Source organism: Sus scrofa, chromosome 11, assembly GCF_000003025.6.
Source record: "Sus scrofa isolate TJ Tabasco breed Duroc chromosome 11, Sscrofa11.1, whole genome shotgun sequence".
In the NCBI taxonomy this organism is placed as follows: Eukaryota; Metazoa; Chordata; class Mammalia; order Artiodactyla; family Suidae; genus Sus; species Sus scrofa.
In genome coordinates, this window is record NC_010453.5 from 19,589,234 (window position 1) to 19,733,412 (window position 144,179).

General features: G+C 41.9%; 1 protein-coding gene and 1 long non-coding RNA gene across 3 annotated transcripts; one reads left to right on the forward strand and one right to left on the reverse strand.

Moving 5' to 3' along the window:
- LOC106504670 lies at positions 24,728–27,118 on the reverse strand. The gene is made up of 3 exons (XR_001298332.2): positions 26,728–27,118; positions 25,984–26,112; positions 24,728–24,881 (listed from the first exon to the last, which is right to left on the reverse strand). It is a non-coding gene; the product is annotated as an uncharacterized LOC106504670 (long non-coding RNA).
- SUCLA2 (succinate-CoA ligase ADP-forming beta subunit) lies at positions 27,182–81,434 on the forward strand. Of its 2 annotated transcripts, none has more exons than XM_021065584.1 (11): positions 27,182–27,361; positions 34,026–34,206; positions 40,304–40,403; positions 40,909–41,071; positions 52,837–52,965; positions 55,712–55,850; positions 64,755–64,916; positions 65,011–65,153; positions 75,226–75,346; positions 76,181–76,269; positions 80,652–81,434. In XM_021065584.1, exons 1-11 carry the CDS (start codon positions 27,272–27,274, stop codon positions 80,724–80,726), a joined length of 1,392 nt encoding a protein of 463 aa, XP_020921243.1. In that variant the 5' UTR covers positions 27,182–27,271; the 3' UTR covers positions 80,727–81,434. The 2 variants fall into 2 exon arrangements, with proteins under 2 accessions (XP_020921243.1, XP_020921244.1); XM_021065585.1 differs by lacking the exon at positions 27,182–27,361 and adding an exon at positions 27,785–27,929 and having other exon boundaries at positions 80,652–81,429.

Below are 144,179 nucleotides of genomic sequence, written 5' to 3' on the forward strand. Positions count from 1 at the left end.
TATCCTGGAGCCCTCAGTCAAGTCTGTTATATGTTACAGCCTGGTCTTAACTTGCCTTGAGGAGTTGGGATGGGCCTGGGTTTACCTTCTCATGAAGGACTGAAAACAGAAGGGCATCAGCCCAGAGAACATTGAGGTCGAGAGGAACGCCCCATGAACTCCGAAGAGGGGCTCACACGAGTGCCCTGTAAATGAAGACTTGAATGAAAGCTTCTCTAGCTTCTCTCATCAATATCATTTAGGCAAACTAGAAAATAATTTTCCTCAAAATCTTGATGCTGATTCATATGAAATACAAATGGTTATGAAAGGAAAAAGGCATCAAGCTGATGTTCAGGAATCTTAACAAGAGAAATGTAAATCAACCCCCATAGACATTACTATTCTTGGGAGTGGGGGGCGCTGCACTCGCAGCACATAGTAACTCCCAGGCCAGGGATCCAACCCACGCCACAGCAGCAACCTGAGCTGCTGCAGTGATAATGCCAGATCCTTAACCTGCTGCACCACTAGGGATGTTCCTTATTCTAATTAGAGAATCCACATACTAAAATTCTTTCTGCAGGATGCCCAACTGGTTGAACCGGGTATACCAGTAATTATTGCAACATCAGAATCTGACAGAGCTTCTTCCCACCACTTCCCTTCCTAGCTCATCCAGATTCCCAGCTAAAGGGTAGGGTACTCAGACACAAGGACCCCTCCCCTGCCCAATTCCAGGACTTTACTGGGAGAGCACCCTTCTTCTCCCTCCTGTCCACATGGAAATCTGGCTCACTCAGCCTGGGGGGTGTTGTAATGCCCCCAAACTGACTGTTCCGTCCAGTTTCAGTATAACCTTGTTTTAACAAAATCTTGTTTATTTTCCACACTTCTTCTATTTATTGCTTATAATTGAATCAACTTTTTACCAGAAGGTTACCTGATCTTCACAATTTACACAAAGGCTGAGAATATTCCTAGCATTGAATTATCAAGTAGGCTCTCCTTTATTTTCCAAACAAAATATCTAACTAATAGAGTTAGGGCATAAGATGGAATGATACAGTTAAGGTAATGCTTTTTCCTCTTTTCTCCACCCCAAACTCCAACTCAGGAACCTGATTTGGAAGAGAGTCCACTAGAACTAGATCAGTTCCCTCACCTCCGCTGCCCTGGGCAGCCCAGCTCTGGTTGGATGTGCTTAATTCTTATTCCACACTCAAGTCTCTAGTTTGAAGTCACCCAGGATTTTTTTTTTTTTTTTTTCTTTTTGCCTTTTCTAGAGCCGCTTCCTGCGGCATATGGAGGTTCCCAGGCTAGGGGTTGAATTGGAACTGTAGCCGCTGGCCTACACCATAGCCACAGCAACGCAGGATCCAAGCCGTGTCTTTGACCTACACTGCATCTCACAGCAACGCCAGATCCTTAACCCACTGAGCAAGGCCAGGGATCGAACCTACAACCTCATGGTTCCTAGTCAGATTCGTTAACCACTGCACCATGATGGGAACTCCACCCCCAGGATTTTTTTTCCCCTTCTTTCTTCTCAGCCTTTCCCCATGTTTGACAGTTGAAGGTGTATATAACTCAAGAACCCACCTTATAATTTTATGTAGTAGGCTATGGTATGTATTGCAGAAGAATCATAAATGTAACACACAGCAACTCACACCTGCAAAAATAAAGCTTTCCTTTCCCTCCCTCCCTCCTTCCTTCTTTCCTTCCTTTCTTTCACTTTTCTCCCCAACTTTGCTACTAGTTGGGGTATGAGTCCATGCAGAATTCATTAAACGTTGGATTTCAGTCAAAACTGTTCAGTCCAATATATTTAATCGGTCCCTTTAAATCATGTTCAGTCTGTCTTGGTTTAAACAACTGCCCTCTCAGTCAACTTTCTCCTCTTTATTTTCTGGGAAGATGTATGAGGTGGATGTGCGGTTTGTGCCACACTGTAACATTTTTGGAAGCCAGTTTCCTTGTATCCATGTGGATGCCACATGGTGCCCAGGGGCCAGGCAGGCAAGAACTCTGAAGGATCCATTCATTCATAGCAACCAAGGGTGACTATGAGCGACCCCTCCCCATCCCAACCATACCGTTACCAAGTGTGTTTGGGTTCAGGGGACTCTCCAAGGCAACCCCTTCTCAAAGCCTTGGAGGGGAGATGTGACAGGGCTGGAGCAGGACAAAAGGATGCTCCTCCGCCTTCAACATTATCTTCGAAATGTTACGGCAGATACCCCGCAGCCCTGCACTGCAGCATATCAGCTCTGGCGACAGCCCCGTGGCCGTCGTGTACCAGCTCCCGCAGCTTTGTGGCTGTAGTAGATCAGCTCTTTTACCCGGCGAGAAACCAAGCGAGTTGGAGAACTCAGGTTTATGACGCCGGCGGGCTCAGAGGAGATCGCTCTCCAGAGTCTGAGCTCGGAAGAAGGGTTTCCCAAGGCTTTTCTGGCTACGTCTTCCGGGTCCATGCTTGGCTAGTTGGACCGGAGTGACGTCAGGCAAGGGAGTTGATGCGGAAACAAATTTACGGAAGCAGATGTGTGGGGGAGGGGTGGTTGGGACAGTTGGCTAGACTTTGCTTAGTCACCATGGCTGGGGTCTCTCCTTTCTACATTTTTATTGGGATAGTTCCTCCTACAACACATCCAATGAAACTTCCTTTGCCAGGCTGAAGATCACAGAGAAGGCAAACCAACATTTCACTCCCCTCTTTCTTCTCTATTTGCAACTATCCTCCAGGGGGCAGAAGGAGAAAAGTTGCTACCTTCCATGCTGTGAAATCTATCATTTATGGACTAGCCCTAGACTTTCAGATTCTTGAGGAAGACCTAAAGGTCTGATGTGCCAGCATATCGCCTTACTTCCCGATTCTATTTTGAACGTTAGAAACTGAATTACAGTGGTCCTCTTGCATTCCTTCTCTAGCAAATGTCAATTTTGTCCCCCTAAAATGAATGTATCAGGTGGCTATTAGCCTGTGAGAGATTTAAGATAATATTAGTTAAATTCTTTGCTCTTCCTTCCATTGAGAAGTGGCATTTAAGTTCCCTTCCTTTTTATCTGCGCTAGAATTAGTGGCTTTCTGGACCAAAAGATTATAACAGAAATGATGTTCGGTGATTTCCCAGGTGAGGTCCTACGAACCCTTGCCTTTTCCCCCAGGGTCTTAGTCTACTTACTCTGGAGAAAGCTGGGCACCACATGAAAAGTCTAAACACCCTGCAACCGCCATGTTGTAAGGAAGCCCAAGTTGCCACAGAAAGTGTTTACACAGAGAGGAGAGAGATGCTCGGCTGTCCTTAGCGTCTCCAGTCTTCCCAACACAGGCAACCAAATATGTGCGTGAAGACGCCGTCTCTGACATTTCCCATGAAGTAGAGAACTGAAGCACCCAGCGGACAACCGGAACTGAGGGACTGGCTGCACAATTTGAGGGACCCAGTGCAAAATGAAAATGTGGGGCTGTTTTTCAAAAATTGGTCAGAATTTCAAGATGGTGACCACAAAAAGTTAAACTAGGCGTGACTTAATGAGCACAAGGCCTTTTATTACTGAGTCAGCGCAGATCACATTCCTGTGAAACCAGATCTGCTCCACATATATGGCCTTTTGAAGCCACCCTAGTCATTATAAACCAAGAAAAATTGTCCCTGCTGTGCCCTGCCCAAATACCTGACACACAAAAGTATGTATGTAATAAAATGATTGCAGTTTTATGCCACTAAGAGTTGGGGTGGTTTTTTACAGAACATTACATTAGATGCAGTCCCATTACAGAATGATATCCGTCTGTCCCAAATGTAAACCTTTATGTATTTAATTAACAAAATAGAAAATATTATGAAATCAGTGTGTAGCAACCATTAAAATGTTAGGCTGTGTTATACATTGGATGACCCTTGAAAATATTAGGCTAAATACAAGAAGCTGGATGCAAAAAGCCACGTATTGTATGACTCCACTTAATATGGGATGTCCATAATAGACAGATTATTTTTTTTCTTCTTAGGGCTGCACCTTCGGCATGTGGAAGTTCCCAGGCTAGGGATCGAATTGGAGCTGCAGCTGCCAGCCTATGCCACACCATGGCAACGCCAGATCTGAGCCATATCTGCCACCTACACCACAGCTCATGGCAACACTGGGTCCTTAACCCACTGAGCCACAATGGGAACTCCCATAATAGACAGATTCGTAGAGATAGAAAATAGGCTACTTATTACCTAGGGTCAGGGGAGGCCAAAGAGAAATAGGGAGTGACTGCTAATGAGTAGTCACTGATTTGGGAGATCATGAAAATATTCCGAGATTGACTGTTGCAAAACTATGTGAATAATGTACTAAAACTATTTAAATCATACTGTTTAAATGGATAAATTGTATAATATGTAATACAGCAATAAAGCTGTTGAAAAAAAAGTTTGGCTGAGATGTATGAAGCCTGGGATGATAGATGAGAAATGAACATTAATGTGTTTTTCCAAACCTCTACTACTTTCTGTTCAGACCACATACTCTCCTAGCTTCTTTGAATGTCACTCAGGAATCAGCTCTGATGCACATAGCCTGCTTCTGCCGCCTCTATTTAACACAGTACTGGCAGAGCTAGCCAGAGCATTTAGGCAAGAAAGAAGAAACGAGGTGTTCAAACTAGAAGGAAGAAGTAAAATTATCTCTGTACACAGATGACAGGATCTTATACATAGAAAACTCTAAAGATTCCGTAAAAATTGACTAGAACCAATAAATGAATTCAGAAAAGCTGTGGATACAAAATCAACATGTGGCAGGGTGGTGGGGTGGTGGTAGCAGATAAATGAGGAGATTAGGATGAACATATAAACACTACTATATATAAAATAGATAACCAACAAGGACCTACTGTGTAGCACAGGGAACTATATTCAATATCTTTTAATAATCTTTAGGGGAAAAGAATCGGAAAAAGCACACACATATATATATCTATATATACATACATATATATATGGATATGTATTCATGTATCTGAAAGTAACACAACACTGTAAGTCAACCATACTCTAATTAGAAAAGAAACATATATATCTGTCAAAACAATCAACATGCAAAAATCAGTTGCATGTGTATACACCAAAAATGAACAATTTGAAAAGAATATTGCATTTAAAATAGCATGAGAAAAAATAAATACTTAGCTATAAAACTACAAAATGTTGCTGAGGGAAATTAAACAAGACACAAATAAATGGAAAGCAATCCCAAGTTCACAGGGTGGAAGACTTAATATTGTTAAAATGTACATATTATCCAAAGCAATCTACAGATTCAATGCAATTCCTATCAAAATGCCAATGTCATGTTTTGCAGTAATAGAAACATCTATCCTAAAATTCATATAGAATCTTAAGGGACCCCAAGTAGCCAAAACAATCTTGAAAAAGAACAAAAGGTAGAGATCTAACATTTTCTTATTTCAAAAGTTATTTCAAAGCAATGGTTGTCAAAACAGTATTGTACTGGAATTCCCTGGTGGTGCAGCCGGTTAAGGATCTGGTGTTGTTACTGCTGTGGGTTCGGGTCACTGCTGTGGCATGGATTTGATCCCTGTCCTGGGAACTTCCACATGTGGAGAGCCCAACCAAAAAAAATTAAATAAATGAATAAATTCTAGAATGAGAAGAAAAATGGAGCAAAGTCACAGCCACCCTGCAGCCCCTCACATGAAATGTGAATGAGAAATAAGCTTGTTGTAAGCAATTGAGATTTCAGGGCTCTTTGTTACTGCAACACGATCTAAACCAAATACACATTTCTTGTTCTCAGTTGTGTTGGAATAAAGGACATAACCTTGTAAATACTTCAAGGAAGGGAACATTCTGCTTAATTTTAATAGTTCTCATCTAGTTTCAAACTAGTATCACCGTGAGATGACTTACAATAAGTTACTTAGTTATTTTTTCCTTGGGTGGCTTGTCATGCAGATTTCCTAAAACACATGTCTTTCTCTTATTATAAGTAGCAAGTTTCCTGTAGCTTTGATTTTCCCTCTTAAAATACTATAGATAAATATAAACAGTAAGTCACACAGCTGGTGTTTTGCATGCTTTCCTAACCACTTTCGTTTTTATTAAATTTGCTATGTATTGAGGCTTCGTAATTACTGCACCACTGCTGAAATTACTAGAGATAATTTCTTTTGAAGTCTTACAGTTCCTTTAGTTTGCAACCAAATTTTCCCTAAAAATAGATGTTCTGGGCTTGTGAGAAATTTAGAAAGGGCATAATATTTTTCTAGAGTTCTCCTAAAAAAGGCAAAGTCTTATATATTCAATATGGAAAATGCAGACATGAGGAAATGTACAGGGAGTTCCCCACTGTGGCTCAGTGGAAACAAACCCGACTAGTATCCATGAGGATGAGGGTTTGATCCTTGGCCTCGCTCAGTGGGTTAAGGATCCAGCCTTGCTGTGAGTTGTGGCATACATAGACAAGGCTCAGATCGCGTGTTGCTATAGCTGTGGCTGTGGTGTAGGCTGGCAGCTGTAGCTCCTATTGGACCCCTAGCCTGGGAACTTCCACATGCCATAGGTGCAGCCAGTAAAAAAAAAGAGAAAAAAGAAATGTACAAAGAGGAAAAACAAGTCTACCAGCCAGAGATAACTGCTGTCAACATTGATGCTGTATTTCTCTCCAGCTCCTCTCCTAAGGCATCGCTGAAAAATTAATAAGTATTTATCTATCTATTGCTGCTTCTCTCTTCATATTAAACATAGGATAAAATCAGTAGGGGTTTCAATTTCCACCTTTCGATTCAGGTGAGTAGTAGTTACACCCTCTCCCAGCAGAGACAACTCTCGGCCTGTGTCCCTGTCTCTCCCCTGTTCTCTCTCACTCATTTCAGCCACTGCTCAGCCTCTGCTGTAATACTTGAGAACTCACCTTCAGAGGAGGCAACCCGGGGCCAGTCCATGTCTGGAAAAATGACTTTGGAGGTGAAAGGACAAGGGCCTTTTGCAAAGATTCTCTCGAGGGCATAGACTCTCCATTTCCTTTGTTTTGTTTGCTTGTTTGTTTCTTTTCTTTTTCTTTTTTTCGGTCTTTTTGCCATTTCTTGGGCTGCTCCTGTGGCATATGGAGGTTCCCAGGCTAGGGGTCGCATCAGAGCTGTAGCCACCAGCCTACGCCAGAGCCACAGCAACTCGGGATCCGACCCTCATCTGCGACCTACACCACAGCTCACGGCAACGCTGGATCGTTAACCCACTGAGCAAGGCCAGGGTTGGAACCCGCAACCTCATGGTTCTTAGTCAGATTCGTGAACCACTGAGCCACGACGGGAACTCCTGTTTCTTTTCTTTTTATGGCCACACCCACAGCATATGGAAGTTGCCAGGTGAGGGGTCGAATGGGAGCTAAGGGTGCCAGTCTGTGCCACAGCCACACCAGATCTGAGCCGCATCTGTGACCTACACCCCAGCTTGTGGCAACATCAAATCCTTAACCCCTGATTGAGGCCAGGGATCGAACCGGCATCCTCATGGACACTATGTCAAGCCCTTAACCTGAAGAGCCACAGTGGGAACTTCTCAATTTCTTTTGTGTTCTCTAGCCACACTTTATTTCTACTGACAGAGGTTTCAAGTGCGCATCACACTCATCCATTTCCTTTCCCTACTACAGCTCTCGTAATGGGAAATCATTCCCACTGCTAACAAATATATTTCAGGAATCTGCTATCTGCGAGGGATGGTGCTGGGCCCTGGGGCTGCCATGGTGTTCCAAACGCAGCTGGTCTATCCAGCTTTCAATCCAGTGATAAAACCTTGGAGGGCAGCTAATCTCAGCTTGCTCTTCAATGAGCAAAGAGTCTTTTTTTTCTACCACCATTGACTAATTCATAATTAGCCTTTCCCTGCCCTCCCCTCCATCTCCTTGTCTTCACTGAAATCTGACCTCTCTTAGGTCAGCACTTTGCTAGCCAAGGTCACAGCTAGCTTGAGGGCGCATTTGGCAAAGGGAAAGGCATTCCTTTTGGGCTGATATAGTCCACAGTTGAGGGAAGGATTCTTCTATTGTGTCCCTTCTCTAGGTTAAATGCTCTTTTATGCTCTTTACCCACTGTCCTCAGGACCAGCATTAGGTTTTTGTGTCTGCCTTCTTTCCACCATTCTTCCAGACCATTATTCCTTCACTGTCCTGAAAAAAAAATTCTCCTTTACTAAGGGCCAATGCCTTGTGACCAGCTGTCCCATCTGTCTTCAAATCCCTGTCATAGGCCCACCTTGTGGTTATACTCTGTCATTCAGTAAAGACCTCGATGCTTAACTCACAGTCTTATCTGCCAAGTGTGCCATCATCCTCCACGGCTGACCCTCCAAGACTGACTCCCTGACTTCCAATGCCTTCTCTTCCCTTCTGCCACCCACTCCCACAGCCACACCTTGGACCTTGTCATTTGAAACTGCCCATCTCCAAAACAATTAATTTAATCATTGATAAATAGGTAATGACCTGTAATGGTGTCCTTCCCTCTTCAACAGCCTAGTCAAGCTCCAACACTGGAGATATGACGCCTGGGAGTGGGTACGGTGTGGGCTGAGGTCTGGGGCTTATACTAATGGTTGGTTGACAAAGGAGCAAAAGTGATGCTGAAAAGTTACCACTCTTTTACTACTTTATTCATGTATCTTGGCTCTCGCTGCCTTGCTTACATGCTGCTTCCCTAATACCCTTTCATCATCTTTTATTACCTAAGAGGTTCTATGTTTGGAGGATGTGTCCAGGGGTAGCACCCCCATCCCACCACCTTCCAGCTATGCTCCTGTTCTTCCTTCCAGTCTTCTGGTCAACCATACTGACTACAGCTGTTCTTCAATCTCTTTGGGAACTCCAGTCCACTGACACTGCTCCCCCTGTTCAAATCCATCAAGCTTCTCCTCTTGGATTCTATGTTCGTTCATTTCAGGAACATTCTTATCAATTATCCTCAACTCCCACTGGCACGTCCTCATCTCAATTTGGCAAAACTCCAATCCTGTTGGACACCAACTCTATGCTTTCTCTGAGGATGCCTCTGAGCCGCCAGGTCTGCTAGAGAAAATTACGCAGTAAGTAGAGTGTTGTCCGTATATAGTCAGGTCCCCTTCCTCAGATGGGTTCTTGTTCCCACAGCCCAACCATTCTGCTGCATTTCTCAGTTGATTTGCTTTCCTGCACTGCATGCTGAAAGCCTCAAACCCTCTCCAGTCTCTTCAGACCTCTAAATCTTTCACCTCTGCCGTATTTCCCATAGACAACGTTGACTTCTCTCCCTCAGAGAAAATCCAAGCTTTTGGGCAGGATCTCAATTTTCTGGGACAAAACCTGCCACCCACCCACTTCTGTGTCCACTCGATCAATGTTCCCTCTTGTGGCTTCAGAAGAGGCCAGTCCCTCCCCGAGGGCTTGTAGGATCATCCTTATCATTTCTGGAAGTGTGCTCTGTTATTTAATCCTGTTCTCTCCTGTATTTTATTTTATTTTATTTATTTATTTATTTTTGTCTTTTTGCTATTTCTTGGGCCGCTCCTGCGGCATATGGAGGCTCCCAGGCTAGGGGTCCAATTGGAGCTGCAGCCACCGGCCTACACCAGAGCCACAGCAACGCGGGATCCGAGCCACGTCTGCAACCTACACCACAGCTCACGGCAACGCCGGATCCTTAACCCACTGAGCGATTCCAGGGACCGAACCCGCAACCTCATGGTTCCTAGTCGGATTCGTTAACCACTGCGTCACAACGGGAACTCCTATTTTATTTTATTTTATTTTATTTATTTTGTTTTTTTAGGGCCACACCCAGGCATATGGAGGTTCCCAGGCTCAGGGTCCAATCAAAGCTATAGCCACTGGCCTACGCCAGAGCCACAGCTACGCGGGATCTGAGCCACATCTGTGACCTACACCATAGCTCACGGCAACACCAGATCCTTAACCTACTGAGCGAGACCAGGGATCGAACCTGAGTCCTCACGGATGTTGGTCGGGTTCGCTAACCTCTGAGCCACGACTCCTGTTAATATACAGGTTAATGCTCCTGTATATTAACGTCTTTCACTCACTTGAATTGTTCCTATCAAGTCTAAACCATAATCAGATCTATTCTTTCTAAAACCAAGCAAATACAAACAGAAAATAAAAGAGATTAACAGTCTACATCACAGTCCTTTTAACTGCTCTCATTGACTATGCTCTGCATCTTCAAAGCACACATTTTAGTTTCAGATGTTTATTCATTAGTATGGTTACTTAGCTCCTGTCTCTGCTCCGGCAGCAGGGTACAGGCCGGGTGAGAAGTGATGCTGTGTTGATTTTTGCGAGCCGTTCTTTCCCAAGGTGCCCAGATCCACAGCTCCCAGAACAGAGTTGACTTTAATCAATAGGTATTTTGTGTTGAATTCCTTCCTTCATCAATACTTAATTTCTGACCCGCTGCCAGGCACTGAATTAAGCACCAAAGTTAAGGGTATAGCCTTGCCTCAAAGAACTCAAGTCTGGTGAGAGAAAGATCAAACATGTCAGAGATTTCAATATAATGTGACATGTGCTATGAACAGGCATACACTACACAGCAGCTTCGGCCTCAGCCTGGGGGGAAGTGGGGAGTGAGAAGGGGGTGGGTAGAGGCGTTGGGAAAGGGTTCCAAGAAGAATTGCCCGTTGTATTGAGTCCTAAAAGCCAACTAGCAGCCAGGGTAAGAGATGGAAGTGCAGGGACACTGGCCCTGTGCCACGGCCTTTAATTGCAACACAGCTTTAATGGCAGGTAGGCCGGTGAGTCGCCACAGTAGGTAACAAGACGGAGGGAACTGGAACATGAAGAGGATTTGAATGCCAAGGAGCCACTGATGGGCTCTATGCTTGGAAACACACAATGAAGCTTTGGTAACGCTGCATTTGCATTAATAACTCTGAGCAGCCTGTGGAAGATGCTGACGAGTGGCTGGGAGAGTCTGGGGACACTGTTTGTGTTCTCCTGTCACTTGCTCCTTTGCATCTTTGGGGCAGTGCCAGAGGTAGAGGAGGAGCGGGTCACACCAGGATGAGGCACTTCCTGTTAGCGCCCTACACAGTCGTACAAACACGAACAGTCTTTGTGGAATTTTTACCCCGGCTTAATGCGTCTGCCTAAGACATGGTGTTCTTGTTTCTCTGTGCCATGGAACAGACAGAAACACTGTTCTTATGAAAAGCTAGGCACCTCCAGAACAGGAGAGGCGGCCTCTGTAGGCACAGGCTCTACGTAAGGTCTACAAGTTCAGTTGAACCTTAATTGGCAACATCAGGAGAGCTTCTCTCTGGGCCTGACAGTGAAATCTTTGGCTGCTATCTTTCAAAATTTATTACAACCCCAAATGAGAAATAAATAATGTTCCGAGTCAACAGATTAAAAGACCTACATTCCGTTCACCTCCTGATCCAGACTCCAAAATATATCCCTGTACCGGCCTGGGTATTTGGATTATCTACATATAAGTCTCCCCACCTCCCCAACTTTTGTTCTGTTTCATTTTTGGTTTTTAAGCTGAATTGACTTTTGAATTGAGAGCTATAAGAAATGAATCTCTGAGAGTATTAATACTTTAAGAATATCATCAAATATTTTCGAAAACAATGACCGAAAGACTCCCATCAAACTCGTAGAAAAAGAGATCAGATTTGTGGTTATCAGAGATGAAGAGAGGAGGGGGGCGGGGAGGGATGGACTGGGGGTTTGGGACTGGCATATGCGCACTCAGGTGTGTGGACTGATTGGCCAACGGGGACCTGCTGTACAGCACAGAGAACTCTACCCAATATTCTGTGATCATCTATGTGGCGAAAGAATTTGAAAGAGAATGGATGTGTGTACATGCGCAACTGAATCACTTTGGTGTGCAGCAGAATTTGTCACAACCTTGTAAATCAACTGTACTTCAATAAAAATTTAAAAATGAATAAAAAAGAGACAACGAGCGGGATGGGGTATGGGTAGGGGGACTTGGAGGAGGGTGGTTGAAAGGCACAAACTTCCAGTTAAAGATAAAAAAGTACAGGGATGTACTATACAATATGATGCCTATAGTTCATGCTGCTGTATGATACTTAGGAAAGTTGTTAAGAGAGTAGAGCTTCCGAATTCTTATCACAAGGAGAATTTGTTTTCTCTTTATTACATCTCTGTGAGATGAATGTTAACTAAACCAATTGTGATCATTTGAAAATCTATATAAATCAAACCATCATGCTGTACATCATCAACTTATACAGTCATGTATGTCAATTCCACCTCAATCAAACAAACACAAAAATTCCAGTGTGTTCCAGAGTGACCTTATCCCTGGAAGAAATGCTTGCCTGATCTTAATATCAAAAATACAGGCCCTGTGGCAGGGCCTCCTTGCCTGTCTGCTTGCAACTCTCACAAGTGTCCTCTCTTAATCTATTTCTTGCCTATCAAACAAACAAACAAAAATGCAGGTCTTGAATATTACTCATCCATACAAAGAATGAAAGAATGCCATTTGCAGCAACATGGATGTACCTAGAGATTATCACACGAAGTGTAGTAAGTCAGACAAAAACAAGTATCACACGATATCATTTATAGGCAGAATCCAAAAATGGTATAAGTGAACTAACTTACAAAACAGACTCACAGACTTGGAAAACAAACTTATGGTTACCAAAGGGGAAAGGGGTGCGGAGGGATAAATCAGGAGTTTGGGATTAACATATACACACTACTATATATAAAATAGTTAATTCACAAGGATCTACTGTATAACACAAGGAACTCTACTCAAATCCTGTACTAACCTATATGGGAAAAGAATCTGAAAAAGAATGGATATATGTATATGTATAACTGAATCACCTTGCCATGCTCCTGAAACTAATATAATGTTGTAAATCAACTCCACTCCAATATAAAATAAAGTATGAATAAAGAAAGAAAGAAAGAAGATCCTGAGCCTGTTTATATACCTACAATCAAATTACATCACTAACTAGTTGCCTACAGAAAGCCTTAAGGACCTGGTTTGTGGCCTGCTGTTAGTATGAATAATTATTGCCAACATATTTCAGTGCTATGCCTGACCACAATGCTATCTTTCCACTCCTCTTTTTCTGTCTTCTTACATTTTACTTTAAGGTGAGGGAGTGAGTCAGGCAGCATATGGTTGAAGAGCATTCTAGGCAAAAGGAATAACAATTGTCAAAAGCTAAGGCAGAAACATGCTAGATGCATTCCAGGAAGAGTGTGGAGGCCAGTGTGCCTGGAGTGGAAAAAGCAAGAAAGAGCAGTGGGAGGTGAACAGCTATTGGTTATCAGGTCTAGACCGTGGCTTTGCTGGTCACTTTGAAGGACTTTGGCTTTTACCCTAAGGTGCAGAGGAGGGGTCCAATCTAACTTATGTTTTCATAGGACCATTTTGGCTGCTGGGAACAAGGGTGGAGCTGGGATGCCAGTGAGGAGGCTGTTGCAATAATGCAGGTAAGAGCTGCTGGTGGCTTGGACGGTAGTGGTATTCATGGAAAGAATGAGAAGTGGTTGGATTCTAGATGCATTTCAAAGGTGGAATAAACAGAGTTTGCTGGTGGATTGGCTATGAAAGAAAGTGTACATGTGAGCAACTAGAAAAATATAATTGACATGAACAGTCAGGAGGTGCAGGCTTGGAAGGGAAACTCAGGGATTACGTTTTGGACGTGGTAAGTGTGAAATGTCTAGTCTACACAGAAGCAGAGAACTGAATGGGTGGTGACTAAGTGCTAAATATATGAGTTTAGATTCTGGAGCTGGATTGGAGAAATAGATGTGGGCATCATGAGCATATGGCCTATATTTAAAATTAAGAGACTGAACGAGGTCAACCAAGGGTCTGAGTGTGTTTAGAAACAGGAAATGGTACAAAAGCTGAGTTTATGGGATGAAAACAAGGGTATATCCGATTTCAGAGACCTAGAGTACAGGGTGTTTCGAAGAGATTGATCAGACACTGCTGACAGTCTGCTCCATAGGACTGAGACGTGACCCTTTGATTTAGCCACGTGGAGGTCAAAGGTGATCGTGATAAAGGCAGTGGAAACGTGGAGGAGTTGGAAAGATCACCTTTATGGGCACTATCATGAATAATTATCGTTAGATTACTAGTGGGAAGAGGAACAGTGAACCAGGAACTAAAAGCTTTAAGAAATGAGGGCATATTAATCGGGGTATAACAAAGCTGTTAAAGCAGTGAAGTGGCTTAAAGAACAAAGAAGCTTGGTTCTTTCTCATAAACCAGTCCCGACATAAAAAACGTCTAGGCTGGCGGGGTACCTCTGATGCTCGGGGTCACCTTGGGATACAGGTTGCTTAACAAGGTCCTAGGGCAAAGTCACTGTCAAAGAGAAGAGCGTTGAGGGGTCTGCTGAGATGCCCTCTGCTGCCCGCTTACCATCTTCTTGGAGGCAGCTTGTGTGATGTAATTCATTCCCTTTGGAGAAAATCTTCCAAACTGCAAGGCCACTCATGGGCCAGTTTCTACAGCTTCCTATCCTGTCTACTCTGAGAAAGTTCCTGTTAAATTCAGCACAAGGTGAGGGTTGGGGGTAGGGATCAACACAGGTCAGGCTACAGGCATATTAAGGGGGGAAAAGAGAAGCAGAGCTCTGTTCCAGGGTGGGGCAGACAGGAAATGTGGTATTGTGGGAAAATTCTGCATTTGGAGTCACAGAGTCTAGATCTGAACGTTAACTCCCTCACTTGCTAGCTCAAAAGACAAGCTGTCATTTCTGTTAGTTCAAAGGATGTTTTCCTATGTGTGTGAAAAATAATACTGGCTTCACCTATCACTTCAAGAGTGCCTTGGCGGGTCAAATGAGGTAATGTGTGAGAAATTATGTTGTTAAGATGCTACATGAAAACTATTTCTTAGAGTTCCCTGGTGGCTCAATGGGTAAGGATCCAACATTGTCACTGCTGTGGCTTGGGTTGTTGCTGCGGCGAAGCGTCTGTCCCTGGCCCTGGAACTTCCACATGCCGCCAGCATGGCAAAAAAAATTAAAAAAAAATTTAAAATAGGTAAATAAAAACAAATTCTTATTTTTTTTTAGTTGTTATTTATGGTTGACTAGTTTATTTCCTTCTGCAGAGTTAAGACTAACAGTTTTGGGATTTGATCTAAAGGCCCCGGGGTGGGGGGTTGTCATGAGATTCTTTCAGGGGATCCATGAGGTCAAAATTATTTTCATAATAATACAAAGACTTTTTTTGGTTTGTTTTTATCCTGGAGCTGTGCTACCATTGCACCACTGGTTTGTTTTTATCTTGTGTTGACACCTACACTGTTGATTAGAAACATTAAGGGTTGGAGTTCCCGTTGTGATGCAGCAGAAATGAATCCGACTAGGAACCATGAGGTTGTAGGTTCGATCCCTGGCACTGCTCAGTGGGTTAAGGATCCAGCGTTGCCATGAGCTGTGGTGCAGGTCGCAGATGTGGCTTGGATCTGGCGTTGCTGTGGCTGTGGCTGTGGGCTGGCAGCTACTGCTCCGATTAGACCCCTAGCCTGGGAACCTCCATATGCCATGGGTTCAGCCCTAAAAAACAAACAAAAAAGAAACACTGGGGGTTAAAACTATTAGAATTTAGCAAGAATCAAGGTCATGGCACAAAGCCATAATGATAGTCCTCAATCATTGAATTCTTCACCATGATATACACACTATTTAAAAAAAAAAGCACAAGCAGGTTTTACTTGAGAACATCCTTGATGAAGCAGTAAAAATGATAATATCATTAAAAATCAATCCAAAAATACATGTCTTTTTATTAATCTGTGTGATGAAAGGGGAGGTGTTTATAAAGTGCTTTTTGCTGCAGTGGAAGAATGATTGTCTTGAGGAAAAAAAATTGTGAGATGGAGCTGTGAGCTAAACTAGTTGCTTTTTTGGTGGTTCGCCACGGGACTGAGAGACAAACTGGGATTTGCAGGCTTGGGTATTAGGGGGACATGGGTGGACACTGCCTCAAAAATAAATGAAGTAAGCCTGTCCCTTCAAGGGAAACACTTGACACTCTTTGTTGCTAAAATGGTACTAAAATTCAAGCTTTCAAGTGAAAATCGGACTTTTGGAAAACTTTTTATCTGCCACCCTGAGCTGGACAGCTTTCCAGAATTTAAAGGCTTTTCTGATGAAATTAGTGGTGCTATTAACCAATGTCATTGTACAAATATTTCATAATGAATATGTCAGCATTTGCAAGTGCTACATAACTCAGTGAACTGATACTTTTTTCAAATGATCAATACATGCTGATAATGGACTGCACTCATGGGTAAAGATTCATTCAACACTCACAATAGATCAATGGACTGCAAAATAACAGGCTGAAAAGTTCACTGATATAGTTTCAGATGGTACACTGCAGCACATCTTTAAGAAATCAATGCTCCTTGGAGTTCCCGTCGTGGCTCAGCAGAAATGAGTCTGACTAGGATCCATGAGGTTTGATCCCTGGCCTTGCTCAGTGGATTGAGGATCTGGTGTTGCCATGAGCCATGGTGTAGATTGCAGACATGGCTCGGATCTGGCATTGTTGTGGCTGTGGTGTAGACCAGAGGCTATAGCTCTGATTTGACCCCTAGCCTGGGAACCTCCATATGCTGCGGGTATGACCTTCAAAAGATCAAAAAAAAAAAAAAAAAAAAAAGGAAAAAAAAAGAAAGAAACGCTCCTTGAGTTTCAGTACAGTGTCAAAGACAAATATCCATACTTATCGGAGAAGGCTAATAAAATACTCCTCTCTTTCCCAAATGTATATCTGCATATGTTTCTTCACACACTTCAACCAAAACATACACTGCAACAGACTGAATGCAGAAGCAGAGAGGAGAATCTTGCTGTCTTCTATTAAGGCAGACATGAAAGATTTGGAAACAATGTAAAGCAATGCCACTCTTCTCACTAATGCTTTTTGTTTTGGAAACAGTTACTTTTCATAAAATGTATCTATTTATGTTAACCTGGCATAGGTTATTACAGTTATTTTTATTTTATTTTATTTTTTGGTCTTTTTGCTATTTCTTTGGGCCGCTTCTGCAGCATGTGGAGGTTCCCAGGCTAGGGGTCGAATCGGAGCTGTAGCCACCGGCCTACGCCAGAGCCACAGCAACTCGGGATCCAAGCCGCGTCTGCAACCTACACCACAGCTCACGGCAACGCCAGATCGTTAACTCACTGAGCAAGGGCAGGGACCGAACCCTCAACCTCATGGTTCCTAGTCGGATTCGTTAACCACTGCGCCACGACGGGAACTCCCTATTCTTTTTTTTTTTTTTTTACAGTTATTTTTAAAGTAAACCAATGTACATTTTCTCAGTTAAATTAGAATTAATGTGGTGAACACTGATAGGTAGAACCATATAAACATAAACTCAACAACTTATTGGGTATAAATGCATTCTGAGATCAACGAGTTGGAGAATTGCTGATTTAGCCTGCTTTTGCATAGCTACAGCCTAGATTCTTATAAACTTAACTTCCTTTGGAATTCTTAATCCTTATCAGGACTCGAGCCAAGGACTTATAGCTCACACCAGCTGGCACTGTTACTATTCATAGAGGATAGAGTGGTCACTGCAGCCTTTTCCTTCACTTCTACATCCTTCACTTAGGGTGCAATTGGCCAAAGTGTACAATAGCCAATGACTGTGGCCAGCAGCCAAAGGGAAGCCATTCTTCATGTTAATGAGATGGATTTCAAATCTTAAAATCAGCTGGAACTGTCTTAGGGAGCTGTTTGAGATAAGCTTTCCTAAACAAAGAAATAATTTGAAGGCTCATTTAGAATAAGAGTTAGGTACAATTTTGATATCCCACACTCCAGCGAGAGTTAAATAAACCCTTTTGTTCATTATCAGTTGAGTTGTTTATCTTTTTCTTTCCTGTTAGTGCACTAATTACCTGTGATATACATGATTGCAACAGAAATACATTTACAGTTTCTCCTATAAATGTGTTATGGTTCTACAGGTCAATGTACAATAATTAAATCCAAATTTAAGGTCTGAATAGATTTCTTTTCTTTTCTTTTTTCTTTTTTGCCTTTTTTGGGGCTGCTCCTGTGGCATATGGAGGTTCCCAGGCTAGGAGTCAAATCGGAGCAGTAGCTGCCAGCCCACACCAGAGCCACAGCAACGCGGGATCCGAGCCGCGTCTGCAACCTACACCACAGCTCACGGCAATGCCAGATCCTTAACCCACTGAGCGATGCCAGGGATTGAACCCGCAACCTCATGGTTCCTAGTCGGATTCATTAACCACTGCGCCATGACGGGAACTCCTGAATAGATTTATTTTCAAATGTGGACTCACATCAACTGCTCGGGGAAACAAGTTGATCCATTTATTCGAGTTGGATACAGCTTCGGAGCGGTAACACAGAAGATGCAAAATTAATTCAGGCATGTACTATCTTCTATAGATTTATCATACAAACAATACTTCTGGTTCATTTAATGCATAAATTCTATCAACAGTTCATAAGCAGAGTTCCTGTTGTGGTGCAGCAGAAACCAATCCAACTAGGAACCATGAGGTTTCGGGTTCGATCCCTGGCCTTGCTCAGTGGGTTAACGATCTGGCGTTGCTGTGAGCTGTGGTGTAGGTCGCAGACACAGCTTGGATCCCGAGTTGCTGTGGCTGTGGCATAGGCCAGTGGCAACAGCTCCTATTCAACCCTAGCCTGGGAACCTCCATATGCCGCCGGTGCAGCCCTAAAAGGACAAAAGACAAAAAACAAAAAACAATTCATAAGCAATACTTAGGCTGGTTGCAAACCATTTCTTCATTTTTCGCAATGCTTGGATTATACTTTGAAACACTTTAGTTATGATATTCACTCTCAAGGTTTTGTAATGCCACAATGAAATATTCTGCTATTTCTCAGAATAAGCTTTATAAAATTCTTGCTCAGATAATAAAAAGACAAGAAATTAAAACAACAAATGTCCTTTACAGTTAGTTTCAAGATAAAATTATTATTTATTTATTTAGTTTGCTTTTTAGGGCTGCACCCTCAGCATATGGAGGTTCCCAGGCTAGGGGTCTAATCAGAGCTGCAGCTGCCAGCCTACCCCATAGCCACAGCAATGCTGGATCTGAACCATGTCTGCCACCTACACCATGGCTCACGGCAACGCCGGATCCTTAACCCACTGAGTGAGGCCAAGGACGAAACCCACAACTTCATGGTTCCCAGTTGGATTCGTTTCTGTTGCACCATGACGGGAACTCCCAAGATAAAATTCTTGAATGCAAAACTGATATTTATGTTGAAATCAATTATTTGAAAATTATCGATGTGCCTATGTTCAAATCAACAATTTGAAAATTATCCATGTGCCTGGCTAGCCTGTTGTCTAATTTTTTTAAAAAAATTTATTTATTTTTTATGGATGCACCCATGGCATACAGAAGTTCCTGAGGCCATGGATTGAATCCAAGCTTCAGCTGTGACCCATGCCACAGCTGCTGCAACACCAGATCCTTTAACCCACTGTGCCGGGCCAGGGGTCCAAACCACGCCTCCACAGAGACCTGAGCCACTGAAGTCGGGTTCTTAACCCATTGCACCACAGTGGGAACTCCTGCTGTCTCCCTTTAGATTAATTAAATTAATTCATTGGCTTATTCAGTGAACATTTATTAAGTGTCCAGTGTACGTAACTGATTGTTAAAAGTCTTTGGGTGATGAAAAAGACAAAATCCTTGTGTTGAAAATCTATATGTTAAGCATAATCATGTAATTCCCAAATCATTTATTTATTTGGAAGTGGAGGACCAAATAAATAAGAATGATGACAGCAACAATAAGTCATAGGGAGTTCCCATTGTGGCACGGCAGAAATGAATCCGACTAGAAACTGTGAAATTGCAGGTTCGAAGCCTGGCCTCGATTCAGTGGGTTAAGGATCTGGCGTTGCCATGAGCTGTGGTGCAGGTCGCAGACACGGCCCGGATCCCGCATTGCTATGGTTGTGGTGTAGGCCAGTGGCTATAGCTGCAACCAGACTGCTAGCCTGGGAATATCCATAAGCCACAGGTGCAGCCCCACAAAGCAAAAAAAAAAAAAAGTCATATATTTCGAGTGCTATATGCTGGGCACCATAGCAAAGGTTAAATATTTATGAACTCATTTGATCTTCAGGACAGTCCTCTGACGCAGGGAACTCAGCAAATATCCTCAGCTTGCCAATGAAGATGCTGAGGCACAGAGAAGTTAATTTGTCCAATATCACATAGCTTTCAATGGGAGAGTTGAGATTGTAAGTTCTGTTGCCTGGCTTTGTAGCCCATGCTCTCCACCGCTACATTACTCTGGTTTGATGACCACTGAATGAATGAGTAAATGAATGGCGGAGTGTCTGGTTTATCCCGATACACTGCCAAAAATGGGATACCTACACCTGGCCAGCAATCTTGCAAATGCGTACCTCAACTAATAAGGGCCTTGGCATGTCATGGAGATTAGCATCAGGGCCAGAGGATAGACAGTGTGCTCTACTTTGAGTCGGCACTGCTATTTTTGCACAGAAAAGGAGAACTCATGCTCTATATTCAACACGTATCTCCACCTGGGTGTGCCATTCTCCCTGGACTATGTCTCTCGGGAATGGGATATTTTTTTTCTCTGCCAGATCACAGGGCAGCCTGGTCAGGAAAAAAAATGATCAGTTGTAACCTGTACTACTTTTGGTATAGATGTTCTGAATTTGTTAAAGAAACAAACGAGAGCCAGAAGAAGTTTGGAAAACCTTGGATGTGAAGGAACAACTTGAGATTGTTCTGTGTTGGCTGTTGGGGGAAAAAGGGATAATTTACAGGGGTTTCAGAATGGGAGCACTTTAGCACTACAAGGGAATCCTGGGGCTCTCTAGTCTGTTTTCTCCTGTTACACATAAGAATCTGAAGCATAAAATGCTAGACTGCCTGGACCCAAATCCTGGCTCTACTACCTACCTCCTCTATGACTTTGGGAAAGTTTCTTCAATTTTTCATGCCTCAGTTTCTCTACTTTCAAAACAACTAAACCTCAGTACCCGCCCTAAAGTCATCATGCAAACGAATGAGTTAACGTGTGTAAAAGTACTTGAAATAGTGGATGGAATTAGTGCTCAACAAGTATTAGCTCAAATTGTAAAGGAACATAAAAAAAAAAAAAAGTTAATAGTTCTGGAATCCAGATCTATTTCTGTTAGGATGGTCTCCATGAAAAATGGATTATATCTTAGTTTCTTCCTCAAATAGGGGAATATTGGTACCAAGATATTACCAGACTGAGCAAAGCTATGTTGCCATGTGTTTAGTTATTAAGCAGAGTTGCTTGTTAAAAATAACTCCACTGCCATTGTCTTGTCTGCTCTTTGCCCTTCCCTTAGGCAATAGTACAAGAAATTTAATGTGGGCATTAATATGGATGTATTAGAGAAACCCAAAGAGCAAGATGCTAAATAAAACCAGAAATGTGTGTAAGTGGTATTGGGAGGATTTCCTTGCAAGGAAGTAGTTTATCATATGTTAATATAGTCACCACTGATATCTTTTGCTACTTATACCTTCAGTTTGCCTACATTGTTATATTGAAGTGTTTCTCATAGACAGCATTTAGCATATAGTTGTGTTTTAAGCAACCCCTGTCAATATCTATATTTTAATTGGTGCAATTGAACCATATTTATTTAATGTAATTATTGATAATGTTAGGACTTAAAGCTGCCATTTTATTGTTTGTTTTCTGTTTGTCCTCTGTAATATTTCTCTGTTTTCCTTTTCCTATCTTCCTGAAGGATATTTGAATATCTTCTTAGACTTCTATTTTTTATTTATTTATAGCAGTTTTTTGTTTTTGTTTTTGTTTTTTTGCTTTTGTCATTTTTAGGGCTGTACCTGTGGCATATGGAGGTTTCCAGCCGAGGGGTCTAATTGGAACTACAGCTGCTGGCCTACGCCAGAGCCACAGCAATGCCAGATCCGAGTCGTGTCTGTGACCTACACCACAGCTCATGGCAACACCGGATCCTTATCCCACTGAGCAAGGCCAGGGATCAAACTCGCAACCTCATGGTTCCTAGTCGGATTTCTTTCCACTGTGCCACGATGGGAACATCTATTTATAGTGGTTTTGAGTGTATCTCTTTTTATACCTTTTGTAATGGTTTCTCTAGTTATTACATTATACACACTTCACTTACCATAATAGTGTAGTTTTTCCAGATATATGAAATACAAAAAACCTACCTCTCTTTATGTCCATTTACTCTCATTTGTTTATAATATATAATTGTCTTATTTTCTCTGCATACATTTCGAACTATATCTGACAGTGTTACAATTTTTGCTTCAACTATCAAATATAACTTAGAAGACTCCAGAGGGAAAAGAACACCGACTGTATTAACCCTATTTCTGCTTGCCATTTTCTTTTTCCTTACTGATGTCCCAAGATTTCTTCTTTGATCTTTTCCCTTCCATTTAGATAACTCCCTTTAACTCAGTGTGCTGGGCTGAGGACTGAACCTACATCTCCCCAGTAACTGGAGGTGCTGCAATTGGATTCTTAACCCACTGAGCCACAGTGAGAAATCCATCCATGAGGGTGTTATTGTATGAGATTTACATTCTCTCTCTCTCTCTTTTTTTTTTTGTCTTTTTGCCATTTCTTGGGCCGCTCTCGCGGCATATGGAGGTTCCCAGGCTAGGGGTCCAATCGGAGCTGTAGCTGCCAGCCTTTGCCAGAGCCACAGCAACGCGGGATCCGAGCCGCATCTGCGACCTACACCACAGCTCATGGCAACACTGGATCGTTAACCCACTGAGCAAGGCCAGGGATCGAACCCGAAACCTCATGGTTCCTAGTCGGATTTGTTAACCACTGCGCCACAACGGGAACTCTGAGATTTACATTCAAATCAGTGGACTTTAAATAAAGCAGATTGCTCTCCATGATGCAGGTGGGCCTTACCCAATAAGTTGAAGGCCTGGCTAGAACAAAAGACTCACCTCTCCCAAGAAAGAGGAAATTCTCCAGCCTGATGGATTTTGGATGAACGAAACATCAACTCTACCCCGTGTCTCCTGCCTGATGGCCTATGGACTTGAACTATGAGTTAGTGGCTCAGCAGTAACGAACCTGACCAGTATCCATGAGGATGAAGGTTCAATCTCTGGCCTTACTCAGTGGGTTAAGGATCCGGCATTACTGGGAGCTGTAGTTCGCAGACACAGTTTGGATCCCATGTTGCTGTGGATCCTACTCTGGGAACTTCTGTATGCTGTGGGAGTGGCCCTAAAAAGCACCCTCCCCCAAAACCAACAACACACAACAACCCTCCCCCCCCCAAAAAAAAACCATGGAGTGAATGACAAAGAGGCAAAGAAAATGATGAAAGGATATGAATCTCCATTTATATCTCAAATTCTCATCTTTCCACCTAAAACTGGGTTCAAATATTGTGCTGGAATAGCCAAGTAAAAGCTGTGACACGGAGCAAGTTACTTATTGTTTCTGAGCCTCAGTTTTGCCTTCTGTAAAATGAAGGACTATTGTTAAGGATTAATAAAACAACACATGTGTCTCTTTTTCTCTGTGGCCACTGCCATTCCAGGGTGATCTAGATGAGTGTTTCGTCTTCTATAGTTTCTGCAACTTCCAGAGAACAAAGAGAACTCCTATGTAAACATCCAGCTGTCCCATGTTGTGTTTCTAATCTTCTCTCCTAACTTTAGTTCAAGAGACCATATACAACTAATTAGAGTTTCCTTCTCTTGCAGAGGTTGGATGGGTAAAATGGAGTAGGATGAAAACTAGAGAATTCTGAAAATGTCTCAAGGCAAAATAAAGGATAGGGAAAAAAAAAAAAAAAAAGGAAGAAAATGTATGTCAGAATCTGGCACGAAAAACTAAGTGTCCAGCAGATAGTTATTACTCATCTCAGCCCTCAGAAGTTTAGGATGAATGGATATACTGAAGGTTGTTTCCATAGCACTTTTTAATTCTATTAAATCTATAGTTTACGGATGGTTTAAGCAGAGCCTTTGCTCTGGGCATTGAAAAGTGGAGGGTATAAAACTTTAACGCTTTCAAAGGACTGTGGAAAAACTAAAGACTTCTCTCCCTCAGGACATTTCTTTTCCCATCATTAATCTCCTAGTAGAAGGAAGAGAAAGAGAAAGCGAGTGACTAAAGGTCAAGGATAGGATTGCCATTCTAACTGCAGAACAATTTCTTCTCTCCCCTCTTGCTCGAGTACTCTCTCCCCCGTCCCCTCCACCCCTTAAGCGAACCAAAACCTCAGCGTCTACTCTGTGTACCACATTCTGCATTCCTTTACCGCCCACTAATAGGTTCTAAGATCTTTGGAGATAAGGGCTGTGGAAGATTTGCTGTGACAAAAGTAGTTCCTTGAGAAAGCAATTTCACTTTTTTCGGCAGTACCTGTGGTATGCAGAAGTTCTCAGACCAAGGATAGAACCTGGGCCGCAGCAGTGACAACACCAGATCCTTAACCTGCTGAGCCAACAGGAAACTCTAGCAATTTCACTTTTTAAGGTTGGTTGTGTGGTGACAAAGCACTTAGCAGGTAGGAGGCCCATGATCACTTTACCTACTTGGTTCTTTAATGAGGTGTCAAAAGGTACAGAGCTCTGAGCATGGTCAGTGCTGTAGGAGGAGTATATCACCCCCCCCCCCCAATCCTCCCACCGCCTTGCTTAAGCTTCCAAAGCAGCTGGGCCCCACGGGAACTGCATGTTTCCTTTCTCCTGCTTCTAGTTCATATTCCTGCTGCTGCTGCTGCTGTTTTTGAGCCAGTATTGCAGAAGTCATGGGAGTGGAGATGTTTTCTTTAACAAATCACGTGTGCCACCGTGAAGCATGTGGAGCAAAGTGAACCGAGTTAATTCTAGCAGGGCTATAGCATTACATCTTATTTTAGGACACCAACTTATTCTGGGTTTACCCAGATGGCCTTTAAATAACCCGGTCTTGGACTCAGATGGTCAGTGGTACTCAGTAGCTCAACTACTGTATTTACTATCAGTTAAAAAGAGCTGGCTTGAAAATAAGTATGCTCTATTCATATCTGATGGGATATATGTTTCTTTTCTAATATCCACCTTAGGTCTCAATGCCAGCTTTTGGCATAGATCATCCAGATTTTATTTGATTGGTTAAGTTGGGCGGGAGAAAGATGGAGCAAGAGATATCTGAATAACCAGAGTCTGTGCCTCCTCTTTCTGTTTTTAACTAAACAGAATATCAATTAGTGATGAATGGAGCCTGGAGATCAGTCCCTCATGTCTGTCAATGAAATGATAAAGTCCTTAAGAAAATCCTACCTTTAAGAACTCAAGTGATTTGGGGGCCTGCAAAAGGCTTCTTTTCCTTCCCCAGTTTGACCAGCTACTTGTTCCAGATTCACCTTTTTTTTTTCCTGTGCTTTTCTGTGGATTGGATCACTGGGCCTCAGAGGTAGGTGCCAGAGCCTGGCTAATGCCTGTCAGCAACACGCTTACCCTTAGGTTAAGATCTTGCTGGCAGAAATGGCTTTGACACATTTTGAAGCTTGATGTTCAGAGCAGAACAGGCACCCAGTCATTTGTCCAGTGGTTGATTCTTTGGTGGGGCACATGTCATCTCAGGGTTTTCCTTGCACGGCGTGTGCATCTGATTCTCCTACAGAACTCTAAGAAATGCAAGTGTCCTGACTCCACTCCTTAGATGGGTTCTGGTGAAGGTATGTGTATTTTGGCCATGCCCACAGCACAGGCAAGTTCCTTGGCCAAGGATGGAATCAGAGCCACAGTAGTGACAATGCCAAATCCTTATCCGCTAAGCCACCAGAGAACTCCAGAAAAGCTTCCCAGGTGATTCTGATACCTCTGGGTTGGTTATGTGGTCAGGGAATGTTGCATGCCTTTCCAGTGAACAAAGAATGTTACCTACCCTTTCATTTCGAAAAGGATCAAGCCATCATCGGCCACTGCTGTCTCAGACATCTTCCTCCCCCGTGGTCCACCCTGAGTGGGATTCAGGATGGAAAACAGGAAGCATTCTGTTCTCTGGATACTGGCCCTAGAGAGTTAAGATGCAGCTAAGGAATAATTTCAATGAAGCCAGCATCTTCCCATAACTAGAAAAGTACTAAAATCATTAACTTGAGATGTCTATTCTTTGTGATCAGCCATAATACTTTCATGTTCTTTTTCTTAGCATAAATCTTCCTGCATCCTGGCTTCTCCTGAAACCAGGCAAGATCCTGGGCACAAAAACTTTTTCCTGTGCATTAACTGGAAATGCACTGCAGTGGCTAACTGCAGCGTAGCCACTAAAGCAGGATTCCTGTTCCTCCTCAATAAATAAACCTAAGAGCATCGTTGAGTTCTTCTGTAGGAACTAAGGCATCCACCCAGGTGGAGTATGGTAATTTCAGGCTCAGCCCATGATTCATGGAACAGCACCCTGCTATCACCCCACCAACCAATCAGCAGAAAGCCTTCCACCCCTCAGGCCTCACCCCAAATTTCTCCTATAAAAACTCCCTGAAAACTATCTGGGAGTTCGGGTCTTTTCAGCTACAGCCATCTGCTTTCCTTGCTTGGCCCTGCAATAAACCTTTCTCTGTTCCAAACTCCAACCTTTCATTTTGGCCTCACTGTGCATAAGGCACACGGACTAACACTCCCGTACCTTTTCAGAGCGGTTTTCCTACTGAGACACTGTCTCTTGGCTACAGTCCTCAGTAACTAGCGGCTGTCCATCTTCTGTTTGAGAGCAGAATCACTGTTTTATTCACTGCTGTAACCCAAAGCTCAGCTGCAGTGTTCAGCACAAAACAGACTTGCAGTACTTATTTTCTGAATGAACCCCAAGTTACAGAGGGGGCACCACCTGAGGCTCAGGTTAAGATCACACAGGTGGTGGCGCTGGTGGTCCCTCTACTACATTTTGCTAGGAAAACTTCGGTGGCTGAGCAGCGGCTGCAGGTCGGACCTTGAGGCTGCGGTGTCCGGTTACAAAGGTCAAAGTTTGCTCTGGGCAAGCCAAGCCCAGCTTCTCAGCAGCAATTCTTGCTTTGCCTGCCCAGGGTGTCCCGCCACTGCGAAGTTAACCCGAGACCCCGCCCCATGGGCGGGGCCAGGGGCGGTGCGCGCGTCCCGGGGCGCAGCGTCTCTGGTCGCTTCGAGCTTCTGCGCCTGCGCCCGGCGCCCGGGGGCCTGGGTCAGACTCAGAAATGGCGGCCTCCATGTTCTACAGCCGGCTGTTGGCTGCCGCCACCCTTAGGAATCACCGACCCCGGACGGCACTGCAGACCGCCGCCCAGGTACTGCGGTCGAGCCGGCTCTCGCTTCGAGGGTCGGCAGGAGAAAGGGCGACGTGGGGGATTGGCACCTGTGGGCGAGGTGTGAAGGGATCCGGGGCCCGGCTCGGGGTCACCCCACCGTCAGTGACATTGGGTGACAAGAGATGCCACTCCGGGCCCACGGGAGGCTTGCCCGGGAGTGCTGCCTGCCAAGACCGCGAGCCGGCTCATGTTTGCGCCTTTCTGTCCCCGCCTTCATTCTGCGAAGAGCTGTGGCCATCTGGCCCGGGCTGCTCGTCCAGTTTCCGAGGGGGCGGAGGAGAGCCAGGATGGGTAGCTAGTGGCGAGGCGGGGGTCGAGCACTTTCTCCTGCTGCTCCCGCGACCGGCGCAGTGCGCCGAGACTTCTTCGGCCCGCCTTTGGGCTGGGAGGGGAATGCCCTTCAGATGTACTTTTGTGCCTCAGGAGCTGTCATAGATGGGAATGGCTTCACATAACCAGCAGTGCTTGCTGACTGGTCTTTTCTGGGACTCAGCCGGGAAGTTTCTCATGTCTTCCAAGTAGCTGTGTACTGTTTTGTTTAATAGTGGTAATTACCAATTGGGAAGAAAAATCTTTTAGCTTTAGGAGTGTGGGTGGGGTGTATGTGGGGTGTGTAGTGCGTGTGCGTGTGCGTGTGTGTGTGTGTGTGTGTAGTAACAGGAGCAAGGGGTTGTTTGCAGCAAAGTAAGGGTTTATTTGCAGAGTGCAAGCGAGGGAGTGGTAGACAAGTCACAGATCTATTCCAGCTTGGTCTTTGAGTTGGAGTGTTTTTAAAGGGGAAGAACAAAGAAGCTGGGATTAATCATCAGCTTCTGTAATTTCTGTGACATTTTTAAATTCTAGTTTCAGGGACTCAGATTATCTCCTGTTTCTGATTCTTTTGCCAAATGGTCCGTGGCTCCAGGGCCTATTAGCTCATCTTGACCTGGAGAAACAACCTGAGTTTGTACTTTAATGATGACATCTGCAGTATTACGTTTAGTTCATTAGTGATGTTATCAACGACAGCAATTTTAGTTACCTGACTGGTTGATTAATGTTCAGTTAGAGATTGGTGGGAACAAAAAGGGAATAAAAATTGGGGTAGACAGATTAATCATAAATTCGTTAAGGAAACTTGGTTTTAGGGGCTCAGTTTAATGTATGGAGCATATACTGTGTGCCGGGAACTGTTCCAAGCATTTTACGCGTATCTCTCATTAGGCTTTTCAGCATCACTGTAAAAAGTCATTAATCTCCACCTTGTTGATGGAGAACTTGTGGCTAAGAGAATGGTAATTTAATCCAGGTCACCACACAGGTAAGGTCAGAGTTATGGCTTAATTTCCAGAACTGGCTTCGGAGTCTGTGTGCTTGAATCTGTTCTACAGTTTTTTCTAGAGCATAAACATTGGACCATTCCTTCCAACATTGACACTAGAAAAGGGAGGGGGTTGATTGACTTCATGAATTAATTCCAGAGTTTTAGGTTGTATTCTGAGGCAACCTCAGACATACCATAAATGAATTGATTTAGACTTTTTTTTCTTTTTAAATATTTGTACTTTCAACCTAGAGATAGTGAATTCTATGAGTTTGCTTTCTGATATGTCTTTTTTTGGCCTTGAGCTTCCTTCTTATGAGTCTTAAAGGGTGCTGTCTAGCTAGGTTTTAGACTATGAGGCTTTGATGAACAAATATGTCTCCATTCTAATCATTGTTTTTATCCTCTTGGAAGTTCCTTTAAAAATCTCTGTGTCTCCATGTAGAAATGCCTAATATTTTGTCTTAAACATCTTCTCTTCTTTTCCATGCTCACATTAAATAGTACAGCTTTGGAGTTGGAAATCTCCCGTCTAGCCCCTTGCTTTTGTACCTGGGGACATAGAGGTATGGGGCCTAAGGAATCTTGTCTAGGTTTACACACTGAGTTTAGCAAATTCTCATAAACATTTTTGTTTAGTTCTCTGACCCTCTTCTAGTTTCTCTGTATCTTTCATCCAGTGTATATTTTATAAAAATAGTTCAGTTATGAGCATGTTAAATAATTTAAGGAATTTTCTTGCTCGTTGTGAATCATACTCCCTAGTAACTGCATTTTCCCACTTTTGAATAAGTATTATTTAAATTCGGTATGTGATTGGATGGGTGGCGGTGTAGGTAGGGATTTGACCAGGAATTGGTGGCCTTTTCTTCTTCTTCTTTTTATGGCTGCACCTGTGGCTTGTGGAAGTTCCTGGGCCAGGGGTCCAATGGGAGTCACAGCTGGAGCCTAAGCCACAGCCATGGCAACACCAGATTCTAGCCGAATCTGTGACCTCCACCACAGTTTGGGATTTTTAACCCACTGAACAAGGCCAGGGATCAAACCCATATCCTCACGGAGACAGCATCGTGTCCTTAACCTGCTGAGCCACAACGGGAACTCTAGTGGCCTTTTGGCAGTTAAGGATCTTCTAAGTGACAGTATCAGGAAAGAAAAATACTTAAATGTGAGAATCTTCGTGATTGTGCAGGGATTTGTATTACCAACATAATTCACAGCTGATGATATTTCAAGTTGTAACTTCTAGTGGTACAAAGAAAGGATTATCACAATACCTCAGATACTTAAAAAAACCTCTAAAGTGGTATAAAAAGCTATCAACAATACCTTATGAGTACCACTAATTCTTTGTAAATATAGGTATTTAAAAGAAACTCTAAAAATATACTTAGTGTTTTGCATCATGAGTTTATTGTCATCTTCTTTTGGGAAAATTTCAAACCAATAGATATGTTCCAGCTAGTACTGTGAACACCGGTATTACCTTCACCTAAACTTAACATCTGCCATATTTGCTTTATCTTTAAAAATTATATGATATGCACAGATGTGTAAATTCATTTTTTTGGGGGGAACCATTTGAGAGTAAGTTGCAGGTATCATGGCGCTTCACCCTTAGATATTTCAGTGTATGTCTCTTAAGAATAAGAACGTTCTCCTAAATAACCACAATATAGTTATCTTAGGTAGTTTAAAATTTTTCTATTACTAATATCTAATGTATAGATCAAATTCCTATTTTGCCAGTTGTCTCCAAAGTGTCCTTTAGAGCTTTTAATTTTTTTTTTTTAAATTGGGATCAGACCTCTGTGGTATATTTTCTCCCGTCTCTCCAGCTAATTAGGTGCCAGTCTATGATTGCTCTTATATGTGTCGCTGCTGTTTATTTATATGTTTGTGAACTCTGTGAATGGACCAAGTTGGCCTCATTCTTTTACTGTTCCTAGTACAATGTCTGGTGTATGCGCATTTAAAAAATGCTTCAGTGTATGACTATTTTTGCCAAGCTTATGCTGGGTACTCCCCTTCTCCCCCTTATTTTTATTACTATTTTGAAATATAATTTATGTACAGCAAACTATGTAGTTTATGTACAAATTATGTACACCTTCAATGGACAGCTAGATTAATTTTTATGTATACATCTGTGTAACTGCTGTTCAGTTTGGGATATACATACAATACTCTTAGCCCTCAAAAGGTACTCTCTCTTTCAGTACTTAGCAACAGAAAGTAACCACTATTTTTTTTTTTTTTCTTCTTTTGCTTTTTAGGGCTGCACCTGTGGCACATGGAGGTTCCCAGGCTAGGGGTTGAATCAGCTACAGCTGCCAGCCTACGCCACAGCCACAGCAACACCAGATCTGAGCTGTGTCTCCTACCTACACCACTGCTGACGACAATGCCAGATCCTTAACCCACTGAGTGAGGCCAGGGATCAAACCCGAAACCTTGTGGTTCCTCGTTGGATTCATTTCCACTGAGCCACGATGGGAACTCCAGAAAGTAACCACTTATTCTGATTTCCATCACTGTATATTAATTCTGACTGGTTTTGAATGATATATATTCTTATGTCTGGCTTCTTTCGCTTGAAATCATATTTGCGAGATTAATCCATTGTTGTGTGAGCAGTAGGATTTTTTTTTTTTCACTGTAGTATTCTATTAACATGCTAACACTTATCCATTCTCCTGTTGTTGGGCAGTTGGGTTCTTTCTTTCTTCCTTTCCTTTCCTTCCTTCCTTCCATCCTTTCTTCCTTCCTTCCTTTCTTTCTTTCTTTCTTTCTTTCTTCCTTCCTTCCTTCCTTCCTTCCTTTCTTCCTTCCTTTCTTTCTTTCTTTCTTCTTATGGATGAGCCTGCTGTGAGCATTGTTATATCTGCCTGTTGGTAGACCAAGCACTCATTTCTCTTGAGTATCTTCCCAGGAATGGGATTACACAAGGTAGATGTACACTGAGGTTTGAGAGGTTTTTGGCTTTTAATATTACAGTTAAGATAAAGCAGTGAATGGAACTACCCAAGAAAAATGTTATTCAGGATTTTAGTTTACCAGATGAATCAGAAATAACAGAAATTCTTTTACTTGTTAGACTGGTGGTTCTCAAATTTTAGAGTTGTTAAGAATCAACTGAATAACTTTTTTTTTTTTTTTTTTTTTTTTGGTCTTTTGTCTTTTTTTTTTTGTTGTTGTTGTTGTTGCTATTTCTTGGGCCGCTCCCACGGCATATGGAGGTTCCCAGGCTAGGGGTTGAATCGGAGCTGTAGCCACCAGCCTACGCCAGAGCCACAGCAACGTGGGATCCGAGCCACGTCTACAACCTACACCACAGCTCACGGCAACGCCGGATCGTTAACCCACTGAGCAAGGGCAGGGACCGAACCCGCAACCTCATGGTTCCTAGTCGGATTCGTTAACCACTGCGCCACGACGGGAACTCCTGAATAACTTTTTTACGAATGGAGATTTTTTGAGGCCCATTCCAGAGATCTTGATTTTGTAAATGAGAGTGGGGCCCTGGAATTTTCATTTTTAGAGACATTCCCAGATCATTTTAATGCAGATGGTTAATGAACCCTCTTTAAGAAGCAGACTGTTTTGTAGAAGATTCTTTTAAATTCACTTCTTAGAATACCATATGTTTCATATGAATGATGTTTCAGTATTCTGCATTCTGTGCAGAAACAGAATAATAATGGAAACACTTAAATGTGTGATTCCAGTGCAGTTTTCTGTGTCGTTCACAGCGCTTAATTTGTTCTACATATTGCGGTATAAATTTGATAGAATTGAGGAGTAGAGAAAGGGGAGAAGGTGTTTTTGTGTGTTGTTATGATGGGTTAAGACTAGGTCGAATTTAGTGGCACTTTGGGACCAATAGATGCTAGAGGTCTTTCCTATTGCATCCTTCCTCCAGCACTTGTTGTGGTCCTGCCACCGGAGGCTGACAGTTCTCATCTCCTTTGTCTTTCAGCAGTGACTTATTAAGCTGGTAGAGGGACATCTTATTTTTGTTTCCTACTTACTTCTTTTTGAAAGGATAATTCTTACTCAGCTCTACTAAGGGACAGTTTTGTAAAATAGCATTTATTTTCTCTTAGTTTTTATTTTCCTCTTTTCTTACTCATTTTACTACTCTGTGGCATATTATGTTTATTATCTGTGCCCCTCCAACCCCCCGGCCCCCAATACACATTAGACTGTAAGGGTTATGTGCAAGGATATTGTTGGGTTCATTGCTCTATTTCCACTGCCTGGGTGCTCAGTGAATATTTCAATGAATGAATGTTCTACATAGATTGAAAAAGGGAGCAGTCTGTTGTGCATTACTTCATTGGAAACTTTCGCAGTCCAGCTGTGAAGGACAAACACCTGAACTGGGGTTGTAATGGAGTTATTCGTTAAGGGAGTCGTTTAGAAAGAATGCCTTAAAGATGATGTTGCAGATTGGTTCTCTGAGCTATAATTTGCAGACTATTAGAAGGAGAGTTTCATGGAGGAAGTTTACTCAAAAGTGATCTCTGGATCAACACCTGCAGCAGAGTGAAGACAGGAGGATTGAGTAGAGAGACATAGAACTGAGGTGCAGTGGGGACCTCTGCTCTTCCCGGGATGGTCCTGAACTGTCCCAAATTGGGGCGAGGTGCCGGGTCTTTACATCTCTCCCTTCACCCTTATTGGCCAGTCATTGGATTCAGGCTGACAGTGGGAAAGGATGACTTTGGGCAAGGAGGAACCAATGAGGGGACTCAGCTGAGAGCTGCCAGCTGCCAGCACTGCCAGCAGCTAGGGCCAGGAATGCCTTGGTCCTGAGGAAGGATCTGGACAGCACACCGCAGTGTGCACTGCAGATGAAGTTGGGGTTTGAGTTTTGAGTGTATGAAAGATAATGGTACCAAATAATTCAATTCCTGTATCTAGTGTCAGGCAATTTGTCAGGTGCTGGAGGAATGGTGGAGAGAAAAGAGATGGGAAGGATTTTTGGTTTGGTGGAAATAAATTGGTTTTAGATCTGTGAAATTTAGCATTGAGGTAGAAATGCCCTGTGGGTCATTAGAGATAGGGTGGTCAAGCTCAAATAAAAGATAAGGACTAGAGATGATCCGGAAATAGTTAAAGCTGCAAAGGTATTATTCAGTATTTAGCTAGTAGATTAGCTCTTAGTTTTATGTTGTAATTTACTCTGAATATTACAGTTTGATGACTTAATATAAGGATTTTATTATAGTTTTGAAGAACCAAGTACTCTATATAAACAAAATATTTTGAGAAGGTGTGTTTAACAAGAATTACTGCCAAATCACTCTCTATGTAAATATGTCTCCATTTTTCTAGGTTCTGGGAAGTTCTGGATTGTTTAACAACCATGGACTCCAAATACAGCAGCAACAGCAAAGGAATCTCTCACTACATGAATATATGAGTATGGAATTATTGCAAGAAGCTGGCGTCTCCATTCCCAAAGGACATGTGGCTAAGTCACCAGATGAGGCTTATGCAATTGCCAAAAAATTAGGTACTAAGTTAAGAAAAATTTATGCCACCTTGACATGGGATCTCTGATAAGATATAACTTTACTTTGGTTTAATAGCAACTTTTGGCTTTTATTTTGGTTTATTTATTTATTTATTTTGACTTTAAAAAATAAGTTTTGTTAACTTGGAATTTTATGATTGTCGATATTCTAAAAAATTATTGATATTATTCTGAGTTCCCATAGTGCTAGTAACTTAACAGTGACTTATATTGGCATTAGGAAACTGAAGTCCTGTTTTTAGTTGAAATATAATTATGGAGAAGGAAATTCTGGCTGTGATGATTCTTCAGGGAAATGGTGAAGGAAGATCTTAGATGTTTATGTGGTTGTAAAGAGAACTTCTGTATTCCCCCTGTACCCCCCCCCTTTTTTTGGACACGAAAAACAGGGAACCAAAAGAGGGGAAAAAAGAAGTTGAGCATTATAATTGTTTTTTGCTTTTTTTTTTTTTTTTTAGGGCCATACCCGCAGCATATGGAGGTTCCCAGGCTAGGGGTTAAATCAGAGCTGCAGCTGCCAGCCTACACCACAGCCACAGCAACATCAGATCCGAGCCGCATCTGTGACCTACACCACAGCTCACGACAGTGCCATATCCTTAACCACTGAGTGAGGCCAGGGATAGAACCTGCAACTTCATGGTTCCTAGTCGGATTCATTTCCACTGCACCACAATGGAAACTCTAAGAAAGTAGAACATTAGAATGTAAGCTCCATGAGAGCAGGGTTTCTTTGTTTTGTTCACTGATAGATCCCAAACTCTTAGAAGAGTGCCTCACACTTAGGTAATCAGTAAATATTAATATTTGTGAAATGAGTTAAATAGTTGTCCATGTTCATTAGTAGATTTTAAAAATTGCTGACAGAAACCATACTAGCTTTTGTTCTTTGTTTTTTTTTTTTTTTTGGTCTTTTTGCCATTTCTTGGTCTGCTCCCGTGGCATATGGAGGTTCCCAGGCGAGGGGTCTAATCGGAGCTGTAGCCACCATCCTACGCCAGAGCCACAGCAACGTGGGATCCGAGCCGCATCTGCCACCTACACCACAGCTCACGGCAACGCCGGATCCTTAACCCACTGAGCAAGGGCAGGGACCGAACCCGCAACCTCATGGTTCCCAGTCGGACTCGTCAACCACTGAGCCACGACGGGAACTCCTGCAAACTTCTTTTCATTGAGCAAAAGCCTTGTGTAAATTCGTGGTAATTTCGGTAAAATTTTTGTTAATTAATGGTGACCTGTGGTAAAAGATATACCTCATTTTAACATTTGAAATACTGTATATTAGAGGATCTTGGAGGTCAAGGCTTAGAGAAAATTCATATTTGTAGTCTCTAGTATTTCTTGCAAAAACACTTTTTAGTAACTGCCTTCTTGAAATTCAGCTTTATGTATATGACCTAAACATTAATTTCTAAAGAAGATCCAGCTAAGCAGGAAGGAAAATTGGAAATGTAATTGAGAAAGTTTAAGTTTTTTTTACCTACGCTTCTGTCCTTAAGGATGAATATCAGACCCTGGAGTTTTTCTTTTATTTTCATTAGTTCAATCTCTTGAGTGATGCGTTTTTTGTTTGTTTGTTTGTTTACCAGTTCTTTCCTTCTTAATAATGCCAAGAGCGTAAAGTGTTTTCCATGCCAGTGATAATAGGTCCTCATTTAATGAAGTCAGTAAAAGCTAGTATTTCTTTTTCTATTTCCAATTTGTTATAATTGGTTTCCTTACTTAGTTTTCTGTATATTTCTACCTTAGTCAAATTTCATTATTTTGTCAGAAAAAAATAATTCGTGTTGAAACTTCTTCATAAAATGAATAGGATTTATTCAGGTACCAGTCTCTTGATTTCTTTACTCATTGTAGAAATCTTTAATGATTCCTACTTGTAGAATACAAAATCGTTAATATGTACTGGATATTCTGTAACTGTACTTCTGGCAAGGTCTCTGGGACCAGGACTCAGAGTAGTAGGGAGCAGGTAGGCAGCTCTGATGATGAGCCTTTTGGAACAGAAAGCATCTTGTTTATCTAGAAAGTGTGTTTTTGTCAAAGAAGGCTGCAAATGATGGTTGTAGCTTGGGAGCGGGATTAGTGCTAATGAGGATCTTTCAGTCTAGAGGTGCAGAAATACTACTTTTTAAAAGATGTGTTTCCTGACTGCTTTGAAGATGAGACAGTTTTGTTTTTTGTGGCATGTCATTAGTCAGAAGATATGGATTATGGGATGTAATTGCACAAGGTGTGATATGAGAGCCCCTGGAAACACACCTGGTTCTTTCCATCTTGCTGGCAATTTCCAGTGCTGGTTTTGGCTACTTAGGGGTAATTTTTGCTTCTCAGTTACTGCTAAATTCACAAAAATGTGAATTCCCTTTTATTTATAAGGTCTTACTCACCAACTGACATACTGGGGCATACATGCATTACAGGTATGGCAGACCGTTGCTTCCTCTCAGGCCTGTGGATGGCAGGAGAAGCTGAGTTAGCAGGGGGACTGTGGCCGCTGAGCCCCAGAACTGGTAACTCCTCCTGGAATAGCTTTTGGTAACTCCTCCTGGAATAGAAAGAATGACCTCTTTCCCCAGTACGCCCTGCAAATGACGTCATTCCTACGTTTGTCATGACGAGAAAAAGTTGGGAAACACTGTCCTGGAGGCACGTTTTACCTGTTGTGAACAACTGAAGCTAGGAATGGACGAATGGTTGGAAAGAAATCTTTATTCCAGTATTTTACAAGACCGTATGAGCCCACAGAATGAAGGCTGATGAGCTGGAAGATGGTGGAGAAGTTTCTGGAGTGGGATTATCAAAGGAATGGTTGAAGTAGAAACAAAGTGCTTGTAATTGGGGGTTGGCTCTAAGAGCAGATTGCCATCTCCCTCTTAGTTACCTGTTCATGAAAATAGGATATAAGGCTTTGGCAGTGTTCCTACGGTTTCCCTATGCACTGGGGAAATACAGTTTGGGTTCTGGTATAACTAAGGTAGAATTTCTCTCTGGTTGAATAAACATTCGGAGGGTGCTGATGAATGCTTGTCAGCCTGGAGGGAGATTTCTAATGGAATACAATAGCAGTCTGCCTTCTTTTTCCTTTTTCTAGTGTTGTATTAGATAACAGTCATCTAATAATAGGGGATGCTTACAACATTTGTCAGTGACTAGGAGGGATGGTGCAAATATTTTAAAAACAGTCTTGGCTCTTTAAACGATCTTGTCTGACTAGAGCAAAGGGCCAGATCTGGTAAGATTGTGAGCTCTGTTTAAGCAAGATAGGAGTATTTTGCTCACTGTAGCTACAGCTCCAGCACAGTATCTGGTATGTAGATGTAATTGTTGAATGAATTAATGAATTGAATAAAATCTTTGTTTTGATCAGTTGTCCTCAGATTTATCTTCTAGTTCTCTTCTGTCTTGATAGTGGATGGATTGTGTGTTGTTACCTTTTCTTTTGGCTTTTCTTTTGATGTGAAGGACTTTTTTAGAAGGAACGTTTGAAGAATCATCTGTGCCCTTAAAGAGTTTATTTTCCTAAAAAAAGAAAATTGACACTTTAGGGGAAAAGCCTTCTGTCTTGTAAAATGTTTTTGATAAAATAGATCATTCTTACTCTTACTTAATAGGTCATTATGTTAAGTTCCCAGTTTAATGGATAAGAATGTTTGAATTTAGCTCAGCAAGACACCAGTTTAACTGTTGTCTATTTTTACATTACATGTACACTGTTTGGATTATAGCTATCCTCTTTGAATATAGATGAATATTTCTAAGGTTTTGGAAAACTGACTTGACAGTCAGTTAAACAGAAACAGTTAAAATGACTAGTGGCTCCCTTTAGTTTGGGCATGAACTCTCTAACTGGCCCTAGCCCCTGAGGCTCCCTGTTATTTTCTCAGCAAGAAAATTATTGTTAGTTTTAAGGAAATTCTAAACTTTCTCTGATCTACATCTAATAGTTGTGACTCTTTGGAATGGTGGGGACTGTGGCAAATTGAAATAATGTCTTGTGTAAACAGGGCACTTCTAAGCAGCTCTAGTTGCAAGGCCCAGGATATTCACTTCTGGGTTTTTTACGAGCAGTGGAAAAATCTAGATTCATAAGAATTTTGTCAATTTCTAAATGTTCTTTTATTTATCATCCAGAAAATATTATGTGCTAGGATCCCTCCCAGGACTTTGTAAACATCAATAAACATAAAGATTCCCCTGGAATCAATATCCTAGTGGGAAAGCAAAACAGAAATGGTAAAGAGAAAATTATATAGTTGAAAGTGATGACTTCTATGGGAAAAAAAGGGGCAAGAGAGATCGTTCACAGGTGGACAAATTGCAACATTTTGTTTGTTTGTTTTTTGTCTTTTTGCCTTTTCTAGGGCCGTTCCTGCAGCATATAGAGGTTCCCAGGCTGGGGTCCAGTTGGAGCTGTAGCCACTGGCCTCCACCAGAGCCACAGCAACGCGGGATCAGAGACATGTCTGCAGCCTACACCACAGCTCACGGCAATGCCGGATCCTTAACCCACTAAGCAAGGCCAGGGATCGAACCCGCAACCTCATGGTTCCTAGTCGGATTCGTTAACCACTGCGCCATGACGGGAACTCCTCTCAGAGCTATTTTTCTTTCTTTCTTTCGTTTGTTTGTTCTTTCGTTCTCATTCTTTCTTTCGTTCTTTCTTTGGCTGCACTGGTGGGATATAGAAGTTCCCAGGCTAGGGGTTGAATCGGAGCTGTAGCCACCAGCCTATGCCACATCCACAGCAACTTGGAATCTGAGCTGCACCTGCGACCTACACCACAGCTCACAGCAACCCCGGATTCGGCCAGGGCTCGAATCCTCATCCTCATGGATACCAGCCCGTTACCGCTGAGCCACAAAGGGGACTTCCTGAAAGGTATTTTTTGTAATATAATTGGTGTTACACCACTAGTGTGGGCAAAATGCCGTGAGAAGCAGAATGAGGAGGCTCTGAGATTCTGCCTGTCTCAGGAGACAGGCTGCCCCTCTTAAGTGGTGTTGCTCTGGATCATGAAGGGTTGTACCTGGACCGAACAGCGAGTTTGGTGATTTTTTTCAGCAAGTTAGAAAGGTGAGGAAAGAGAGAGAGAGGAAGGAAGGAAGGGAAAGAGGGAGGGGAAGAGGGAGAGGGGTCATCAGTCTCCCTGTTAAAGAAGAAAAATTCAGAGTATTTCTTAAAAAAAATGTGTTAAAGACTTAGAAGCATACCATTCTGGCATCTTTTGATAAACATCATAATTCTTTTTTTTTTTTTTTTTTTTTTTGTCTTTTGTCTTTTGTTGTTGTTGCTATTTCTTGGGCCATTCCCGCGGCACATGGAGGTTCCCAGGCTAGGGGTTGAATCGGAGCTGTAGCCACCGGCCTATGCCACAGCCACAGCAACGCGGGATCCGAGCCGAGTCTGCAACCTACACCACATCTCACGGCAACACTGGATCGTTAACCCACTGAGCAAAGGCAGGGACCGAACCCGAAACCTCATGGTTCCTAGTCGGATTCATTAACCACTGCACCACGACGGGAACTCCTGATAAACATCATAATTCTTGATAGTCCTCTTCACAACAGAACAACTCAAAACCCTCTCTTAACAGGACTTTTTGTTAATGGGACGATGTGAATAGGTATCAACAGTGGCACTTTCCCCGTAAGTCATGGTACATTTCTACTCAAAGTAGCATTTCTAACTCAAATTTTCATAAGATAGCAAGTTTACGTATCAGTAGGAAGGGAGGGAACTGTTAGGAAAACATTTGACTCTCAATTTTGTTCTTTCAGTATCTTCCAAAGTACTATTTAAAGTATCTAGGAAAGGTAAAATTATTTTCAGTATACTTTAAGAGGTGGTTTAATATGAGCGGCTAATTTTTTTAAGTTTGTGGATCTTTAGATGGTGACTGTTACAGTGTTCTTAGAAAATCTATGTACATGGAATGCCTCATTTTTTAACATTGTGGGTAAATGAGACTTTACTACATTTAATGACACAGCTTAATATGTATGTTTAATAAAATATTGTGTGTTGTATGCTGTTCCATGCTTACTAATAGAAGTGTTTTTCTTCTAGGTTCAAAAGATGTTGTGATAAAGGCACAAGTTTTAGCTGGTGGTAGAGGAAAGGGAACATTTGAAAGTGGCCTCAAAGGAGGAGTGAAGATAGTTTTCTCGTAAGTTATATTTTTTTTTTGTTTGTTTTTTTTGTTTTTTGTTTTTGTCTTTTTGTCTTTTTTTTGTCTTTTGTTGTTGCTATTTCTTGGGCCGCTCCCGCGGCTTATGGAGGTTCCCAGCCTAGGGGTCTAATCGGAGCTGCAGCCACCGGCCTACGCCAGAGCCACAGCAACGCGGGATCTGAGCTGCGTCTGCAACCTACACCACAGCTCACGGCAACGCCAGATTCTTAACCCACTGAGCAAGGGCAGGGACCGAACCCGCAACCTCATGGTTCCTAGTCGGATTCGTTAACCACTGCGCCACGACGGGAACTCCTCGTAAGTTATATTTTTAAAAAATCGTCATTATTAAAGAAAAAAATGTATACTGTAAAAGATACCCCTTATTACAGAGATGTTAAAAATCCTGAGATTTAAATATTAGGTAAGATTTTGGCTGTCATGTGCTTTTATTTTTCTCAGGTGGGGGAGAAAAGTATCTGAGCTCTTTTTCTTATTTTAGTCCAGAAGAAGCAAAAGCTGTTTCCTCACAAATGATTGGAAAAAAGTTGTTTACCAAGCAAACAGGAGAAAAGGGCAGAATATGCAATCAAGTACTGGTTTGTGAGCGAAGATATCCCAGGAGGGAATACTATTTTGCAATAACAATGGAAAGGTCATTTCAAGTGAGTAATTCTGGACATAATGCTTTTAGAATGATTTTATAACATTCAATTTCAAAGGTGATTATTATTTCTATTTATATGGGAAGGATTAAAAAGGTATGATTCATAATCAACTTGTATGTGTCATGAGAACAATATTTATTTTTATGTTATTTTTAAGAAAATAACATGATTAATGATATAACATTTAATATATAATATTGTGGTAATAAGAACTATAGGTAAGGAGTTGCCATTGTGGTTCAGTGGGTTAAGGACCCAATGTAGTATCTGTGAGGATGCAAGTTCCATCCCTGGCCTCACGCAGTGGGTTAAAAATCTGGCGTTGCAGCAAGCTGCAGTGGAGGTTGCAGACGCAGGTTGGATCCGCTGTTGCTGTGGTTGTGGCAGAGGCCTGCACCTGCATCTCCACGTTTACTCCCAACCTGGAAACTTCCATATGCTGCAGGTGTGACACTTAAAAAACCAAAAAACCCAAAACTAGAGGCAAAACCATGGTGAAATAAAATCCACAGAATTTTTAAATTGCTAATTTGCTAAGAGTAGCTTAACTCATCTCTAATTTACCTTTAGATTCCATAGGCTGAGAAAATAATTTCTAGTGCAGTCAAATAGTCTAACCCAAGAGAAGTCTCTGAACCCACTAAGAGAATGTGTGTCCCTGGCTTCATCTTTTTCTTTTTCAACCTCTTGTAATTTTTTGGAGTTTGGAGTTTGTTTCACAAGATGATTTGTTACTTGGTAAGTTGAAGGATAACATTCAGTAGCAAACAGTATGCCTCTGAGGAGCACACCTTATTCTGCTCTGCTCTCTTTATGGAACTTGAAATGCTAGCGATGAACTTAAGGAGTCAGGTGATGAGAAAACTCTTTGATAGACCTAGTGCTTGGAGAGGGCGTGGACAATCGCTGTGTAGTATAATCATCTGGCTTTTTGAGTGCGTTGGTTAAATTTTATGAGCTGAGTCTTTGTGGTAACTAGCTTGTCTTTTGAAGCAGGCTGGGTGCATATTTGGAAGCCCTGGTCAGGATTTGATGTAGAACATCATTAATTACATAATTAGTAGTGTAACAAATTTTAAGGGTCGAGAAAATGATTTCTTGTATAAGACAGCTTATTTATGAAATAGCTATTTTCCATGTAGTGATTTTTTCCTACAGTTAAGTCTTCTAGTAATGTTTGAGTGGCATTCTAAAATTTTTGTAACTTTTAATTTTTATAAGAATTTCTGTTTTGGAGTTCCCTTCGTGGCACAGTGGTTAATGAATCCGACTAGGAACCATGAGGTTGTGGGTTCGATCCCTGGCCCCACTCAGTGGGTTAAGGATCCAGCATTGCCTTGAGCTCTGTGGTGTAGGTTGCAGACTTGGCTCGGATCCCGTGTTGCTGTGGCTGTGGCGTAGGCCAACGGCTGCAGCTCCGATTAGACCCCTAGGCTGGGAACCTCCATATGCCGCAGGAGTAGCCTAGGAAAGGGCAAAAAAAAAAAACAAAAAAACAAAAAAACAAACAAAAAAATTCTTTCTTTTTTTCCGTTTTGGTGACACCTATGGCATGTGGAAGTTCCCAGGTGTGAACCAACCACAGCAGTGACAACATGGAATTCTTAACCAGCTGGGCCACTAGAGAACTCCTGTAAGAAAGTATTTCTTAAGGTGTAACACTAGATGGTAGTAAAAAGCCACTTAGGATATAAGATTAAAAAAACATTGTTTTGGTCATAAGTGATATCTTTACTTCTGTAGGCTTCTTTATGTAATAGAGTTTAGTTTGTAAGTTACTTTAGAAATCCTATGACAATTACCTTTTATAATACAAACACTTGTAAAAACTGTATTTTTACAATTTAAATTATTTTCACTAGGTTTTTTTTTTTTTTTTTTTTTTTTTTTACTTTTCATTGATATTATATATCAACACCTATCATTTTGTTAGTTATTATGTTATAACTTTTTGTTATAGCCGGAAACAAAGTATATGTGCCTGGACAGTTTGAGATATGAGTCCTGTAATATTGTACATTCAGAGTAGCTTATCTTGATTGGAATAAATGTAGCAAACTGAATATGTATTGTTGAAGATGTGACTATAACACACGGAATATGTTAAAGGCATGTTAAAGCATTAGGGAAGATGATGACATTTGAATTCATTTTAAGAACTTGAATTTTCGGAAGTTCCCGTTGTGGCGCAGTGGTTAACGAATCCGACTAGGAACCATGAGGTTGCAGGTTCGGTCCCTGGCCTTGCTCAGTGGGTTAAAGATCTGGCGTTGCCGTGAGCTGTGGTGTAGGTTGCAGATGCGGCTCGGATCCCGCGTTGCTGTAGCTCTGGCGTAGGCCGGTGGCTACAGCTTCGATTAGACCCCTAGCCTGGGAATCTCCATATGCCGCGGAAGCGGCCCAAGAAATAGCAAAAAGACAAAAAAAAAAAAAAAAGAACTTGAATTTTCGGAGAACTCTGAGTCTTATTTAAGGAACATGTGTTTATTTTATTTGCACAAGTAATATGTAGTTGTAACAATTCATTCTAAAAATTCAGTAGTACTTGTTAAACCATTTGGCCAAGGAAATGATAATATTCTTGGATGCTATTGTGTTAGACTAACGTGGAGTTGATTGGTGTTACTTTTGGGGATAAGACGAACTATTTTGGGAATCTCTGTGGTCAGATCCCCATTAAACAACAGAGAATAAGTCAGCTATTTAAGCTAAAAGACAAAGAGCACTTTGATTGAATTAGTCATATGCAGAAGAGTTAACTGATCTTTAAAAATTGCTTTAGTTGCTTTATCTGTTTTTAAGAGATGAATCATAGGCTCTATTGGTCTCTTTAGTACGTATCGCATCAGGAAGCCTGGGCAGATAGCTACCATATGGTCGATGTGCCAAAAAAATCAGTTTAAGTTCCTATTCTATGTTTTGGCATTTTTAAAAAATCAGATTTTTTAACATTTTCCAGTGCCTGTTGGGTACTTTTTGCTGAGACAAATCTAATTTAACAAATTGCATTTGTACTTTAATTTATTTTTCTAGTAAAAACATTGCAGTCTTCTGTAAATGAATGGTACATTTAACTATGTCAGTTTTTTGCTTTGCTTGGATGAGGTATAAAATGTGCTGCAGGAATTCCAAATTTTATTTTCCATACTTTTATTTTTTAAAAAAGAGATGTTTAAGTGGCCTGTTTGTCATATAATTTTAAATTCAAATCCATTTTAAGACAAAACTTTTTGTGAGATCAGTAAGAAAAGAGGAATTTAGATTAAGAAGGTAAAAATAGCATTATTAATTTATTTGAAATTATAGTTCTTTGCCAGAACTTAAATTATTCTGAAAGTTTACTTCTGACTCACTGGCTACAAGTTTGGGGGTCAGGGAATTAGTATAAAGAGAAATTGTTCACTTTCTTTAATATATTTTTTATATATATATTAAGCCTTTTCTCTAACTTATGGCCAGCTCTTGGAAACCTAATCATTGCTTTAGTGAGAATTTAATATTAACAGCCCCTCCTCTAGTAGTGCTGCTTTTTATGTGACTCTTTACTTCTCTTATCAGCAGAAATGAAAAGAAAAGGAAAGTAAAACTAAAATAAAATGTTCAAATGCCTTAAAAGTTTGTTGATTCTACCTCTTCTGTTGAATAAAAGTATATTTGGAGCTTATCTGTAGATTATCTATATTCACCATCAGTAGCATGACCGTAGTTGAATAGGCTATTTCTGAGTTTTTCCCTCTCTTTAAATCTCTGTAAAAGCTTATAATTATGAATTGCCTTCCTGAGAGGAAATGAAGAATACCTTTTTTTTTTTTGCTTTTTAGGTCCCATCCACGGCACATGGAGGTTCCCAGGCTAGGGGTCAAATTGGAGCTGTAGCTGCCAGCCTACACCACAGCCACAGCAATGCAGGATCTGAGTTGCATCTGCGACTTATACCACAATTCATGACAACAACGGATCCTTAACCCACTGAGCGAGGGCAGGGATCAAACGCACAACCTCATGGTTACTAGTCGTGTTTGTTTCCACTGAGCCACAATGGGAACCCCGAAAACACCTTTTCATTTGAAGTTTATAGAGAAACTAAAAATTAGACTGTAATTTCAAACATTTCCCTTTACCTAAGCTTGCTGCTGTTTTTTTCTGTAGTCTCTTCTGCAGTGGATTCTTTTCAATTTTTTGTGTGTGTATTTTGCAGTGAGTTCTGACACCAAGTACCCGGAATCAGGTCAACCTGCACAGGTTCAGGGCACAGTCCTTCACATTACTGTCCTCACTCAGACATCAGCCTTAAGTTTGGGGTTCCCCAGGTCACCCTCACCTCTGATTAGCTGGCAACGAATTTAGGGGTTTCTAGTACCCCTCAGGTTTCATAATTTGCTAGAGAATGACTCACAGAACTTAGGGAAGTTCTATACTTGTGCTTGCAGTTTTATTATAGCCAAAGGATGCAAATCAGGATCAACCGAATGGACAGATGCACCGGACAAGGTCTAGGAGAGTCGCATACATAAAGTTTCCATTTGATCAGGGATGTGTTACCCTCCTGGTGTATTGATATATGACAATAAGCAGGATATTGGCAACCACAGAAGCTCACTGATCTTCTGGTCTAGAGTTGTTTTTATTTTTCAAATTGTGGCCAGAAGTACTCGAAATTTACTATCTTAACCACTTTTAAAGGTATGGCACAATAGTGTTAACTTTATGCATATTGTTGCATAATAGAGGACTTTTTATCTTGTGGAACTGAAACTCATTGAGAAACAACTTCCCATTTATCCCTTTCTCCAGCTCCTGGCAACCACCATTCTACTTTCTGTTTTTAAGGGTTTGACTTTTTTTTTTTTTTTTTTTTTTTTGGCCTTATCCACAGCATGTCAAGTTCTTGGGCCAGGAATTGAACCCATGCCACAGCAGCGACCTGAGCCATGGTGGTGACAATGCTGGATCCTTAACCTGTTGCACCACAAGGGACCTCCAAGAATTTGACTCTTTTATATACCTCTTCTGAGTAGAATCATGCAGTATTTCTTGTTTTGTAATTGGTTTATTTTGCTTAGGATAATGTCCTTAAAGTTCATCTGTGTCATAGCATATGTCAGGATTTCCTTTTTTTTTTTTTTTTTTTTTAAGGCTGAAGAAAATTCCATTCCATAAAGTATTCTCTTTATCTTTCATCTGTTGATGGATATTCAGGTTTCTTCCACCTCTTGGCTATTGTGAATAATGTTGCAGTTAATATGGGCATGGAAATACCTATTTGAGATCCTGTTTTCAGTTTTTTTTTTTGGGTATATACCCAGAATTAGGATTGCTGGATCATATATGGTAATTCCATATTTAATTTTTTGAGGAACCTCTATTCTGTTTTCCCCGGTGACTCCAATATTTTACATTTCTACCAACATGGCACAAGAGTTCCATCTTTTCCACATCTTCACTTACACTATCATTATTATTATTATTGACAAATTGTCCTAATAGGTGTGAGGTAATATCTCATTGTGGTTTTGATTTGCATCTCCCTAGTGGTTAATAATAGTGAGTACCTTTTCCTGTGCTTGTTAGCCGTTTGTATGTTGTTATGGACTGAATGTTTATGTCCTCTCCAAAATTCTCATGTTGAAGCCCTAACCCCCAATGCCATAATACAGAACTGGGTAATTGGTAGAGAGGCTGGAAGAGTTTTGAGGTGCAGGTTAGAAAAAGCTGAGATTGCGATGGAGGGATTCAAAGATGATTCTGGTGAGGACGCAGAAAGAAAAGAACAGAGATATGTAAGGAAAGCTTCTATCTTCTTAAAGATTGTATAAATAATAATGAACAGAATGTTGATAGAAATAGTGACAGTAAAGACTATTCTGGTGAGAGCTCAGAAATGAAGAGCATTCGTGGATGATGGAAGAAAGATGATCCTTGTTATGAAGTGGCGCAGAAGTTGACTGAATCGTATTCATATTCTAGTGTTTTGTGGAAGGTGATGATATTTAATATTTAGGTAAGGAAATTTCTAAGCAAAATGTTGAAGGGGTGGCTTCATTTCTCCTTACCGTTTACTGCTTGGTAAAATTTGAGAAGAGAGAAATAAAGAAGGAATTATTAAATAAAAAGGAATTAACACTTAAAGGTTTGGAACATTCTTAGCCTGCCTATGTTGCAAAAAATGAGAGAGCTATTCTTTTTCTCTTTTTTGTTTCTTTTTACGGTTGCACCTGAGGCATGTGGAGGTTCCTAGGCTAAGGATCAAATCAGAGCTGCATCTGCAACCTATGCCACAGCCACAGCCACTCTGGATCCTAACCCACTGGGCGACGCCAGGGATCGAACCTGCATCCTCAAGATACTAGTTGTGGTCATTACCGCTGAGCCACAACAGAACTCTGAGAGAGCTATTCTGAAGATAATTATAAGGTTGTGGCTGAAGAACCATTTGATAAGGAGATTAGTATGGGTGTGAACCATGAATTGTGAGAAACAAATGTTTAAGCCACCCAATCTGGTATTTTTTTATAGCATCCTAAGCTAAGACATATATCTCCTTTGGAGTAATGTCTATTTAGGTCTTTTGCCCATTTTTAGTTGAGTTGTTTGGGGTTTTGGTTGAGTTGTGTTCTTTATATATTCTGAATATTATTCTTTCATATGTGATTTGCAAATATTCTCTCTCACTCTCTAGGTTTCCTTTTTACTTTGTTGATTGTTTCTTCTGTGTAGAGGTTAAGTTTGATATACTCCCACTTGTCTGTTTTGTTTTTGTTGCTTGTCTTTGTCTTTTTTTTTTTTTGCCTTTTTCTAGGGCCGCTCCCGCAGCATATGGAGGTTCCCAGGCTAGGGGTCTAATTGGAGCTGTAGCCACTGGCCTACGCCAGAGCCACAGCAACTCGGGATCCGAGCTGCGTCTGCGACCTACACCACAGCTCACGGCAGCACCGGATCCTTAACCCACCGAGCAAGGCCAGGGGTCGAACCTATAACCTCATGGTTCCTAGTCGGATTCGTTAACCACTGCGCCACCACGACGGGAACTCCGTGCTTTGCTATCTTATTTAAGAAATTATCACTAAATTCAATGTTATGAAGCTTTTCTTCTATGTTTTCTAGGAGTTTTACAATTTCAGGTCTTACATTTAGGTCTTTAATCCACTTTGAGATAACTTTTGTATATGGTATAAGGTAAGGGTCCAAGTTCATTATGTTGCATGTAGATGTCTAGTTTCCCTAACAGCATTTGTTGAAGAGACTGTCCTTTCCCCATTTTCTAGCCTTGGCAACTTTGTTGAAGACCATTTGACCATGTACATGAGGGTTTATTTCTGGGTTCTCTGTTCTGTTCAGTTGGTCTTTATGTCTGTCTTTATGTCAAAAACAATGCTGTTTTTTGCAGGGGTTTTGTTGTTGTTGTTGTTTGGGCTGTACCTATGGCATGTGGAAGTTCCTGGGCCAGGGATCAAACCCCAGCCACGGCAGTGACAGCACTGAATCCTTAACCTCTAAGTCACCAGGGAACTCCAGAGCCATACTAAAAAAAAAAAAAAAGTTTTGTTTATTTTCAAGACTCAGTATTTTAACAAAGTTTTAGTTTCAGGTGTACAGCAAAGTAATTCAGTTATACACATATATATATCTCCATTCCTTTTCAGATTCTTTTCCTGTATAGGTTACACAGTACTGAGTAACTTTCCCTGTGCTATACAGTAGGTCCCTGTTACCTGTCTATTCTATATATAGTAGTGTGTGTATATCAACCTCAACCCTGTAATTTATCCTCCCCCCATGTTTTTCCTTTGGTAAACATAAGTTGTTTCAAAATCTTTAAGTCTGTTTCTGTTTTCTAAGTTCTGTTGTATCATTTCTATTAGACTCCACATATTAATGCTCTTATATATTTGTCTTTCTCTGTCTGACTTACTTCACTTAGTATGATAATGTCTCTAGGTTTATCCATGTTGCTGCAAATGGCATTATTTCATTCTTTTTTTTATGGCTGAGTAATATCCCATTATATATGTACCACATCTTCTTTATCCATTCCTGTATTCCTGGACATTTAGGTTGCTTCCATGTCTTGGCTATCGTAAATAGTGCTGTGATGAATATTGGGGTGCATGTATCTTTTTGAATTATGGTTTCCTCCAGATACATGCTCAGGAGTGGGACTGCTGGATCACATTATAGTTCTATATTTAGTTTTTTAAAAAACCTCCGTACTATTCTCTGGTGGTGGCACCAGCTTACATTCCTGCCAACAGTGTAGGAAGGTTCCCTTTTCTACACACCGTCTCCAGCATTTATTGTTTATAGACCTTTTGGTGATGGCCATTCTGACTGGTGTGAGGTGATACGTCAGTGATGCATCATTGTAGTTTTGGTTTGCATTTCTCTAATAATTCATACTGTTTTTTATTACTATAGCTTTGTTATGTGTTTTGAAATTATGAAATTTTCAGCTTTTTTTTTCTTTTTCAAGATTATTTTGATTATTCAGAGTTTTATGGGATTCCGCATGAATTTTAGGATTTTTCTTTTTTTCTTTTTTTTTTTTTTTTGCAGCACATGGACAATGGAAAAAAAGATTGTATTGGGAAAAAATGCCATTAGGATTTTAATAGGAATTGCATTGAATCTGTAGATCACTTTGAGTAGTATTGGACATCTAAATATTAAGTCTTCCAGTCCATGAACACAGGATGCTTACTTATTTGTGTCTTTAATTTCATTCACCGTTGTTTTGTAATTTTTAGTGTACATGTATTTCATTTCCTTGGTTAAGTTTATTCCTAAGTATTTCATTCGTTTTTTTTTTGTTGTTGTTGTTTGTTTGTTTTTTTTTTTTGCTTTTAAGGGTTGCGTCTGTGATATATGGAAGTTCCTGGGCTAGGGGTCGAATCAGAGCTGCAGCTGCCAGCCTACACCACAGCCACAGCAACACCATATCTGAGCCACATCTGCAACTTACGCCTCAGCTTGCAGCAACACTGGATCCTTAACCCACTGAGTGAGACCAGGGATTGAACCCGCATCCTCATGGATGCTAGTTGGGTTCTTAACACGTTGAGCCACAGTAGGAACATCAGTATTTCATTCTTTTTGACTCTATTGTGAATGGGATCATTTTCTTAATTTCTTTTTTGGATTATTTATAGTTGGTGTAAGAAATACAAGACATATTTGTGTTTTGATTTTGTGCTGTAACTTTGCTGAACTCATTCATTCTTAAACAGTTTTTTTTTGCGTGTTCTTGAGAGTTTTCTCTGTACGCAATCATCACCTGTGTACAGAGGTAATTTTACTTCTTTCTTTCCTGTTGGATGCCTTTTGTTTCTCTTGTCTGATTGCTCTAGCTAGGACTTTTAATACTATTTTGAATAAAATGGTGAGAGTGGGCCTCCTTGCCTTTTTCCTGATCTCAGAAGGCAAGCTTTCAGTTGTTTGTCATTGAATTTAATACTGGTTATGGGCTTTTCGTTTGTCACCTTTATTATGCAGAGATTAGTTTCTTCTCTTCCTAGTTTGTTGAGTCTTTTTATAAAAGGGCATTGAATTTTTTTCAAGTGATTTTTTGGAGCAATTGAGATTTTCAGCCTTGATTCTGTTAATGCAGTGTATTACATTGATTGATTTTCCTATGTTGAACATCCTTGCATTCTAGAAATAACCCTCCTTTGGTGGTGATCATGTATCGTCCTTTTAATATGTTACTGAATTTGGTAGACTAGTATTTTGTAAAGAGTTCTTGCATTGCCGTTCATCAGGGACATTAGTCAGTAGTTTTCCTGTACTATCCTGGTCTGATTTTGGTAACAGCATAATGCTGGCCTCATAGAATGAGTTTGGAAGTGTTCTTTTTCAGTCATTTGGAAAAGTTTGAGAAGGATTGGTGGAATTGTTCATTGAAGCCATTTTCACTCAGCTTTTCTTTATTGGGAGGTTTTTGGTTTCTAATTCAATTTCCTTACTTGTTAAAGGTCTGTTCAGATTTTTCATTTCTTCATGACTCAGTCTTGGTAGATTGTATGTTTCTAGGAATTTATCCATTTCTTCCAGGTTATCCAATTTGTTGATATGTAATTGTTCATGGTAGTCTCATAATTATAATTTTTTTTCATTTCTGTGGCATCAGTTGTAATGTATTCTCTCTCACCACTGATTTTTGTTATTTGAGTCTTTTTTTTTCAGTCTTGCTAAAGGTTTGTTGATTTTCTTGATTTTTTGTAATGAACCAACTCTTAGTTTTGTTAATTTTTTCTCTTTTCTACTTCTTTTGTTTCCCCTTTAATCTGTATTATTTCCTTCTTTTTGCTAATTTTGGGTTCAGTTTGTTCTTTTTCTAGTTCTTGAAGTTGTTAAAAAGAAATCCATGAGCTGAGTACCTTCTCCCAACTTTGGTGAGTTGTAATATTCCAAGTTCGCTGGTGCTGTCACAAGCTGCTGAGCTTTCTTTTATTCTCAGTGGCCCCACAGGCGTTCAGAGTATGCAGCTTCCCAGTTAGCCCTCCAAAGTCAGATGAGACAGAAACCTGTCCTTGGATAATCTCTTGAAAAGCAGCAAGTGTTAGGTGCACATTTCACTCTTCTCTTTCCTTTCCCAGAGAGAAGCCCAGCCTTGGGCTGTTGCTCTGTATCTAGAACTGTGTTGGCTTGGGGAGGGGCTGACTTAGATGAGGTGAAATGGCTTTTCTTACCCATTTTGTTCCAGTTGAGCTTGCTTGGGATACAACTTCCTAACTGGTTTCTGGCATCCTCTCACAGGCTTTTGGGGCCATATATTGTTGTTGAATTAGTGTTTCTAAGCACTAAGCAAAATCTGGGGCCTTTTCTTCCACCATTTTGCTGACTCTGACGTACAGAGTCTTTGGGGGTGGGTGGAGGGTGGGGAATAGTTTATGAAGTAGGAATGGTTGGTTTAATCATTGCCCACTCAGTTCCTCCTAGAAGTGTAGGCTGATATCATATATCATATGGAGATTCCCAGGCTAAGAGTTGAATCAGAGCTGTAGCTGCAGCCTTTGCCACAGCCACAGCAGTGCCAGATCCAAGCCGTGTCTGCAACCTACACTGAAGCTCATGGCAATGCCAGCTGCTTAACCCACTGAGCGAGGCCAGAGATGGAACCTTTGTCCTCATGGTTACTAGTCAGGTTCAGTTCCACTGAGCCATGATGGAAACTCCAAAAGTTAACCTAATTGTTGAGTATTCACGGCTTACCTTCTTTTTGTTCATGATAGTAGCCAGAGCTATTCTCTCAAGGTAGGTAGCTTTCTTTTCGCTGACTTCCAGTAGGGCTAGTGCTTATAAAATCAGGAACTTTTGCTCATTAGACTTTCCTTTTTTTTTTTTTTTTTTTTTGATGTCCTTTAAACAATGCTTTAATGACCCTTGGGTTCTTATGAAAAATGCATAGGTTTTATTTCATATCCTATATGTGTTTATGTTAACTTGTTTGGTATACATCTTGCATATATTTTTTACTCTTTTTCCCTCACAGGTGAGCCATTGTCTTTTTCTTTCTTTTCGCTTCTTTTTCCATTACTTTAATCGAACATTTAAGGGGGCATTGTGTAGGCGATGCAGGATAAGTTCCCAAGGGAATTTGAAAGTGGTGAGGGTGGTAGATGTATAAGTCTGATACTGTGCACAAATATATTTTAAAATTTTATTGATGGGTATAAGTCTGATACTGTGCACAAATATATTTTAAAATTTTATTGATGAGTCCAAAAGAAAACCTAAATGTTTTTGGCTGTTTCCCCTCCTACTAGGGCCCTGTATTAATCGGAAGTTCTCAAGGTGGTGTCAACATTGAAGATGTTGCTGCTGAGACGCCTGAGGCCATAGTTAAAGAACCTATTGACATTGTAGAAGGCATCAAAAAGGAACAAGCTGTCCGGGTATGTTGTATCCTGAAACATTTTTAGCTTTTGATTAGGTAATTATAAAACTTAGAATTAACTTTGAATAAGTGACATGAGGGACAAAACTTAGTAAAAAATTTTTTTGAGTGTCAAGGCATGTTAATATCTTGTTTGGTATTGAATGTTTTAGAAGTATCTAAAGTGTTTTTCTTTTTATCTTTGTAAATATTTTAATATGTATCTTTAAAAGATACGGATTCTTTTAAAATAGCCACTGTACAATAATTTCTTCATACCCTTGTTTACTTATTCATTCACATTCCCTAATTGTCTCAAGTTTTCTTCCTTTTACAATTTGTTTGAGTTGGGATCCATACAAGTTCCTTCACTGCTATTGGATAACATGTCTCCTAGGTCTTTTTCTAGTTTATAGCTTTCCTTTCCCTCCCGTTCTTCATCCATTTTCTTTCATTTGTTGAAGAACCTGGGGCAGTTATCCCTCATCATTTTTCACAGTCTGGATTTTACGTCGCCATGGTGGCATTTAACATGCTTCCGTCCCTCCTTCCTATCCTGTAAATTCTGTGGAATGGTGGGGACACTGTTGAATATATCCTGGTGATAGATCAGTGGTTTTTTTGGGGGGTGGAGTGAGGTTTATGGACACCTTTCCTCTTGGTGTATGCACATACACAATAAATTTTCCCTACAGGAGGCAAATTTCTGAGCCATCCTTGTGTGCCTCTTCCTCCCATCCAGTTCCATCATCCTCCCCACCCCACCCAAAAAAACCTGCAAACAAAAACTAAATGAAGTTTAATGTTATGGCCTGTGAGAGTTGCTTGGTAGTGTTTGTAATATTGCTGCTGAATTAAATTGTTTAGTTTGGATATAAAGAATGAGTGACCCATCTTCAAAAGAGGTTTGAGTATTAAAGTTTGACTGAAATTAACATATCTTATCAGGAAACTGTCAAAAGAAGCTTATGGTATTGAAGTACAGTAGAGCAGGAATTTTGACTGATACAAAGATATCCCTGATAAAGCATGAAGCGAGTCATTTAGGCAAGTGACTGGTATAAAGGTTTAAAGGGGACAGAGATTTGATTCATTAGGTGGTTATTTGAGAGTGATGACTGGAGACTTAAATTTAGATGAGAAACAAACCCTTGATTTACAAGAATACTTGAAGGAATAATCTAAGATTGTAGCTTTTTGAGTGATGGATGAACAGAAATAATACCCAGCACAATGCTTGACAAACTGATGTCATACTGGGTTGATCAGAATTCTGTTGCAGTTCGCAAATGTTTAAATTTAAAACAGTAGATTGGGACCTGTTGAAAATCTTTCTAAATGAAATGGTACTTTACTAATATTCTTTATTTGAAATGTCTTAATCCCAAATGACATTTCTTTTCTTTTCTTTTTTTTTTTTTTTTTTTTGTCTTTTTCGGGCTGTACCCATGGCATGTGAAGTTCCTAGGCTGGGATCAAATCGAAGCTGTAGCCGCCATCCTACACCATAGCCACTGCAACGCGGGATCCGAACTGTGTCTATGACCTGCACTACAGCTCATGGCAAAGCTGGATCCTTAAATGGATCCTTAACCCATTGATTGAGGCCAGGGATTGAACCTGCATCCTCATGGATACTAGTCAGGTTCCTTACCGCTGAGCCACAGTGGGAACTCCTCAAATGACATGTCTTAGTATGATCATCCACTTTATTTATTTGCATTTGACTTTTTGCAAAAGTCACATTCACTCTCAAAGAATTTAATGTTTTCTGTTATTGAAAGTCAGATGTATTGTAGCTTAGATAGCAATTGGAAGAGAGGAAGAAACTCCTTTGTAGGGTTCTCGAGGGACTGCAGCAGTTAGGATAAACATAGAGACATGTAGCTTCTATACCAGTGGTTCAGAATTGCTGATAGAACTTTAAAAATTATGGATTCTTCATCCCCTGATAGAACTTGTGAACCAGAAATTCTGGGTTGAAACCTTGGTGTGTGTATTTTTTAAAAAATTCTTCAAGGGAGTTGCCTGGTGGCTCTGGGTTAAGGATCTAGTGTTGTCACTGCTGTGGTGCAGGTGTGGTCCCTAGCCTGGAAACTTCTGCATGCTGCAGGAGAAGCCAGAAAAAAACAAAACAAAAACAAAACTCTTCAGGTGTATAGAATGAGAAATCTCTGCTCAAGACAAAACATTTCTAGTAGATTAGAAGCTTAAATACCTATAGCTTTTGCACCTAGCTTGTATTGGGTGCTCATGTGATTTTTGGATGAATGGGATAAGACCCATTTGACTGTCTTCATTGCTTGGTAGACACTCTTCATAAATTACCTAAAAGCTAAAATAGGGTGATTTGATGTTTTGGCCATTGTTTTTGAACCATTGGGATTTTTAGTCTAACTTTTATATGTAATTTTAATAAAGTATAAGCCTCTTCTTTCAGTTTAGGTTGGCTGTAAGGCTTAGAGGCAGTATGGAGGCTATGGAATAAACATGGGAACAGGAAGTGAATGGCAAGTCAATTTGACCTCTGAATCTCTTTCTTGTTTGTAAAATGGGCATACTACCTGCTTTGTGAGGATTTTGAAAAAAAAGTTTTCTTTAACCATCTAGTGATAGTAGCTGCTATTTCAGTGACTAATGTTTGACCACAGATGATTCAAGCTTACCATTTAGATGATAAACTGTAAGGTTTTTTTATTTGCAATAATTTAATGTTGATTGGATGTATATGACATCCCTGTAATAAAGAGACAAATTGCTTTCAGCTTGCACAGAAGATGGGATTTCCACCCAGTATTGTGGATTCTGCAGCGGAAAACATGATCAAGCTTTACAACCTTTTTCTGAAATATGATGCAACCATGGTAGAAATAAATCCAATGGTAGAGGATTCAGATGGAGCTGGTAAAGTATTTTCTTTCATCAAACATTGATTATCTATTTATCCACACATCGTATGCTTTGCTAAGGGAGTTAACCTTGTAAGGAAGTAAACTAATTCCTATGTAGAAGCTTATTTTATAATGAAAAGAGCGAATGTGAACAAATGTTGGAGACTCATTAAACAAACACTTTAAATATATATTTATGCACACAGAGAGGGGTTAAAGCTGCACTTACAATATGGAGGCCACCAGACACATGTAACAGTAAAATTTTTTTTTTCTTTCCCCACTGTACAGCAAGGGGATCAAGTTATCCTTACATGTATACATTATAATTACATTTTCCCCCACCCTTTGTTCTGTTGCAACATGAGTATCTGGACAAAGTTCTCAATGCTACTCAGCAGGATCTCCTTGTAAATCTATTCTAAGTTGTGTCTGATAAGCCCAAGCTCCTGATCCCTCCCATTCCCTCCCCCTCCCATCAGACAGCCACAAGTCTCTTCTCCAAGTCCATGATTTTCTTTTCTGAGGAGATGTTCATTTGTGCTGGATATTAGATTCCAGTTATAAGTGATATCATATGGTATTTGTCTTTGTCTTTCTGGCTCATTTCACTCAGGATGAGATTCTCTAGTTCCATCCATGTTGCTGCAAATGGCATTATGTCATTCTTTTTTATGGCTGAGAAGTATTCCATTGTGTGTGTATACCACATCTTCCGAATCCAGTCATCTGTAACAGTAAAATTAATTAAAATGATATAAAATTAAAATCTTTCTCACTTGTACTAGTTATATTTCAAGTGCTCTGTAGCTCCATGTGGTTACTGTATTGGATAGTACATATATAGAACATTTTCATCGTTGCAGAAAGTTCTTCTGGGCAGTGCTGGATTATAGTATCCAGTGCAGTAGGGAGTAAATAGTTGTAGTTTTGGGGAATTAGCCATTTTAGTCCCCCCCAGTTTCAGATGGTAGAGACACCGTAATTGTTACTGTGCAAAGGTGTGTTCTGTTACTGGGGTCCTTTTAATATTAGAGAAGTAAAATTACCTTGTCGCTTTGACAGCTTTTCTTTTACATACATTCAAAAGGTAAGTCAGGAAGTTCCCATTGTGGCTCAGTGGATTAAGAACCCGACATAGTGTCCCTGAGGATGTGGGTTTGATCCCTGGCCTCGCTTGCTGGGTTAAGAATCCAGCGTTGCCTCAAGCTGTGGCATAGGTCGCAGATGGAGCTTGGATCCAGTGTTGCTGTGGCTGTGGTATAGGCTCCACCTGTGGCTCTGATTTGATACCTGGCCCAGGAATTTCCATATGCTGCTGGTGCAGCCCTTAAAAAAAAAAAAAAAAAAAAGGCATATCAGATTTTGAATATCATGCCTTCCATGTATAGTTTTTCTAAAAATATAAGTTGAAGGAGTGGTTAACGAATCCGACTAGGAACGATGAGGTTTCGGGTTCAATCCCTGGCCTTGCTCAGTAGGTTAAGGATCCAGCGTTGCTGTGAGCTGTGGTGTAGGTCGCAGAGGTGGCTTGGATCCTGAGTTGCTGTGGCTCTGGCGTAGGCCAGCGGCTACAGCTCCTATTGGACCCCTAGCCTGGGAATCTCCATATGCTGTGGGAACGGCCCTAGAAAAGGCAAAAAAAAAAAAATATATATATATATATATATATAACATATATATATGTTGCTTTACTTGTAGCCTAAAATTTTCTTGGTATTTTATGTTAACTGCTTCTGTTGCTATAACTTGTTTGATTTTTTTTTTTTAAGTCTCTTTGGACATTTCTAATCTTCTTAAGCATTTGTAAATCATCTTTCATTTTCATACATCTAATTAGTTATATTTTTTACCATAAAAATCAATTTTTAGCTGGTCATTATATTGTATAAAGAAGAATGAGTAAATTCTCTAAAGATTATAGAGGTAATATATAAAAATGGAATTAATTTTTTAAAGAGTTGAGGACTAATGCACATTTTAAAAATGAAATATTCAATGAATGAGAGTTATCAGAATAAAACCGTTATTTCTTTTAAAAAAATATTTATTTATTTTTGTCTGCACCCGTGCAGCATTGGGGAACTTAACCCGCTGAGCCATATGGAAATTCCAAAACCATTATTTCTTGTGTTATTTTCTTGATCATGAAACCTGATAACTCTGAAAAAAGACTCCTGGATTCTATCCAACTGGACTCTTCCGCGGCATATGGAGATTCCCAGGCTAGGGGTTGAGATCCTTAACCCACTGAGCGAGGCCAGGGATTGAACTCGCAACCTTATGGTTCCTAGTCAGATTCGTTAACCACTGAGCTACAATGGGAACTCCAGAAGTAGAATTTTTGAGTCAAAGAGTAATACTATTTTTTTTACATGGTTTGATTATTGAGTCAGAATAATGACATTTTGAGATGTATTTTGTCAGGTTATTGTCTGAAAAAGTTTTTCTGATACACAGTGTCATTTCATTGCCTATTTGCTCCAGAAGTGAGTGTTGTAGTGTGTTTAATCTCCATTGAACTAATAGTCAGGAAATGGTGTCTTATTTTTCATTTTTTTGATTGGTAGTGATATTGAGAATTTTTCATATTTATTGAGTGTATGTTTCCTCAGTAGACTAAGAATTTTTTGTTGATGAACTTAGTATCTGGGTTAGTTTTCTATGGCTGCTGTAACAAATTACTACAAACTAGGTGGCTTAAAACAACAGATATTTATTCTCAGTTTTGGAAGCCAGAATTCCAAAATCATTGGAATTATATGAATTCAAGGTGTCTGCTGCTCTGCTCCCTCCAGAGGCTCCAGGAAAGTAGCCTTTCCTTGCCTTTTCTAGCTTGTGGCATTCCATTCTCTAACTCTGAGGTCTCCTCTTCTGTGTTTATCTAATCTCCCTCTGTTTCTCCCTGACACCTTCAATGTCACTTAGGGCCTACCCAGATAATCCAGAATAATCTCCTTACTTCAAGATCTTTATCTATCTTAGTCATAGCTGTAAACATTTTTACCGTATAAAGTAATATTCAAAAGTTCTATATATTAGGACCTGTTGTCTTTGGGTGGCCATTACTATGTATAGTACCCAAAGGAAATACAGATGGCTTTTTTTATTAATTTGATGAAAATTTATTTGCATGGCTGAAAAATCAGAACAGTATATCGAAGCATTTCTTTATCTCAAAATTTAGCTTTTACCCATCCTTGTCTACTCCCACTTCCTCTCTCTCTCTCTTTTTTTTTGTTTCTTGTGTGTGTTTCTAGTGTTTCTTTTGCAAATATAAACAAAGATAATAGGTTCTTAACTAACCCCTCAAAGAAAGATTACAGTATATATATACACACACACCCTGGTGCCTCTCCATGTGTATGAACTTTTTATATATTAAGGCTGTTGCTTGCCTGTCTGACATCTAATATATGTATTTTTCTAAGTTTGTTTATTGTTATTTAATTTTGTTTGAATTTTTCTTTTTTTGAACATATTGGAGCTTTTTTGATTTTTCATGTAGTCAGGTCTCATTTTGACTTCCATTGCTTTTCGGCAAAGATATTTTTTCTTCTAAGAAGAAATAAGACATTTTTTTTTTAATGGAGGTATTGTATTTCTTAGATTCATTTTTAGAAATAAATTTTTGGTTGCAATTTTGAATAGTATCCTTTCTGCCATTATATAAAATAAGTAAATATTCATCTTCACTGAGTTCTGCTTTTTATGTTTCACTTTTTAGTTTTTAAGCCTTTAAACTGGAAGGTTTTATTTTAGCTTTACTTCTTTTTTCCAAATGGTCAATTTTCCTAAAATCATTAAATAAAACATTCCCTACTGATTTTTGATACCCCGCCTTATTCAAGTGTCTGATTCCATGGATCTGATTTTTCTTTTTTGTATCATTGTACATTTATTTATTTATCTATCTATTTATTTATTTATTTTGCTTTTTAGGGCTGCACCTGTGGCATTTGGAGGTTCCCAGGCTAGGGCTCTGATCAGAGCTGTAGCTGCCAGCCTACACCACAGCCACAGCAATGCCAGGTCTGAGCCATGTCTTTGACCTACACCATAACTCATGGTCATGCTGGATCCTTACTTAACCCATTGAGCGAGTCCAGGGATCGAACCTGCAACCTCATGGTTCCTAGTTGGATTTGTTTTCCACTGTGCCATGATAGGAACTCCTCATTGTACATTTTAGTAATGAATGAGATAAGCTTCCTTCATATGCGTATTTAAATTTTTTTAGGGGGGCACTTATTCCTGTTTATTATTTTAGATTGGCATTGTTTAACCCTTTGTGGGTCAAGGACAAATTTAAGAGGTGCAGTGAAAACTGCGTGAAAGTGAGAAACCCTCACCAAGGAGTCCACACCAGTGTTACTCTGTGCGCATGTGCATGTGCTGTATTTTTCGCACAGTCTAGAGGTTCTCAACTCCTTGAAGCCTTTGTTCCTGCTTTCTGGTACTTGGATGTCGAATGACTAACTCCTGTTGCTAGGCAACCTTTAGAATCCTTTTGTCAGGTTTCCAAACAGATCATGCTAGAATTTTAGAGAGATTGTTTTAATCCTATACATTGTGGGGAAAAATTAACCTCTTCCTAGTAGTTAGTTTTTCCAACTAGAATACGTTATTTTCCCATTTATGTAAGTCTTGATTTACATCTTTTTAAATAAGACTTATTTTCTTTTGGTAGGTGTTATATTTCCTTTTAGATTTGTGGAGATATATTTTGTTGCTGTTTTGAATAAGATCTTTTCACCAGTGTATTTTCTTACTAATTACTGCTAAAATACAGAGACTATTGGTTTTGTTCTTCATTTGTAGATTTTAATTCTGTCGTTGTATTTGTTTTTCTTAGTCTTTGAAAAAAACCTCTACTCCATTTTAGCTTGTCTCCCGTGTTTTGGTTTATTTTCAGTTTCTTCTTTCATAGTTTTGAATTTTGACCATACAAAAGAGGCATTCTGAGTATACTCTGGTTTCCTACAGCAAAGTTTTTAAGAATATATTTTTAGGAGTTCCAGTTGTGGCTCAGCGGTAACAAACCCAACTAGTATCCATGAGGATGTAGGTTTGACCCCTGGCCTCACTCACTGGGTTAAAGATCTGGCGTTGTCATGAGCTGTGGTGTAGGTCACAGATGCAGCTCGGATCCCACATTGCTGGCTGTGGTGTAGGCTGGCAGCTGTAGCTCTGATTCAATCCCTAGCCTGGCAACTTCCATATGCTATGGTGCAGCCCTAAAAAGAAAAAAAAAGAAAGAATGTATTTTCCCTCTATTTAACAAAAACATGGCAAGTACTGTGTGCCAGACATTGTTGTAAGAACTTTTCAAATAGGGACACCCCTCCATAGATTATTAAATGTTTCAAACAGTTCTGTGATGTAGGTACTATTAACTATCCTTATTTTATAGGTTAGAAGACTGAGTTACCCAAAGGTTACATGACTTGGCCAGGGCCACGTGGCTAGTAGAGATGGGCTGTGAATCCAGTCAGATGCAGAATTTGTATTCTTACATATGACACAGTTGTATAACTCGGGTAGTTTTGGTAGAGCAGTATATCTGCAGTACTGGAGTAGGAAGAGATTAGTGATAAGACAGTCTTTTAGGTTAGGAAGCTGTAGCAATAGTCCAAGCAGAAGGTAACAGAGGCCTTGGGTTACAAAGGCGGTGGGAATGGAAAGAAGACTTTACAGATACGTCCAAGCTCAGGCTTTGTTAGTGGGTCTTCATTTCTCACAGTACCTTCTTCATATATTTGAGTGGAGGCTTTGGAGCAATGTAGACTGTGTGGTTATAAACATCTACAGATTGTTAGGTTCGATTTATAAGGTACCTATTGACTTTCAAAAGTAATATTTTGAAAGTAAAACTTGCGAAAATTTAGGTATTTGTCTCCTTTGGTACTAGGTTACCATATGACAAGATAAAAGTATACATTTGGGGAAATTATCATAGTATTACTTAAAATAGTTTAAGAACTTTTTTTTCTTTTTTTACTTCTTAGGGCCACACCCATGGCATATGGAGGTTCCCAGGCTCAGGATCAAATCAGAGCTGCACCTGCCAACCTGTGCCGCAGCCACAGCAACACCAGATCCGAGCCTCATCTGTGACCTACACCACAGCTCATAGCAACTCCACATCCTTAACCCACTGAGCAAGGCCAGGGATCAAACCCGCATCTTCATGGATCCTAGTCGGGTTCATCAACCACTGAGCTATGAAGGGAACTCCAGTTTAAGGACGTTTTGAATGACTAAATTTAGAATTACTTCCTATGTGCCCAGTTGTTTTGGAGCATATCTGCTGCAGAGAATCAAGAATACCTCTTAATTTGTACTGGTTTAATTGTTTGAATAATTGTAAGAGGAAAACTTACAGACTCTAGAGTTATTTTCCTAGTAATGCTCTGAAAATACGTGGACATATATAAATAATATGTTTGATTAGAATTGCTTAGTTTGTCATACCATTGCTTAAATAGTTTATTGCTTAAATAGTTTATCATACCATTTATCATACCACTGGGGTTTCTGAGAGATCTTCCAGTGATTACCCATCTTCCTAGCCAGATTTCTAATTAAAATGGATCAAATTACACAATTAGACTTAATAAATCTATTCAGAGAGGAGGCTTTAACAGGGCAGTCCTTTCAGTCAGAGACTCTCCCTTGGGAATAGCAGTTGGAAATGCTTGCTCCCTGTGGGAACCTTACTCCCAGAGGAAGAAAGATTGAGCTGAATCACATGCCTGGTTTTAGAATATCCAGATTAACTGAACAGATGCTTTGCTTCCCTTCCTCTGGGAAGAAGTGAGTAGAGAGGCAGTGAAAGACAGACTGTTAGACCAAGCGAATCCTTCGAGTGAGAAAGGCAGCATCAGGAGTGGGGAAGATTTGATTCACCCCCTTCCCAGCATTCCTACGTGTTTTCTTGACCCCCTGAGCTATGGTCTGTTAAGGTGGATGTGGAGCTCTTGAGAGAGCAGCTGTCTGGGTGGTTTCATTCGGACTTTGATGATAGTCCAATACCAGCCTTTGTTCCTTTAGATATTCTGGGAACACTTAATAGGTAGTGAGGATTTTCACCTTCAGAAATTTCTAAAATGGGTCAAAATAATACAATAAAATCAGCTGTGAGAAAGTGATATGCTCAACTCTGAAAATTTATTCTTTGCTGTTTCTGACACTGTATCGTGTCTGGGTAGGTTGTCTGTTGGAGTATAGAAGTTCATCAGTGAGATTAAATTATGGCGTTAAGATTCTCTGAAATCCTCTAATGGTAAACTGCATAAAGACCCACCTGGATTTTAAGGCCAAATGTGATGAAGTCCAAAGGACCTGGAGAACTAAAATCCTAAGCCAGATTCTCTTATCTGAGTTAGAAGTTCCAAGAAATTAATGTTCTTTCTAATTTCTTGTATATTTTGATTAAAAGAGAGGTTATGAATTCTAGATAGAGTTTAAATTCTTTCAGCTATGGCAGTTTGGACTGTCTCTCATAGGAATGGATTGAGTTTATTCATGGTCTCAGAATTATTTGTATTTCAGGTCTCTTAAGTGCTTTGCTTCTAAAAGTGTACAAAATGTTGATAATACGTTTATCACAGCTTTGACCCCCCTCAATTACCAAATTTGAGAAGAAAAAAAAAAACAACCAAAACCCCCAAAACCTAAGTCATTCCCACTGCCAGGAGCCCCAGGCACAGCTTTGTTCCCAGAACCATGTACTTCATTTTATCAAAGGTTCATGGCACAAAATCCGTAAAAGCTGAGTGAAGGAGAGTAGACTGATATTAGACTTACCAGGATGCCAATTGTCCTGATTATTTTACCTAAAGACTTAAGAGCAGTTGGGAGAAATCTCCGAGCAAGAAATTAACTTTGGCCTGGGCCATTTGTGATTTCTAGGAGGAGAAAAACAGTGTGTACATTTCTTACCGTCTTTTGAACACTATGGATTGAGTATGGGCTCTGTTTACAAATATTGCAAACCCTTACTGCTAGCAGAGTTGTCAGGGTCCTGCTGTGGTACTGCTTTTAGTACTTGGCTGTCAAATGACTAACTCTTATTGCTAAGCAGCCTTTAGAAAAACTATGTCAGGTTTCAAAACATCATACTAGACTTTTATTGGAATTGTATTAATCCTATAAATTATTGGGGAAAAATTAACATCTTCCTAGCAGTTTATTTTTCTAACTAGAAATACATTATTTTTCATTTATGTAAGTCTTGATTTATATATTTTTATTTTTATTTTATTTTATTTTTTGTCTTTTTGCCATTTCTAGGGCTGCACTCATGGCATATGGAGATTCCTAGGTGAGGGGTCTAATTGGAGACATAGCCACCGGCCTACACCAGAGCCACAGCAATGCGAGATCTGAGCTGTGTCTGCACCTACACCACAGCTCATAGCAACACTGGGTCCTTAACCCACTGAACAAGGTCAGGGATCTAACCCGCAACCTCATGGTTCCTAGCTGGATTTGTTAACCACTGAGCCACGACGGGAACTCCTATATCTTTTTAAATAAGACTTATTTTTTGAAAGCAGAATTGCTGGAACAATGCCTTTGAGTTGGGGCTCAGGGCCCAAGCAAAGGAGTTAGCTAGGAGTATGGTTAGTTAATTCTTGGTAATAAAAAAGAAATGCTTTTGAGGGTACCCCCCCCCCATTCTTCTTTATCTGTTGCTTAAGATAAATGTAGAACCAGTAACTTTGATGGGGCACTTTTAATTCTCAAATATTCTTTTTCAAAAAACAGTTTGAATTAACTGTGAACATAAACTGAAATACCTTCAGTAAGTAACAAAATGTGTTTTTCCTCTAAAGTAAAAAACATTTGATTATTGCACATTTTATTGTGTCTATCTTGAAATTAAGATCACTTTCCTGTTTTTCCTTCAAAGTGCTGTGTATGGATGCGAAGATCAATTTTGATTCTAATTCAGCTTATCGCCAGAAGAAAATCTTTGACCTGCAGGACTGGACCCAGGAAGATGAGAGGGACAAAGATGCAGCGAAGGCAAATCTCAACTACATTGGCCTAGATGGAAATATAGGCTGTCTAGGTACCACATTTTTTTATGTGAGAGTTGAATTGGCTAAGCTTAATTTAATTTCTTTATGTTTGTCACTTATACAAATTATTTCCCTCCTTAATAGTAAATGGTGCTGGTTTGGCTATGGCCACAATGGATATAATAAAACTTCATGGAGGAACTCCTGCCAACTTTCTTGATGTTGGTGGTGGTGCCACAGTCCATCAAGTAACAGAAGCATTTAAGCTTATCACTTCAGATAAAAAGGTAAGAGCAGAGCTTATGTTTTAAAATTTGAATGATGAGAAGTAACTTGATTAACTAGTAAATGTAGCTGTAATACTAGTTGAGCATCAAAATTCAAAAGTCCTCTATAATTTGGAAAAATTTGCTAAAATCAGTGTAACATAACTAGATAGAAAGGTAAAGTTTTCTACTGTGATTTAGAAAATGAAGTGAAAAAATACTGGATAGCATTAGATAATACTATAAATGGTAGCGACTTGGTGTGAGAGCCCATTCCTTTAGAAAAAAATTTTAGGTATATTGACTGCAAAAGTCTAGAAATCTGGAAAGTCTATAAAACTAAAAAGAAAATAAAAATCATCTCTAATTCTATCCAGAGATAACTTTTGTTACTATTGATTTATTTTCTTCATGACTTGTTAAATGCATATATATTTCACACCCACACACACATTCAAATGCATTTCATATGTGTCTTTCTAGAAACAGTTTGAGATATAATTCATATGCCATATAGTTCACCCATTCATACCCATATTTTGAGTCTTTTTGTTTTTTTTTTTCTTTTTTTTTATTGCTCAAATGAATTTATCTCATCTGTAGTTGTATAATGGTCATAACAATCTGATTTCACAGGATTTCCACCCAATAGCCTGAGTCTTTTTGACTAAAATATCTTGAGCACTTTTTGTGTAAAGTATTATTCAAAAACACTCATTTTAATATTTGTACAATCTGTCGTATAGATATTTCATAATTTATAACTATGCATTTCTAAATGATTATCACAATACAAGAGATGTGAAGCATTGTGATCCAAGAAACATAAATATTATCATGTACTAGATTTTTTTTTAAAGGAATATATCTACTGTGTGGCCAGTGTGAGTTTTGTAAGGGCTGTGGACAAATAAGATGACGAACCTCACGTAACCAGTCTTACTGAACTTAGACTAAGTTTGTTATTCGTAGGGATCATAGTTTACTCATTGTTGCTTTTCTAAATGGCTGGCATAATGCTCAGTGCATATAGAGGTCCTCAATAAATATTTATTATTGATGATGCTGACTTTTTTTTTCTTGGTCTTAGACTCTAGAATTGTTTTGAAAAGTTTTATTTTACAGGTCTTTTCCTTTGAGTCTATAGACTGTTATTAGCCATATTCAGTTTTACAAAGAGCATTAAATATTAAACTGAAATGAGATACAAAATGTACTTTATTTCTTTGGTTTTATAATTTTTTTAGAAATAAACTTTATTGAGATTATATTTCTATAGTTTCTTTTGACAGAAACTCTAAAAGCAGAATATTATCTAATTATCTAATAGTTCAGTACTTACTAAGGTGAACTAGAATTCTAGTTAATATTTCTAAGCATGGCTTTTAGAGCCTATGTACAAGAATGGAGAAGCATATGAGGAGTTTTGGTGCTGGACTGACACAGAGGGCATTGGAATTGGAAATGGTGACAGTGTGGATAGCGGTGAAGTGGCGGTATATATATTATGTCCCTTTGTGGTGGACACCATGCTTGAATTTGGGAATGCCTGGTCCTTCCTTTGAGGCATTTATAGTTTGACTAGGCGGGTGAACCGAATATAGTGCTGGGGAAGAACAGAAGACAGAGCTGGTAACTGGGAAGATCAGGGTGGCCTCCATGGAACAGATGATGACCTGAACTGTGTTGAGAATTGTATGAATTAGGCAAGGGGAAGGAAGTAGGCAAAGGCATGGAGTCCAGAGAGGGCCACTGTGTTCATGGAATGGTTAAGATGCTCATGTGTAAGAATACAGCATTATTGGGGTAAATGATATGAAATAATTTTGGCAAATTGAGGCCAAGTTGTGAAGATCCCTGTAGCTAAGGAGTTTTGAAGTTAACCCTTGTATCTCAGCACATACACAAATACATATATCATATACCTCCTCCTTGAGAGTCACTGCTGAGGCCCCTGCAACCAAGTGCAGGCCGTGCACCTGCACATTCCTTATCAGGGGGAAAAGGGCCTCCACACACAGAGGAAAGAGACAGCAAGCATCCAAATCAAAAGCAGCCCTTATGCCAAAAAATAGTAAACCCACGCAAGCTACCCAAGGATGCTGCCGAATATAAATAGCCCTTCAAGACTACAGTAGATAATTATTTTCCCTAAACTCACAGAGTAAGAAAAATATAAGCAAAACGAAGAAGTGTAGGAACCATTCCAAGTTAAAAGAACAGAAGATTTCCCCTGAAGGAGCAAACAATGAGACTGACCTCTGCAGTCTAAGAGACACTGAGTTCTTCAAAAAGGAGGTAGTGAAAATACTGAAGGAATTAAGAATGGCTATTGATAGTAATGCAGATTACTTTAAAAGGGAACTAGAAACTATAAGGAAGAGCCAAGAAAAATGAGAAAATTCAATTGCCAAGACAAAAGCTGAGCTAAAGGCATTGAATAGCAGAATGAATAATGGAGAGGAGTGACTAAGTAACTTGCAAGAAGATATAGGATGGAGGAAATCACAATTGGAAAGTAATCACTTAAATAAGCCCATATACAGATCAAAAAGAAAAACTGAATATGACGATAAACACAAGGAACAGCAAAAGGATAAACATGAAGATGGGAGAAAGGACATGAAGATCGTGAAATGTGGGAAAGAAGAGGAAGAAAATACAGACTTTTTTTTTAAGAATGTGTTTGAGCCTATATGACTATCAGGCTAAAACAAGCAGATATAGGAAGGGGTTAACATACTTGAAAAATAGGGAAATCACACATCAAATCCAGGCAATAGATTCACAAAAACCAAAAAGAGGACACAAACATAAAATTGAAGAAAATTATACAACCAAAAAAAAGAAAACAAAACAAAGGACATTCAACTGATAAACAAGGTTTAAAATGGCAGTAAATACATATCTATTAATAATTATCTATATGTCAGTAGACTGAATGCTTCAATCAAAAGACATAGAGTGGCAGACTGGATAAAACAAGAGCCTACAATATGCTTTCTATAAGAGACCCTCTTTAGGTCAAAGGACACACATAGATTGAAAACGAGAGGCTGGAAATTCCCATTGTGGTGGCACAGCAGAAGTGAGTCTGACTAGTATCCTTGAGGATGCAGGTTTGATCCCTTGCTTCACTCAGTGGGTTGGGATCCAGCATTGCCATGATCTGCGATATACATCGCAGATGTGGCTTGGATCCTGTGCTGCAGCTCCGATTTGACCCCTAGCCTGGGAACTTACATGCGTGCTGCAGGTGTGGCCCTAAAAAGCAAAAAAAAAAAAAAGGAAAAAAATGAGGGGATAGAAAAAGATATTTCATGCAAACAGAAAGACAAAGTGGGAGTTGCTATAGTCATGTCAGAAAAAATAGATTTAAAAAAAAAAAGGCCATAGAGAAGGACTTTATTTAATGATAAAAGGATCAATTCAATAAGACTATATTATAGTCATCAACATATATGCCCCTAATATAGGAGCAACCAAATACATACACAAATACTAACAGCAGTAAAAGGATAATCTGATGGGAATACAATAATAGTAGGACACTTTAACACCCCACTCACATCAATGGACATATCTTCTAGACAGAAAATCAACAAGGCAACAGAGATCCTACATGACACAATAGAACAGTTAGACTTAATTGATATTTTCAGGATATTACATCCCCCCAAAACAGAATATACATTCTTTTCAACTGCACATGGAACATTCTCTAGGATTGCCCATATACTGGAGCACAAAACAAACCTCAACAAATGTAAGAGTATAGAAATTACTTCAGGCATCTTCTCTGACCCATAATGGCATGAAACTAGAAATCAACAACAGAAAAAGAGAAGTGAGAAAAAACATGGAGACTAAACAACATGGTACTAAAAAGCCAGTGGCTCAACAAATCAAAAAAGAAACTAAAAAATACCTTGAGACAAACAACAGTGAAAATACAACCATACAAAACTATGGAATGCTGCTAAGGCAGTTCTTAGAGGGAAGTTCATAGTGTTACAGGCATTTCTCAAAAAAAAATTTCAAACAAGCTAACCTACCACCAAGAATTAGAAAAAGAAGAACAAACAAAACCTAAAGTCAGTGGAAGGAAGGAAATAATAAAGATCAGACAGGAAATAAATAGAGATTAAAAAAATAGAAAAAAGTCAATAAAACCAAGAATTTGTTCTTTGAAAGGGTAAGCAAAATTGACAGACTTCTAGCCAGGCTCACCAAGAAGAAGAGTGAGAAAACCCAAATAAGGACTAAAAAAGGAGAAATCTCAACTGATACCACAGAAATATAAAAAACCATAAGAGAATACTCTGAATAATTGTATGCTAACAATTTTTTTAACCTAGAAGAAATGGGATACTTTCTAGAAATATATAGCTCACCAAATAAGAATACAGTCAGTAGAATTGAAATTGAAATGGAACATGTAATTTTAAAAAAACAAAAAAACTCCCTACAAACAAAAGTCTGGGACCAGATGGCTTCACAGGTGAATTCTACCAAACATACAAAGAAGAATTTATACAGATCCTTCTTAAATGTTTCCAAAAGATTGAGGAAGAAGGAACACTCCCAAAGACATTTTATGAAGCCATCATCACCCTAATACCAAAACCAGGCAAAGATATTGCTAAAAAAGAAAATTATAGGCTAGTATCTGTTGACTGTAGGTGCAAAAATTCTTAAAATTTTAGCAAACTGAATCCAACAACACATAAAAAAAATCATATACCATGACCAAGTGGGATTCACCTCAAGTTCACAAGGTGGTTCAACACACTATATTAACAAAAGAAAAGTAAAAAACCAATAATCATCTCAATAGATGCAGAAAAAGCATTTAACAAAATTTAACCTCCTTTCATGATAAAAAAAAAAAAACCCCACAAAAGTTAGTATTGTGGGAATGTATCTCAATCTAATAAAAGCTATATACAACAAACCCACAGCTAATATAGTACTCAATGGAGAAAGACTGAAAGCCTTCTCTCTAAAATCTGGAACAAGGATGCCCACTCTCACCACTTTTACTCAACATAGTACTGGAAATCCTAGCCATAGCAATCAAACATATATATATATATATGTTTTATATATATATATATATATATATATATATATATATATATATATATATAAAATCCAAATTGGAAGAGGTAAAATTATCACCATATGCAGATGACATAATATTATATATAGAAAACTCTAAGGACTCCACAAAAAAATCTACTCAGCCTGATAAATGAATTCAGCAAAGTAGCAGGATACAAGATTAACATTCAGAAATCAGTTGCATTTCTGTATATTAACAATGAAATATTAGAATAGTAATATATTAAAAAAAAAAAAACCTTTAAAAATCTCACCAAAAGCAAAAACAGAAAACCAACCCAGGAATAAATCTGACCAAGGAGGTGAAAGATATATAAGCTGACAAGTATAACACATTAAGAAAGGAAATTAAAGAGGATTCAAAGAAATGGAAAGATATCCCATGCTCCTAGATTAGAAAAATTAGTATTTTTAAAATGGACATACTACTCAAAGCAGTCCACAGATTTAATGTGATCCCTATCAAATAACCCATGACATTTTTCACAGAACCAGAACAAATAATCCAAAAATATATGTGGAACTACAAAAGACCCAGAGTTGCCAAAGCAATCCTGAGGGGAAGAAACCAAGCAGGAGGCATAACTCTCCCAGACTTCAGACAGTATTCCAGAGTCACAGTAATCAAAACAGTGTGGTATTGGTACAAAAATAGACATTGTTACAGTGGAACAAAATAGAGAACCCAGAAATAAACCCAGACACCTATAGTCAATTAGTCTTCAACAAAGGAACCAAGAACGTAAAATGGGAAAAAGACAGTCTCTTCAGCAAGTAGTGCTGGGGAAAGTGGACAGCCACATGTAAATAAAGAAACGGGAACACACCTTCACACTATGCACAAAAATAAGCTCAAAGTGGCTTAAAGACTTACATGTAAGACATGATATCATAAAACTCCTAGAAGAGAATATAGACAAAACATTCCCTGACATAAACCATACAAATGTTTTCTCAGGTCAGTCTCCCAAGGCAATAGGAATAAAAACAAAAATAAACCAATGGGACCTAATCAACTTACAAGCTTTTGTACAGCAAGGGAAACCATTAAAAAAAAAAAAAAAGTGAAAAGACAACTTAGGGAACGAGAGAAAATAGTTGGAAATGATGCAACCGACAAGGGCTTAATCTCCAAAATATACAAACAACTCATACAACTCAAGAGTCAAAAAACAAACAACCCAATCAAAAAATGGGCAAGAGACGTAGAGAGACATTTCTCCAAAAAAGACATACAGATGGCCAGTAAGCACGTGAAAAGAGGCTCAACAATGTTAACTGTTAGAGAAATGCAAATCAAAACTACCATGAGTTACCACCTCACAACAGTCAGAATGGCCGTCATTAACAAATGCTGGAGAGGATGCGGAGAAAAGGGAACCTTCCGACACTGCTGGTAGGGATGTAAACTGGTACAACCACTATGGAAAACAGTATGGGGGGGCTTCAAAAAACTAAAAATAGAACTATCATATGATCCAGCAGTCCCACTCCTGGGCATCTATCCAGACAAAACTGTAATTCAGAAAGATACATGCACCCCCTGAGTTAATAGCAGCACTATTCACAATAGCCAAGACATGGAATCAACCTAAATGTCTGTTGGCAGATGAATGATTAAGAGGATGAGGTACCTATATATGCAGTGGAATACCACTCAGCCGTAAGAAATGATAATGACATTTGCAGCAACATGGATGCAACTGGAAATTATCATATTAAGTGAAATAAGTCAGAAAGAAAGACAAATACCCTATGATATCACTTATATATGGAATATAAAATATGGCACAAATGAACCTATCTACAAATAGAAATAGACTCACAGACCTAGAGAACAGACTTGTGGTTGCTAACGGGGAGAGAGTGGAGGGGATTGGGTATTTGGGGTTAGTAGATGCAAACTGTTATATTTAGAATGGATAAAAAATAAGGTCCTGTTGTATACCACAGAGAACTGTATCTAGTTTCCTGGGATAGACCATGATGGAAAAGAATATAAAAGAATATTTAAAAAAAGAATGTATATGTATGTATTACTGAGACCCTTTGCTGTACAGCAGAAATTGGCAAAACATTGTAAATTAAGTATCCTTTAATAAAAAATTACAAAAAGATGAAAAATGAAAAAAATCATTAAATTCATTTTTTCTTTTTTTGGGGGGTAGCATGGGGAAGAATTGGTTGGAACTTGTGCCTGGAGAGAATCATTAGTTGGTGATACTTTTTGTGCTGTTAGAAGCAAAGTAAAGAAATTTAGTATTTGTGAATGAATGTGTTAAGTTTGCACTGTGGTGACTATGCCTAGGAGATAGTTGTAAAGATATTCTTCCTATAATGCTTGGATGTATATTGGAAAGTCTTCAGTGTATTGAGAAAAGTTGAAGTGTTAGCAATTGGTAAGATGATTCATGCAAGTGATACTCGGAAACCGAGAATGGAACCTCGCTCCCCCACTCAGTGTTGAAGGATTGATTTAGGAAGGAAGACACAATAAAAGAGGGAGAGGACAATCTGAGAGAGAGTTGCAGATCAGGAGAGAGTGGTTGCGACATCACTGGCCAGGGTGAAGAGTTTTGAGAAGTAAGGGAATGGGCAGTAGTGTCTGATGCTGTAAGAGCAACCATGTAGAATAAACTGAGAGAGGTAATTGGGAACCTTAGTAGGAACAGGAGAGGAGAGGGGGCCAGGGGCCCGGTTGCACTGGGTTGAGTTGTGACCGAGAATTGAGGGTGTGGAGTCATAGAGGAGAGTTACTATTCCAGGGGGTCTGTGGAGGCACAGAAGGACCTAGAGTGCTAGCAGTTAAATGGAGGTAGGATTGAGAGTTGTGTGCTAGATGTTTGTGTGTTTGTGTAGAAGACCGAGAAGGTGGGCTCTCTGTAGCTGGAGGGAAAGAAGCGATTTGAAGATACAGAAGAGTGTGAGTATGGTTTAAAAAAGGGAGAAAGACCTGAGGAGACACAGTGTGGTAATTAGCAATGAGGTTAATTTTAGAGAGGAGGTTACTTCTTCTTAAGGTGTTTGGAGAAAGGAAGATGATGGGCTAAAAGTTAGAGGGTTTGAAGTAGCATAGGAGACCCATGAAGAAAGTTGAAAGATGTGAGTCGGCCTCCTAAGGTGTGAGTCAGACTATTAAGGAAAAGATTGCTGGTGAATCATTATTACACTGTTCTTCAGGTTATGCTAGTGTTTCAAAGGTCTTCATTTTTTTTTCCCCCTCACTCTTTTGCTTTTTCTTGAAGTTGTAATGGATAAACGAATAGGCTGGAATTCTCCAAGAATGCGTTATTTGAATGGGGATGGCAGGTAGCCTGGGTATGAGTGGCTCGGAGGCAGTTTCGTATGCACATGACAGTCTCGTTGGCTTGTTCAGCTGTAGCTTCCAGGCTGCGTGGTGAAGCTCATCAGATTGGTGGAGATTAGAAGGGGGTTGAGGGACTAGAAGCTTTGAGAGGGAAAGACTGGGTTTGATGGAGTTAGAGGTGGAAGGTGTTAAAGGTGAAAGGAGAGGAGATTGAACGAGAGTGGGATTTACACATTTGATGCCCTAGAGACGTTCATTCTGGTCATGGCAAGGATGTGCCCTTGGTCGTAACCAGTTCAAGTGGACGGGAGGTAAAAGTGAGATCCAGTCATTTGAAGGCTTGAGTGCTGGCTGGTGCCTTGTGGTGCTTACTGTAGCTGTCTGGAATGAGGTGGGCGGGAGAGAAATGGGCCACTATCGATTCTGTTCCATTATGAATTTTAGACCTTCATTTCTTGAATCTAGAAATAATAGTGGTAAAGATAAGGACTGCCTAGTGTAGCTCAGCGTGTCTCTACTTTTTTCATGCCGTGGCTTTCACAGAGAGTGATGTTTCGTTGGGGCATGAGGGGTAGGTGGGAAAGGTTGCTTGTTGTCAGAGGCCACTGGCTCAAGGCACCGGCTATCCAGGACCTTCTTAGCTGTTGTAAGGGGTGAAGGGAACGATGTCTTGGTGCGGCTCTAACCCATTTGTATCTCACTGGTTGAGAAGTTCTGGGATAGCTGAATGAGCTAAGTAAGCCGCCTTTTTTTTTTTTTTTTTTTTTTTTCGTGATTCAGAACTAAGCCTCTTTTTTAAAAAAAACAATTAAGATTTTTTTGGGTAGAGGATAGAACAGTGATTCAGACTATCAGTGTGATGATGAAAAAACACTGACCCGGACAGGCCCTGAGGTTTCGATGTGACATGTAGGCAGGAGTGGGCGTATAGATGTTGAGTGATCTTGAGGGCCTGGTTTATGTGAAAAGTTGGTAGAGTAGATGGAGGAAAATGAAGATATAATTGATGAGCCCTAAATTGGAGATGCCACATGTGGTGTTGTCTTACAGCATGGTCTGGGAGAGTCATGTGGGTAATGGCCACACTCAATAGGAAACAAGCAAATGGAGTCAGGAGGTCTTGTTCATCTGGGGCAGGAGGGAAAAGACTCTGAGCCAGGTGTTGAAATTACCCAAGGAGGGGAGATAAGTTTTGGTGGGTGGTGGACTTCAGCAGTGAGAGCTGCGGGGGATGGCTGGTTTGAAAATGTTTTTATGGAGTTAATTTTTTTTTTTTTTTTTTGCTATTTTAGGACTGCACCCATGGCATATAGAGGTTCCCAGGCTAGGGGTCAAATTGGAGCTTCGGCTGCCAGCCTACACCACAGCCATAGCAATGCAGGATCCGAGCTGCATCTGCAACCTAACAACACAACAAGGCCAGGGATCGAACCTGCATCCTTATGGATCCCGGTCAGGTTCGTTAACTACTGAGCCACGAAGGGAATTCCTGTTTTTTTTTTTAATAATGATTTTTATTTTTTCCATTATAGTTGGAACAGCAAAGTGACCCAGTGGAGTTTAATTTTTATCATAAGGCACAGATACTAATATTTTCTTGAGAAGGAAAGACAAATACTTATTCTCTGAAGATTTTAATCTACCGAAATATTTTATTTACAGGTACTGTCTATTCTGGTCAATATTTTTGGAGGAATCATGAGGTGTGATGTTATTGCACAGGGTATAGTCATGGCAGTAAAGGATTTGGAAATTAAAATACCTATTGTGGTACGGTTACAAGGTGAGTGTAAAAGATATCTTGCAGTTATTCTATGAACCCTTAAAAGTTCATATTCTGAGGAGTAAAATATAGTTTTAAATAGCTGGTTTTTTTTTTTTATGGCTGCAACTGTGGAGGTTCCCAGGCCAGGGATTGAACCCTCACCATTGCAGTAACCCAGGCCACTGCAGTGACAGCGCCAGATGCTTAACCGGCTGCACCGCAGGAGAACTCCTAAATAGCTGTATTTTTAAAATAAGAGTCTCTCTATATTTTTTAAATAAGAGGAATATTTAAAAAAAAATTTTTTTTTGTCTTTTTAGGGCCTTACCCACGGCATATGGAGCTTCCCAGGCTAGGAGTCAGATTGGAGCTGTAGCCACCAGCCTACACCACAGCCACAGCAATGCGGGATCTGAGCCCCATCTGCAACCTACTGTTCCTTAACCCACTAAGCAAGATCAGGGGTCAAACTTTCATCCTCTTGGATACTAGTCAGATTCGTTTCCAGTGAGCCATGATGGGAACTGTGAGAGGAATAATTTTAAAACATACGTTAAAGTATTTTTAACATTGGGGCAAAATTTTTCGTAGTTTTACTTGGTATAAGTTGATACATTATTTATTTGTTGTGAGTTCTCTTGAATTCTGACTTGTCTTAATCACTATTAATGTGCTAAGGCAAAGAATTTCACAAGATAACTCTAGATTTTTACATTGTTTTCTTTGATTTAGAAGCATTTATATTAAATGGTGGAAGTAGGTTGAAATGCATACTTTACATTGTGACAAACATTTTAAATGATTTTGTGTAGATATTTAAAACATAATTATATTTGCATAAATCATTTCCAGGTACACGAGTTGATGATGCTAAGGCACTGATAGCAGACAGTGGACTTAAAATTCTTGCTTGTGATGACTTGGACGAAGCTGCTAAAATGGTAAACAGGCTATGTTAATTTAAGGGTAAATTTGCAAAGTGTATGAAAAATAATTGGTGTTTCACCTAAATACTAGCAGTGTCGAACCCCGTATACCTATCACCCATCTTAAACAATTATCAGCTCATGTCCAATCTTATCTCATCTTATTCTTACCTACTTTGTTTCCTGCCCATGATGATTTTGAAGCAAGTCCCAGACATTATATAGCATTTCACACATATCATCATGTATCTATAAAAGGTAGAGATGTTGATGATATAAAGGAATTATTATTATTACTTGTTTCAGATGGGATAGTGGTATTTTATTTATATTTTATAAAAATAGTCTACTCATGTATTGAAATTTCCCTGATTCTCTTAAATGTTTTTTTGCTTAGGTTCTTTGTTAGAATTAGGATCAGAATAAGTCTATGCATGGCAGTTGGTTAATATTTCACTAAATTTCTCGTCATCTGTGGATTCTCCCTTGCCTTTTTTTTTTTCCCCTTAAGTTTATTTGTTGAAAAAACCAGGCCGGTAGTCCTATAGTGTTGCCTGTAGTCTGGATGTGAATGATTGTATCCCTGGGGTGTCATTTAACATGCTCTTCTGCTCCTGTATTTCCTGTAATCTGGTAGTTCAGTCTATAGGGTTGATAATATTTATATTTGATTTTGGGAAGCAAGGAGCAAGAGTATTTTATAGTTGATTTTGTCTAATTCCATAAGGAGGAATATAAATACCAGATTATTTCTCTTTGTGTAATACTAGCAGTCATTGACACTCATAACTTAGATCCAGTATTTTGTTTATGCAAAGTGGTGATATTCTAATTCTGTGATTCTTCATTTATTATGTGGAATACTTCTAAAAAGTGAAACTTTCTTGTATCAACTATTTGTCGTTATGAAGTACATTTTGCATAGGGAAAGCAGGACTTACCTCTTTGCTTTTATTGATGAGTTTTCAAAGTAATGATTTTTTTCCATTATGGCCTACAAAAGTGACCTAGGCTCTTGTTTCTTAGTTTCTGTTTTTAGGTGTGTGTCTTGCGTTTGTGTGTGTATGCATATGCTATTTGAACTCATGGATTTAGATATTATTTGATGTGGTTCAATCCATTGTAGTTATTTTTATTGATGCTTAGATTATCCCATCTTGGGTCAGTGGGAACCTCTTAAAAGTTGAGTCCTTTGTCCTTCCCACATACCCTGTGATATGCTTTCTGATATTATGAGATATTTCAGGCTCATCTTTACATTTCTTGCTGCAGACTTGGAATCAAACAAATGGCATTTAGGCACCACTATTTAAGTGCTAAGGGTACTTGTAGCTATTGGGCTGTTCATTGTTTCTACATTTTAAGTGGCAAATCTAGGAAAATATGTATTTTTTAAAGAGAGAAATACCTGAGAACACATTGGTATTTCCAGTGCAAATCCAGGAGTACAGTTTTTTTCCTTTCTTTAGCTGATATCTGTTTTTCTCTTCCCATTCCATATAAAATATTTATTTGCTTTGTCCCTCAATATAGACATGAACGTTTTACAATAATAATACTAATAATATGATGACTGAAAGCAGCTCAGCATTTGCATGTGCAGTTCTTTCTGTCCTTTGAAGTATTCCCCATGATCTACTGGATTTTAAAATTCATGTGAAATAGTTCTCTGTTTTATCCCACTTTGATACACAGTTAGTTTCATTTATTTACTTTAAAGGAATTTATTAAAAAATTTTTTGTTATAAATATTAACATGGTTCCAAAGTCAAACTGTAAAATAAGGTATATTCAAAGAACCTAGCCTTTATGCCTCTTCCTTTTGGTTCCTTCTCCACAGGTAACCAGTTTTTTTAAGTTTTTAAGAATTTTTTGGTTCATCTTTTCACTATTTGAAAAACACAAGCAAATAATATATGTGAATATGTGTGTGAATATATGTACATATATGTGTACATATGTCTCCCCTTTCCCGCGTTATGTGATGGTAACATGTATTTTACCTCATTTCTTCTCCTTAACACTATATCTTGGTCCACACTCTCTAGGAGATACAGAAATGTTTCTAAGTGAGAACCTTTGATTCTTTCCCATCCATGTTTATAGATGGTTCACAGAATACTCTTTGCAGGTATATGGTTTAATCAATAAATAGGCTTAAGATTTGCCAAGTTAATGTGATATCTTTCTATAAGAATAATAAAGGTCTTACTTCCTTTTTTGGGACATACTTGGGTAAAGTAGTTAACTAGGAAATGAAATTCAACTGCAGTTTAGAGACAGAGGATCTTATATTCAGTCCTGAATTTAAATTAAGATTTTGAATAAGGGAATAGTAGGGAGGAAGTCTTGCAGAAAGCCTGTTTTGACTTTGAGATGTAGAATTAATTGTTGAGAGGAAGAGTGAGGGATAGATGGAGTCTGGCTAGAGTCATAATTAGATGTGAGGTGAAGTGAAGGTAATGGATAGGGTAGAACTTGGGTCTGAAACACACTCGTTTGCAATGAGAGCCTGAGTTAAGAAGAGCTTTGTGGACATGGGAAGAAAGGAGAAGACTCCAATAGACCATGAAAGGTGAACGTGAACAGTTGATCTAAGTTATGTGCAGTGTTTTCCTACTGGGTAGGAAGTTATGGGAAGTCATGATACTATTAACATAATGTGATGATGATATTAGTAACTGCTACCATTTGTAATTTATTGTGCACGCAGTGCTAAGGCTTTTTTTTCTTCAAGTATTATCTCATTTAATACAATTTTGGTGGTGTAATCTCTATATTTATAGATGAAGAAACAGAGGTTAGATAAACTAACTTATCCAGGATCATATGTCATAAGCATCAGGGTGGGGTCTGAACTCGAGGTGTCTAACTTTAAAACTTCTGGGGAGGAGAGAAACTAAATTTGTTGTTTGGTTTTCGATATGTTTAATTTGTGTATTTTATATGGCACCAGCTTCATATTCTCAGATTCTAGAGAGAATATTGGAATTCAGATTGATAATTGTTAATTTACTGTTAGTAAAATACTAACCCCTAGACCCAAGCTCCTATCCCAACATGATAAATTAAAATTTTATACATTCTTTTAAAAACAAATTTTATTTAGATGTGCTTTGCATTGTGTAGTATCCAGCTAAGACAGTCACTGTTTCTGTTTTTAAAGATAGATAAGGGCAGAAGATTAAATAGACATTTCTCCAAAGAAGACATGCAGATGGCCAACAGGCACATGACAAAAGGCTCAGCATCGCTAATTATTAGAGAAATGCAAATCAAAACTACAAGGAGGTATCACCTCACACCGGTCAGAATGACCATTATTAAAAAAGTCTACCAATAGCAAATGCTGGAAAGGGTGTGGAGAAAAGGGAACCCTCCTTCTGTGGGTGGGGATGTAAATTGGCACAACCACTATGGAAAACTGTATGGAGGTTCCTCAGAAAACTAAACGTAGAACTACTATCTGTCCCAGCAATCCCACTCCTGGACATATATTTGGAGAAAAGTATAATTCAGAAAGATACATGCACCCCCCTATGTTCATAGCAGCACTGTTTACAATAGCCAAGACATGGAAGCAACCTAAATGTCCATCAACAGATGAATGAATAAAGAAGATGTGGTATATATATGCAATTGAATACTACTCAGCCATAAAAAAAGAATGAAATAATGCCATTTGCAGCAACATGGATGGACCTAGAGATCATCATACTAAGTGAAGTAAGTCAGACAGAGAAAGACATAAATATTGTGTGATATAGCTTATCTGTGGAATCTAAAAAATGATACAAATGAATTTATTTACAAAACAGACTTTGAAAACAAACTTAATGGTTACCAAAGGAGAAAGGCAAGGGAGGGACAAATTAGGAGTTTGGTATTAACATGTACACACTCTTATATACAAAATACGTAAACAACAAGGACCTTTTGTATAGCGCAGGAAACTATATTCAATATTTTAAAATAATCTAGAAGGGAAAAGAATCTGTAAAGTATATATATGTATGAGTATATAACTGAATCACTTTACTGTACACGTAAAACATACAACATAGTAAAATCAACTATACTTCAATTAAAAAGGAAAAAATAAAATTTAGGCAATAAAAAAGAGGTATATGTATACATCAGAAATGTATCTAATACCTTTTGATTTTATATATATAAATAAAATCCAGTGTAGGTTGTGAATAGTGTCAGATGTGACTGTCCTTCAAGAGTGGCAAATGCTTCTAAGACTGTGAGGCGATTTATAGCAGTGTCATAATAGCCCAGGTGTTTTAAATGAAAAGGATTGAACATGCCGTTAATTTCACATTGACCAATCATTCTGATTCTATGTTTTTGTGAAAACAGAGACAATGAGCATTTGTTTTCTTTCCTTTTAGGTTGTAAAGCTCTCTGAGATAGTGACCTTAGCCAAGCAAGCCCAGGTGGATGTGAAGTTCCAGTTGCCAATCTGAGAACCCGGTGGATGGCTGCAGATGTTAAATGTGCTATAATCGTTAAAGATACTGTGTTTTGTGTTATTATTGTTCCTTTCCTCTTTCGTGTGTGGAGATCGTAATTGCCATCTAGGCACAAAAACTTTTAGAAGCATTTGGTCTGCATTTGTTTCTGTTCAGAATGGGCTGCTTGCATAACGAATGTGTAATGCAGTTTTCTAGTTTCTTCTGTTGCAGCCTTTGTTTTCACTTCTTTAGAATGTCACTTGCAATATGCCAGTTTATTATGGTTGGATACAGCATCCATCATTGATAAGAGTCTTATGAATAAAATAAATATGAAGATAAAGCTTTATTCTTTAGTGTTAGAAATGTATTATATCTAATAACTAGTTTCATTAGTAGAGCGATGTATTAAAACAATGTTTTATATAAGAAATGTTTATCTTCAACACCAAATACCTAACTAAATATATCAATCACTATTTATAAACAGATCTTTCAGACACTCCCCAGAATATTCTTTTAAGTATTTCAGTGAAGTAACTGGTGAATTATTTGAACATTGTTTTAATCATTACAAAACACTGATAACCGCAGGTCCTCATAATCCTGTGGTGTTGAGAAGAACCTGTAGGTTTGTATCAAGTAAGGATGTATGTACTAAGGACGTGGCAGACAAAATTAACAATGTCAGTTTAAATTAATAAAAATCTCCCAATGTGATTCGGATGTTTCTTTTTTCTTTTTCAAGTGAACATAGTGGAAGGTGATGTGTTCATCATTGCACTCACCACCTCGGAGGAACCGATTTGTAGATCATGTCCTAGGCATGATATTACATATTTTAAAGCTACCTACAGATATTTCACCTGAATTACACTATTTATGTGTATGCCCTCTGGTACCTTCTCCCCCCCAAACAGGTTGTCTTTGTGTCCCAGTTTGTGTATATGTGTATGTAGGGGGCCATCCTTTCTTCACTGCATATAGAACGGTTGATATTTAACTAATAACAGTGTTAAGACCATGTGATGCTAACAGTGTAAGTACCGTGGAAGGAGATAGCCAAGGAGTAAGCTGGGTATGTAACCATACTGTGAACCTGAGAATTCCCACCTATTTCTTAAAAGGGTGATCAGATACACACACACGAGTTCCCTTGTAGCCTAGCGGTTAAGGATCTGACATTGTCCCTGCTGTGGCATGGGTTCAGGCCTTGTTCCGGACACTTCGTGTGCCATGGATACATGGCCGAAAAAAAAAGACACAAACATACTGTGAGAGGCAGTGTAACATGATGGTTTTGAGCATAGAACTTAGAAATAGACTATCTGGTTTGAATCTTGGCTTCACTGCTTACTAGCTGTATAAGTGGGGGCATGTTTCTAAATTTCAGTATACCTCAGTTTCTTTTAGCTCCTTTCTCATCCTCACTAGAATTTTTTACTGGGAAGAGGGAGACAGGCAAAGAGGAAGAGAGAGGAAAGGAAATTATATAGAGAGACTACATGAAATATATATATACTCAAATCAGCTATACATATATCATTGTCTATCAATCTGTCTTCCTTGCCTGTACTTTAATAAAAGACTAAATCAGAGCCATTAATCACTTAAAATTGTGATAAAGTTATAATTAAGAGTACAAGTCTTTAGCTTTTAATTAAAAAAAATTGCAAAGAATTCTAGTCAATGATTAGCTCAGAAAAGACTGGTGTTTGTACTGGTTGGATCTAATCAGGAAAGAAGACAGTGCTTGGGATTTCAGAGACGATGTAATATAGACTCTTGGTAATACCAGTGTTTCAGTTTTCTATTCTTGCATCATGGATTATGCCAAAACTTGATTTTCAAACAACAACATTTTTATCTCATAGTTTCTGTGGGTCAGAAATTCGGAAGCAGTTTAGCTGGGTGCTCGGTAGTCCTTGGCAGGTTTTACTCCAGTAAGAGGACCTACTTCCAAGATGGCTCACGCATGGCTGTTGGCCTCAATTTCGCCACCTGTTGGCCTGTCCTTGGGGCTGCTTGATTGTCCTCCTAATAGGGCACCGCCTGCCTCTAGAGCAAGTGATCGACGGGAACAGGAAGGAAACCACAATGCCTTTCGTGTTCTAATCTCAGATATTTATGTTCTTGTCACTGCTGCCACTGTCTTATTAGAAATGAATCACTACGTCCAGCCCATAAGAAGGAAATTCAGCTCTACCCTTTCCCTCTCTCTCTCTTTTTTTTTTTTTTTCTGGCCACCCCTGCAGAAGTTCTGAGGCCAGGGATTGAACCTGTGCCGTATCAGTGATAACACCGGGTCCTTAACCCCCAGGCCACCAGGGAACACCTTAGCTCTACTTTTGAAGGGAGAAGTATCAGAGTTTGTTGATGTATTTAAAAAAAATTTTTTTTTTTTTTGAGTTCACTTCTTTTAATTAACTTGTTCTCACCACAGCACTGTTAAAGTAAAGGCATGACCCCTATCCTGTAGATGAGGAAGTCGCCTTGCATATGCCAGTAAGTGTCCGAGGTAAGAGGCAGAGCGGTGCTCTGACTCCAGGCTTCTTGCTCGGGGCAGTGGTCTTGCACAGGACCGTAGCTGCCTGGGAGAAGATGCTTCGGTGATATTCATTCCAATCATTTGTGGGAGGCTCTCCTGGACTCCAGGCCTTTCAGCCTGGCCATGGTGTGTTTGCTTCGGAGCCTGTCACCGCTGCTCTCACAGCCATCCCGTTGTTCCGACTGATACACCTCAGGGATGCGCTCATATCCACCATGAACTTGCAGCAGCTTGTACTTATTTCTCGTGGGCCAGGCAATAAGCTGGGGAGGGAGAGCGCTCTCAGGGGGCACCCTGAGCATCCTCCCAGCCTTCTGATAAGACCTTCCTTTGGAAGCTGTCAGAGGGCTCCTCAGACTCACTTCTTCAAGGAGGCATTCGACCTCATCCATTTCATCTTCACCTTCCTCTCCCAGCTCAGAGTCTCCTGAATCCTCAGGAATCGCCATGTTCAAGGCAGCACTTTTCTTCAACAAACAGACTGTCTTAACATTTGAGAAGCTGCCCTGGTCTTTCAGCTTCCTGCCTCTCACAGTCTTTTTAATCTTTTCACTCCTTTTGAAGTTCTCTTTAGACGCCTCCCCAGTCTCATCTTTCATGCGCTCTTCATCTGGACCTAATTTCCTATTCACGACTGGTTTTCTCCATGATCTCTTGGTTTGGCAGTCTGGCAATGTCTCTTTCCCTCTGGAGGGCATCCGGTGGGGATACGTCTCTAGCTGTGACTCAAACCAACTCACACCATACTGGATGCCCTCATCCACTTCATTGAATTGGCCCTCCCAGGTAGGGGAGACACTGTGCTCCTCATAGTTTATCTCTTCCTCATCTTCATCCTGGTTCCCACTCTCCATCTGCTCTGCATCCTTATCCATGTCGCACTGGATGCCCTCATCAACTGTGCTGAGCTGGGCTGACCAAGGAGGGGAGAAACCGTGGTCCTCATAGTTATTCTCTACCTCCTCTTCATACTCATCTTCATCCTGGTTCCCACTCTCCTTCTGCTCTGCATCCTTTCTAATGTCGCACTGGACGCCCTCACTGACTCTGTACACAGTGGACGGAAGGGAGGAATGACATCTCTCACAGAGGCTATGAGATTCACCTCCAGAGGGCATTTGCTGGGGCTTTTGCTGGAGTTGTACACCCTCACCTACTTCACTTGGCAAGGGGGGAGGGGCAGACATTACAGGGGAATGAAAATACTACTCCTCAGAGCTATCAGAATAATTATCATCATCATCAGATTCAAAGGAGTCACTATATCTCCACCATGGTCCTTTACTGCTTTCTGATGCAGACTCAGGGGATTGGCCAGATTGTGCAGCACAGCACTGCTTCATGTCACCTTGAGTGGTCCCATCTACTTTGTCGACCTGGGCCAACCTGGTAGAGGAGGGAACATGCCCCTCAGGGTAGCTACTGCTCTCTACCTCTTTCTTTTCACCTACATTCTCAGGGGAGAATGTATTCGTAGGGTTACTGGTCACCCTATGTCACGGCTGTCCCCTTCTGAGGGCATGTCTTCATTTTCATTCAAGTTTTCATCCTGTTGAGGTTCAGTTTCTGTTTGTGTGTCTTTTGTTTTCATTCTTTCGCAGTGGCCACCGTATTGTGGTGCCATGCTATAAAACAGAGGGACTATGGGTCTTTGGTTAAGAGCAGTGGGCAATGGGGACTGAGGGACGAGGAAGCCAGGATACTCAATGAACACCATGGGATATGGAAAATACAGACTTCCATTTGTGAAACCTGCCCCTGGAATGGAGAGTGGATTATAGGTGGGATTCTGGTACCAGGGACCCAGGAGAGGCTGCTGGGTCACGGGGGGCACAGGAAAGAAAGGTCCGATGTTCCTGCCCTCACAAGTCTGGTTGTTTCCTGAAGAGTCCATTTTCCAGGCTCGAAGTCTCTGGAGCCTCTGTGGTTGTGTACCAGGTGCGCTGGAAGAGTCTAGGAGACGGGAGAACAAATCTTAAAAATTTTTTATACATATTTTTATTACTCAAATGAATTTATCACATCTGTAGTTGTATAATGATCATAACAATCCAATTTCACAGGATTTCCATCCCATAACCCAAGCACATCCCCCCACCCCCATGTTGATGTATTTTAAAACCACAACTCCTGTTGGGTGTTGAGAGAGCAAACATCAAGGGCTGAGTTCACTCAGATTAAGGACTGCTAGGATGAGAAGCTAGGAGCTTGGGAGCCGTCTTGTGCTTGGACCACAAGAGGGAGAGTGCCTGCCTTGGCTGTAATCTCCCAACCCTGCTCAGTGGTGGACTCAGGGAAAGTAAGATAAGAATGTTTCTGGGGCAAAGTCAAAATGATCAGTAATATCAGTTGCAGCTGAGAAGTCAACATGAGGATACAATATGTCTAGGGGAACTGAAATAGGGTGTAACTAATCTGGGTAAGAATGATAAGTAACAGTACAGGAGGAAGTCAGTTTTGTGGAGAAGGGAGAGCTGAAACAACTGGCCGGTGGCTACTAACACCCTCCCACCCGATCTCCCCCTCGGAGATAATGGGCGCTCTGTTCTAGAACACCAGAACACCGCGATAAAGCAAGTATCCAGGAAAGAGTTACAATGTTTTGGTTTCCTAGTGCATGTAAAAGGTTTACACTATACCATAGATTATTTAGTGTGCAACAGCATTAGGTCTAAACAACATACATTATTCATTAAATAATTCATTAAATTCATTTAAAAATTCTTTATTGCTAAAAAATAAAAGCCATCTGAGCCTTCAGTGAGTCGTGGTCATATCAAAGATCACAGATCACCCTAACCAATATAACAAAAATGAAAAAGTTAGGAGTCCCCATGGTGGCACAGCGGAAACGAATCCGACTAGGAACGATGAGGTTGCAGGTTTGATCCCTGGCCTTGCTCAGTGGGTTAAGGATCTGATGTGGCTGTGAGCTGTGGTGTAGGTTGCAGACTCGGCTTAGATCTGGCATTGTGGCTGTGGTGTAGGCTGTTGGCAACAGCTCTAATTGGACTCCTGGCCTGGGAATCTCCATATGCTGTGGGTGCGGCCCTAAAAAGACCAAAAGAAAAGAAAAGTTCGAAACATTAAAAATTCCAAAATGTGGCACTGAGACGTGATGTGAGCAAATGCTTTTGGAGAAATGGCATCAATAGCAAGTATGCCTCAAACCTTCAACTTGTGAAAAACAGTATCTGCCAAGCACAGTCAAGTCAAGCACAGTAAAGTGCTGGGCCTTATGCTCATGAAGGTTCCTTATAGCCCTACCTGCTTCATATGAAAAAAAAAAAAAAAAAGGAAACAAAAAAACCCCACCTTACTTGAACATTTGACTTCTCCAGTTACAGTTCAGTAGATCCATATAAACTGCAGTTTCTGCATCAAAGAGGACCAATTTTGACTATTATATCAGCTTTACAGCTCCAGAACCTAGGGCAGTAAGCCTGGTGTTTTGTAGCAGATGGGATTTTAAAAGCCCACATGTTAAGAGAAAACATAAGCAAAAACAACAAAAGGAGAAACAACACTCACAACCCCAGCAGGACATTGAAACTGTTAACCTTTTAGTGAGTTGTTTGCGTCTGGCAAAGATCTCTATTTAAAGAAATTTGAAAATCATGGGTGTCGATGTTAGCAGGCCATGGGTCGGGTGTGCGGGGCTGTAATTACAGCCATGCTCTTTGGTCGTGTTGAAACGTAAAGGGTGAGAAAAGTCTTGTGGAAACATCCATTTTCAGATGTGTGTAATTTATCATGCAGTGATAAACTGAAATGAGATTTAGAGGTTTGCAGTATAAAATGAGGAAAGATCAAAGGTTGGTAAATCAATTTTTGTTTAAAGTTTGACTTAAAATGAAGCGGGGATCATGAAGGGATAAAGTAATAACGACGTAAAAGCTGGTGTCGGGGTGACAGCCTAGAGAGGAGAAAACGGGGAGAGGCAGGTGTGCCCGTGATGATTGATGCAGGAGACTCGAGACAAGGCCGTGTGTCCTTGAGGGCCGGGATTTGCCTTCCTGTTGAATGTTCTTGAGATCAAGGTGGCAGCAGTCTTTGTTCTCCTTGTCAAAGAGCCAGCTTTGCCCGCATCTTTTTCTGCTCATGACTTTGCCTCATAAGGAGGAACAATGACAGACAACTTTTCGTTTCTTCACATGTAAGCAGCTTCTTTCTCTGTTTTGTTTTTCTTCCACCGTGTGTGTACACGGCTGCTTTCCTGGGCATCGCCCCCCCTCCCCCCCAGGCATGTTTCCTGGGGGAGAGCCACCCCCCACTTGCCTCCCTCCGCTTGGTGATCCCACCGATGGTGGAGTCCGCAGCAAACTCTACTCAGGAAGCAGCCATCCTAGAAAAATGAGGCTGGAAGGGCCCACCTTGCCAGGATCCCTTCAGTCAGCTTCCTGAAGGAGTGTTATGTGCCCTCCATGCCCCCCGTGTCTGCCCTGCCATCATTATAACCTTCCTTCCTTTCCTTTAGCCTTTAGGTTCCCTACTTGAAGGACAAATATGTGAGAACTCCTGGACTTCACCTTGGCCTGTCTGTGGTCAGCAGAATGATGGCCCCTTCGCAGATGTGCACAGCCGGGTCCCTGGAGCCTGTGCCTAGGTTACATTACACAGCAAGGGACTTGGCAGATGAGGTTAAGGCTGTGCATCTTAAAATAGGGAGATTATCCTGGATTATCCCCAGAGGGCTATTTTAGTTCTTTTGAGCTTCTGTAATGAAATACCATAGGCTACGTGGCTGACAGGCAAACAGAAATGTGTTTCTCACAGATCTGGAGGCTGGGAAGACGAAGACGAAGGCATCGCTAGATTCTGTTGAGAGCCTTCTTTCTGGTCCATAGATGATGCCTTCTTGCTGTGTCCTTGCAGGGCAGAGGGAGCTAGGGAGCTCTGTGGGAGCCCTTTTGTAAAAGCATTAATCCCATTCATGAGGGCTCCCCATTCATGATCTAAGCAGCTCCCAAAGGCCCTACTTCCTAATCCTATCACATTGAACATTACGTTTCAGCACAGGAATGGGGGGGGCGGGCAGAGATATTCAGTCCATAACAAGGGCTGTTCTAATCACAGGAGCCCTTAAAAGCAAAGAACAGGAGTTCCCGTCGTGGCGCAGTGGTTAACGAATCCGACTGGGAACCATGAGGTTGCGGGTTCGGTCCCTGCTCTTGCTTGTGGGTTAACGATCCGGCGTTGCCGTGAGCTGTGGTGTAGGTTGCAGACGCGGCTCGGATCCAGCGGATCCAGCGTTGCTGTGGCTCTGGCTGTAGGCCGGTGGCTACAGCTCCGATTCAACCCCTAGCCTGGGAACCTCCATATGCCGCGGGAGCGGCCCAAGAAATAGCAACAACAACAAAAGACAAAAAAAAAAAAAGCAAAGAACAGTCTCCAGCTGGAAGCAAGAGAGCTGTAGCTGAAGGGGAAGTTGAGAGATTCCAGGCAGGAGAAGAGTTCAAAGCACCATTGCGTCTCCTGAGATGGAGGAGTCCACGAGCAAGGAGAGGCCCTCTCAGCTGACAGCAAGCAAGGAAATGGGGATCCCGGTCCCACAGCTGAAAGGAACTGGATTTTCTGAACAGCTGGAATGCGTTTAGTCGTGGAGTCTTCCCAGATTTTGGTTTTGTGAGACTCTGCAGAGAAACCAGACAAGCCCACTGGGATTTCTGACCCACAGAACTGTGAGATGATAAATTTGTACCTTTTTTTTTCTTTTTAGGGTTGCACCTGCAGCTTATAGAAGTTCCCAGGCTCGGAGTCGAATCAAAGCTGCAGCTGCCGGCCTACACCACAGCCACAGCAACACGGGATCTGAGCCACATCTGTGACCTACACTGCAGTTTGCGGCAATGCTGGATCCTTAGTCCACTGAGCGAGGGATTGAATCTGTATCTTCACGGAGACCACGTCAAGTTCTTAACCTGCTGAACCACAATGGAAACTCCTAAACTTGTACTGTTTAAAGCTGCTAAAAATGGTGGCAATTTGTTATGACAGCAATGGGAAACTTAATACACTAACACATCCTGTTAAAAATTAGTTTCACCTCTGAAACTGAGGTAAAGTGCTGATTTATAAAAATTAAAAATCTAAAAAATTTCTCATCTGTCATGGACTAATTCATACAGTAAAATATGTTACTAGAAAAAACAAAAAGCATGCCAAATATAAGCCTCAATTCTTTTGTTTTTGATTCAACCGCATAAAATTGCTCTTTCAAATTGCCATAAGACTTTCTAAATGTTTACTTTTAAATATTTGCTTGTGTCTTGCAGTTTTTTTTTTTTTTTTGAGGATTTGTGATCTCTGTGGCTCAGCCTCCATCCACACACATCACATTCCAAGTAGGACTAAGAAACACGCTATCACATCCAATTTGTGGGGATGTAAACACATGAATGTGTACTAGGATTTAAACAAACATCCAGGGTTGAGAGATTCAAGCGGAGCTTTGTAAATCTGTGAAGCAATTGCCACTAATCAAAAAAGTGACATGACTGCTGTGTGCTCTAGAGTCTAGTCAACACTAATCCGTATATTGCTCAGTTTAGCAAGCTGCGGGATGCAGCGAAAGGGTCAGGGATGGCCTGAGCTTCCCGTCTGGCTTGTATGATGCAAACTGAACGCTAACATCCTCAGTGCCTTTAGTAGGAGCTCTCTGACCACCAGTTGAGGCTTTGCATGTTCAGGTGAATGTTCCAGGGGAATGGGATGGTTGTTTCATAAGAAGGAAACTGGGACAAAGCTTGACTAGGTTACGATTATTCCTCTGATGAGATCTGAAAGCAGAAAGCATCTTTCTAGTCTCGTTTTGATATATGTGTTTGATAAAACTAGCATCATTTTGGAGTTCCCGCTGTGGTGCAGTGAGTTAATGATTCGGCGTGTCTCTGTGGAGGTGCTTGTTAGATCCACAGCCTGGCGGAGCGGGTTAAGGATCTGGCATTGCTGTAGCTGTGGCATAGGTTGCAGCTCTGGCTCAGATTCCATCCCTGGCCTGGGAACTTCCATATGCTATGGAGTTGGCTGGGGGGAAAAAAAAACAAAAAATAAAAAGCTGACGTCATTTTAGAAAAAGGGACCTTTGTTTTAGTGAAATGATACACACTTATTGTAAAAACAAATTAAAGGAGTTCCCGTCGTGGCTCAGTGGTTAACGAATCCAACTAGGAACCAGAGGTTGTGGGTTTGATCCCTGGCCTTGCTCAGTGAGTTAAGGATCTGGCATTGCCCTGGGGCTGTGGTGTGGGTCGCAGATGTGGCTGGGATCCCGTGCTGCTGTGGTTCTGGCGAAGGCCGGTGGCTACAGCTCCGATTAGACCCCTAGCCTGGGAACCTCCATATGCCACGGGAGCCGCTCAAGAAAACGCAAAAAGACAAACAACAACAACAACAAAAAACACAGAAAGTGCAAGACAAGTAAAAATCAACTGAAATGCCAGAACCCAGAAATAACTACTGTTAACAGTCTGATAAACATTCTTCTGTTCTTCTCTACATACAAGCATATGTGCACAGATATTTGAATATACTTTCACACAAATGGGAGCAAATTATATATAATAGTCCATAATTTGCTTTTCCTCAGTAAACACGTAGGCATCTTTCCATGGCATTCAGTATAGGTCTGCATCGTTTTTAATGGCTACACATACAAGAGGGTGCATGTACCAGCATTTTACATAACCCAATCTTGCATTATTATTATTATTGTTATTATTTTTATCTTTTTAGGTCTGCACCCATGGTATATGGAGGTTCCCAGGCTAGGGGTCTAATCTGAGATGTAGCCGCCAGCCTACGCCAGAGCCACAGCAACGCCAGATCTGAGCTGTCTCCGCAAACTGCACCACAGCTCACGGTAACACCAGATCCTTAACCCACTGATCGAGGCCAGGGGTTGAACCCACAACTTCATGGTTCCTAGTCGGATTCATTTCTGCTGCACCATGATGGGAACTCCACGTCTTACATTATTGACATTTGGTTTCTACATATTTGACATTATAAACAACAGAAGTGTATGCTCTCGTGCATATGTTCCTCACGTGGTTAATTTCTCCTTTGGATAAAAACCTATGAGTGGAATAGCTGTGTAAAAACGTTACTATATATGTAGCATTTTCATGGCAGTTGCTGAACTGCTTTGCAGGAAGTCTGTACTGGTTACTCTCCCCTTCCCAGTGCGTAAGGGTTTTTCCAAACATTTGACAACAGTGTGTTGCTGATTCCAAGGGCCAAAACCCATGTCCTTCTTTGACTAGGTTTTCATCTGCTTACTACTCCTTTGTTGAGGAGTGTGTGTGTGTGTGTGTTTGTGACTTCCATTTTATGCTCTTTGATGGTTTTACCAATGATTGTTCACTCTTATTGATACTTAAGAACTCTTTGCATACTTGAGGTAACCATTGGTTTGTTATACTACATATGCTTTTTTTTCTTTTTTTGGTCTTTTTAGGGCTGCACCCGTGGCATATGGAAGTTCCCAGGCTAGGGGGTCCAATCGGGGCTACAGCTGCTGGCCTATGCCACAGCCACAGCAACGTGGGATCCCTGACCCACTGATCCAGGCCAGGGATTGAACCTGCATCCTCATGGATACTGGTCAGATTCATTTCCGCCCAGCCACGAGGGGAACTCCGATTTTTTTTTTTTTTTTTTTTTGCTTTTTAGGTACCTATTTTTTTTTTTTTATCATAGGTACTTTTAAAAAAAATTGTGGTGAGTACACTTAACATGAAATCTACCCTCTCAAGAAAATGTTAAGTGCACATACAGTTACTGGTAGGCACAGTGGTGTGGAGTAGATCTCTAGAACTTGTTGTTCTTCTATCACTGAAATTTTATACGCATTGGATAGCAACTCCTCACTTCCCCTCCCTACCCAGACCCTGGAAAACCACCGTTCCAGTCTGTTTCTGTGAGTTTTGACTATTTTATATACCTCATACAAGTGGAATCATATAGTATTTTTCTCACATACAATTTTTTTTTTATTTTTGTCTTTTTAGGGCTGCTCCCGTGGCGTATGGAGGTTCCCAGGCTGGGGGTCTAATCGGAGCTGTAGCTGCTGGCCTACGCCACAGCCACAGCAACGCCAGAACTGAGCCTTGTCTGTGACCTACACTACAGCTCACGGCAACGTCCGATCCTTAACCCACTGAGCAAGGTCAGGGATCGAACCTGAAACCTTATGCTTCCTAGTTAGATTCATTAACCACTGAGCCACGACGGGAACTCCACATATAATCAAATGTGCAGTCTTTGTGGTTTCTGGTTTTCATGACACATTTTGAAAGGTATGATTTGTTTTGGTATAAGGTCTGAACTTGGGTTATGAATGCTCATGTTTATTCCTCCTAAATGGCTGGCTGATTTCATAAACACTGCTTATTATTTCATCTATTTCCCACCCATTTTGGAATGGCCATCTTTATTATATACCACCTTCCTATGTGTTCTTGGGTGTCTTGCAAACCAGCATTTACAGATGTATTTTTCTTTAATGTTTACTTGGGGCAGGAGTTAAGAAAGTGTTGAAACCATGGCACGGTTTTCCCCTTCAGCCACTTAGCTATCATAGTTATCACTGTTACTTTGTGAAAAAAAATTGAACTTTCCTCTTCTGATGATTCAGATTTTGCTAGAGAAAAATAAGCTACAATATTTGACACCAGACGTACAAGACTGTGTGGGCTGATAAGGAAGAAATGGAAATACTGCTTTGAGTGATGATTTACTTTGGGTCTGGTGTGCCAAGACTCCTGTGAAGGGGGAAGGCTTAGATCTGAATCTCTATCTAATGCTTCTTTTTTAATTTTTGTCTTTTTGCCATTTCTTGGGCCACTCCCGCGGCACATGGAGGTTTCCAGGCTAAGGGTCAAATCGGAGCCGTAGCCACCGGCCTTCACCAGAGCCACAGCAAAGCGGGATCCCAGCCTTGTCTTCAACCTACACCACAGCTCACGGCAACACCGGATCCTTGACCCACTGAGCAAGGCCAGGGATCGAACCTGCAACCTCATGGTTCCTAGTCGGATTCGTTAACCACTGAGCCATGGCAGGAACTCCTGTCTAATGCTTCTCTTACTGTTGGAGGAGGTCATCAGGAGGACCCGATGAGAAGCCCTTGCTGACCCCTTAGGCAGACCCAGCAGTCCTGACATTTGGTGCCTGTTGTGGTTCCTTTCCCTGGTGTTTGCCCCTGTGGTTTAGAAGCTGCCCCTCTCCTGTACTTGACCGTGGACCGGGACCAGTTGCTTGGCTGAGCATTAATGCCCCTCTAGGCAAAGGTTAGTTTCTGTGGGAGAGCACCTGGCCTAGCGCCCCTCTTGTAGAGATGCTCTTGTTGAGAAAGCAGGGTGGTGAGGGGACTGTAAAAATCTACGTCGTCGATGCCGTGTTAAATGACTGAACTTCTGATAGAGCGCTGCGCAAGGATTAGATAAAAAGATCTCACGGAAGCAGGTTTTGGCAAGACAGTCATTTAGGGCATTTGTGAGTGAAATGCCCTTTGAAAGAAGTCTATTGTTTTGGAATTTCCTCAGTGAGAAAAAGGCTGGTTGGATTCCAGGCTGCTTCTGAAGTGAGGAAGTGCCATTAAAACAAAAACAGTAACAAAATACCCCCAAAAATCCATTGTTTCTCAATTCGACATAATCAAACATCCAGTATCTTCGTGAGAAATGGGCATTCCAGGGTCATGAATCCTACAAGGTGAATGGCAATTAAACATGGGCCAGGAAATCATCCTCTGTCTGATCTGCTTTAAAGGTCAATGGTAGACAGACTGTCAGGCAAGGCCTGTTTATGGATTAAGCAGTATTTGCACCAGTTGATCAGCTACATTGTACTCACATATTTTCTGAAATCAGAGTGGCGGGGACACAAACTTCCTTGATGCCCCCCTCCCCCGGGCTTTTATTTTTCCTTTGAAGCAGTGCCACTGTGTAATAAGATCCTTTCTGCAAACCAGAATTTACAGACGTATTTTTCTTTAACATTTACTTGGGGTAGGCGTTAAGAAAGTGTTGAGACTAGGTCTCAGCTGACCTCATCCAGTGGTTTTCGGATTTGGGTGTACACTCAAAAAACTCTTTCAGATGCCTCTTAAGCATGCAGCTTCCCAGGTCTCATATCCAGAGATTCTAATTCCGTTGACTTGGCAAATGTGCGTGTTTAATAAACTCCTTAGGTGATTCTAATGCAGGTAGTTCTTTGCAAAACACTGGCTTGGGGCAGGGGTAGGAGGACAGGTGTTCAAATTGATCTGTGCACTTACTGTGGACCAGACTTGGTCATGCCAGGTACCTCATTTCAGAGGTTCCCTCCCAACCTCAAGTACTGTGTCCCTCTGCTCTAGAAATAACACTGTGTGTGTGTTAGAATGAATACCTAGGGAACTGCTTCTTTGGTTTTAAGCTTCTCATTGTCCTTCGGACCTTGGCACAATGCTCTTCAAAGTGCCAGTCTCTGAAGCTATTTGTTACTGATTTGCAACCAGGTAAGGACCTTCTGCCAAGATGTACATCAGGTACAGCCCTAAGCACCCTCTTTAGTTCCTCTGCTATATTTTTGTCTTGCTTAGCAAGGTTATTTCAGCGAAGGAAGCTTCAGTGCTTTCATTTATGTCCTGATGTAAGTTCTTATCTTGTTGCGCGGACGGGAAGCTAAGAGATTTAGGGACCACACTTTGAGGAGCTCTGCCTTAACAGACAGCCAAGCCTTTCTGGTGGTAAAAGCAGAACAGCTTTGAGTGGGGGGATGGAGAAGAGTCTGAGCGGGAAAGCTCCAGACAACGTTGGAGCCACCGAATACCAACATGCTCCCCAGGCCTGGCTTTTATCCCAGCTGCCAAATTCATGCCTGTAATGTGACTGGATTTCTTGTCTCTGCCCAGCCTCTCCTCCAGCGGAAGTGGCAGTGAGAGAGAAACCCAATTAATTTCCTGGAGAAGAGGATTAGTTTAGTTGATCTGTAGCCCCTGGACTGACTGTGAAATCTGCTTGAAGTTGGACGTGTAGGGAAATGTTTTACTGGTGGAGAAAGGACTTGAAACTGAGTCTTTGCTGGGACCCTTATGAGCTCTTCTGAACATCAGTTTGGAAAAAATAGGCTCGTTATTACTATCGCATCTACTGTTACTGTAGTAGATTAAATTGCTTCAGTTCTTAACTTGTTTGATGTAATCAGGAAGACTTGATAATAAGTAATTAAAAAGATGGCTGAGGTCTCTTCTAACGGAAAGCTTCTATTTTTCTAGAGTTCTTTGATCCACACAATTAGTTCAGGAATCCACCTCCAGTATTTATTCAGTTCACTCGACTAATATTAATGGCACTCCACCTATGCGCCATATAATGTCCCACAGGTGCGTTGATATATAGAGATGAATAAGAGACACGCTAAATAAGAGGCATGATCGGGAGTTCCCATCATGGCTCAGCGGTTGATGAACCTGACTAGCATCCATGAGGATGTGGGTTCGATCCCTGGCCTCGCTCAGTGGGTTAAGGATCCTGCGTTGCCATGAGCTGTGGTGTAGGTCACAGATACAGCTCAGATCTGGCACTGCTGTGGCTGTGGTGTAGGCCAAAGGCTACAGCTCCGATTAGACCCCTAGCCTGGGAACCTCCACATGCTGCAGGTATGGCCCTAAAAAGACAAAAAAAAAAAAAAAAAAAAAAAAAAAAGGAGAGAGCAAGTGCCATGATCCTGCATGCTTTTACAATGCAGTTAAGGAGATAGACATTGAGCAATTAAATCAAAATAAGCATATATATCAACATAGTACTGGATTGTGAACTTCATGAGAAAAGAGATGACAATTTGAGGATGGCCAGATAATAAATTTCAGTTCAGTAAATCAATGGCCCCTGGATGTTGCTTGTTCTCAGAAGCCCTCAAGTCCAGACATAGTAACTTTCCTCCCTTCCTGGTTACAGTGAAAGTGTAAGCTTGTTCGGTGTGCTAGGTTCCAGAATACTTTCCCGAGCATAGTCATTTGATGTTCACAACAATCCCGGGTGGGCAGGAGTTGCCCGCATTTAACAGCTGAGGACACTGAGATGCCAAGAAGGGTAAGTGGCTTCACCAGGGCGTCTCAGCGATGTGCCCTGAACGGGGCCTTCTGACCTCAGACTCCATGTGCTTTCACTTTAAAGGCAGCAAGGTCGAGAGGCAGTGTGTGGAAACGCTATACCTGCTGGTTTTAAAGTGAATGTGATGCTGGGCTGTAGAATATTCTATCATTTGATGGTAGTTGCTGAAAGAACCCTGAACTCTATCAGAAAGATTCCCTTTCTGAAGAGGAGGGGAACTCCGGCAGGGGCTGTTGCTGGTGGGGCTGCACTCCTCCTCGCCAGCCTGGATCCGTTTCAGTTCTTCCTCTATTCTAGTCTTTAGGTTTTCTTTTGCTCTTCTCTTCCCCGGATGCCCAGGCTTTAACCTCCCAAACTGGAAAAGCCCCGATGCCCTCAGGGCGAGAGCCTTCTCTGTCAACAGCAGGAGCAGCGATCAGACAGGAAGAGCCTTCGAACCTACAATTTCTGGGGTGCAAAGATAAACCTACCCCTTCAGACCCCAAACCGAAATATATTTGGAGTCGATTTTATGCCCCACATTAGGAGACAGGGAGACAAACTCGCCCAAAGGAAAATACGCTGCTTGGAAAAGGACAGGAAAGCTGGGGCGAGTATTAGTGAAGGACACAGAGAGCGAGTATATAATGGGGCGGTGTTTTCATAATCACGTCCCCAAAAAGCTGTTCACGCTGCACGGGAGTGGGAAGAACAGCAGACCGCGTGAGAAGGGATGAGACATGAACTCCTCGGAGGTGGCAAAATCAAAGGAGCATCTCGCCCCTTCGTTGCGAAGGGTTAGGCGTGGCTTCTGTGTGTGGCTAAAAGCCGCCGCCGCCGTCTCTTTAATCAGCGGAGAACACAAGTTCGGGCAGTTATGCAACTTACAGGGAATACAATTTGTGCTTAAAATGGACTTTAATGTTCTTATAAGCTGTCCCCTTAGGTCAACACCGCTCAATATATTACTTTTTCCATTTCTAGACAAGACAGTGCTATAATTAAACACCCAATAATTAGCTGCTTTTTCTCACATGAAAACGCCGGGCCCCCAGAGAGACGGCGCTAGAGGTTTATTTTCCACACGTCGGAGCAGCAAGTTCATTATCATATAAGAGACCCTTCCTTATTTTCTACTGTGACACCTAAGATTCCCAAAAGGGATTTCTAAGGAGGTTTGTTCCTTTTCCCGGGAGGTAGAGCTGCTTCCTCCCCACGCACCAACTTGCATATTTCCTATTTATTTATACTCTTCTTTCCACAAAAGGACTTCGGTGGCGGACAACAAAAGACACGCAGTTCAGCTGGGTTGAACGTTTGTCAAGTGCTAGACCTTCAGTAGGACCTGGGGATACAAATATGACTCAGGTCTCTGCTATTGCGGGGCCTTTGAGATTTGGGAAATGGGGGCGAAAGCCACTGCATGTGCTGGAATGTAATTTCCCGTATGATAATCGTGTGTTCCGGGCGACGGAACGGGGGCTGGGGGAGAGAAGGGGAGGCGAGAGAGGGGACAGCGCTTCACTACCCCGGGGAGCTCAGGCGAGGTTTGGGGAGCCAGGTCTTGAAGGAGGAGTGGGAGGCAGCTTGGTGGGGACAATCTCCAGGGTGTTCTTGGGGAGGGAGTGGCCTGAGCACCTGCAGGGAGGGGAGGCAAGCAGCCCCAGGGCGGGCATCGCACACCCGGTGACCTTAGCGGACTTCCGAATGGAAAATCCTGGTCTAGGCAGAGAGGGTGCAGCGCCTATGGTAATTGTGTGTCTCGATGGGTCTCTGACCTTCCTGGCAGCCAGTAATGCCCGGGGTTCAAAAGATCTTTTTTTTTTTCTTTTTTTATTGTTTTTGCTTTTTAGAGCCGCACCTGCGGCAAATGGAGGTTCCCAGGCTAGGTGTCAAATCAGAGCTGTAGTCTCTGGCCTACGCTGCAGCCACAGCAACATGGGATCCAAGCCTTGTCTGCGACCTACACCGCAGCTCAGGGCAATGCAGGATCCTCAACCCACTCAGAACGGGGCCAGGGATCGAACCTGTGTCAGATTCGTTTCTGCTGAGCCACGACGGGAACTCCGTATTTCACTTATTATGAATAAAGTTATACATCATACATCTTTTCATTTGTTGAAAGTCCTTTCTTTCTTTCTTTTTTTTTTTTTTTTGTCTTTTTAGGGCCACACCCGCAGCACATGGAGGTTCCCTGGCTAGGGGTCAAATCGGAGCTGTAGCTGCCAGCTTACACCACAGCCATAGCAACGCAGAATCTGAGCCAGGTCTGCGGCCTACACCACAGTTCACAGCAACACCAGATCCTTATCCCACTGACGGAGGCCAGGGATTGAACCCACAACCTCATGGTTCCTAGTCGGATTTATTAACCACTGAGCCATGGCGGGAACTCCGAAAGTCCATTTTAAAATCCTTTTATGAGTTGTCTGTCCATGTCTTTTGTCCATTTTATTTATAATTTGGGGACTTTCTTCCTTAATTTAAAAAGTTACAAAAATAAATTGTGGATATTAGCCCTTTATCTTTGACATATTTTGCAGATATTTACTCCCAGTCTTTTGTCTTTTGACTTTGTTATAATATTTTTGACCATGTAAAAGTTTTTATTTTTTCTCTTTATGTAGTCACATTTATCTGTCTTATTACCTCTGAGTTCTCTGAGTCATAATCAGAAAATCTTTCTCTACCCCACAGTGAAGGAGGATTCACTCATGTTTTCTTCTCCTGCTTCTATGGTTCCACTTTTTGCATTTAGGTCTCTGATTCATTTGAAGTTTATTCTTTTGTCTGATAGGAGGAATGGATCTTAGTTTTTTTCTAAATAGCCGTTCGGTTGTCCCAACACCATATATTACAAGTACTGTCTTTGCTCTAGTCCTTTGAGATACCACCTCTATCAGATACTTGATTTTTGTATGTAACTGAATCTGTTTGAGGGCTTTTTGTTTCTATTTCTTTGATTTGTTTTCTATCCATGTACCAGAACTACTCTGCTTTTATTACGCAGGCTTTGTAGTATGTTTTAGTGATCTGGTTGGGCCAGTCTCCTCAGAATGCTCCTTTGTTAGTGTTTTCTGAAGCTTTATTTTCCCATGTGAATTTTAGGGTCATATTTTACGAGCCATTTAATTCTTGATTCTGTTTATTCCTGCAGGTGCTCTAGGACTCTTCTAGAAGCTGTCCGTCTCTGGGATTCTCCTTCCCTCTGTTGCATGAATGTAACCACAGTCATGAGAACCTGTGACTGATGGAATCCATCACAGCTGGCAGGTATGTCAGAGCATTAGAACAATAATTCTTAACCTTGGCTACACGTTAGAATTACCAGAAAAGCTTTTAAGAATTACTGATGTCAGGGCCAGCCATTAAATTAGCATTTCTGAGGTTGAGGCCTTGGCATTTGCATTCTTTTCTGGCCATGAATGAGGCATGCAGAGGTTGCTGGGCCAGGGATCAAACCCATGCCACAGCAGTGACCTGAGCCGCTGCAGTGATAACACTGGGTCCTTGACTGGCTGAGCCACAGAGGGATCAAACCCATGCCACAGCAGTGACCTGAGCTGCAGTGATCACACCAGGTCCTTAACCCACTGAGCCACAGGAGAACTCCAGCATGTGCATTTTTAAATAGCTTTCCCAGTGATTCTAATATGAGGCTGGGCTTGAAATCCATGGCTTCAGAGACATAACTGGGAATATCCTTGTTTAACATTTAGGGTCCACGAGGGCACAGAAAATTTTATGTACTAGGCGGTGAGACAGGCATATAGCTAGATGTTTAGTCCCCCAGGAGAGTGGCAATGACAGAGAGTTTGTGCAAAGTCATAGAATGGTGATATTTGGGAGCGAAAGTATGGGAAAGAGAAGATGGTGACTACCAAGTTGGCCCAGGAATTTTCAGAATGGATATACTTCATGCTGAATGTCTGTGTCCAACAGGGAGCTTAACCATTACACTTGTTGAAATCAGTCTGGTACAAGTGCTCTTCTTAAACTTCAGATATTCCCAGAAGTGCTAAAAAGTGATTTTTGGGATGCATGGGGGAAAGGGCAAGGTATTTACCTAAGCAGTAACTAGCAGGAGTTCCCATGAAGTGATATTCACCAGAAGCTACTCTCATGATACAAGCAACTTACCTTGGTTTCTGAAGGGTGTGGGCGGGATGAGACTGCACGCCTCGGGTTCTCTTTGGGAACGTCTCCAAAGCAGACTCGGTTATGGTTTGTCTTAGGCATCTCAGGCTGCTACAACAAAAATACCACAGACAGAGTGGCTTAAACAGTAAATAGTTATTTTTCACACTCTGGAGCCTGGGCAGCCCAAGAACAAATATGCCGGCAGATTCATTGGCTGGTGAGGGCCCATGTGCTGGTTCCTGGTTCCTTCTGCATGCTTCTTCCATGACAGAGGAGCAAACTCTCTGGGGTCTTTTTTTTAATGAGAGTATTAATCTTGTTCACGTGGGCTTCACCCGCATGACCTAATCACCTCCCAAAGGCCCTGCCCCCAAATACCATCGTATTAGGGGCTTAGGATTGCAATATAGGGATTTTGTTTGGGAGGACACAGACTTGCAGTCCAAAACATTAGCATTAAGAGTACATAATTTCTGGAGTTCCCGTCGTGGCTCAGTGGTTAATGAATCCGACTAGGAACCATGAGGTTGTGGGTTCGATCCCTGGCCTTGCTCAGTGGGTTAAGGATCTGGCGTTGCCATGAGCTGTGGTGTAAGTTGCAGATGCAGCTCGGATCCCACGTTGCTGTGGCTGTGGTGTAGGTTGGCAGCTGTAGCTCCAATTAGACCCCTAGCCTGGGAATCTCCATGTGCTGCAGGAGCAGCCCTAGAAAAGGTGAAAAAAATAGACCAAAAAAAAAAGTACATAATTTCTGACCACCGTGTGACAACAGTCGTTCTAACTTTCATGCTACATGTTCCTGTTTTGTCAGTTATCCCTCTTTGAAGAGTAATCCCTCAGGTGGTTACTAGACTTATGATGGTGATAACTTCACAACTTATGCAAATATCAAATGACTCTGTCATATACCTGAAACTAACATAATATTGTACCTCAATTATATTTCAATTAATAAGAAATTATCTACAAAAGACCTACAACTAACATTGTATTTAATGGTGAAAGACAATGTTTTTCCCCTAAGATCACCATTAAAGCAAAGATATCCATTCTTACACCTTCCATTCAATATTGTACTAAAGATTCTAGTCGATATAATAAGGCAAGACAAACAGATAAAAGTATTCATACTGGAAAAAAAAAAAAGAGTAGTCCTGGTCCTTCTACCTACAGTTTTAACAACTGTAGCTGAGATATATTCGAAGAGCAATAGCAAAAAGGAATGAGACAGTTTTGCTGTGTTTCAAAAGTTGGAGACCAGTTCCAGGAACATGCTTCTCACTCTAAATCTTTTGCAGGATCATGTCAGCCACATTGTCCATGAGTTAATTACAAAAAACCCAACACTCTCTCTAACTGCATCTTCTCCAAAGCAAATCCTGTGGGCGAGCTGGTGATGGAGGTGCCGCTCTGTTTTAAATCAGACGGTTAGCACCAGAGATGGTTCTTTTTGCTTTGGAAGCCTAATAAGTACCAAGGGGTATGAGTATAAATATGGCAGATGCAGGTAAGGATACCTGTAAATCAGGGAGTGGCTCCCCATCACTTCATTCCACTTTCATTAAGGGGGAGCGAGATGATCATTTGTAGGACTGTTGTAGACGGGTTTCCTGTGCTGGGTGGGTTTCCATTGTGCTCACGTGAACATACTGTGTTTTTCACGATGTTAAAAAGGAAATCCCTGCTTTTTCAGTTTATAGTCAAAAACTTCACTTAAAGAAGACCTGAGGTTTTTTGTTTTCTGTTTTCTTTTTTTTTTTTTTTTTAGGATCGCACCCAAGGCATGTGGAAGTTCCCAGGCTAGGGGTCGAATCGTAGCTACAGCTGCTGGCCTACACCACAGCTGCAGCAACACCCTATCCGTGCAGTGTTCACGGTAACACTGGATCCCTGACCCACTGAGCTAGTCCAGGGATGGAAGCTGCATCCTCATGGATACTAGTTGGATTCGTTTCTACTGCTCCACAGTGGGAACTCCAAGACTTGAGGTCTTTCACATCATAAAACAAGGGCTAGCCTTTTGGATTGCAGATGCAGTCTCTGTTTACCTTAGGAAACATGATTCAATATAAAATGTTAATTATATGTGGGTTGTTTATACATTTTTGTAAATAAAATGCTACTCTAACTCTGAATATGACAAGAGACACACATGCGCTAATTTCCAGTGAGCGCTGTAGATGGAGCAGTTTTCGCTGGCCTTCGTCATTCAGCCTCAGAGAATGGGAATGAGTGAAGATTTTGATGTGAGCGAGAAGCTGGTTATTGGCCGTGCTGTGCATTCTAAGCCACAGAATGTCAAACTTATAAACTTCGAGAGGTTGGTCTTTTAGCAAGACACTTTCTCAAAGCCCTGACATGCTGTGTTCAAAGTGGGTATCTGTTGTCTTTGTTTTCTGAAAATACCATCTTGATATTGATAACATGAAGCCAGAATGTTCAAAGTGTTAAGTCAATCCTAGAAGGATCTATGTTTGAGCTGGTCCAGGATTTCCTGAAGTAAGAAATGGCCTGTGAAAAGAGAGAAGAAGAAAGGAATTTCCCATCTGTCACCCTTGACAACTAGCAAGGCCCCCCCCACAAGTCTGGTAGGATTTTTGGTCTCTGAGTCATCAAAACTTTCCTATTTATAGCTTATCCCTGATAACTGCCCATATTTACTTAAATGATAAATCATTCAGCAAATCCAGACACCCTAAGGATGATGTTTGCTGTTGTCTGCTTCATAGGGAGGGCTCAACTTGGGTACCTGCAGCACGTTACACCCGCAACCTCTGGGTGTTTTGCAACAAGCTCTGAGGCAACTTAGATGTATTTTTTGGAAAACAAATTTTTGAAAGCATGAGATGCCCCAGCGAAATGCCGTAAGTTAGCTTAAGTTATCAGGCTGTATTGTCTCCACTTCAGCAAATCAGCTCGGTATATGCAAGGTCTTTTCGGTGCTCTTGTGATTGCTTTGATTTCAAAATAAGATTAGAACTGCTCTGCACTTGGGTGTGTTAGGCGGTGCTTTACCTGTTCCTTCTTGCTGAATCCTCTCAGTGAGACCATGAGGTAGGTATTATTATCCATACTTTGCTGATGAGCAAAAAGCCTTGGGAGAGTCAAGTAACTGGGCCAATGTGACAAAACTGGCAAATGATGGCGCTCTAGCTCCAGAGCTGATGTGGTGCCACTATCAAAGACTTGTTAAGCTCACCCACGTGGTGCATGCCCATTGGACTGCTGTCCACTACCTCTTTTCTTTTTCCTTTACTTTTAGGGCCACACCCACGGCACATGGAAGTTCCCAGGCTAGGAGTCTAATCGGAGCGACAGCCACCGGCCTACGCCACAGCCACAGGAATGCAGGATCCAAGCCGCATCTGTGACCTACACCACAGCTCATGGCAACGCCAGATCCTTACCCCACTGAGTGGGGCCAGGGATTGAACTCGCATCCTCAGGGATCCTAGTCAGGTTTGTTAACTGCTGAGCCACAAAGGGAACTCCCCACCATCTCTTTTTTACTAGTTTCTCCTTCTACCACCTCTCCACCTGAGTAGGAGTAGAGGTAGGAGATGCTCTGATTAAACATGATCCTGACCTCTGCTACATTTTTAAAAATTAAAGTACAGTTGATTTACAATGTCTTACCAATTTCTGCTGTACAGCAAGGTAACCCAGTCACACATATGTGTACACTCCCTTTCTGATATTCTCTTCCATCATGGTCTCTCCCAAGAGACTGGATATGGTTCCCTGCGCTGTACAGTAGGACCTCACTGCTTATCCATTCTAAATGGAATAGTTTGCATCTACTAACCCCAAACTCCCCGTCCATCCCACTCCCTCCCCCTCCCCCATTTTGGGATCCAACCTGGCCAGTTATTCCTTTCCTTGAGATTTTGGCTTTGGGAGTAAGAGCTAAAGAGGACCTCTTCATTGGGTGCATGAGCTGGAACGTATAAGCCGTGGGAGCAGCGTGGCTGTGCCCCGCCAAGTGGATGGAGGAGCCAAGGAGGCTGGTCTGCAGTAAGAGTGAGGAGTAGGGCAGGTGTGGAGAGGAGAGGGAGCAATGCAGAGAGATGCCTCTAGGCTCCCTCGGGGCTCCAAGCCACGGTTCCACCCCAGGCTGCATCTCTATCAAATTGGGTCCCCTTTACTGTAGCCAAGAGCCCTGTTAACAACATAGAGTTTATTGAAAGGGTATAGGGCCAGTTCACCGAAGGGAAAGAAGATCGTACAAGACATGTGGGAAAGGCAGGGAGCCAGCGGCCCCATAGCCTCAGCCACAGGAGCTCTGGTCTTCGTGTGACGATGTGGCGCTGGTCTCCCTTCCATCCTTGTTGTCAGCACTAAAGCTTCATGTGCCCAGGAAAGAGGCTGTGATGAGCCCTGCTGGGTCAGTGTCAATCCTGTTCCAGGAGAAAAGGGGAGAAGTGCTGGTTGACAAGCAGAGGTCACTTGTGTCTGGACCTGATTTGCCCCCTTCGAGCAGCCTTCCTTTGGGTGTATTGACTGCTTGGTTGCCTAGGGAATTGAGAGGCGTTTCTGTTCCTGAAGTTGTGATTAATCTCTTACTAAGAATATAAAGGCCCAGAGCAGAGGGACCTGGAAGAGTCCTTTTTCCTTTCTTGGTACCACCCCTTCCTCCATCCTGGACAGACCTGCTTTCGCATCTTGGATTTGCCACTCGCAGCACGACCTTGAATGAGACAGGGCATTATCCTGTGGAATGGAGAGAATAATAGCACCTACCTTATAAAGTTGTTGTAAGTATTAAATGAAGTCATTTTTGCAAAATGCTTTGTCTAGAGCCTGACACCTGGCAGGTGCCTCATAGATGGTAGTGGTGAGTGCTATTCACCTGCAGGTATTCCATCAGTTACAGGCCCTGAATCCCGAGCCGTCTGAGCTCTGGATGCTGAGCCTAAGGGCTCTGACCTGAGTATCTCTGCTTGAAATCTCCTTAATTCCTCATCACTTTAAGACCAAAGTCCTGAGTCTAAAAAGCCTCTTCCTTAATCTTTGAAATGATAGAATATTTGTACAGAAATATACAAACTATTTGAATTTTTACCTCCATGCATACCTATGTCATCACTATTAGGACAAATATCCAGAACATCTGCAGCATCTCAGAAGGTCCTTTGTGTCCCCTCCCAGTCCATACCCATCCCTCTCTCTCAGACATGATGCCTATTCTGACCTCTTTCACTGCAGATTTGTGTTTCCTGTTCTTCAGCTTCCATAAATGGAATCACACAACATGCACTTTTGGTGTCTAGCTTCTTTATTCTTTTTTTTCTTTCTTCTTTTAATGGCCACAGCTGCAGCATATGGTAGTTTCCAGGCTAGGGGTCGAATTGGAGCTGAAGCTGCAGACTTACGCCACAGCCATGGCAACGCCAGATCTGAGCTGCATCTGCAACCTATGCTGCAGCTTGCAGCAACACTGGCGCCTTAACCCACCGAGCGAGGCCAGGGATCGAACCACATGCTCATGGACACTATGTCAGATTCTTTACCCTCTGAGCCACAGTGGAAACTCCAGGAGTCTAGCCTCTTTTCATCCATGTTATATCTCCATATTTTGAAGATACAAGTGGTTTACTCTTTCTTATTGCTGTGTAATAATAGATGAATACGCCATAGATTGGTCATTGTCCTATTGATGTCCCTTTGCCTGGTGTCCAGTTTTTGGCCATTATGATCGCATGTCTTCTGGATGAGACATGCACACATTTTTCCTGGGTATACACTTGGCAGCAGAATCCCTGAGTTATAAGATTAGCCTATGTTTCACTTTAATAGATTCCATTTCCCTGAGGTCCTTTTGAATCTTGGACTCTAAGCCTGACCCTCAGAATTCTCTGCTTCCTCATGATGTGTCAGAGCCCAGAGGCTGGGGAGAGACTAGGAGGGGAAGGAGTGAAGTGGTGGCTGGACAGGAAGGTCTGTGGGAACTGGAAGGCATGTCAGGAGCAAACCCAGCCTCCAAGGTCAGGCGGGGCAAAGCAGGTGGCTCCCACCCTGCGCGTGGCTCAGAGAAGTGATGCCAGATGGAGTTAATTCACTCTCAGCAGGGAAGGGGATGATGGAGCTTGATGTGATAGGGGGTCAACCTACAGGGAGGTACTTGGTTTCAACAGGAAATCCTGCAAGAGAGGATTCCTACCTGAGAATGGGAGGCGGGGTCTGGCTGACCCAGCCTTCGGAGCTCCTCCAGACAATTTGTTATTGCCACCTACTCTGTTGGCTTCTTCTCTCTCTCTCTCTCCCCATATATATATACATATATATGTGTACTTTCAATGATGCTTTGAGTCTGACAGTGACGGGTCTACCAAGCTTGAGAATGGACATTTGTTCTGATACTTTGGTTGTCACAGTTACCATAATTTCTTTTTTGAACAAGATATTTTAGCTCTTTTCACTGCACATATTTATTTTCCCAACTGTTCTCATTTGCCAAACAGGAGCTTTGCAAAATGTCTCAGAATTTGTAATGGCTAACACTTTTAAAAAGGAATTTGGTTTTATAAGTCAAACTGACACCACACAATTTCACAGAGAAATTAATTCCCCAGCTTTACTACCTGAAAAATTTGTGCCCTCAATTATTTCGCTATTTACATCAATTTCCTTTGGGCCATCAGCAGAAAACTAGAAGCTTCCTTGTTCATTTTTCTTCCCTCAGGGAAAAGCGCATGTAACTTTTTCCAGACAAGTGGACATTCAGGCAAACTTAATGTTCTGTAACTAGTTCAGAATCAAAACCTTTGAATTCTTTCCTTAATACTACCATTTAAAACATTTATTGCTCCATGAGTTTCCTGGTGGTGCAGCAGGTTAAAGATCCATCATTGTCACTGCTATGGTTCAGGTTGTTGCTATGGTGCGTGTTTGATCCCTGGCCGAGGAACTTCTGCATGCCAAAAAAAAAAAAAAAAAAAAAAGGCACAGCCAACAAATACAAAGTTACAAGAGAAGAAAAAAGGAGTTCCCACTGTGGTGCAGCAGCTTGAGAATCTGTCAGTGGCTTGGGTCACTGTGGGTTCCATCCCTGGCCCAGCCCAGTGGGTTAAAGGATCTGGTGTTGCCACAGCTATGGTATAAGTCACAGGATTATGGCATAGGACATAGGATATAGTGTTGCCACAGCTGTGGTACAGATCATAGCTGGGGCTCTGATTCAATCCCTGGCCTGGGAACGTCCATATGCCCCAGGTGCAGCCATAAAATAAAAAATAAAAAATAAAAAATAAAAAAAAAATAAAAAGAGAGAGAGAGGCCTATTTACTGTGTGTCAGGAAGTGTGTGAGGCAGGCAGTAGAAACCTACTCTGGTTAATTGAAGCAGACTGGAAATTGTTGAGAAAGCACAGGGTAACTCAGGGATTTCCAGAAGGCTCAGAGGATCCCCCGAATCAGGCTGCAGCGCTCACCCTGCGGAGGTGGCGGTGTTGCCCTTGCTGTGCAGGGCGGACCTTGCTGCTGGGTTTCTGCAGTTTCCAGCTGGATGCCCTGCCACAGCTTCTGCTGCAACTGCCTCTGGGGGCCGTGTAGAGTGGCTACCACTGCCGCCACATGCCATCTGATGGGACTTGCATGGTCCCTGCTTTTCTGCATCACTCGCAGTGCAGACAACACTGCGAATCTCAGATGAGGAGCTGGCATCCTCTGCTTTATAAACAGAAACGGACTTTACCTCTTCTATTAACTTGCTAGGGTTGCCATAACAAAGTACCACAAACTGTGACTTAAACCATAGAAACTTATACAGTTCAAGAGACTGCAAGTCCAAGGTCAAGGTATCAGCAGGGTGATGCTCCCTCTGAAGGTGCTGGGGGACAGTGTGTTCCAGGCTCCTCTCCCAGCTTCTGGCACTTTCTTGGCTTATGAGAGCTTAAGCCCCATCCTCATATGGGGTTCTCTCTGCGTGTTTCTGTCCCTTTTTGCAAGGATACTGATTGTACTGGATCAGGGCCTAATCTACCCCATGATGACTTTATCTTAACTAATTATATATGCAACGAACTTATTTCCAAATAAGGTCATCTTCTAAGGTACTAGAGGTTAGGCCTTCAACTATGAATTTTCAAGGGACAAAATTCAGCCCGTAACACCTCCTAAGGTGACAGACTCCTCCAATACAGGAGAGGTAGCCAAAAAAAGAATTAGAAATGCCAAGTATAAATTCAGAAAATAGTACTTCCAACGCATGACCCTTTAATAACTTATTGTGGATGAGAGTCATAATCTTATGTGGACTAAAGATTGTTTTCTATGAACATCGAGCAGAGCAAATCGAAGAAACTGAAGCCCTAACATTTTGAGAGCCGAAAAGAGCCTTCGGGATTGATCTGACACCCGCTTTCTTCCAGTGAAAACCACAGAGGTCCAGGCCAGTAAGAGACTTGTTCAAGGTCACAGAGCAAAGACGGAGGTAGACCCCAGAGACTCCTAGTCCAGTGTTCCTTCCTCCAGAACACACAGCTTCTGTTCTGTGTTTCATTACAATTGGATTTCTTGCAGGTCCAACCACTTACTTTGCATTTACGCAAATTCCAGACCCTGGTTCTGATTTTCTAAGAGGATGGTTCACAGAGCCTCCCCGATGCCCACTTGCTGCTGCCTAACCCAGGTTCAGGCAGGGGAAGCCTTCCTGCTCTGGGCCGCAGGCGCATGATGGTTGGCAGCCTCAGTTTGGCCTGAGGTTGCTGAATGCTTTGAGGATTTGGCTGAAGGTCCTGGCCTGGACTGTGGGGTGAGGGGGGGTTCTGGGAAATACAGACCAGGTCCTGGAAATGACGGTTAGCGTCTCTGGGAGAAAGGAGAGAGGAACCCAGAAGGATAGTGGCTGTCTTTCTCTGCTGGGGATGGATGTAAATAAAGACAGAGAATTTCAAAAGGAATATTTAAAAAAAGAAACCTTTATGCTACACTCCTCTGCTAGCTGTAACATAGGTTGAAGACGGGGCTCAGATCCTATGTTGCTGTGGCTGTGGTGTAGGCTGGCAGGTGAAGCTCTAATTTGACCCCTACCCTGGGAACCTCCTTATGCCATGAGTGTGACCCTAAAAAAAAAAAGCGCAAACAAACAAAAAACCAAACATTGCTAGGGGCTAAAAGATTTGCGATAATAGAGTGACTCCTAAAGATGTTCAGCTCTGCTAGGACATTAATCATAAGGATGAAACAAGACCCAGATCTTTCTTTCCTTCTTGCCATTTTCCAGTCCTCTTTGTCTCTGTTTCATCATATTTTTATCCAAGGAAAGAGCTGTGAATGTGACATTTTTTCTTTCTTTCTTTTTTTTTTAAATTTTTTGGGCCACACCTGGAGCATATGGAGGTTCCCAGGCTGGGAGTTGAATCGGAGCTGCAGCTGCTGGCCTACGCCAGAGCCATAGCAACACTAGATCCGAGCCACTTCTGTGACCTACACCACAGCTCACGGCAACGCCAGATCCTTAACCCACTGAACAAGGCCAGGGATCGAACACGAAACCTCATGATTCCTAGTCGGACTCGTTTCCACTGCGCCATGTCGGGAACTCCGAAATTTCTTTCTTCTCCACACTTTAATGGGCATATCGGAGAAAATGCTCAAAGGGCTTTCCAAACTCTCTTTTCCCTCTCGGCAGATTCCCGCCTTAGTGAAGGAAGCTGCTTTGGGTGAACACTGCGAGGACGTCACAGGTCCTCGCCCGTCCTGAATTGTCCTCTCCCTTTGACATAGAGAATCCCTTGCTGCGAGCAGCCCAGCTTCTCTCTTGTCAGGATGGCTATTCCAAGGTCATGCACGTTTGTACTCTCTTCCTTCCCATGCTTACTCGGGGCTCATCAGCCCTGCTGGGAGAGACTGGGCTGGTCCCGAGCTAGGAGGACCCATCATTAGTTTGAGACGCGGGTCACATATAAAGGAGAGAGGGACTTGGGTTTTTCGGCCAGTGTTAGTTTTTTTTTATGTCAAAGAAAAATTTTTTTAATTAAAATATAGTTGATTTACAATGTTGTGCCAATTTCTGCTCTACAGCAAAGTGACCCAGTCATCCACATATATTAGCGTCAGAGTTTTGATGGACCTGTCATTTCCCCCTTCCCACTCAATCCCCATGACCTTGGAGGATGACCGCCAGGGCCTCTCCTTGGGACCGGCATTCAGCCAACATTTGTTGTATTTATTGACTTGCGTCTTACTAGTCATGGCACAGAGCCCCAGGCGAAAGGCTGACTGTCAGAAGAACTAGATGTTTGGGCTGAGGAATTTTCTCTTCCTGGACAATTTAAGTTTTTAACCACTGTTCTGTTATCAGATGTTTTTTTTTTTGGCTAGGGCTTTCAGAGAAAAATATGTAGTTTGGTGGCTTACACAACAGGAATTTACCGTCTCCCAGGTCTGGAGGCTGCAAGTCCAAGATCAAGGTGGTGGCAGTTTTGCTTTCTCCCTGGCCTCTGCCTGGCTGGCAGGTGGTTGCCTGCTTGCTGTGTCCTCATGTGGCCTTTTCTCCCTGCACATACATCTCTGGCGTCTCTGTGTGTGTCCAGATTTCCTTTTATAACAATATCGGTCAGACTGGATCAGGGCCCACTTGTCTGAGTCATGCAACCATGATCACCTCTGTAGAATCTTTCTCCAAATACAGTCACGACCTGAGGTACCAGGATTTGTGGGCTTAACCGATGCCTTTGGGGGTGGACCCCGTTCAGTCCACAGCACCATGTGTATCTATACCTGTAACAGATCCTAAGTCAGAGAGTCAGAGACTGTTGGGGCTGGAATGGACTTCAAACACCTGGTCCTTCACCCACGTTACAGATGAGGAACTGAATTCAACAAGGGGAACTGGAAAAATATGGTTTAAAAAAAATTTAGGATCCCAGCCTCCTTCCTCTACTACCCCTGCGTCTTTTGTCTCCAGTCTAGGCTCGTGTTCCGGGCCCTTCCTGCCTCTGTGGGGACAGAGGATGGGCAGAGACCTTCTCAGAGTCACGCCGGGCCCCGGGGCTGGCAGGGCAATGGCATTCAGCCCTTGTCTTCACGTGACCTCCCCTGACCTTGGCTGGTGCTTCCCCAGCACCAGGCCACCACCGCCCCCCCCCCCCCCCGCCGTCTCCTCTTAGGGTTCTCCCGGGGAAGCGGAGAGGGCGAGCTTGTCTTCCGCTACCCACCCCCAGCCTCGGCCTTTCCTTTTCTTTCTTCAGCACCAGCAGCTCTCAGGCTGGCTCCTTCCTGTCCAGCTCCCCTTTCCTGTGAAGTCCCCTCCTTGGCCCTTTCCGGAGCCTCCCTCCTCCTGCGATTCCTTCTTCCACCCCAGGTGGGCCCTCCCTGCTTGCATCTTCAGTGGTGTCCCCGTCCATTGCTCCCAGAGCCCTCTGCTCACTCCTGCTCCGGAGCCCTTCACATTCTGCGTTTAACAGTAGCTGACACACTGGTCTCCCCTGCTGTGCTGTAAGTAACTAGAGGGCAGGAGGCTGCCCATTTCTTTTGTACCCTTAGGTTCGGTACAGGGTCTGGAATGAGTAGGCGTTCAGCGGGTGCTTCTGGAATGAGTGGGATCCCTCATGTCCCAGCCACCACTCAGCAAGGTCACAGCTCGACTTGATGTAATGACCCACTTGCTGTCGGTCTGAGTGTTGAAGGCGAGGCCACCAGTGACAGGTGTGTAGACCTAGGAGGCAGGTGCTTCAGACCTTCATTTCTTCAGTGATTCATCCCTTCAAACATCTTCTAAGCACCTACCGGTGTCAGGGGTTGGACAATAAGCAAAACACATTCAGTTCTCAAGAAGGTCAAGGGACATGGCGGAGCTAGAAAATTTCCCTTTCCTTTTGATGCCGTAGATGTGGTTGGAGAAAGATTTGAGGTTATGTTGCTGGGCGTGAACCAGGCTCTTAAAGGTTCACCAATAGGTTATTTGACATGTTTCTTTCTAACAGCTTGGATGAGTGCTGTGGTATCATGGTGCAAACTGTCAGCCAAGAAACAGAGACTGCCTAACCCATTCCTTTGAGGTTCATTTAATGCTACGGGAAACCCATGTTGGTTGTCTGCACTCTCCTGGCCAATCACAGCTTCAACATCTTATATTGTTTGCTATTTTAGGAAAAAAAAGACAAAATCTTTTTGTGACAGTCACGCAACTATTTACAATAATTGCAAGTTAATTTGCTTCCTCAGGTGAATATGCTAGGCATTAAAACATAACTTGCATTCTGATTTGGGAGAGCGATAAATCTTGTGCCGAGGACCTGTTTTGGATGAGAGCTTGCTAAAATTGTGAAATTCCCATTGCATGTGACAGGAAGTGGTGGCTGGACTGTGAGGAGAGGGAAGAGGGGAGAGTTTGTATTTCGCTCCAACAAGGAGCAGTAGCGATGGATGAATTTATTTACATTGTTGAATGTATTTACACACAGATGCAGGTTTTTAGCTTTTATGTTTTTCCTCAATATTGTGCCATTTCTAAGATACAGCAGAACCACTTTTTCACCGTTGAAAGCACATCCTATAAAAGTTAATCCCTTGATTCAAAAAAAATCTGCTTTAAATAGGTAAGAATGCCTACGATATGAAGGTACAGAAGAATATGCAGAGGAAAGTGAGTGTTGTGGGTGTTTTTCGCAATTCTTTTTTATTACTGTGGCAAAAACACACATTTATCATTTTAACCATTCGTGAACGCACACTTCAGTGACGTTAAGCGCATTCATAAGCTTGTGTCACCATCACCGCGATCCATATCCACAGCTTCTCCATCACCCCTCTGGCAAAACTCTGTACCCATTAAACCACAGTTTCCCCTTCCTCCCTCCAGCCCTTGGTAACCACTCTTCTGCTTTCCGTCTCCAGGAATTTGACTGCTCATTAAAGTGGACGCATCCACTGCCTGTCTTTTTGTGACTGGCTTCTTTCCCTTTGCATGCCTTTAGGGTTCACCCACATTCTGACACGTATCAGAGTTTCATTTCTTTTTAAGACTAAATAATACTCCATGTGATGCATATGCTACCTTTTGTTGACCCATTTTCCCCCCGGATGGGCATTTGGGTTGTTTCCACCTTTTGGCTAGTGTGAATAATGCTGCTATGAACAGCCATTGGAATAAATATCTGTTTAAGTTCCTGCTTTCAATTCTTCTGGCTCTACACCTGCAAGTGTAATGGCTGGGTTGTAATTCTTTTTGTTTACTTAGATTCTGAGCCACTGCTGCGCTGGAGGATTCTTCCTTCCTTTTGAGGCAAAGCCTGTTTCTCACTGCTGAAGACAGAATTGATTTGGGGCCTTGGCTCTGACTTTTTAGTTCCTATGCCTGATCTGGGGCGTCTCTAAGCCTTCCAACATCCTCCTAACAAACTCCCTTCCTACTTAAATCAGCCAGGGTTGTTTTTGTTGTTTGCGATACAAATGCTGACTGACAGTTTCCTGGCCCAGCAGTTCCATTCCTTGAGGCATCAGTTTCCTGTGCCTCCCCCCAGGTATTTGTAATATTTGCAAATCTGAAAGACAGTATATGATTTCCGTGTTCACCATCCCATGCCTAAGACTAAGGCCTTGAGATGGTAAAGTGTAGGCTGTACGTGTAAACTTCATAATCTTCCAGTTACTAAGCTTGGGGCCTGGCAGGGGGCGGGCGCGGATCCCACTGTAGGCTTTGTCAGCTCTCTGATGAATTCGCATGGATGGCAGAGCTGTCCACAAAGGGCTCAGTGGGACGGGCGGGAGGTGGAACACGAGATGGGAACTATGGATGGCATCAGAGCCAAGAGGCTGAGAAGACGGATGTTGGAGAGACTCTGCTTTCTGGCTGGGTTCGGTGGTCTCTTTGCCTAATAGAGTCAGCAGGTTCCATCACTATGGAAATCCTTGATTTTTATCCCCCAGTCCCAGCGGGTTAGAGAGCCGAGGTGTTGCTGGTTTGGGTCCTGTGGTCGTCTGTTAGGGTGGCTTGCATCCCACAGGTCTCTTTTTAGGCCACGTCTTAGAGCTCAGGGTGGGATGCCTGCCTTGATGTGTCCCATCTGCTAGCTTTGTATCCGAACTGTTCGGGATGGAAAGGAAAAGAAAACGGAAGAGGAAAAGAGTGAAGGGATTTGCCTTCTGCAAAGGGCACCTTTACTATAATGTGGCAGGTGGATTGAAAGGAGCCCACAGTCCATGGGGGGACGCGTGAGGAGGCAGCTTCGGTCATCAGGTGAGAGATGGTGGCAGTTTGACAAGGGTCGAGGTGGTGGAAGTGGAGAGCTGTGGGTGGATTCAGGAGAATTCTAAGGGGAGAGGCTATCAGGATTTGGTGAAGGAGTCTCAAGCTGGGTGTCAGAGGGGGAGGGATTAAGGATTCTCCTGGTTCCAGCTTGTGCCAAGGATGCTTGTTGGGCTAAGTGCAGAGACAGGAAACCCAGAAGAAGATCAGTCTCTATGGGGGAATGATGACTTGGGGCTCCTGGAGGGAGAATATGACAAGGACAAGGAATTTAGTGGTGGCAAAATGGGTTAAGGATCTGGTGCTGTCACCTTTGCGGCTCTGGTTATAGCTGTGGCATGGGTTCAGTCCCTGGCCCGGGAACTTCCACAAACCACGAACACTCAGCCTGGAGCCTCACCACTCGGATGAACTATTTGGAGGTGCTTTTAGTTTCTTCCTCTGGGAAAAGAAGGCCATCCAAGTGGCTGCTCTTCAGTGTTCCTTCTCGTCCTTGCTCTGCAAGACGTGAAAGCCATTTCTTCTCTCTGCCTCTGTCCTAACAGCCCCTGGACTGTAAGCTGGAGGAGGTCAGGGCATGGGCTGTTTTTTGTTCACCAGTGTCTCCTGTAGGTCGCCCTCTTCTGGAGGAGGGACCAAAATGTTCACCGGGCTCCTTTGCCCACCTGCCTCCATGGGCAATGGACGTGATTCAGCTGAACATTTATTGCAAAAAGCCCGACATCCTTCTTGTTTGCTCTCTGACGTTAAATTGGAGACCCTTTTCTATGGGCTATTCTGAGTCTCAGTCACTTGAATATATTTTTATGTGCATCTGTCTCTGGCAGTAAACTTGAGATGCAAGAGACCAAAAAATAAAATGAAATCTATGTCACTTAATAATCAGGAGAACTAGATCCGATTTAACTATTCTGAGCTCCTTACCAAAATATCCCCTGAAGAAAGTGTCTTGGGATAGAGTCAAAACAACTCAGGGTAAAAAGAAAGACATTTTCAGGAGCAGAACACACTGCATGGAACAAACAGCAAAACCCAGACCCAACCCTGCCCCAAACCACAATCAGCCTCCAAACAAACAAAACCCAGGTGTCCCTCACCCCCAGCACGCACACAGACACATGCACACACACACTCGCGCACACACACACTCACGTGCACACATACACACTAATATGCACACATACACAGCATGCTTCCCTCCATTGGAGGGCACGTGCTTTGCTGGCGAAACGCTGATGCAGCCCAGTTCCAGGGAAGGGCTGAACACCTTCCGGGCCATGCTCTCTTCTGTTTCAGAATCTTCTCTGCTCCGTTTCTGCTGTCGGGGACTTCTGAGGACTTTCTCATGGTGGACATGGTAGCAAGTAGTTCAGATGATTTGTTGGCCCGTCCAACCTTCTGCATATCATCATCTCTTGCCATCATTACTCTTGAGTCACCTCAGCTGTCACCTTGGTCACATGAACATCTAGGTCTTTTTTTTTTTTTTTTTTTTTTTGCTTTTTAGGGCCGCACTTGTGGCATATGGAGGTTCCCAGGCTAGGGGTCAAATCCGAGCTACAGCTGCCGGCCTACACCACAGCCACAGCAATGCGGGATCTGAGCCACATCTGCGACCTACACCACAGCTCACGGCAACGCCGGATCCTTAACCCACTGAGTGAGGCCAGGGATCGAACCCGCAACCTCATGGTTGCTTAGTAGGATTCATTTCTGCTGCACCACAACAGAAACTCCTAGGTCTTTGTTTAAGAGTCTCTGGAGGCAAGACTTTCTTCTCTAAGGCCATTGGACTTTTCCTCCACGTTTCTGAGCTGGTGGATGGAGAAGAGAGAAGAGGAACCAAGGGGACCTTGCTATAGGTGGAGCTGCGAGGGAACCGGTCATGTTGCCAGGGGCGCCTCAGCATTTAGAGAAGTCTTGGCCAGCGCCCTGCTTGAGTTTCCTTAGGGGCGTCTTTCTTTTTCTTTTACTTTCTTGCTTTTTAGGGCTATACCCACGGCATATGGAAGTTCCCAGGCTAGAGGTCAAATCGGAGCTGCAGCTGCTGGCCTACACCACAGTCAAAACAACACCAGATCTGAGCCGTGTCTGTGACCTACACCACAGCTCACAGCAATGCCAGATCCTTAACCCACTGAGCAAGGCCAGAGATAGAACCTACAGCCTCATGGATACTAGTAGGGTTCATTTCTGCTGTGCCACAACAGGAACTCCCCTTAGGGCAGCTTTAAAAGTGAAGACATGCCAAGATAGGCTATTAAAACTTGTGGTAGGTGGAGTTCCCTGGTGGCTCAGTGGGTTAAGGATCTGGAATTGTTACCGCAGTGCCTCGGGTTTGATTCCTGGCCCAGGAACTTCCTCATGCTACAGGTGCAGCCGAGAAAAACCTTGTAGTAGAGTTCACATGTTTGCATTTAATAAGAAATGCAAGTTTTTTATATATAATTTTTTTTTATTTTCCCACTGTACAGCAAGGGGGTCAGGTTATCCTTACATGTATACATTACAATTACATTTTTTCCCCCACCCTTTCTTCTGTTGCAACATGAGTATCTAGACAAAGTTCTCAATGCTATTCAGCAGGATCTCCTTGTAAATCTATTCTAGGTTGTGTCTGATAAGCCCAAGCTCCCGATCCCTCCCACTCCCTCCCCCTCCCATCAGGCAGCCACAAGTCTCTTCTCCAAGTCCATGATTTTCTTTTCTGAGGAGATGTTCATTTGTGCTGGATATTAGATTCCAGTTATAAGTGATATCATATGGTATTTGTCTTTGTCTTTCTGGCTCATTTCACTCAGGATGAGATTCTCTAGTTCCATCCATGTTGCTGCAAATGGCATTATGTCATTCTTTTTTATGGCTGAGAAGTATTCCATTGTGTGTGTGTGTGTGTGTGTGTGTGTGTGTGTGTCTTCCGAATCCAATCATGTGTCGATGGACATTTGGGTTGTTTCCATGTCTTGGCTATTGTGAATAGGGCTGCAATGAACATGCGGGTGCATGTGTCTCTTTTAAGTAGAGCTTTGTCCGGATAGATGCCCAAAAGTGGGATTGCGGGGTCATATGGAAGTTCTATGTATACGTTTCTAAGGTATCTCCAAACTGTTCTCCATAGTGGCTGTACCAGTTTACATTCCCACCAACAGTGCAAGAGGGTTCCCTTTTCTCCACACCCCCTCCAGCACTTGTTATTTGTGGATTTATTAATGATGGCCATTCTGACTGGTGTGAGGTGGTATCTCATGGTAGTTTTGATTTGCAAGAAATGCAGGTTTTAACACATGTACATATAGTTGTTTTAGTCCTAAGATAATATTTATTATGAAATTAATAAAACATTAAATATCAGTTTTTATCATATGGTTCTATTCAGTGGAGCAGAGATGAATGATACAAGGGGTAGTGTGTTGGGTTACACTGTTACCCCTCAAATAACCTCACAATATTTAGACTTGATCAATGGAATCATTAAAAGTACTTGAAAAAACTATGGAAGAAGTAAAGAAATCATTCCAGTGGGAAAGATTTTAAAATGTGACACAAAATCCAGAAACAAAAAAGATATTGTTGATACATTTAAATATATGACATCGTAACATTACTGTGAGGCAAAATCCTGTGTAATTGAAATCGAAAGACAAAGAAGTGAGAAAAGAAGTCTGTATCTCACATCATGGACTAAGCACTGATCTCCCTAATATATTAAGAGCCCCTATAATTTAATAAAAGAGCAACAAGCCCCATAAAAAATGGTCAAAGGGTATAAATTAATAGTTTAGGAAAGGAAATAGAAATGGCTCAAACATATAAATAGATGACTAACTTTACTCTTAAGAAGAGAATGCAAATGGAAACGACACCAGGACATCATCTTTCACTTATTAAATTAGAAAATATCCAACTGATAACATACTCTGTTAGAGAGGGCTTGGGAAATAGACACTCGTACAGATCAATAGTTGGAGTACAAGCTTCTTGGAGACTGATTTGCTAACATGAATATATATTATAAATGCACCTGCCTTCCGCCCTGCATATGCCACTTCTAGAACTGTATCCTCCAGTCGTCTCATGCAAGTATAAAATGATAGATGTAGGAGATCCTTCATAGCCCCACAGTACAGAATATTAAAGCCATTGAAACTAAAAGGATTGGCTTAAATCGAATATTACCTAAGTGTGCAATGGTACATTACACAGCCATTAAAAATGAAGTATCTCTTTATATACTGATATGGACTTAGCTCTGAAATATATTGTCAAGGAACAATCAAAATCAAAATCACTCCATGATGTGTGTAACTCAAATCTTGATGCCGCATACCTTAAACTTACACAGTGCTGTAGGTCAGCTATGTCTCAATAAAACTGGAAGAAAAGACAAAGCCCAAACAACATGCGAGACAATTTGTATAGTATGTTCCAATTTGAAGAATAGATATTACACATGTAACACCTCCCCCCCAACATATTTGCCTGCGGATATACAGAATATCCCTGAACTGTACAAACAAACTCCCTTGGGAAATAATAGGGTTACTGGGAGACAGAAATGGGAAAGGGATCTGCCTTTTCTACTGGAGGAGGAGGAGGAGAAGGAGGTGGAGAAGGAGGAGGAAGAGGGAAAAGGAGGAGGAGGACATTTTATAAAAATTTAGAAATTCTATTTCTAAATTTTTGTATTATGGGCATGAATTATAAATTTAATATCTTAGTTAAAATTTAAAAATTACTCCGAGAAGTGTAGTTCTGTAATGGGACACAGACTTAGACTTCTAATTTGACACTTTCCTCTCCCCCACTGTACAAACACCCCCCCCCACACACACACACATACACCCACATCCACACTCACCCACACCCACACCCCTGGCTAGACCCTGGGACAGGGCCTGGAAGTCTCCATAGCCCTTTCTCTTTATTCTGCTGCTCACTCCTGGGTGATACCTGAGGGTCACCCTATGATGACACCACATGGTATCTTTCCATTGAATAGCTTCCAGAATCAGAAGATGCTGCCATTCTGACAAAGAGATGCCAGGACTGAGAGAGGGCTTTTCAGGCTCAAAGGGGAAGCTTTTCTTTCTTTTACAAACCTCTTTGTGCAAGGAGATGAAATTGCGTCAGTGGTGGCAGGACAAAAAAGAGCTGAATTCTATGACCCTTCCTGATTGTACACACACACACACACACACACACGCATTTTTAAAGGCTGCTTTTATTTATGCGTTATGAATGACTTTTTTGGCTTCAACCCTCCCTCACCTTTCCTCCCTCTTTCCTTCCCCTCCCTCCCTTTCTTTCTTCATTTCCTTCCTTCCCTCATTCCTTCTCTCTTTGTTCCTTCCTGTGTAAATCCACTTGGAGGTAGGTCATGTTGGAAGTTCTGTTTTTGTGTAATTGCAAAATCATAGCTCTCTGTTGGTAACACAGGGATGCCCTAAAAAAAAGATTCTGCCGATTCAAACTTTAGCCATGTCTGTATTTTCATTTGCGAATTCCTCATTTATTTATTTATTTTTGCATGTTGGCAGGCTTGTGGAAGTTCCTGGGCCAGGGATCGAACCTGTGTCACAGCAGCAACCCAAGGTGCTGTAGTGAAAAGGAAGGATCCTTAACCCACTGCGCCACAAGAGGGCTCTACTAATTCCTTTTTTTTCCAACTTAAAAAAAAAAAATTACAGTTCGTTTATAATGTTGTGCCAATTTCTGCTGTACAGTAAAGTGACTAATACATACATGCATACATATATAAACACACACATATATACACATTCTTTTTTAATGTTCTTTTCCATCATGGTCTATCCCAGGAGATTAGATATAGTTCCTTGTGCTATACAGCAGGACTTTATTGTTTATCCATTACAAATGTAATAGGTTGCATCTGCTAACCCCAAACTCCTAGCCCATCCCATTCCCTCCCGCAACCCCCCCTTGGCAACCACAAGGCTGATCTCTATGTCTGTTTCTGTTTTGTGGGTAGGTTCATTTGTGCCATATTTTAGATTCCACATGTGAGTAATATCAAATGGTATTTGTCTTTCTCTTTCTGCCTTACTTCACTTAGTATGATAATCTCTAGTCACATTCATGTTGCTGCAAATGGCATTATTTCATTCTTTTTTATGGTTGAGTAATATTCTGTTGAATATAAGTTCCACATTTTCTTAATCCATTCTCTGTCAATGGACATTTAGGCTGTTTCCATGTCTTGTCTTATCGTGAATAGGGCTGCTGTGAACATACTGGTGAACATACAGTCTTTTTGAATTACGCTTTTGTCCAGATATGTGCCCAGGACTGGGATTGCTGGATCATATAGAAATTCTATATTTAGTTTTCTGAGGGGTCTCCATCTTGTTCTCCATAGTGGTTGTACCAACTTACATTCCCACCAACTGTGTAGGAGGGTTCCCTTTTCTTCACCCCCTCTCCAGCATTTGTTATATGCGGACTTGTTAATGATGGCCATTCGGACCAGTATGAGGTGGCACCTCATTGTAGTTTTGATTTGCATTTCTCTAATAATTGGTGTTGCTGAGTATCTTTCCATGTGGCTACTGTCCATCCGTTTGTCTTCTTTGGAGAAATGTCTATTTAGGTCTTCTGCCCATTTTTCAATTGGGCTGTTTATTTTTATGTTATTGAGTTGTAGGAGTTGTTTGTATATTTTGGAGATTAAGCCATTGTCACTTGCATTGTTTGCACGTATTTTCTCTCATTCCGTAGGTTGTCTTTCGCTAATTCCTTTTTTAAACAATAAAGCTCTGTTAATGATAATAAGAAAATCATCACATCAACTTTGACCATGACTGGATGTGAATAAAATCTAGACTTATGAAATTCAAATACTGAAGGCTTTCAGTAATACATGGGTCCATTGGTTCTGGAGCTTTATCATGGCCCAGAAGGCTTGGGGCACCACCAGCCTAAGCTTAAAAAAAACACAATGCCCAGGCTACACCTCAGACTAATTAAACCAGAATATTGACCCAAGAGTCAGTATTTTTCAAAGCTTCCCAGATGGCTGTCATGTACAGGCAGAGTTGAGAAGCACTGGTTCATCAGGTTGACTGGCAGGTGACTAACTGAAGAGGAGATCACAAATTTGTACCCTGCTTCATTCTAGAGACTTTAGCTCCCAAACCTACATCTTCAACTCTGGGCTCCCTCCCGAGTTAGGGCTCTGTATTTGTTCTCAACAGAGGTCCTGCTCTTGCTTTCACCTGCAAATCCTCCCTCCCTCCTTTGTTGCTATATTGGTTAATGGTGTGTAAGCCCCAGGGCTGGTCAAAGCCAGTCTCTGTAATAGCTTTTTTGTTGAAATGTAGATTCTGATCCAACAGGTTCAAGGTGGTTCTACCTCCCAGGAACCACACTTGATTAGAAAGGATCGAATGTCACATCTGTCCCAGTTATTTTTATTTTCTATCATAATCCATCCTAATATCCTGTTTATTCGCTTCACATACCAGAGTTACCAGAGTTACTTTGCTTCTTTGTTTATTGTCTATCTCTCTCCCTGCCCCCGCGGAATACAAACTCTACGAAGGCTGTCTCATTTCTGTTGCATCCACGGAATGCCTATTACACTGCCTGGCATTTAGTTGTTGCTCCTTAAATTTCGAATGAACACGTGAATGCATAAACATCCTGAAGAGACTGTCATGGGAGCTGGGTCGGGCTGGAAGGGTGCTTTTCTGGTAGATCCTTGATAGAGATACTGAGCTGTTAAGGGCAACTGAGGTGAAAAGTGAAGAGAGAGATTAAGAGCGTGGATGGAGGACAGGCAGCGCCTGGGTAACTGAGCTTGTTTAGAGGAAGAAGTAAGGGTTTAGGTGAAGAGTGAGTAATGTCAGGGTTTAGGGTTGAAAAGTCCCCGTCACAGTCGTCTCACGTGGGGCCTTTACACTCCCGTCCTGCTCAGTCACTGGATGGGGGCTGCCTGGCAGGTGGGGGTGGGGGTGGCCACAGGGGAGGGGACGCTGCAGCTGAGGCAGATCCTGAAGGAACAGCTGGAGCCTCGGTGCTGACCTGACCGCATGTGCCTCCTTCCTTGAAGGAGGATCTGGGTGGCCCAGTTCCGTGTCTCCCACAAGGATGGATCCCTACTGCATCTACTCACCCTTTTGCTTTTGGACTCCCGTAGTCATAAGACCTCGCTTGAAGATTTGGAAAATGCTGTCCATCCAACGTTTTCCAAGTTCCATCCAAACATCCCTTGTGGGTGTTTTGTGGGACCAAGAGTACAGGGTCCGTGGTTCTTTTGTGCTGAGACATGGAGTGACAGTGACTGCTGGAGTAGGGGTCAGAAATGAACTCCTGTCTCACAGCGGATGGCAAGGAGCACACATACTGCCGTTTTCTGGAAGCCAAAAGCAGGCAACAGGACTAAAGAGGTCAGTGCCATGTGGTTAATTATTCACAGTGGGGAAATAGCGGGAGCATAGGCAAGATGGGACCAGTCCCCCGGGGCTCTGCGTGCAATGTGATGAGTCCAAAGGATGCTATACCCCACGCAGTCTGCAGCTCAGGAACCCGGGGCCAAAGGCCCAGTACCTTTTCGAGCAGAAGTAAACCCTGCAGCAAGAACCAGGCCAATTCCCCGCCGTAGGGGACCAAGCAGATACATGGTAGTTACCCTTGGCTAAGCCTTCATCATCTTCATTGTCAGGAGACAGAGGCGCTCTGGCAGCGTCACCAAGAACACACAGGATGGTCGGGACCCGGGGGGGTAGCCTCGCGCAACAGGTGGTATTCCTAAGTGTTCCTTGAATGAATAAATAAGCCGACCTGTGGGGTCTGCTTAAAGTGGGAGGTCTTTATCCCATTTTACTTGGTGGCTTGGAATGGACAACTTGTTTCTGTCGCAGAATATAGTGTAAACTCTGCAGGTCTAACTGTAACTTGTTCTCCCTCGACTTGGGACCTTTAGGAGCACAAGAAAAAAATATGGGTGTGTAGGAGGCCAGCACGTTGGCAGATGAAATGCAAATTTTGCTGGGAAAAGGGAGGCATTTGGGGGCAAGCAGGTTGATGAGCCTTAGAACTATGCACAAAATTGCTACAAATTCCCACACGGTGCTATGCTGTGATTGGCTCTTAGGCTGCAGCTGCAACTGCAGACCAAGCTGCGATCCAGTTTTTAAATAATCCTCTGAAGTGTGCAGTTCTCCATGGGATGGTAGATTAAAATCCATGCTCTCTATTTTCTATACTTTGGGACACTTTCTTTTAAAAAATACTTCCATTTTTATTGGGAAGAGTAAGAGAGACTGCAGAGAGATTGGAAGATAACCGAGGTAGCCACAGCCTGGAAGAGGCTGACTGGGGAGAGCCTTTCATCTGCAGGGTTAGGAGTTAATAATGTCATCTTGCTAAGATGCTCAGGAGAACTCGGACTGATTTCACTGAGAGATGAAATTGGAACAAGTATCAGGGGCCAGGAACTAGATTGAGTTATTCACTGGATAAAAATATAGTTAAAGTATGAAGGGAGTTCCCTGGTGGCCTAGCAGTTAAGGATCAGGTGTTGTCACTGCTGTGGCCCTGCTATGACATGGGTTCGATCTCTGGCCCAGGAACTTCTGCCTGCTGTGTGCGTGTCCAAAAACCCCTCCAAAACATGGTTTATATATCTCAAGTCCATCCATACAACAAAAAAGCAGGGATTTGTCCTATCATCAAGATGAAGCAAGTCTTGGAGACCCAGGGGAAGACAGTGTCAGGGGTTCCATTGGATGGAACATCCCGCGGTGGGGCCCCTCTCTAATCCACTTCCCAAGTCTAACTTGGATCCTAAGTCACCTTCTCTGACCACTTTTGCCCTTTTACCTTCCTGGAGGCTCAGAGCCTTATTATTTACGCCAGTAGTTCTCAAACTTATAGTGAGAAGCAGAATCACCCAGAGAGTTTGTGAAAACCAGACTTCTGGGCTCCGGTCTTCACAGACTGGGGAGATCTGGGGTGGTGCTGGTGATGGTGCATTCTTAGTTCCCAGGCGATGCTGCTGCCACTGTGCCCAGGACCACACTTTAAGAAACACGTTAGGGAGTTCCCGTCATGGCACAGAAGAAACGAATCCGACTAGGAACCATGAGATTGCGGGTTCAATCCCGTGGCCTCGATCAGCGGGTTAAGGATCCGGTGTTGCCATGAGCTGTGGTGTAGGTCGCAGACGCGGCTCGGATCCTGCATTGCTGTGGCTGTGGTGTAGGCTGGCACCTGCAGCTCTGATTTGACCCCGAGCCTGTGAACCTCCATATGCCATGGGTGCGGCCCTAAAAAGAAAAAAAAGAAAAAGAAAAAGAAACGTGTGTACCTTATGTTTTTTACAGGACACCTCGCTTCCTATACTGCTGTTGAAATCTTCACATGTATGTGTCTTTCCTGGCACACATATCTTATCAACTCAGGAAATGTTAGTTCCTTTCACACTTCCCCACATCCTTATTTGAGTTATAAATTCTTGGAAGAAAGGAGTCTTTGATTTATGCAGCTGTGTACTTAGGAGGTAATGAATAAATATTTGCTATAGGAGTTCCCGCTGTGATGCAAAGGGTTCGGCAGCAGCCCTGGAGAGCTGGGATGCAGGTTCGATTCCCCAGCCTGGCACAGTGGGTCAAGGATCCGGCATTGCCACAGCTGTGGTGTAGGTCGAAGTTGCAGCTCAGATCTGATCCCTGGCCCAGGAACTCCCTATGCTGCGGGGTGCCAAAAAAGAAAAAGAAAGAAAAACAAAAAAACTACATAAATTGTTGGATGAAAGTTTCTTGATTTCAATCAAGATTTTCTCGTAAGAATACCTTCGGTTTTCATTAAACATGGCCCCAGTAGTATAAAAACCTCTCTTATTGGTTGGGTGTTCTGGAAAGGACTGACAGAGTGCAGCATCCTATTTCAATGTAGTCCCCAGTAGACCTGTAAGAGATACTTTCCCGGCTAGGGAATAGGATCTCATCACACTGCTGAGATAAGTGACGAGGTCATGAGTTTTTCTGGCAGAGGTCCCTGAAGTCTCTGGGCACCAGCTTCTTGTGAACTGTTGGAGATCCAATAGAGTGGTCGTCTTTGTCTGGAAGATGTTTTTAAACCTCTACCTTGGCAATGGCAGCAGGGCTGAGGCTGCCTGATACCGGCTCTTTTTTCCCCTTTGTCCTCAATGGGACTCGCTTCTTGCAACAGTTTCCAGTTTGGGAGGAGAGTTCAGAAGGGGATGTTTCGTTCCCTCCACGCCAGTGGAACCCAGTACTTGACACAATCTCCCAAAGAGTCAAATAATTTAGGAAATAAAAAGGCAGCCTCTAGGAGTTCCCTGGCAGCCTAGTGGTTAAGGATCTGGCATTGTCACTGCTGTGGCTCAGGTCCCTGCTGGGTACCAGTTCCGTCCCTGGCCTGGGAAATTTCATATGCTGTGGGCGTGGCCAAAAATGCCTCTAAATCGATCATTTTACAACTGAATTTCATACCTAGCATTTAAAAATTTTTTTAATTAATTTATTTTATTATTATTTTTTACTTCCCTATTACATTATTTTTTTTTCTACATACCTAGCTTTTTAATTGTTATGGATGTCTGTCCACTCTCTTGACACTTAAGAGAGAGTGGGGTCATTATCTATAATTGTAGGGTAACCACCTCGTTTTCTGCTTCTAACACCTCCCATGAGAGTGGTGGAAAGAACGCAGATTTGAGGCCACATAGACTAGAATTCCACTGCTGGCTTTCCCCTGCTTCCTTCTGCTCTGGTGAGAAGCAGGTGCCAGGACAGGATTAGCCGCAGGGAAATGCAGTGGGGAGGGAGCAGGGGCAGGCGGAGCGGAACAGACCTTCAGGTCAGGGCTTGTCAGACACCCGAGAAAGAGGCCAGGAAGGAGGCTTGTGCGGGAAGTCTCCAGCTGCAGCGTTGAAAGGAGGGCTTGGCCAGGTTTATGGGGAGCCTCCAGGCCACAGGTGTCCACTGAGGAGGCCCGTGTCTTGAAGAAGGGGGTCTGCATTAGTCCTCATCTGGTCGCCCCATTCTTCTCGGTGGTTTGCCTGGAAGGGGGGGAGATGTCTGACCTCAGAGGGAAAGTGGAGGTGGGACCGGAGGGCCGGGGCTGGGCTGCCACATGGCCCTGCAGCAGGAGAGCTGAGAAGCCTGTTGTCATGGCCACCACAGCGCCTGAAAACATCTTCTGTTTTTGAGGAGTTCCCCTAAAACAGAATTCCTCTTCTGAGGTTTTTTTTTGTGTTTTTTTTGGGGTTTTTTTTTGTCTTTTTAGGGCCACACCTGCAGCGTATGGAAGTTCCCAGGCTAGGGAGTTGAATCGGAGCTGCAGCTGCTGGCATCCGCCACAGCCACGGCAACTCAGGATCCGAGCCACATCTGTGACCTATACCAGAACTCATGGCAATGCCAGATCCTTAATCCACTGAGGGAGGCCAGGGACTGAACCCACATCCTCGTGGATACTAGTCAGGTTTGTTACTACTGAGCCACAATGGGAACTCCGCCTCTCCCAAGTTTTGATTAACCTCTCTATTCAAATCTTTCTTCCCTTTCTTGACTAACATATGCTGCTCAAGACTGAGGAGGATCATGAAGTGTTGTTCAGGGTTCCTGCTCATTTTTATGCAGGACTCTCTGTCCTTTTCTTATTTAATGTAGATCCAAGTCTCTCTTTGGTTTTATGTTGAAGCTCTATCCTCCCACTCCATGACCTGCTTTTTTACTCTGCAAGAATAAAAAGCATTAATTTGAATGTAGTCTAATTTACCAATAATTCCCTTTATGAATACTATTTTTTGTTTAATAAATTGGTCCATATTCCAAAAAAAAAAAAAAAAAAAAAGACCGGGGAGGATCAAAAGAAAGAAGGGATTGTAATCAAGTAGGACCCCATGGGACCTTCTGGGGACAGACCCCCTGCCCGCACCCTCCGACCCCCCAGTGTCCTTGTTTGTAGAAAAGCTTTAGTCTCCCAGGCCTCCTCTGAGCCTCAAAAGGCTGGCTCAAGAGTTAAGGATTAGGAAATGTGAAGATGTAGAAACAAAGAATACTTCCTGGGAAACTGGTAACCATTTAGACTGTAAACCAGCCATGTGGCCGCGTCGTCGAACTCCCAGTTCCCTGAAGGACATAGATAAAGGCCTGGCACACATCCCTTAGTTGTTATAGCAGGAAGCAGACCCCCACCAGATGAGGAGTGCTGACCTCAAGCGTGTAGACCCCAGACCAGTTGAAACCAGAAGACTGGTGATGCAGGAAACTTCGCCTTAGTGACAGCCACTCTGAGAATTATACGTGAGCTGCTCAAGCCCCCTGCAGCCCCTCCCTCACGTGGCCTTTGAAACCTTTGTCTCCCAGTCCGAAACGTGGGGAAGGTCTTAGGACACCAGTCCGCCATCTTCCCAGTTTTTCTTTTCCCACCAACACCTGTCTCTCCAGTATTGGTCTTTTGAGCAGCAAGCAGCTGAATTGGGGTTCAGAACCCTCATTGTCCAGTTATGTTTTACTGCCCCACGGATGCAGGATGATGGGAGTAACAGTTGGCTGCCCTTCTTTCCTCTAGCTCAGGATGGCTGTGCATGAGATCTGCCAGAATTTGTATCTTGGGTAGAATGACCAACCAAGAGATGAAAAACTCAGAGGTGATTTCATCACAACAGCTTTACTGCCTTGTTCTTTTTTTTTTTTTTTTTTTTTTTTCCTTCCCTGCGTTAGTTCTTGACTGAAATTTCTGAATCTGGTTCACAGCCTTTCCCTTTCATTCTCCTATCTTCCCCATTTTTCTGCTTGAATTAAACATGTCATTTTTATTGAAACCAAAGAACCCTGACTTGTCCATTCGCTATGGTTTTGGCTGTTTACCTAACCTTTTTGTTCTGCTTATTAAATGTGGGACTTGGGGATGTTAAATAAGAGAAGATGTGAAACATTTGATATATGGGAGTACCTAACATTTTTCCCCCTTCAAATTTTATTTAATATTTTCACAATATATGGCCCTGAGATTTGAGTTTGAATAAAATTGCACTAGGTTGTAAATGTTTATTTTTATAAACATCACTATTTATTGAAGGTCAGCTATGTGTGATGTAAAATTCTACAAAGGATGCTTCAACACATGGTTCCCAGTCTCAGAGGTGAACAACCACTTTCTCAAAAAAAAAAAAAATCTTAACTCCCTATTGTCTAAAATAAAATTCAAAATACTTTTTCATTTTGGTCACTCAAGACCACGCATCATCTTATCCTGGCTTTTCTTTCTAGCTTTATTTCAAAGCTTTATTTCTACTTCTGTCCATTACATTCCTAAATTTACTCACCCAAATTGAACCCACCTTGCTTCTTCTGCATCAGGAATCTTTTTTTGTTAATCTTTTTAGGGCTGCACCCAAGGCATGTGAAGGTTCCCAGGCTAGGGGCTGAATCAGAGGTGTAGCTGCCAACCTACATCATAGCCTCAACAACATGGGATCCAAGCCGAGTCTGTGACCCACACCACAGCTCACAGCAATGCCAGATCCTTAACCCACTGAGCGAGGCCGGGGATTGAACCTGTGTCCTCATGGATGCTAGTCAGATTTGTTAACTGCTGAGCCATGATGGGAATTCCTGCACAAGGGATCTTATTAGAACATTCCAGTTACCCATTGGCTTTCCGTCACTCGTCCTTCACCCCTGTTTTCCGCTCTCAGAGTCCTACTATCCTCATGATGACCTCAAATGTCCTTTATACGAAGCCATCTGTAGTCTAAACGGCCCTGATGTTTGTTTCCGACCTCCTCCTCTGTCCTTCCTCTTTGCACATGGCAGCTTCTTTCTCCAGGGTGGTTATGTGCATCCACACTTGAACTTAGACTGAAGGGAGGGCTTGCATCTCACTACTCTTTATTTCCCCCAGCGTGCCGAACACAGCCTGTGACAGAAATGCTCCCCAAGTGACAACTAGAATCACGTGAGAAGAGGGTAGGAACAGTGTGACGGTAGGAAGCAGGCTCTACAGGAAGCACAGATAAAGCCCTTTTAAAATTCTATCTTGAGGAGTTCCCGTCGTGCAGCGGAAGTGAATCTGACTAGCATCCATGAGGATGTGGGTTTGATCCCTGGCCTTGCTCAGTGGGTTAAGGATCCGGCATTGCCGTGAGCTTCGGTGTAGGTTGCAGATGTGGCTTGGATCTGACTTTGCTGCACCTGTGGCTACAGCTCTGATTAGACCCCTAGCCTGGGAACCTCCATATGCTATGGATGTGACCCTAAAAAGACTTAATAAATTAATAAATAAATTCTATCTTGAAGTAATTTCCACAATTCCTGCCATAGTGCAGTGGGTTAAGAGTCCAACTGCAGCAGCTTGGATCACTGCCTAGGCTTGGGTTTGGTCCCTGGCCAGGGAACTTCCGTATGCCATGGGTGTGGCCATAAAAATAAATAAATTAAAAAAAAAGAAATAATTTCCAGACTTAGAGAAATGTATACATTCTCTACAAACTTAGAGAAATGTGTACAGTGCAATGAACTCCTGTATACTTTGCACCCTGATTTACCAACTGCTAATATTTTGCCACATTTGCTTTATCCTTTCTCACGCTTTCTGTCTACAGATAATTACTTTTGAGCCGTTTGAGAATCAGTTGCAGAAATCCTGTCACTTTCCCCTGAAAGCCCCTCAGTGTGTATTTACGAAGAGGACGGCCATTCTCTTACCCAGCCACAGTACAATTAGCAAAATTAGGGAATTTGACATTGATTCAGGACTAATCTATACCTAGTTAAATTTCTCCAGTGGTCCCTATATCTATCACATCTTTTTTTTTTTTTTTTCCTGTTTAGGATCTAACTTAGGATCATGTATTAAATTTAGTTTTCATGACAGATAAGGGAAAAATGGCATTTGGGGGGGGCGGTTTCAGTTTCTTCTTCTTCTCCTCCTTCTCCTTCTTCTTTATTTGCTTTTGAGGGCCTCACCCTCAGTATATAGAAGTTCCAAAGCCAGGGTCGATTGGAGCTACAGCTGCCGGGCTAGGCCACAGCCACAGCAGTGCAGGATCCTTAACTCTCTAAGTGAGACCAGGGATTGAACCTGCATCCTATGGATACCGGTTGGGTTTGTTACTCCTGAGCCGCAATGGGAACTCCTGGGTTCACTTTCTATTCAAGATGCATGTTTTTGCTCATGCCAGCAAATTCTGATAGCAAAGAAGAGAGTCTTATCCCCTTACACAGAGGTGCTATATTTCCTGTTGCTTTTTATTTGCAGGCCGTTTGGAGGCTCTGCCCGTATTGAGACCTAAATGTTCTCTCCCCATTTGTTGGTGAGAAAGGCTTCCTAGAGAAAGAGATGATAGTTGCCTGCCTGCAATTGCTTGCATTTCCCAGAGACTGGCGAGGAGGTGGAGTCCTGTGAGAGCCAGCGCAGCAGGAAACATGCCCTCAGCAGTGGTTTTGTGAAGCAATATTACTGATGTTAATTATTAATCGTATTTATTTTGAGATTCTAAATTAACACAATTACCACAATTATCCACATCTTGCAATTACAGAAATGCAAAATCTTAGCCTTGCCCTTCCAGAGGTGTAAATACTAATTTTAGTCTTTAATGAGTTGAAAGGCAAATTACCCCAACATTACTGCCTGGAGATGCTGAGGGAGAAGAGGGACCATCTCCTTTATCCCTTTGCTGTGCCCCTGAAACTTTTAACCTTTGACGGCCCTTCTCATTTGAAAGTAGTTCAGGAAGGGAACTCCTCTTGCTTGACCCCCACTTGCCACCCCTTGGCCAAGAAGGTGCCAAGATCCTCTTTGTCAGAGGCCTTTGACCGTGATGGGCCTTTCACAGGCCCGCACTCCTTCCTGGATGGTCCGTTTTCCGTTTCCCCGACAGGTGCATTTTCTCTTTCACGGTTAAGACCTAAGTCGGCGGCCACCTCCTCCGTGCAGTCCGCCGACCCTTCAGTTGTCGTCTTTCCTTTCCTCCATGCACCTCTAGCATTTGATCAGTGTTACATCAAGCAACATGTGTTGTAGGGTCTCTATTTCCAGAACTGCAGATGGTAAATCGAGTTCATCTTTGCCTTCTTCCTACGCAACACGTTCCTGGCACACGATGGTGCCCAAGGAATGAATGGATCTCTTATGTGATCTCACACTGACCTAAGAATCCCTGAATACTCATCACTTAATTTTAGAGGCTGCTGCTTCTAATCGTCTGCATGTCCTTCTCTCTGATACCCTGTGGTTGATTTACATGTCCCTTGGTGAAACGGATGCTGCAGCTTGATGGCAGCTGAGGAGGCTTTCAGATTATGAAGCCAGTGTGGTGGTTTGGGGATAATTCCGTTTGAAGCCTTGTGGAAAGCAGACACCTGGATGGGCCTGCAAATTCGTCTTGTCACTCCTGCTTCTCTTTAACTGAGGGGTTTTTCTCATTCTCAAAGGCCTCTGTGAACAGCAACTTTGTGTGGCCTTAGATGGACCTTCGCAGTGGCAGAGTTTTCAAGCACGTGTAACAGTTCAGAGACATAAAAATATTTTTCTTTCTTTCTTTCTTTCTTTCTTTCTTTCTTTCTTTCTTTCTTTCTTTCTTTCTTTCTTGCTTGCTTGCTTGCTTGCTTGCTTGCTTTTTAGGGCTGCACCTGTGGCACAGGGGCAGGGGTCAAATTGGAGCTTTAGCTGTCAGCCTACACCACAGCCACAGCAACGCCGGGATCCGAGCCACATCTGCAACCTACACTACAGCTCATGGCAAGGCTGGATCCCTGACTCACTGAGCGAGGCCAGGGATTGAACTTGCATCCTCATGGATACTATTCAGATTTGTTTCTTCTGTGCCACAATAGGAACTCCCTAAAAATAGTTTTCTCAGCTGCCCCAGCACAGAATACAGCTTCTCAAGTCTCTCAGTGCTGCTTGGGGCTGACAAGAAGTCTAGCTGCCCCAGATTAGCTCCCTGGTCCCACTGCTCTTTCCTTCCGTGTCATCAGTTCAGTGGGGCTGACCTTGTCCAGACCATCGGCCCTTCTTTTCCTTGGCCACTTTTGCTATGAGGCCAGTGTCTCATTCTGTGCCACCTCCCACTCCACTTTTGCTCTATCTCCCAGGTCCTGGAAAATTCTCTGTGTCTAATGTCAGCCTCTGGCACCAGCACCCAAAAATTCCATTAGTGCTGCAATGGCTAGCAGGTAGGGTGTGGCTTGAAAGAGTCGGGGTTTCCTATCTGCCATTAGAGCACAGTCTGAGCACCTTATGTAAGGATTTGTCCTATATTCTTGCAAGGAAATTCAGTCATGTGTCACCTACCCATTTTAAATGCTAATAAAAGAAATGAGCGCCTCTGTCCTATCACAGTAGTGGGAGTTGTAAGAGAAAAAAAAAAAAAAAAGGCCAGATGCATTTGGCTTTGTTTCTTAGTAACCAGTAACATCTCCGCTCTCTATCTGCTGTGTCTCAGTGATGCTCCCTCTGGCTGCTGGGCCAGCTCTATTGTTAGCACAACACACGTGGGCTGCGCTGGTAATTTGGGTCCTGGGAGGTTTCAGTTTACAAAAATAGGCAAAACTTGACTTTTCCCATTCCTGCCTCTGTAATTACAATGGCATATTTCTTACATTAGAAAGGGATGAGTTTAGAGTAAGGGCAAGAAAAGTCTCTTCAGAAGGGCTGAATTTATATCCTTGAAGCATCGCCATAAATAATAAAGAGACTTAGTATTGCTTGAGAGTCAGTTTGAACATAGGTTATGACTAGATAGTACAAATTGGATAAATTACGCTTCAGATTTTTTTCTTTTGGAGAGCATATTAACTTTTTGGGGGGTGTTGAAGTTGGGGGAAGTGGAGTCAATGGAAGCGTTTTGGCAGAAGTTCCTTTTTGAAAGAAGGTGTAGTTAGGAATTTGCATTTCTTTGGCAGGGCAGGGAGAACCTCTTTCAATGTAGTTTTCAGTCGCAGAGTCTATAGATTTAAAGCATATACATTTGACTTCTTGGGTTCAATGCTTGCTTTATTGTAGATTCTAAGGTGGGTTCCCGGTTCTGTTCCTGAGAGTAAGATCTAGTCCCACGGCAGTCACAGGGACAACCGTCTGTTTGGAGTTAATGAGGGCTTCCTGCTCATCTGGGGCTGGTTTAGACAGGAGCCCTGCTTTACGCCTTCAATAAAATGACTGGTGATGGATAAAGTCATTGCTTCTATCCGTCTGGGAGAAATTCAGAACTGACAGAGAGCAAAAGAGAGAGAAGGAGAAAGAGAGGGAGAGAGGAAAACCCTCTAGGAAAAAGTCTGCCACCTCTAGTAGGGAAAGGAAAGTATCTCAAAATGGGCAGAAATTCCTGCATCATCCTTTGATGCCATGGAAGTGAAAGCTTTTTGCTTGAGTTGTCCACCTGCCTCAGTTGTCCACCTGGTATGTCAGTCGAGTAAATTTTTTTTTTTTTTTTTGTCTTTTTGCTATTTCTTGGGCCGCTCCCACGGCATATGGAGTTTCCAAGGCTAGGGGTTGAATCGGAGCTGTAGCTGCCAGCCTACGCCAGAGCCACAGCAACTTGGGATCCGAGCCGCGTCTGCAACCTACACCACAGATCACGGCAACGCCGGATCATTAACCCACTGAGCAAGGGCAGGGATCGAACCCGCAACCTCATGGTTCCTAGTCGGATTCGTTAACCACTGCGCCACGACAGGAACTCCAATACTTGGTTTTAATGATGACTATAGTAACTGAAGTGCAGGGAGCCGGGAAGATAATGTCCTTTTCTTCTGAGTTTATTTACTTGGCAAATGTTTGTGGTCTACTGCACTTACAGCTTTGCACAAGGACGTGGTCACAGTTCTGTCCTCAAGAAGGAGCAGCCAGGGACTCTATGTGGGGATGTGCCTGTGAGCCTTTCCAGGGCAAAACCAGGTTGTGGTTTTCCGTGTGTCTGCAGATTCTCTGATACTCTTCCACGCAAAGGTGAAGTCTGATCTCCCCGGACGTGAATGGGGATGAGAACTGCCCGAGGTCAGAGGCCGCAGCAGTTTTCACTGAGGGAGGAGTGTGTCAGGTCAGAGAAGCTCCCAGTTGCATAGTTTTTGCTGCACTACAATGAAATAACTTCATTATATAAATGTATCTTAGCTGGGGTTCTCCAGAAAGCAGAGCGAGAAGCAAAGGCTTATGTTCTCTTATGTAATCAAGGAGTGTATTTTATTTTATTTTTTAATGATTTTTATTTTTTCCGTTATAGCTGGTTTACAGTGTCCTGTCAATTTTCTACTGTACAGCAAGGTGACTCAGTTACACATACACGTATACATGCCTTTTTCTCACATTATCATGCTCCATCCTAAGTGACTAGACATAGTTCCCAGTGCTACACAGCAGGATCCCATTGCTGATCCATTTCCGAAGGCAATAGTCTGCATCTAGTAACCCCAAGCTCCCAATCCATCCCACTCCCTCCTCCTTCCCCTTGGCAACCACAAGTCTGTTCTCCAAGTCCATAAGTTTCTTAAGGAGTGTATTTTATACCACAGAGTACAAGTGGGGGAGGAGAGGACAAAGCAAGAGAGAGAGAGAGAGGAGTTGTTTGAAGTATCAAGTGTGACATTTGTTTAATACCAATGCACCCAGCTTCCAGCAGGTCATATAAATGACTGCTTCTTGGGATTGTCCACTGGAGAAGGATGGTGAAGAACTTATCTGTCATGTCCATGTTTTATCTGGGTCAACGTTTTGCTTCATGGGACATTAATTCCTTGAGTACTTATGGGCTACATTTGTGTGGGTGCCTGTGGGTCCCACAATGTCTCATGTTTCTGAGTTCACCATGAAGCCCTGGGGAGGGGGGAGATGGAAGACACAGGCAGGAGGTGAAGTCCTGATGGATGATAACCCCGTGAAGTTGGCCAGAGTCCACGCAGAGTGGGCTGCTGGTGGCCAGGTCAAAGGGATTGGTGACAGGTGAGGCCTGAGAGGATCTGAAGGCTTGTAAGAGGCGTTGTAGGAGGTGCCTGATACATAATGCTGACAACCTGCCCAATTCCCCCTTGTATTCATGGCTGGGTCACCTTGCCCACTGAGGTTACAGAGCAGGAGCCAAGCCCTAGACACCCACACTGTTTATTTTAAGAGACCGCTTTGTGAATGAGCTGTCAGAAAACATATGAAGGAAGAGGATGCCTCTTAGAAATATATATTTCTAGGAGTTCCCTTTGTGGCTCAGTGGTTAATGAACCCGACTAGGAACTATGAGCATGTGGGTTCGATCCCTGGCCTCACTCTGTGGGTTAAAGGTCCTGCATTGCCACGTGTTGTGGTGTAGGTTGCAGACACAGCTCAGATCTGGTGTTTCTGTGTGGCTGTGGTGTAGGCCGGCAGCTGTAGCTCCAATTCGACCCTAACCCTGGGAACTTCCATATGCCATGAGTGTGGCCCTAAAAGGCAAAAAAAAAAATATATATATATATATATATATATATATATATATTTCTAGATCCCACTCAGCTCTACTGATTCGGGAGGTATGCTCCAGAGGATACACTCATCTCCCTTTCTTCCGCTGATGGCCTCTTTTGAGGTGAAGTGGTTTCATAGCCTGTCTGGAAATCATGCCAAGCAACTAGCCGTGTTTTGTTGGGAAGCGGTGGCTTGATCAGAGGTATGTCACGGACACCTTATGTCACAGACTCCATTTCCTTTCCCCTTACTCTGACTGTCTTGGAATTTCATTTTCCCTTAAAGCCTTGGAATGTAAGTTTTGCCACAGGCTTTGTTTTCTAGGGAACTCAAAGAATATTGGTAGTGGAGTGGGCCTAGAAAGGAGACCTCAGCAAACAAACAAACAAACAAACAGTAGTTCCTATGTGACTCAGCGGGTTGAATATCCAGTGTTGTCACTGCAGTGGCTCAGGTCACTGCTGTGGTGCGGGTTCGATCCCTGGCTGAGAAGGTCCATGTGCTGTGGGTGTGGCCAAAAAACAACAGCAGACAACCCAAACAAAACAAAAACCAAGAGCAAAACAAGGTAGACCCTCAGGATTGGATCTTGAGGTTGAATTGCCTGCTGTCTGCAAGCCATGGGGACGCCACTGCTGGCCTGAGTGGACAGTTAATAACTCTGGCCCCCAGTGGCATCCTGAATTAGCTTTCTAGAGCTGTTGTGACTAATGACCATGATCTTAGGGGCTTAAAACAACACAAATGTATTAATTTATTATCTTAAAGTTAGGTAGGTTGGAAATCTGCCATGGGTGTCACTGAGCTAAAATCAAGGTGCTGGGGGGGCGGCAGGGGGAGCTGTGGTTGTGATCCTTCTGGAGGCTCCTGGGGAGAATCCACTCCCTTGCCTGTTAAGCTTCTAGTGGCTGCCTGCATTCCTTGGCTTGTGGCCACTTTCTTTATCTTCAGAAGCCAGCAGTGTGACATCTCTTTAACCCTTCTTCCATTGTCACATCTCTCTCTCTCTCTCTCTCTTTTTTTTTTTTTTTGTCTTTTTGTTGTTGTTGTTGTTGCTATTTCTTGGGCCGCTCCCACGGCATATGGAGGTTCCCAGGCTAGGGGTCGAATCACAGCTGTAGCCACCAGCCTATGCCAGAGCCACAGCCACGCAGGATCTGAGCCTCGTCTGCAACCTACACCACAGCTCACGGCAACGCCGGATCGTTAACCCACTGAGCAAGGGCAGGGATCGAACCCGCAACCTCATGGTTCCTAGTTGGATTCGTTAACCACTGCGCCACGACGGGAACTCTCTCTCTCTTAATGAGCTAACAAATACTCTGTTTTTAAGGACTCAGGTGATTAGGTTGGGTTCACCTGATAATCCAGGGTAATCTTCCCAACTCAAAGCATTTAAACCTTAATCACCTCTGCAGAGTCCTTTTTGTCGTCATGTAAAGGAACATATTCACAGGTTTGGGGACGAGGATATAGACGTCTTTCAGGGTGGGTCAGGGGGCATACATTCTTCTGCCTAACACACATCTCAATAGCAAAGTTTTTGCTCCAGGTCTGTTGAGAAGTACAGTTAGAAGACAAAGCATTGATAAATCTATTGCTGATGCACTTGGTTGTTATGAGAGGAAGAAGATTTCTAAGGGTTGAGGCATGGGGTATCTGCTTTCGATGGCACTGTATTAACTTTATTAACAGAGAGTCATAGACACAGTCAAGCCAAGCGCTGAAAGCCAGAATGTTCCTAAGGCTGCTTTGAAGGAACTCATTTCTTGCAGCTACCATGAAGATTGTGCAGAAAATCAGGCTCAGGATTTTGTTTTAAGGATGGTAGGGAGTGCAAGACACATGCACCATCTCCATAGACGTTGTATGTCAAAGTCAGAACCCAAATAAACAAAGGCGGGGCTTTGAGATAAGTGATGGGTTTTCACACCCCCTCCCCGCCCCCCACTCCCCGATTGCTCTGAATTTCTATTGGCAAAAGCAGCTTCTTCTTTTCCAAAGGAAAACATCCATTCTCTCTGTCTACCTTCCTGTTGTGTCTCCCCCCGCCCCCGCCCCGCCCCCCATTGCCTGGATACCATGTAAAGCCTCTGGTGAAGTAGAAAATCTGCATGTTCTCCTTAAGTTCAACTTCCATTATCCCTCATTGCCTTCATGCCAGCAACCACATTCAGGTCTCCACTCAGCCTGAGTAGGGACATATGAGTCCTTCTTTGGGGAGAAATGGTCCTCCCAAAGGAATTGCCGCAGTCCCTGGAGGAACGAGAAGAAACCCATGGGGAGCAGATCCGGGGATGTTAGTCCTGGGAAGAGAAGACTGTAAGATGAGGAGAACTCACGGACAGAGGGACACCCACAGCTCAGGACTCCCTGTTCCAATAAGACCCCTGGGGCTTGCTTGGTAGCTTGCTGGGAGGCTGCTTGAGACCTCAATTATTTACCGGAAGCGTTGGCTTCCCGAAAGTAATGTGGAGATGCGTAATTTCCTTGCCCTAGAAGGTGGTCTCTCTGAGGTTTTGAGAATAGATGGACTATGTTATGACTTGAGAAACCATGCGGTGACGTCAGTGTCTCTCATCACATTTCACATCTCTGCTTACTTAAGTTTAAGGTTGTTTCTGGATTTGTGAAATTGAGATGTGGGGCAAAGCAGAGATTCCCTCAGTGACTGCCTCATTTATTCAACAAACATTCATCGAAAACCTTTTATATGTCCATCCACACGCACAAGTGCATGGGACCCTCCCTTGCCTCAAGGAGTAACTAATTTAGTATAGAAGGTATACACCTGGGGAGAGAAATCATCTTTTATTCTCAAGGTTATGCCCCGGTAAATCCTTTGGACGTAAGTGTGGTGGCATATGAATTTCAGAGTAATGGTTTTATAATTGCTATTTTTCTGACATGACAAGGTGATATGATTTCATGCTAGGTACAGAAAGAAGTGCCTGCAGTTGAATAGACTTACAGAATATTTCATCTGACGACTTCAGCCTGAAAAAAAGATTCAAGAGGGAAAAAAATATAGATTCAGATACTTGTTTCTTAAATGCATTTGTATAATTTTTTTAAAATTTGGAGATGGTTACTTGGAGGTTATTGAATTGTTTTCTAAGAATCACTGAAAAAGCATGCACCATTTCGGGGAATTTCAGATTTAAAGAGTTATGGGCTTAGAGGGATATGCTTCAGGAAAAAAATCTCATTAATTTTCCATACTTTCCATTTTGAAATTAACAAAAAGGTTTATGAATGAGGGGCAGAGGAAGAAAGATGAATTTCTATCCTATTTCATTTCATCTGCCACTCAGACGTTATAATTTTTTAAGCAAGGAGAACCACTTAGTTCTTGATAATTTAAGTTCCTCAAATAATTAATGAATAGTTTTGCTGGTCTCTCAACTTCATCATTTTTTTCCCCTTTCTTTTGTGACTTGAAGCTCTAAGTAAACACCACAGTAATAGTTGAATACAATGATTAATCTGTAAAACATGCACTCATTTTGATGATTTTTATTCCAATTACAATTTTGGAATATTATTAAAAAGATGAATATCAACAAAACTGTTTTATGGTAGCTAGAGGATTATCAATAAATATTTGAGTGCTGGTTGCAGAAGCAGCAAATTTATAACGTGGAATGCAGCCATATCTTTTACTAAAGAATTTATTCCTTTAAACTTAAAGGAATATTCTATTTGCACGGGAGGGATGCTTGTTGATTGATTATCTATAATTACATATAGAATGCTACATTTGAAGTGTTCAGTTCTGGCATCTGTTCTTTGATGTTCTTTGCTTTTTAGCAAATAATATTAAGAACTTACCACTTTTTCTTATTATGAAATAATAGGTTGTGTATTTATACATGTGTATATTTTTTTAAAAGCAAGGTTATTCATAATTCTACCACCAAAAATCACAACTATTAATATCTTGGTATGTATTATTCCAATCTTCATATATGTAACTATTTTATCAAGTGGACTTACTCGGTAGGATGCCATCAGAGGAAGGCTGTTTTTCCCCCAAGGCCTTCAAATGTGTTGTTATTTCTTCCTGCTCTGTCTTTGACAATATCTCTGGTGTTCTTCATAGTTTTTCCATTCTCTCTTTTTCCCTCATCTTATTGACTGTAGTGGAAAAATTTGCAACCATGGGTATTGGCTACAGATCCAAGTCATGCCCTGCTTCCTCTGTCTCCACAATTATGGCTTCAGATAATCCAGTTCTAAGCCAGTCAATGCATGAGATTCTCTTAGTCCTGCGAATTGGTTCAGAGGTTGCATAATCAATATGATACTTGGAAATTTTACTGGGAGTTGTGCAACACAGGAAATTCTCTCTCTCTCCCCCTCTCTCTTGGAGGATGGAGAGTATGGATATAAAGACTGAATTTGCTGCCGTGACTGTATGGTATTGGGAAGCCACCCTGAAGATGCAGCTCACACAGACATAATGACAACTCAAGTCGAGAGAAATGTAGAGATGTTGAGCTGGAATCCTAAAGAAATCATGCCTAAGATCTGTGCTAGGGTTGACATTTAAGTTATGTGAGCCAATAAATCTCATTCAATATTTGAGCCGATCTGAGTTGAGTTTTCTGTTTTTAGCTGCTGTATGAAAACATCCCAACTGGCTCACATGCGCCTTAAGCAGACAGCTATTGGAAATTATGCTCATTTCCTCTTGCTCAACTGTCCTGAGCTCAGCAGAACTGCATGCTTTGTGCAATTCCAGAGCAACGTTAGGGAAATGAAGACACAATTTCAGGAGATACTCAGATATTTGAGGAGTATGAATTATGCATTATGTTTCTGTGACAGTCTTTCAAGTGCAAATCTCAGAGGATGTGATGAATTCTCGAGAACATGTCGTATTAACTTGGCTTAGTTTTGAGGGGACTCAGTTGAGCTGAGGGATAATTAAGCCTTCCAAGGTGGTATAGGATCTCTGTAATATGAAAAGTAAGAACCATTATGAAATTTATATGGCTGAAGTTTGGGCAACATTTGTTTTCACTTATCTTTACAAAAATATTTTCTTTTTTCATGAAGGTGTTTAAATACAAGTTAAATACAAATTGAGATATAAGTTAAAGAGCTACTGTCTATGGGGTAAATATAGGGTCAAAATTTGGACATAGTTGTTGAATAGATATTGGTGTTTTGGCGGCCAGTTTATTTCTGTTAGTGCCACCAATGACTGCAACTCATCGTTATGATGCAGTTTGAATGAAGTTGATAAAACTTTTTTAGGTCTGTTGCTTCTGTGTTCATACTTTAATCTGTCCATCATCACTGTTATCCTTAAGAAATTCATGTTGCTGGGAGTTCCCATTATGGAGCAGTGGAAGTGAATCTGACTGTTATTCATGAGGATGCGGGTTCGATCCCTGGCCTTGGGTTAAGGATCCAGTGTTGCCATGAGCTGTGGTGTAGGTCACAGACTCAGCTCGATTCCCACGTTGCTGAGGCTGTGGTCAGTAGGTGTAGCTCTGACTCGACCTCTACCCTGGGAACTTCCATATACTACAGATGCGACCCTAAAAAAAAAAAAAAATTCAAAAAAATTCATGTTGCTGCACATTTTTGGTTTTCTCACTGGGTGACTCACTGTTATAAACTCTTTAAGTTCATATGTTAAAATGTGTGTGTGTTTGTAAATAACTATATTTCCCCTTTACTTTTTTTTTTAGCATTCCTTCTAAAGCTTTTACTTATTTATTTATTTAAATTTATTTTTTATTGTTACTTCCCCCAACACACATTTTTTTCCCCCACTGTACAGCATGGTGACCCAGTTACACACACATGCATACATACTTTTTTCTTCCATTGTTGTGCTGCCCCTTTACTTTTATTCGTTGGTCTCAGTTAATTTCTTTCTGAATCCATCTAATCCAGGAAATACTGGAGATAACTGTCATGTCATCATCACCCCGCTCTTCCAGGTCTCTTTTCTCCCTAAAAATTCCCAATATTTAGTTTCTTACTGTCTTCATCACATATCTTTGTGCTGTAATTTGCTGAGATTCTTCTTAAAACGAATGTCTCAATCATAAGAGGAGACTAAAAAAAAAGAGGGTGTTGAAAGAATCAGCACGAATACATTTCCTGGGCAAAACACCAAGAAAAAACTTTTTTTTTTTACATTTTCAAATTTTGTGTGTCTTACAATGCAAGGTTAAAACCTCATACACTATCAGGAAGTTGAACGCTTTGAACCAATTCACAACTCAGAGTTTGGGGCATTATTAAGTTGATCTCCTGTTTGCAAAACCTTGAAATTTTTTTTTTTTTTTTTTTTTTTTTTTGTCTTTTTGCTTTTTCTAGGGTTGCACCCGTGACATATGGAGGTTCCCAGGCTAGGGGTTGAATCAGAGCTGTAGCCTATGCAGAGCCACAGCAACGCAGGATCTGAGCCAAGTCTGCAACCTACACCACAGCTCATGGCAACGCCAGATCCTTAACCCACTGAGCAAGGCCAGGGATGGAACCCGCAACCTCATGGTTCCTAGTCGGAGTCATCAACCACTGTGCAACCACGGGAACTCCATGCAAAACCTTGAAATTACCTGACCAATATTTATTACCTCTTTCTTTTTAAACACATATAAGGATCATAATGTTTCTTAAGGTCTGTTCTGAGACTTAAGGATGGTGCATGGCTGCAAGCAGTGTTTTCACAGCAGGATTAATATCACAAAATGTAAAGAGAATGTTAAGGTTAGCACCTGCAGATCCCCAGCCAAAGCAGTACATTGTATCTCAGTTTAGCAATGAATGACCATATTTCTTCTTTCTGATGCCAAACACAAGAATTAAGCTTAATGTAAACTGTGGATTTGAGATGATTCTGACATCTCAATGCAGGTTCATCATTTGCAGCAAAGGTACCCTCTGGTGGGAGAATGTTGATAATGGTTGAGGCTAAAGGGTAAAGGGTATGTGAGAATTCTCTGTACCTACGTCTCAATTTTGCCACCCAAAAATAAATTCCTAAAAAGAAAATTTCCAGAGTTCCTGTTGTGGCTCAGCAGGTTAAGAGCACAACTAGTATCCATGAGGATTCAGGTTCAATCCCTGGCCTTGCCCAGTGGGATAAGGATCCAGCATTGCTGCGAGCTGTGGTGTAGGTGGTAGATGCTGCTTGGTCTGGCATTTCTCTGATCTGGTGTTGCCATTGCTGTAGCGTAGGCTGGTGGCTATGGCTCCGATTAGACCCCTAGCCTGGGAACTTCCATCTGCAGCCTTAAAAAGACAAAAAAAAAAAAAAAAAAAAAAAGAAAATTTCCTAGGCAGAGCTAATGAGAATTCTGTGACCATGTATATATCTTCCTAATTAAGTAATTTGAAACATTATGTGGAAAGTTATCATAACCAAGTCTGTGGTTCATGAAAGTACTTTAAAGAAATATTCCTTAGAAAAGAAGAAAGCACTGAATTTTGCTGTGTCATTTTTCATCATGATTAGAAAAATCCTTCATGTTATTCAAATTGTTTATAGACTTTACCTATGTTTTTGAGTTGAAATTCCTAAATGGTATTATTTGTTGATCCACAAACACCTGTGTTAAAAACACTTTTCCTTAAATAAAGTCATTCACTGAGTCAGAATGTTTTTGTGAAAAGGTTGCCTGGAAGAGCAAGTGTTTGTCTTTTAAATTTTGCCTTTTCTTGGGAAATTTCTTTGATTATATGTGAGAAATCCTGTTCCCAGTCTCTCTATATATATATATGATATTTTTCAGGCCAGACCATAGGTAATTACAAAGGCTTCAGATGGCAGTCTTCATGGTGGAAAATTCCCTTCGTGATGGTTAATTTAGTGTGTCAATTTGACTAGGCCATGGGATGCCCAGATATCTGATTAAACATTATTTGTGGGTGCGTAGGTGAGGGTATTTCCGGAGGAGATTAGCATTTGAATTGATGGCCTGAATAAAGCAGCCCGCCCTCTCCAGGGTGGGAGAACATCATCCAGCCCACGGAGGGCTGAATAACCTTAAAGGCAGAAGAAGGTGGAACTCACTTTCTGCCTGAGCGCTTGCAGCAACACCAGATCCATAGCCC

Bases quoted from the DNA above. Each gene is read 5' to 3' on its own strand.
- SUCLA2 (XM_021065584.1), top strand. From the start codon at position 27,272: ATGGCGGCCTCCATGTTCTACAGCCGGCTGTTGGCTGCCGCCACCCTT. The intron at 55,851-64,754 runs GTAAAGTATTTT...TTTCCTTCAAAG, and splicing joins AGAGGATTCAGATGGAGCTG to TGCTGTGTATGGATGCGAAG. The intron at 65,154-75,225 runs GTAAGAGCAGAG...TTTTATTTACAG, and splicing joins TTATCACTTCAGATAAAAAG to GTACTGTCTATTCTGGTCAA.